General features: G+C 49.7%; 3 protein-coding genes across 10 annotated transcripts; 2 read left to right on the forward strand and 1 right to left on the reverse strand.

Annotated features, from left to right (window-relative positions):
• Window positions 1–1,059: 1,059 nt before the first annotated feature.
• Window positions 1,060–78,055, forward strand: SSH2 (slingshot protein phosphatase 2). 4 transcript variants are annotated; one of them, XM_033172014.1, is made up of 15 exons: window positions 10,989–11,212; window positions 41,513–41,616; window positions 43,283–43,347; window positions 51,622–51,743; window positions 54,211–54,279; window positions 54,710–54,775; window positions 57,442–57,636; window positions 59,979–60,072; window positions 61,018–61,146; window positions 63,366–63,412; window positions 64,067–64,213; window positions 65,837–66,037; window positions 71,008–71,866; window positions 72,380–73,421; window positions 73,464–78,055. In XM_033172014.1, the coding sequence occupies exons 1-15, from the start codon at window positions 10,992–10,994 to the stop codon at window positions 74,360–74,362; spliced, it is 4,260 nt and encodes a 1,419-aa protein (XP_033027905.1). In that variant the 5' UTR covers window positions 10,989–10,991; the 3' UTR covers window positions 74,363–78,055. The 4 variants fall into 4 exon arrangements, with proteins under 4 accessions (XP_033027907.1, XP_033027905.1, XP_033027904.1 ...); XM_033172016.1 differs by lacking the exon at window positions 10,989–11,212 and adding an exon at window positions 1,060–1,097 and having other exon boundaries at window positions 72,380–74,952; XM_033172013.1 differs by having other exon boundaries at window positions 72,380–78,055.
• A 4,560-nt stretch (window positions 78,056–82,615) lies between these two features.
• CORO6 (coronin 6) lies at window positions 82,616–104,550 on the forward strand. Of its 5 annotated transcripts, none has more exons than XM_033172039.1 (12): window positions 82,616–82,828; window positions 83,139–83,400; window positions 87,873–88,088; window positions 93,800–93,922; window positions 95,570–95,699; window positions 96,220–96,401; window positions 97,837–97,956; window positions 101,162–101,266; window positions 102,038–102,183; window positions 103,060–103,117; window positions 103,771–104,001; window positions 104,413–104,550. In XM_033172039.1, the coding sequence occupies exons 3-12, from the start codon at window positions 87,891–87,893 to the stop codon at window positions 104,533–104,535; spliced, it is 1,416 nt and encodes a 471-aa protein (XP_033027930.1). In that variant the 5' UTR covers window positions 82,616–82,828; window positions 83,139–83,400; window positions 87,873–87,890; the 3' UTR covers window positions 104,536–104,550. The 5 variants fall into 5 exon arrangements, with proteins under 5 accessions (XP_033027930.1, XP_033027927.1, XP_033027931.1 ...); XM_033172036.1 differs by lacking the exon at window positions 97,837–97,956 and adding an exon at window positions 99,120–99,239 and having other exon boundaries at window positions 82,618–82,828; XM_033172040.1 differs by lacking the exon at window positions 97,837–97,956 and having other exon boundaries at window positions 82,618–82,828.
• A 5,690-nt stretch (window positions 104,551–110,240) lies between these two features.
• ANKRD13B (ankyrin repeat domain 13B) lies at window positions 110,241–138,776 on the reverse strand. The gene is made up of 15 exons (XM_033172220.1): window positions 138,565–138,776; window positions 126,536–126,671; window positions 122,489–122,613; window positions 121,867–121,912; window positions 121,203–121,346; window positions 120,237–120,426; window positions 118,631–118,697; window positions 118,345–118,426; window positions 117,822–117,886; window positions 115,407–115,537; window positions 115,112–115,269; window positions 114,329–114,487; window positions 112,900–113,063; window positions 112,061–112,137; window positions 110,241–110,662 (listed from the first exon to the last, which is right to left on the reverse strand). The coding sequence occupies exons 1-15, from the start codon at window positions 138,721–138,723 to the stop codon at window positions 110,440–110,442; spliced, it is 1,926 nt and encodes a 641-aa protein (XP_033028111.1). The 5' UTR covers window positions 138,724–138,776; the 3' UTR covers window positions 110,241–110,439.
• Between the last annotated feature and the right edge of the window lie 2,321 nt (window positions 138,777–141,097).

A 141,097-nucleotide genomic window follows, 5' to 3' on the forward strand; every position in this document is an offset into this window, starting at 1 on the left:
GGGTCCATGTAAGCCCCATGATTTGTATGATGGTACAAAGCTGGGGAACGTTTTCGTCCTTGACCCTGCCCACCTCTAGCATGCGGCCCTTGGAAAGACAACTCGTGCTGGAATATGGCCCTCAAGCTGAAAAGAAACTGGATGCAATTTCTTTTCCCTACAGAACTAAGTTTGTGCTTCACTCTGCTTGGGGAGTCCAGGCAGGATTCCACCTTCCATCCCTTGCTAACTTCAGCGTGTCAGGGTTTTTGTGTTTTATTTGTGTGTTTCCTGAACTTCCTGGGTTTGTTCTGACACGTTTTTATTTCTTCCTCATGAAAGGTTGCTGCGCCTCCTGTGTGCTCTCCTTGGATGGCGGGGGTGGGAGGGATATTCCCTTCCAATTACAGTGTTCCCCATACTCTTCCAGCAGTGGCCAGGAGGGGGCATTAAAACATTTTCTTGTTATTATTTATCATTTTATTTATTAAAAAAACATTTGCATACCACTGTGTCATTAAAAAACATCAAAGTGGTTTACAGCAGTAAAAACATACAATAAAAACCATTAAAAAGTTGAGCGCACAACCACTAAACATTGTGGGAGGATGTATTCTTAATTGCCCGCATAGGCATGGCAGTATAGAAAGGGTTTCAGCAAGTGTTTAAAAACTGGCGCGGAAGGTGCCTACTAAATCTCTTTTGGCAGAGAGTTCCACCGGGCTGGGCCGGCGACACTGAAGGCTCAATTTCTCATTGTTTTCAAATGAGAGCTCGGAAAATGGCCTGAGATGCTCCAGCAGGTGAGCTCAGTGATTGAGCTGAGTTCAGGTGGTCCCTGGACCTAAGTTGTTCAGAGCTTTGTAAACTGACATAAGAACCCAACCCAATCCTCTCAACAACCCCGCAAGGTATAGATTAAGCTGAGAGAGCTTGGTTGGCTCAAGTGAGAACTTTGTGAGTGAGTGAGGATCCGGTCAGGTCCTAGCCCAACTCTCTTAACCACAGCAACACACTATCTCTTAATCTTAATAAGCACCTTAATCTCCCATTCTCTCCTCTCTTCTGTATGCAGGAGGCGGACAGCGGGAAGATGACTGCCGGTTCCAGCCCAGAAGGTACGTCTTGCACCTGTATACATTTCCTTGTACAGTTTTGGCTGCCCTTGGTTGCCGCAGCCCCACAAATAGAAAGCACAGACACCCGGAGATGCCAGCGGGGATTGAACCTGGGACCTTCTGCATGCAAAGCAGCTGTTCTTCCACTGAGCTATGGCCCTTTCCCTAAATATAAAGATTCCTAGAATCGTAGGGTTGGAAGGGACCCCAAGGGTCATCCAGTCCAGCCCCCTGCAATGCAGGAATCCCAACCAAAGCATCCCTGACAGGTGGCCATCCAACCTCTGCTTAAAAAACCTCCAGTGAAGGAGAGGCCACCACCTCTTGATTTTAAATAGCAACACCTGCAGTGAGACCATTGGCCCAGCCAGCCCAGTATCCCCCATGCTGGCTGGCAGCAGCTCTCCAGGGTTTCATGCCAGAGTTTCCCCCAGATGCACTTGAGGGGTCTTGCAGCAGAGCTCCTGCTTTGCAGGCAAAAGGTCTTCAGCTCAGTCCTGAGTTTGCAGGGTTTGGCTTTTGATTCTGCTGTTTAAGTTTTTGTTGTGCAGGAATGGGGAACCTGGTGCCCTCCAGGTGCTGTTGGACCCCAGCTCCCATCATCCCTGGCAGCCGGGCGGGGGGCAGGGGTGCTAGGAGTTGCATCTGGAGGCCACAGGTTCTCCCCCGCCCCCCGGTTGATCTCATACGTTATTGTATGTATTATTTCATACTCTGCACTGGTGACCTAGCCTAGCTGTGTGTTTGTGTGCATGCAAGAGATATTGAGGGGGAAATTCAATTAAGTTTGCATTTAAAGGCAAACCCACCTAATCTGCACTTTGCAACACAGTATGCGAACCTAAAGGCAGGCAGGCCCACTTCGAAATTCTCACTTCTGTGAATTTTGCAATGCAGCAAAGTAACGCATAGAAAAATGCACATCCTAGGATTAGGGTATCGATCAACTATGCATATATCTAGTGAAAATACAGCATGTCGGAGGAAATGGCTCCACAAAAATGTGTGTAGTAAGCAAAAACCGCATTCCAAATGTGTGGGAGAAGTTCACACCAGAATGCTGATGGGTTTTCATGCGGACTCCCCCGCCCCCCCCCAACATGTGGAAATGTGGGGAACTGCATTTAAAAATGAAAAACCGAGAGAAGTTGAAACTGACCTATTGGCCCATCCCTCAAGTTATGTAGCAGGGGAGACCTCAATCCTGTTTCTCCTTGTTCCTCTGTAAAAAAACAACTGGATGGCTAGCAAATCTTGTTGCCACCATGCAAGATTGGGCGAGAGAGGAAACGTGTGTGTGTGGTTTAATTTTCCATTTCAGTGGAAGGCTATTGTGCACTGGGCTGAATCTTGACTTGTGTGTGTGTGTGTGTGTGTGTGTGTGTGAGGGAGAGAGATAACGATTCTGGCATATTTGAAATGCTTTCTTGCCATGGGAAACGACTGGCTGCTGTTGATGCGCCGACCTCTGTCCTGGGACTTCCTCTTGCAGTGGCAGCAGGGAGCGGAAATGGGGTGGGGGACTGGGAAGATAAAGCCAAGCAGAGAACAGCTGAGATTTTTCTTTTGTTGCAGAGTCGTGTTTCCCCCCCCCCCCCCCGCGCACGCCCCGTATATCTGAATGAAATCTTCCCCACCACCATTCATTGCACACAGTCCACTTGCGCCAAGGCAGATTACTGTTAGTATTAATATGAGGCTTCTCTCCCTCCTCATTTAATCCCCGCAACAACCCTGCGAGGTAGGTTAGGCTGAGAGGCATTGTGACTGGCCCAGGTTCACACCTCAGCGAGCTTCATGGCCGAGTGGGGATTTGAACCCTGGTCTGCCAAGTTCAGCACTCTAAGCCAGGGGTCAGCAACTTTTTCAGCAGGGGCCGGTACACTGTCCCTCAGACCTTGTGAGGGGCCGGACTATATTTTGGAGGAAAAAAATATGAATGAATTCCTTTGCCCCACAAATAACCCAGAGATGCATTTTAAATAAAAGGACACATTCTACTCATGTAAAAACATGCTGATTCCTGGACCGTCCGTGGGGCCGGACTTAGAAGGCAATTGGGCCACATCCAGCCCCTGGGCCTTAGTTTGGGGACCCCTGCTCTAAGCACTACACACACACGGACTCCTTTTCCCTTGGGAAGTCTGGCTTGCACAGTGATTTTATAACTTGCATTTCAGTCTTTCTTGGTGCCAGGAGCCTACTTAGGCGCACAGGAAGCTGGCAAATGCAGGCCCTTGCTCCATCCAGTTCTGTATTGCCCACACTGTCTGGCAGTGGCTCTCCGTGGTTTCAGGTAGGGGTGGGGGGAGTCTTTACCCAGCCCTGGAAATTCCAGGGATTGGACCATGGAGACCCCAGCTTTCACGGTTCTGAATTAAAGCAGGTGCTCCACCCCTGAACTAGCTTCCTTCCCATTAACATAAACCAAGATCCTAGTCCTCATGGTTTTAAGATTCGAGTTAAACAGGAACATAATCAAGCTGCTTAAGATGGCCATCTAGCTCTCCAGGATTTCATGCAAGGGCCACTCCCCAGCCCTGCCTGCAGATGGTGCCAGGGACATTTTGCATGCCAGTCAGGCTCTCTGCCACTGAGTTGTGGGTCCTCTTTAAGAAGGGGCCAGCTCAAGGCTACCACTGTGAGTCTGTGGGAGCAGAATCTGGGGCCAGCTCACTCTCTGAACCGCTGTGTCCAGTTTCATGCTTCTGCAAGGCAGATGGAGGAGGAATTTGCAGTGGGCCATTGCCTCCATGCCTCTCTTGTCAGGGGTGGCTAGAATCTAAGATGGTTTGGTTTTGAGTGGTTTCCTTCCCTCCTGCCCACCTGCCATTACAGTATATACATTATAGAGAATGTACCTTGGAGTGGATACCTTCCCGTCTCTCCAAGCAGAGTCAGAAGGCTGCCCAGGCCACTTATCTCTCCTCATTTGCATTCCCTGCTTGCCTCTTATCAGACCAAGACATCTGCTCGATTTCTGATCCACTCCAAACCCTGCTCCTGTCCAGGAAATTACAGGGGGTGGGTGGGCTCCAGGAGTCATGAGTCAGGAAACAACACTTGCTTCAAGCAGAAAATGGGACACACACACCACACACACACACACCACACACACACACACCAAAAATATTTGAGATCTTTCCACAAGAAACTCCTACTTCCCAGCACTGTGTTGCATCCTATCAATTCTGGAAACTGCCTTCTCAAGTGACTGGTGCCAATTTTTTTATTTTTTTTTAGGCCTAAAGAAAACATGCAACACTTTACACATGCCATTGGCATTCCAGCTAGAGAAACAGCAGGTTGGAGCATTAGGAGCTGTCTGGTTTATTTCTGCAGTCTACTTAAACCGCTTCACGGACAAAGCTTTTAAAAAAAAGGCTATGGGAAACTCAAGCAATAAAACAATTTTTTGCAATTGGGGTCTAAAACTGCCCAACCTACAACAGCTGCTGTCTAACCCAAGATCCTGGACAGAGAGCAGGCAGAGAGTGGCTCATCTAGCCCAACACTCCTGTTCCTACTATGGCCACCAGATCCCCCCACCCCCCAGAAAGTCCAAAACAGGATCTGAGCACAAGAGCCCTTTCCCCTCCTGTGGTTTCCAGCAACTGGGATTCAGAAGCATCACTGCCTAGAGGCAGAGCAGAACCTCTGACAGAGAATATACTATTTAATGTGTGTGTGTGTGTGTGCCAGTGGCTGGACTCCCCCCCCCCTTGCACCCAGCTCCAGTGAGTGCCTTGCACAACGATGCATTCTTACGTGCTGGGTTATTGCCTCCTCATAGTAGTCTCCTTGTGCAAACGCTGGTGGAAGAGATAATGCACCTTTCCCCACCGTGATAAATTGAGCGCAGCGTCTTTCAGGGCTGTACGCAAAGCATAGGCTGGCATGTTCTTTAGCAGGAGGGGGAAGTGTGTGCTGCTCCAGTTCTGATATAATATTATGGGGAAATGCGTGCAGTTATGTAGCGGCTGCAGTTTCCGTCTGTGTTTCTCTCTTTCTCTTTTTTAAAAAAAGAACCCAGCAGAGAACGATGTTTAACCCAGAGTGCATTCTGCCCTCATTGCAGGAAGCACAGTTAAACATTTTAGTAGTTGCACGGCTAGAAATTCACCCAGGCAAACTGGCTTTCTTTTAAAAATGGCAGTACAGTGGGGCTGAGTTCAGCGTGTGCCTTAAAGCGGGGGGGGGGGCTGTGGGCTGGCCCTCCAGAGGTTGCTGGAATTCCAATGTGTCAAGAGGATTGGACAAATTCATGGAGGAAAGGGCTATTGGTGGCTACTAGCCAGGGTGGCTATGTTCTGCCTCTGCAGCAGTGCTTCTGAATAAAAACTGCTGGAAACCGCAGGAGGGGAGAGGGCTCTTGGGCTCGGGTCCAGCTTGCTGGTTTCCCATGGGGGCACCTGGGTGGCACTGTGAGAACAGGATGCTGGGCCACTTGATGGGCCACTGGCCTCATCCTGCAGACTCTTCTTATGTTCTCATGTTCTTATCTAGCATCATCCTGACCTCCGGCTATACTGGCTGGTGGGAGAGTTGGGAGTCCGCAGACATCTGGAGAACCACATGTGGGCCACATGTTCCCCCCGTTTTAAAGGAAAAGTGGCCCAGATTTCCCCCAGACTTGACAGTCCTTAGAAAACATCATTTCAGGTTCCAGTCTTGCCCCACAAAGATTCACATTTGCAGTACTTGTCAAAAATAATTCAAGTTTACAGCACGAAAGTATTAAAGTTTAAAAACATCTGTTGGCTTGTTTTTTTTTAGCTGCCTCACGGCAGGAGGTTTCCCCAGGAAAAATCTGATTGATTAGGAAGCAGCTGGTAGCCTTATGTGGCTAGTGGGTGTGCTCTGCCTGTCCTTTCTAAATGGCAGGTTGCCAGGCAATTTCCAAGACACCCTATGATGGGATGTAGGCAGGCAAACTGCTGTATCAGTATTTGCACCTGGTAGCAAATCTGATATCTGGATCCCACCCCCACCCCCTGAGAAATGAGAGGGGTGGGTTTATGTGGCCGTTTCCAAAATTGTGTGGATTTTGAACAAATAAACAGGAGATCTTTCTCAAATTCCAGATGAAGATGAATAGCTACATTGAAAAACACACAAACTTATGCTGGGAAGGGGGAAACTGAGGAGCTGAACTTTTTCTTTCTTTAGGGAGAGGTTAGTACATCTGATTAAAGCAGTGGTTCCCAGGGTGTTTCCTGACCACCGTCCCCTTGGTTCCATAAACGCATCCCCAGTGCCCCCTACCTTATAAAAGGCATTATTTCAGAACAGCGGTTCGCACGACCCACTAAGGAAGATAAGAGAACAATAAAATTCAAACAGTAAAGATTGATTGCACACAGTTACTCAAAATCCAATTAAAACTATTTAGTTTAGTTAATTCAGCAGAACTCCTGAACTTGATCCAGCGGTGCCAGATGTTGCATGAAAAACATTTTTACGCATTCTACGAACGGAACATAAGGGTGAAGGAAGTTATAGCACAAACCCTTGCCGAGCACGCACAAACCTTCACCTACCACAGCCGTAAGATAACTAAGTTATAACGAAATAGATCGCTATTGCCAATCGTTGGCTATCTTGTGACTTGTGACAACTCAGAATGGTAAATGCAAGCAAACATTACCAAAGGAAGTAGCTTTGAAAGCGATAGAGCAGTAGACTTGGGAACCTCTGGATAAAGTGGAATGGGTGTGTGTTTGTGTTTTGTTCCTTTTAAAATTCACTAAGAGCAACTCATAGCTTGGGGTGATTTTTGCCTCGTTCCCGTCAAAAAAGATTTGCATAGCTGCAAGTTATTGCTAAAGCAAGAATTTGCCTGTGGGTCACCCTCCCCATCCTGTTTCTGGTGACCTTTTGCCATCCTCTTGCACAGAGAGAAAGAAAGAGGGGAGGGGCTAGTCAGCTGCCCACCATATGCTTGCTCTCTCTTTTAAGACTGGGGGGGGGGCAGGTACCAAAGAGTGACCTTTCATGCTGGAAAATCCAACATTTGGACTTCCTAGAAAGCGAAAAGTGCTGGGCTGCCTCTCCTGCGCCCCAGTCTGAGTGGCAAGGGAAGGACGCTGGCTTTGCACAGAGGCACTCTGAGCCCCTACGAAGGAGAATAAATTTTGGGGCTTGGCTAGAAGGCTGATAGCTGGGTAACTGGGAAATGTAACTCCGTCGTAAATTGCTGGGCAGATCTCTGGAGATGCCATTGGTCAGGACTGTTCACTGGGTGGAATACACAGGAAGGAATCCTAGTTGAGCAGAGTTTGGTTTGAAGCTGCAGTGGAGGGCCATTCAGGTTCCCCACCCTGCTCTGCAGAACTGCGAAGCATTTAATACGAACTGAAGCATGATGGTCTCTAAGGTGCTACTAGAAAGAATTTTCGATTTTGTTTTGACTATGGCAGACCAACACGGCTACCCACCTGTAACTGAAGCATGATGGAGCGCAAAAGACAATGAAAGGAAACTTTTTGAGTTTCTGGTCCTATGGTCTCTCCTGCCTTTGGAGGTGCTGATGCATCTCCTTGTCAAGGGTGCCAAGGGAGCCTAGGGTCGCCTCTGCCTTCCAGATGTTGGTAGCCTCTACCTCCTCCCATCCCTGATCACTGGCCTGGCTGGCTGCTGGGGGTCCTGCAAGAGCTTCCCCATACCTGAAATAAAGCTAGGAAGCACCATCCGCTCATTTCACCATTACTGCAGCCCCTACCAGGCAGGCAAAAGTCTCTCTGGCCTGGTTTGCACCATACATTAAAGCAGTGTTTTCAACCTTTTTTGGGCAAGGGCACACTTGTTTTATGAAAAAAATCACGAGGCACACCACCATTAGAAAATGTTAAAAAATTTAACTCTGTGCCTATATTGACTATATATAAAGTAATTCTCTTGAATAGGAATCAAATAAACACAATTTTTTCCCACGGCACACAGGCAACATCTCGCGGCACACTAGTGTGCCACGGAACAGTGGTTGAAAAACACTGCATTAAAGCACTCTGATGCCACTTCAAACAGTCATGGCTTCCCCTAAAGAATCCTGGAGCTGTGGTCTATTCAGAGTGCTGAGAGTTGGCAGGAGAAACTCTATTTCCCCTCAAAAAGCTACAATTCCTAGAGCTCCCTGTGGAAAGGGATTGATTGTTAAACCACTCTGTGAACTGTAGCTCTCTGTGGGGAAATAGGGGGTCTCCTAGCAACGCTCAGCACCCTTCACAGACTACACTTCCCAGGATTCTTTGGGGAAGCTATGACTGTTTAAAGTGGCATCATCGTGCTTTAAAGATATGGTGTAAGTGTAGTCTCTCTCTCTCTCTCTCACTCTCACTCTCACTTCTTTGCAATCCCCTTCCTGGTTTTTGTGTCACGAGCTTTCCTCCGCACGAGCCCATCATGCACAAGCCGCTAATGGCTTCTGAATGCTTTGACAGGGGCTTTAGTGCAGCATCTGTGAGCTCCTCCGCACAGCCCTTCCTTTTTGCCGTGGGTCATAAAAAACCTGTTTTTTAAAATAAATAATAAATTACAGACAAAAGGCCTCTTTACTTTCCCCAGCTGTGTGACACACAGAACTGCCCTCTGAGTTCAGTGTTTGAAACAGGGGTGGGGAGGGCAGCTGCTTTTTATAGGCACACCTGAAGGCAGGGTTGGGGAACCTGGAGGGCTGCCCAGGTGTGGTCGGGCACCAACTCCCATGTTATAAGAAAAAACTGCTCCTTTTCCCTTATGGGGTACCAAAGAGCCCATATACAGTTCTTTGTAGGTTCTCTATCAGTAGGAGAAAATAACAGGGGCCAACCAGAGAATATTGAGAAGCAAAACATCCCAGGAGCCAGTATGGCCCAATGGGTCAAGGATGCTGATGGGGAGGGGGGGGACCATGCCGAGGTCCCCCCTCCCCATCCCTGCTCTAAGAGACATTATTCCCCCCTCTCTAAAGAGGGGACGCCTCTTCTTAAGCAGAGACACCTCTCCATCTCTCACAGGAACCACAAAATGCCATTTCTTAGACCAGGGCATGGAGCTCAGATGTTGCTTGACATCTGTCTGGGGCCCAACTTGGAGCTGAAGTGCAACAACGAGCATGAGACTCATAATCTCAGGGTCATGGGTTCAAGCCCCACGTTGGGCAAAAGATTCCTGCATTGCAGGGGGTTGGACTAGATCAGTGTTTCCCAACCTTTGGTCTCCAGCTGGTTTCAGGCTACAATTCCCATCATCCCTGACCACTGGTCTTGCCAGCTAGGGAAGATGGGAGTTATAGTCCAAAAGCAGCTGGAGACCCAAGGTTGGGAAACACTGGACTAGATGATCCTCGTGGTGCCTTCCAACTCTACAATTCTATTTTTTGTGTTCTCTCCATGACATCTTTCCTGCTTTTCTCCTAAAAGGAGAGGGCAACTAGCCATGATGGCGCTGCTCGGCCTTCATGGTGGGAGGTGGCAATGCTTTGGAATGCCAGTTGATGGAAACCACAGGAGGGGAGAGTGGCTCTTGCACCCAGGTCTTGCTTGAGTGTTTCCCATGGTCATTGGTTGGCTGCTGTGAGAACAAGGGGCTGGAGGGCCTGAAGGCAAGAACTACAATCAGAAGGTAGGCAGTGGGAGATTCAGGACAGACAGCATAAGGAAGCTGCCATATTGAGTTAGACCGTTCGTCTGTCTAGCCCAGCATTGTCTACACTGACTGGCAGCAGTGGCAGCTCTCCAAGGTGTCATGCAGGGGGGTCTCTCCCAGCTGCACCAGGAGATGCTGCCAGGGATTGAAACCTCAGACTTTCTGCATGCAAAGCGGGTGTTCTGTCACGGAGCTAAAGCCTTTTGTTACGAGAAGGTGCCTAGGCACACAGTACATGGCCGTCTGGAATTCGCTGCCTGCAACCTTCTTTGGCGAAGGACCCAGCTCCATGGCAGAGCATCCACCTTGCATATAGAAAGTCACAACTCAAGCATCCCATCCAACCTTTGCTTAAAAATCTCAAGGAAGGAGAGTCCACCACTTCTCAAGGGAGACCGTTCCACTTTGAACAGCCCTTACTGTCAGAAAGTTTTTCCTGACATTTAGTTGGCTTCTCCTTTCCTATAACTTGGAAGCCATGGGTTTGAGTCCTACAGAAATCACGCTTGTTCACTCTTCTTCCATATGACAGCCCTTGAGATATCTGAAGGTGGCCATCCTATCTGCTCTCAGGCTCCTCTTTTCCAAGCTAAACATACCCAGCAACTTCAGCCGTTCCTCATCAGGCTTGGTTTCCAGACGTCAACGTATATTGGCCTCCTCTATATGGGGGCGGGCGGAGTGCGCACCTTGGGATGCTTTTAAAAGTGGCTGGAGGGAGAGAGACACAAACGCATGGAGGTGAAGGCTATCATTGGCTCCAAGGCACGGCGCCTCTGCACGCTAGCCATGCTGCGAACTTCCCAGAGGAAGGCGGTTGCCAAGTGCGGGGAAGAGCGCGACGAAGCCGGGCTGCCCCTCTCTGCTCTCCGTCTGACGGGAAGGGGAGGCGACCGGACGCCCCCACGACAGGCATCGTCCCCAAGGCCGCGTGGCTGATCTGCTGCTGCTGTCGCCTTGGGGAGCCGCGGAGAGGCAAGGCGCGCCCGGGCCGGCCTTTGGTGCTAGTGCAGCGCCTGCCTCTCCTCGTGGCCGGCGAAGGGACGCCCGCGGGCCCCGCCCCTGGGCCGGCCCAGAGGCGAAGTTGGGCCGGTTCGCCCTTGCGCATTGCGCGACGTGCCGGCTTGGGGAGGCCAGGAGGGCGGGCGCTCTTCGCACACACCAGAAGCCGCTGCCGGCGCCGGAGCGCAAGCAGCTCGCTCGCCGCCCGCCTCCTGCCTGCGCTGCCGGCCAGCCGCGTTCTCTCTTCCCTGGTGGCGCGCGCCTCGCATGCTCCGCGCTCTCCGGCGGGGACCCCGCAGCCCCCATGACCCTGCGCGGGCTCCGGCGGAGACAGCAAGGCGGCGGGGGCCGAGGAGGAGCAGGAGGCAGCGGCCGACCCCCTTCCGCCTCCCCGGCCTGCCCCCTCTGCCGCCGCCGCCGCCGGCCCCCAAGATGATCCCCTATTTCTCCGACGACGCCGTCATCTCCCAGAACGCCATCAACCAGCTGTGAGTACCGCGCCGCTTCTCCCCCCCCATTTAATAGGGAGAAGTTACCAGGATGGTTGGGTACCCCTCCCCAAACGTATTGGATCATTTCCTCCTTTTTCCAGACACGGATTGAGACTCTTACATTCCTCTCTCTCTTTCTCCTTCCCCTCTCTCGCCCCCCCCCACCCTGCAATACACTTTTCTCGTCCCCTTGCCAGCGCCAGCGGTAGCTCCGCGTACTGCAACGCAGAAACCGTTTATTTCTCTGGGTCCCGGTCCCCCACCCCCCGCCCGCCCGCCAATCGCTCTTTTCCTCCCTTCTTCCTCCTTTCTCTGCTGCCAATTTTTTTAGGAAGTCATCTCGGGTAAAGCAAAGAGTCAAAGGAGGAGACTGTGGGCGGGCGAGTCGAATCTCTTTGCTTATTTCGGATATATTATCCCATTCTGTTGGGGGTGCGGAGCAGAGAAGATAGAGGAAACGGGGGTCTCTAATCCGTGGCTACGCCACTCCTGCCCTAAAGAACATCCGTGCGCGCCGAGGGTGGGTAGGTGGGTGTGCGAGCGAGCGCGTGCGCAGAAAAGGAGAGGAAATGGGGTTTAGGAAGTTAATTTAGGGAGGTCAGCAAGCTGTGTTTGCCCGGACCTGCCCTCCAGATGTTTCAGACTACACTCTCCGCTAGCAGACCGGAGTTGAGGCCGGAACATCTGGGGGGCTCCCAGGTTAGCAAATTTTGGAGCAATTGTACTGTGAGAGAGGGAAGACGTGCAAGGGGCAGCTTCGAGCGAACCTTGGATCCAAGCTTTGTGGTGGTTTGAGTTGCTGGTCTGAGCGCTTTTGCTTCAGAGTAAATCTCAAGTACAGTATAGGAATAGGCTTCAGCCACCCAACGAACGGTGCGGGCTGCATCCTGTGTGGCTACACAGGTCTGTGCTGGGAGCCCCTTCTGATACTTGTCCTTACTGGGGGATTATTGCCACGGAAGTGTGCAAGGGAGAGTAGCCTTAGTGAGAGATGGGTGGCCTCCACCCCAGCCCCATCACTTTGAAAAGTTGCCTGGGGGTTGTTGTTTTCCTCCCCAAACAGAGCAGTTAAGAACATAAAAAGAGCCTACTGGATCAGGCCAAAGGGGGCCCATCCAGTCCAGTATCTTGTTCTCACAGTGGCCAATCAGTTGCCCGTAGGAAACCTGCAAGCGGGACCCGAGCACAATAGCGTTCTCCCCTCCTGGTATTCAGAAGCATTACTGCCTCCAGCAGCCGTTATGGCAAGTAGAGTTGCTATTGTGAAAATGGGTACGGGGAGCCTTGTATGCTGTTCTTAGCCCCTTGGAAAATGCCTAGTATAAAAACATCCACTGTATAAAAGAATATAATAATTGGAATCATAGAATTGTAGAGTTGGAGGGGAGCCAAAGGGTCATCTAGTCCAACCCCCTGCAATCTTGCAAATTTACACTCTTGTTTTCAAATGATTTGCCCAGTCCCCCAGGTGAGTTCACAGTGCTCTGCTGTCTGTTCTTGAACCCAATTCCAAACCAGAATTGGAGAGAACCTGAGTTTGGCTCGGTCTACTGTCTTGTTTTGCTCCCTGCTCTTTACTCTTGCGCTGGGGGGGGGTCGTAAACCAGGGGTCAGCAACCTTTTCCAGCCGTGGGTCGGTCCACCATCCCTCAGACCTTGTGGGGGGCCGGACTATATTTTTTGGGGGAAATGAAGAAATTCCTTTGCCGCACAAATAACCCAGAGATTCATTTAAATAAAAGGACACATTCCTCATGTAAAAACACACTGATTCCTGGACCGTCCGTGGGCCGGGTTGAGGGAGCGATGGGCTTGGCTTAGTTTGCGTACCCCTGGCATAAACCATCTTTTTCTCCTCCCCCCCTTTACCCCCTTTTCCTTTCTCCCTCCCTTTCTCCTCCCCCCCCACATTTTACGCTTGGCTTGATAAAAGGCTTCGTGGTTTTCCTGTTCTGCGGCAAGGCATACGCCCTTCCCCAGAACCTCAAGCTGGTCCTGCCGCTCTTGGCCTCTAGCTCTCTACTTTCAGGGCTTCCTCTTCTCAGCACCTTCTCAGACTCTTCGGCCCTCTCAGCTTGGGAAGGGGGCGGGGGGGGGGGCTTCTGCTATCAGAGACGGCTGTCCAGGAATAGCCGCACAAGAAGTCTGTGTCAGCAAATGGAGCTTTTACAGTTACAGAGGCCTTGCATCTCCTACCAACAACTGGCAGTTGCCAGCCTTGGTGGGGGACAGTTTTTAATGCCTTTCCCTCTTCTCTACCCCCACTCCACTGTCACTGCTCCCTGGTGCAAAAACCCCTCTGGTTCACTGGCTTCCTGTCCAAACAAAGCCTTGGTTCTAGGAGCACCAGTTTTTGGAAAGGAAGCAGGGCATGGGAGTCTGCTTTTGGATGCCACTTGCTAGAAGTTGCAGGTGGAGAGAGTCTTGCTAGAGGGGGTTCCTCGTTGGGGCATCAGCTTGGCCACTGTAAAAACAGAAAGCTGAACTTCATAGACCCCATGGCCTGATCCAGCAGGGCCATTCTGATGCTCCTGTGTGTGGCATTGCTGCTTCAGACGCTGCTGAGTGCTGGGAACATAGGAAGCGGTCTCATTCTGAGTCAGATTGCACAGAGTTTGGGGAAGGGCCATAACAAATCAGTGGCAGAGCATCTGCTTTGTGTGCTGAAGGCCCGGTTCAATCCCCAATGGCATCTCCAGGTAAAGCTGGGAGAGAAGCCTGCCTGGAACACTTAAGAGATGCTGCCAGTCAGTGAAGGCAAAACTGAGCTAGATGGACCTGTGGTCTGGACTCTGTATATGGCAGCTCCCTGTGCTCCTGTGCTCCTGGACATATTGCTCTATCTCCAGTTTCAGATTGGAGAATCTCTGCCTCAGTTAGAAACTCAAATATATAAGCCAGGTGCTAAATAGCTCCTTAAACCAGGGATACAGTCGGGAAAACAAAACAGCCAGGTGCTATTTTGGAGCCAACACACTCGAATGTTTACTTTTCATTAGGACTTTGGGGTTCCTGAACGTCATTCGATTGTGCAGATAAAATAGAATGGATAGAATCCCACAGGATGTGTGCTAGTGTGTGAAAACAGTCGAGATCCAAGGATCCCCAGGCATGCACCTCCAGATGGTGATGTCAGATGCCATCCTGGCGCCCAAACACCTTCACTTGCTTGCAAGTGGCCAATAAAGGTAAAGGGACCCCTGACCATTAAGTCCAGTTGTGTCTGACTCTGGGGTGCGGCGCTCATCTCGCTCTATAGGCCAGGGAGCCGGCGTTTGTCCCCAGACAACTTCCTGTCATGTGGCCAGCATGACAAAGCCGCTTCTGGCGAACCACAGCAGCACACGGAAACGCCGTTTACCTTCCCGCCAGAGCAGTCCCTATTTATCTACTTGCACTTTTGACGTGCTTTCGAACTGCTAGGTGGGCAGGAGCAAAATGCACCTGCAAATTTCAAACACTTCTCTACCCTACCTGGAGATTCTGGGGCTTGAACCTGGGAAGTTCTGCATGCAAGGCAGGGCTCTGCACTGAGCTGTGGCCGTTCCCCATATTATCAAGTGTGGGAGGCCAGGGAGCCCCCTCCTGCAGACAGGGGCCTCTTGAGGGTGCCTGGGGTGCGAAGGAAGGCCAAGAGATATGTTACCTTCAAATGCAGGTCAGAGAATGTGTGTTGTGGGCTGTGTTTCTATGAGAGCTTCGGGGATCTGCAGATTCTTATTTGTGGGGTTCTTCATGACAAGATCAGTGTTGTTGTTGTTTTAATTTCTAGAGTGCCCTTAAGCATGCCTGGGGCTTCACAGAGTGCAAGAGGACAGGTGGCCCCCTGCCCCAAAGAGGTTACAGTCGAAAAGTCTGACACAACGGAGCGGCAGAGGGAGCGGGAGGAAGCAGAAGCTGGGATGTGAAACTGAGAAGCAACTGGCCCATGCTGGGTTCACAGCTGGGCACAGGAATTAAGGGGAAAGCTTTTCTGGAAGCAACTTGGCCACCTATTACAGCCACAGAGCATTGGTGGGGCCAGGGCAGCACCCGCATCCCATGTGAATGGGCCCCCAAAGGCAGAAATTTCAAAAGCCGCTGAGTTTGTCTTAGGGTCCTATCCTTCAAAATCCTGGCAATGTTGTTGATCCCACTGAGAGAGGGGGTGGGTTTCTTATCTGCTCGACATAGAATTGTAGAGGTGGAAGGGACCTTGAGGGTCATCTAGCCCACCCCCCCATCCCTGGCAGTGCAAGAATCACAGCTAAAGAATCTCTGACAGATGGCCACCCGGCGACCTCTGCTTAAAAACCTCCAGCAAATAAAATCCCCTACCATCACCAGATAGAGTGTAAAAATGCACCCAGCAAGCTTCTGCCCTCATGGGACTTGACTTTCCAGGCTTCTTGCAGGCGAGGGATGCGTCTGGTGTGACACAGAAGCTTGCATGCTGCATTTGGGCACTAGGTGTTTCAGAGACGGCATCTTTTCACCTGTTCAGGATCCTCATTAGCTTGTGGACCATACCGAAAGAATGAGCTTCTGGGCAGTAATGAGTTGCTCAGGAACACAAGTTTTCCCCCTTTATCGTTGAAGAATGCGACTTATTAAAAGTCGCTGTTTGGGGTAAATCCAGTGTTAGAAACTGAGATGTGAAAGTTAGGAGCCAAATGACACCTTAAGCCGAGGTAATGGGCACAACGGAATGTCTAGGTGCACTTTTACAAAGCTGGAAATGAATGAACTGCAGCTAAAATATTTTGTTCTAGTCCTTCCCCTGCCCACGCCCCTAATATTCTTAAGAGGGTCTCACCCGTCTTCAGAGAGTAACTGGAAGCGGGGAGGCAGAAAATGTCCTCCTTTCCTTCCACTCTGCAGCTTTAATCTGAAATCTTAGGTGCAGTGCTGCGCCCAGAGCTCAGAAACTGCTTGCTCTAATTCCCTGTCGCAAAATGCTCCTAGAACACTGGGAGTTTCGAACACTGGATAATCAAGATTTTATTGCGTGCCAGCACTCTTCCCCCCACCCTTACACGCTGCCTTCTGCAGAACAGCAGGCTCCGGTCTCTGAATTTGCTACTTCCCCTTTGTTTTTGGGGTGAAGGGCAGGGAGCAGGATACAGGCATGCAAATTTGCCAGTAACTAGCAGTGGTATCTATCCGGGGAGATTGCCATGTGTGTGTTTGTTCTGAGCCCTTTCCTAGAACGCCTGAAGCTTTGTTGCTTAAACTGAGCACCTCCATGGTAGCTGCTGGAACACAGGGAGCTGCCTTCTACTGAGTCAGGCCATTGGGTTCATCTAGCTTAGTACTGCCTGCACTGACTGGCAGCGGCTCTCCAGGATTTTAGACCGGGTTCTCTCCCACCTGGGACCTTCTGCATGCAAAGCTGGGGCTCTGGTGCTACAGCTCATCCAGTCTTGGAAAAGCTTGCCTCCTGAGATAATTGTCTAGGAGAAGCAAGTAAAATGCTGCTGGGCTCCAAAACCTTAACGGCTTTGATGTTTTTTGTTGTTTAACTATCAAGCAGGATATACATTTTACAAAAGGAAAGGAAAGGAAAGGCAATGTTTGGACATGCATGCTCTTAACAGCCACTGCATTTCTAGCTCTTTCTCCCCCCCTTTTTTTTCTTATATTTCCCTTTTTATACTGCTTTATTGATTTGAAAAACAAAGCAAGTCAACCAAACAATCCAAAATTGGTACATATTACCAAAAAAGATTTAGATTCATACATAACTATTTCCAACATGACTTCCAATCACCCCATTGTGGTTCCTAAATTACATTTTCGACTACGCACTTTCCTTTATCTCTCCTAAGTTGTTTCAGTTCTATTGGTTTTGTAAAATTCTCTTATTTCATGCAGAAGTCAGAATTCAGATTTTACAGTGCTCTCTGTTAAATATTTGATCTGTATCATCTTGGAATCTTGCTGTCATTCTTGCTAACTCTGCATATTCTAACATTTTTGTCTGCCAATCCCAATTTGGATTTCCAGCTTTTTCACTTCCATCTCTTCCTCTGTGGTGCCTTCAACCTGTGTGTGCAGGCAGCAGTTCAACAGATGCAGCGTTCAGCATCACTCCATGCTGGGGGAAAGCTACACGTGTTGAATGCCTCCCTGCCCTGTAGCAGTTGAAGAGTTCCCAGTCGCTGTGGAGGAGGAGAAATAAAGCACACCTGGCAACTCTAGGGCCTCACCCTGAGAACATAGCAACATAGGAAGCCGTTGTCTACCAATTCAGACAATGCTTAAGTTCAGTATTGTCAACACTGTCTCCTAAAAAAAGAATGTAAGATTCCAGTCCAGTTAAGAACGCGGCAAACCCGGAAGTGTTTACTTCTGGGTTTGCTGCGCATGCGTAGAAGCACTCTATTGGCGCTTTGCGCATGCGCAAAAGCGCCACTCTTTTAAAATATATATATATTTATTAAATTTTATAAAAACAACAATAAACAAAACAAATACAAAACAATACAACCATACAAAGAACAAACCTACAATAAAACAAAAAACCTTATTACTGTCACTAACTTCTATCCTTTACATTGTATATTGACTTCCTCTCATCTCCCCTTCCTGCGTTCCTTGTCAATCATCTTTAGTAATTTCTATACATCTTGCAAAATCTTATTTTTCTATAAAAATACCTAATCATTAATCTTATTTAATATCTTAACTCATTCTCTCACAATTCCTAAACACTTAACCAAACTCTAAATCTACAGTTAAACTTTTCTTCCAAGTTATATCTAATAATTTTCAGTCATACAAGGATTTTTAAAATACGATTTAAATTTCTTCCACTCTTCTTCCACCGCGTCGTCCCTCGTCACGAAGTTTCCTGGTCATCTCAGCGAGCTCCATATAGTCCATCATTTTCATCTGCCATTCTTACATCGTTGGTATTTCTTCTGTCTTCCAGTTCTTAGCTATTAAAATTCTTGCTGCTGTTGTGGCAACTCTGGTTGCGGACTTTTCGGGGTGCAAACGGAACCCCGGAATGGATCGTGTCCGCAACCAGAGGTACCACTGTATAGGAAGCTGCTTTCTACAGTGCCAGACCAAAACTATCTATCTCAGTATTTTTGCACTGAGCTGCACACAGAAGGCAATACTTGGAGATACCATTGGCGATTGAACCTGCTTTTGCACACAAGGCAGGTGCTCAGCTCCTGAGGTGCAGCCCCAACATGGCTTCTGGAGCAGTGTAGCATTGAGCCCCCCAGAAAACAGCCCAGTATCAGGTGTGTCTTCAGCCAACACTCCCCTTTTTAATCCTGCTGGAGAAACCCAGTACCAGATGAGTTGCAATTACCATATTTCTCCATGTATAAGACTAGGTTTTTTTCTTTTAAAAATATGTTTAAAATCTGGGTATACACAGATACAATCTCCCCCCCTTTTCTTAATTTGGAGTCCCCAAAAATAGGGGACATCTTATACACAGGGGTGTGTTATGCACGGAAAAATACGGTAGTTGCTGTGTTTCCGGGCTCCAAAGTTGCCACTTGCCTTCCTTCTTGTGATGGCTTGCCTGACTCAATAACTCAAGGCCAGCCCTTTGCTCCCCTGCCTCCCAGGAGCGGCCGGTTGCGGGTTTCTGGCATCTCACGGACAAGAGCATCTAACAGCCTATTTGAGACCGGGTGGTGGTGCCATGGTTAGAGTGTCGGACTAGGTCCTGCGAGACCAGGGTTCGAATCCTCACTTGGCCATGAAGCTCACTGGGTAACCTCGGCCCAACCATTGCCCCTCAGCCTAACCTACCTCACAGGGTGGTTGTGGGGATTAAAGGGGGGGAGAACCATGCAAACCACCTTGATTCCTTCATCACACAGTGCATAGTTAAACTGCGGAACTCCCTCCCACTGTGTTGGACAACTTCATGGAGGAGACGGCTGTCAGTGGCTGCTATCCTCGGTGGCTATGCTCTTCCTCCATGTTTGGAGGCAGCAATTGCTTCTGAATACCAGTTGCTGGAAACCGCAGGAGGAAAGAGTTGCTCTTGTGCTCAGATCCTGCTTGTGGGTTGCTCACAGACATCTGGTTGTGAGAACGGGATTAGATGGGACATTGGCCTAATCCAGTTGCTCTTCTTACATTCTAATGTTTGTATGTACTAGCGGGGTGCCATGGAGCTGAAAAGCAGTCTATAAGCAAACTGAATAATTACAGTGGTACCTTGGTTCTCAAACTTAATTCCGTTCCAAAACCAAAGCGTTCCAAAACCAAGGTGCATTTTCCCATAGAAAGTTAATGCAAAACAAATTAATCTGTTCCAGACTTTTAAAAATAACCTCTAAAACAGCAATTTAACATGAATTTTACTATCTAACAAGACCATTGATTTATAAAATGAAAGCAATAATCAATGTACTGTACTATAAAATAAACAAGACAGTATTGTAGATGGATTAAAAATTAAAATTATTATTTTTTCCTTACCTGCATTGATGATAGTCATTGTTTGGATGGGGGGGCCTTTATCCATTTCCACAGTCCACACAATCAATTATCAGTAGCTGAACTGGGTTCCACACAGTTACAAAAACAAATTAACCGAAAAGCCTCAAAAACAAAAACGCAAAATAAATAGCAAAACCAAAAGCGCCGAACTTAATCTGTTCCAGAAGTCCATTTGACTTCCGAAATCTTCAAAAACCAAGGCACAGCTTCTGATTGGTGCAGGTGCCCCAGAAACAATAGCCGACAGCTGCATCAGATGTTCGGCTTCCGAAAAACGTTTAAAATCCGGAACACACACTTCTGGGTTTTCAGAGTTTGAGAACCAAGGCGTTGGAGAACCAAGATACCACTGTATTTCTTTATAAACAGTAGCTGTGTACCCCAGTTTACAACATATATATATATATATGCATGCATGCAAGAAAACTGCATAATCTTTTTTAAAATAAAGCAGATCACCATTCGGAGAGCGTTCTGCAGGGCTGGGCCGGTGACATAAAGGCTCGGTTTTGTACTGTGTTGATGCCAAATGAGCCTCACCAATAATAGCAACCATTCCTTGATAAACTCCTCTGCACAACTTCAGGGGTGGCAGGCTGAACTGCGGACCAGGGTATATTGCCTAGATCAGGCTTCCTCAACCTCGGCTCTCCAGATGTTTTGAGACTACAATACCCCTGATCCCTGACCACTGGTCCTGCCAGCTAGGGATCATGGGAGTTGTAGGCCAAAAACACCTGGAGGGCCGAGGTTGAGGAAGCCCGGCCTAGATGGTGTGGGTGTCTCCAAGTTTCAGTCCACAGTATCAGGATGCAGGGGGATTCTGCTTTTTTGCTGGACAGTTTCCTCGCCTGCAGGATTGCAGAGAGGGGATCTTGCTGTTGCGGGTGGAGGAATGGAACAGGATCTGAATCAAGGAGACATTGCGATAGTAACAGAGTTCTGCCTTCCATGCTTTGTTGAGAATGCCTGGCTTCAGAAGCTGAATGGTGTGAAGTTTGGGGCAGACGAAAGGAAGAACTTCTCTGCACAGCCCATGCTAATTTCTGGAATTGCTCCCGCAGGATGTTGCTGTGGCCACCAAGTTGGAATGGCTTCCGAAAGGGGATTGGGCAAATTAAGGGGGCTGCAAGGCTAACCATGGCTAGCAGCCACAATGTTCTCCCTCCGCCTTCCTGGGAATTGCAAATGGGCAGAGTCTGATATGTTCCAAACATAGTGTATTCAGGGTTTTAGGAGATATTAAACCTAGACTTAACATATGTCGTCTCATCTTCTTTTTAAAAAATGAGGTACCGTATATACCCGAGTATAAGCCGACCTGATATAAACCGAGGCACCTAATTTTTCCTACAAAAACCTGGGAAAGCTTATTGACTCGAGTATAAGCCGGTTCACCTTTGCCGCTGTGGAGGAGGAGGAGGAACGAGCAGGCCGAAAGCAGCCCTTTGGGCTGCTCCTTCCTCTTCCTCCTTTGCCAAGTTTGCATTTATGCGAGCAGTTCAGGAATGGAACAAGCTGCTGGGGAGAGTAAAGAACCGCTGTTTTTGTACGCTTCTTAAGGAATGGTTGACTGGGGAGAGTGGGTGGCGGCACAAGCGGAGAGAAAGGGCTTCTTTCTCACCGCCCCCACCGCCCGCCTCACTCGAGTATAAGCCGAGGGCAGCTTTTTCAGCACAAAAAAATGTGCTGAAAAGCTAGGCTTATACTCAAGTATATACGGTAGGTTTTACAGGTACTTTGTAGGCCAGGTTGGCTTCGATTGGAGGCAGAAGCATTGGAGGGCAGAGGGAGGGAGCTCCACAGTGTCTCTTCTCTAGCCACTTGGTGAGGTCCTGATAGCAAAGGAACAGGGAGTGCAAATCCCTTGCTTACAGGCACCCAGCAGTGGGGGGGACACACACCCTTTCCTTCCCTGGAACAGAGAGATTAAAGCTCCTGCGGTTATCAGAACAGGTTTTTGCCGCATCCCCTTCGGAGATTATCAGCTGTGGCCAAGCAGGGCCCTTTTTGCTGGTTTTCATAGGGATTTAAGTCTTGGCTGTGACTGAGCAAACGTGAGGCAAGGGAGTTTTCTGGTTTTTATCTTTAAAACTACTTGCCATTTTGCTTTTCTCTTGCGCAGAGAGAGAGTGAGAGTGAGAGAAGTGTGTGTGTGTTTCTATTGAGACAGATGCATGCCTGCTTACATTTCTAGGCAGCATTTCAGCCAAACTAACCTTCAGGGTTCCTTTTCTAGAATTATAGAGTTGAAAGGGACCTAAAGGGTCATCTTGCCAAACCTCCCCCCCCCCACTTTTCCAATATTGGTCATCCTCAGGGTAAACCCACTGAAATTAATGAACATGATTAACTTAGATCCCGCCATTTCAATGAGTCTTCTCTGAGTAAAATTAGTTGTATACAAACCATTCTGCGTTTACACCATGCATTTAAAACACTATTATACCATATTAATACCGCTACTACTGCAAATAATTATACTTCTGTCACCCTAAGGTCTAAATGTGGGCCTTTACAACATTAAAACACAATATTAAAATCAGTTCAAAACAACTTACAAAAATGAAATGGGTCCTAATATACACCTGAAGTGCCAAAAACAGTCATGGCTCCACCCAAGGAATTCTGGGAGTTGTAGTTTGTTAAGGGAAATAGGGGTCGCCTGACAACTCTCAGTGCCCTTAACAAAGTACAGCTCCTACACGATTCCTTGGGGGAAGCCATGATTATTCAAATTGGTATCACAGTGCTTTATAAACTCATGTTGTAGATGTGGCCCCAGTGTGTGCGGGTAAATCCTTCCTCCCCCCCCCCCCCCCGGTCCCTTTCCAGGAGTGGTTGGGTATGGGCTAAAAACACCTCTTCCTACCGAATTTACTTTGATTTGTTCGTGTAAATTTTAGTGAGCGTGTTGAAAGCATTCCTCCAAAGATTGATGCAAATGTTGGTGTGCGGATCATTTTCTTGGAAAACGTTAAAATCTCGAGGTTCCGTGTTCACGGTTATTATCAGGCAAACTGCTGTAACTGTTAGGGTGACTTGCTTTCTGAAATGTGTGGCATTTGTGGTCACTTTGATTTGGACAGAGATCCTGAGTTTTGCCTCCACCTCACGTCATCTGGGGGAGACGCAGAAAGAGAGACAGACAGACAGAGAGTGCTTCTGTTGCTTTGCTCCCAGCTGATGTTAAAATTTTACAACCATCATAAAAAGATTAATGTTTAATGAGCTTTGCCTGGTCAGAAACCGGTAGTTATCTCCAAATAAGTCCAGGTTCCCTTTGGCCTGCTTGTCTGGGTATGGGGCATGTGTGTGTACATACATACCCTGTTTCTCCTAAAATAAGCCATAGCCATAAAATAAGCCATAGCAGGATTTCTATGCATTTGCGAAATATAAGCCGTTCCCCAAAAATAAGCCATACCCCGAAAATAAGCCATAGTGATGTGGTACCTCCCATTAAAACAGCCTGGGGAGGCGTGGCTATGCAGCGTACCGATGCGACATGGTTAAAATAAGACATCCCCTGAAAATAAGCCATACTGTGCTTTTTTGAGCAAAAAAAATATAAGACGGTGTCTTATTTTAGGAGAAAAACGGTAGGTGGTTGGGGTCACCTCTGAAATATATCTGTGTCAGCCTTTTTAATGGAACAAAATTATGGGTCCGCCCAAAGAGAGGCTTTTTAGGAGTTGAGATGCACCAGTTCACAGCATAATAAAGGATATGTATTCATTTATTTAGGAAATATCTGAGGGCAGGGTCCAATATCATGAAAAACACAACTTATTTTTGCAAACCACAATTTTAAAACAGTGCTTGAAATTCCACAGGCACCAGATGTGTTTGCAACTGGTGTGGGTCCAGTTGTGAGCAAGTGAAGATGCCTTGTCGTGCGGTTTGGCGAGTGACATCTGCGCCAGCCAGCCGGCCAATCTGTGGAAATGTCTTGTCCGTTTTATTCTGGATTTGATGAGACAGTCCGTTGCTGCACCTGTAACCCGGGTTTAATTGCCATTTGGCGATTAGCTTATATATCTGAGTTTCTAAAACTGTTTAAAAAATAGGCTCCTGTGCAATACACACACACACACACACACACACACACACACAAATATATTAAAAATTCAGCAAGCCTGCCTAGCCATATAGTTGGCAAAAACTTTTAAATGACTGCAGGTTTAGGCTAATAGTTAATCTGTTTTTAATAGCAAGCTATTTTATGTAGTTTTATAGTTTTGTGGGTTTTAGCTGTGTGGTGTGTTATCGATAATTTTACTATGCATACCACTTAGAGAGCCAATTAAGTGGTTTATAAACTTTTCTAAAGAAAATACAGATAACTAACATGGACCTAGTAAAGCCAACATGATTAGAACCCAAATCCATAATAGGCAATCGTTAAAAAGAAAGAAAGAAATGTGGTTCTATCCTGCCATGTTGGGGCCTACTGAAATGAATAGACCCAGTCGTGTTAATTGATTTCAGTGAGTCTGCTTTTGAGTAGAACTAACATTCGACACAAGCCACAGGGTGGGCTGCAACTTCCAGGCAACTTGTTGCACGGATGGATCCTTCATGTTCCATGGCATCTCAGTATATTAGATGATTCTGGGGGTGGTCCGTCCCATTGGTACCCTGCTTGTGCAGCTGATGGAAGTTGTGGTCCAAAACCTCTGGAGGACACCAGGTTGGCAAAGACTGCTCTTATTAGTACCCACACACACACACACACTTTTGTCATGCAAAATCAGCTGTTGGGGTGAATTCTGGAGAATGCCAGTCATTTGGTGTATATTTGCTCCCTAGGGTGTGTGTGTGTGTGTGTGACAGAGAGAAAGAGAGAGAGAATTTGCCTTGACTTAATTTACTACCTTGAGTGGTTAAAACGAAAAAATACAACCCCAAACCTGCACCCTCCCTCTTAACAGAGCTTGCTCCTTACTAAAATTTCAGGTACACGGTGTGCATGCTTTGATTTACTTAATACTGGTGAGGTTAATCCTCTCCCGTTGCAAGATGCTAAGATCTCAAGGGTGTGTTTGAAGATAAAAAGTTGTTTTTTACTTGGGAAGGAAGTTTTTGCAGACAAAGGGTGCCAGTTCTGCTCCTTAACAGTGGGGGCTGCTGGGGAGAGAATCCTGGAGAGTTGCGCTGTGAGTGAGTTTGTGTGCCAACGCAAAGACGGTGAAATTCATCAGGAATCTGACGAGCTCTATCGGCCTGATCCTGCAAGGCCTTCCTATGTTCTTATGGGGTGAAGCAAGGGGAAAGACAGGAAGGGAGACTCGGGTCCCTTTGAGCAGCGGAGTGCAACACTGGCATGACTTTCTGGCCACAATTTTTGTGTTTCCGTGGGTTGAAGCAAACAGTAGCCTCTTGTTCTCTCTGGCAGCTGGATGGATGCAAGACTGGGGCAGAGAGTGCACAGCCCACGGGTCACATGCAGGACAAGAATTTGGCCTGGGGTAGGTTCTAGTGCTCATGAAGGATGCAGAAGGTGTACTTTCAAAGCAGCTTGTTCCTTTGCATTTCTTTGTGAAGGCTCCCATCTTGCCAGACTTTGGGGTGGGAATTCTCATCCCTGAGAAGGGTGGCTGGGAAGAGGCCAGGCCAGAGAGCAATGACTCTTGCAGAGAGGCAACTTGCCTGTGTACCTTGGGAAAGGCCCATCTCTGCCTTCGCCAACTTGGTGCCCCCCAGATTCTTTATACTACAACTCCCATCTGGCTGGCACTGATGAGAGTTGTAGTCCCAAGCAGCTGGAGGGCGCCAGACTGGCAAAGACTTATTTTGAAAGCCCTTGGCAATACTTGTTGCATCCTCAAAAAACCTGGCAGTGTTAATACAATAGTAATTCTCAAAATTGTAGAGCCGTGTGAAGTAGGCTGTAACTAACCCCCACCCTGGGTGTGCCCACCTCGCAGGAGAGGTTGCTCGCTGCATCTGCACAGTTCCCCGCTCCCTCTCCCTCAGCCAGGCTCCGTCCTCAGGGCTGGCAGTTCTGCCTTGACTCCAATGGGAGCTCCGTATGGAATCTGCAAAGCTACCTTTCGCAACTCTGAGTGAGTTGTCGTGTGTAACTGTTCTGTTCCCAAGGGGGAGGCACCAGTAGTAGTAGTAGTAGTAGTAGTAGTAGTAATTATTCATACCCTGCCCATCTGGCTGGGTTTCCCCAGCCACTCTGGGCGGCTTCCAACAAATTAATAAAAAGAATAAAAAATCAGACATTAAAAACTTCCCTGAACAAGGCTGCCTTCAGATGTCTTCTAAAAGTCTGATAGTTGCGGGCGCCACAACTGAGAAGGAGATGACTGGCACTGAGGGCTGTGGCAAGGGGCCATTGGTCACACTCTGGTGCTTTTTAGGGTCTGCCTCCTGGAGATCGATGCAGGGGGTGTTGAGCAATCGTTTCTCTGTTAATATTAAATCTCGTGAGTTTCCCCCCACTCCTTAATTTCCCTTTCCCCATTCCCTTCTTCCCTACCCCCTGCCGCAGTTGACAAATTACCTGCTTGCTATCCTGCAAAGATGCTTCTTAAAATTGCGCAGAAATGTTCCCCTCTCAGAAGAGAGCAAGAACTGTACTCTACACACACGCACACCATCAAACTGTGAACGAAGCAATTTCTAAACCTCTTCACCCTGTCCTTTGACGGATTACAAAACCATAAGGAGAGCCTGCTGGATCAGGCCAGTGCCCCATTGAGTCCAGCATCCTGTTCTCACAGTGGCCAACTAGATGCCTGTTGGAAACCTGCAAGCAGGATCCCAGCACAAGAGCCCTCCCTCCCTTCCTACAGCTTCCAGCAACTGGTATTCAGAAGCATTGCTGCCTCTATCAGAGGCAGAGCTAATAGCCATCAGTAGCCCTCCTCCATGAATTTGTCTTAATCGTTTCTTAAAGCCATCTAGGTCAAAAGCCATCACCTAGACGGGATCCTGTGGGAGTGAGTTCCTCAGGGCAGGGTGTTTTTTTTGGTTTCGTGTTGTTGTTGTTGTTGTTGTTGTTCAGTCGTTCAGTCGTGTCCGACTCTTCGTGACCCCATGGACCAGAGCACGCCAGGCACGCCTATCCTTCACTGCCTCTCGCAGTTTGGCCAAACTCATGTTAGTTGGTTTCGTGTTGCCCACCCCTTTTGCCGAATGTTTACTTTCAAGTGGACTAGAAACTTGACCGTGTGTGTTAAGGAAGGAAACCCGACGATTGTTTCCGAGGAAGCGCAACTCTGCTTATGCCGGCTCAGGTGTGTGTTGTGGGGGAGCGATTGGCTGTGGCTTTGCATGCCGGATCTCAGCCCCCTGGTCCTCGCTCCGTTCTGGCCGCTGCCTCCGTCTGGAGGACTTCAGAACCGTTAGCCCTCCCCCCTTGCAGGACAGTGCCCCTGGCTGCTGTAACCACACACCCCGGCTTAAATCTGGTCTTCCTTCCCCCTCTTATGTAAAGGCGGGCCATTCTATTCTCGGCCTCCACCTGTGGGTCCGAGCTGGCGGGCCGGCCTTGGCTCCGCACTCGCCTGCCCTTGCCTTGTTGCCTTCCCGCCCGTTGCCACAACACGGCCTGTCTCCTGTTTGCTCGGCCCTGCATTTTTGCATGGGCTGCAGCTTTGCCTGAACAATTTGGAGCGGGCTTGGGCGGCTGCCAGGGTGGTGGTGGTCTGGAGCTGCATAGAAGCAACGGGAATCTCTGTGTGGGGTGTCAGAAAGTGGGTGGTTGTGTGGCCCACACTGCGTTTATTTATACATTTCTCACATTTTACATACCACCTTTTCTTTTCCTGCAAGGAGCTGAAGGCTCCCTCCTCTCCTTTTTATCCTCACTGCAACCCTGTGGTGTAGGCTAGCCTGAGAGAGGCAGTGAAGGGCCCAAGTCCAGCCAGTGAGTTTCCTGCCTCTGTGTGGGATTTGAACCCTGGACTCCCAGGCCCTACTTAGTCTGATACTCTAACCCAGTGGTTCCCAACTGTTCTTGATCCACCCCCCTTGGTTTCTTAAATGCCTCCCCAGTGCCCCCTTCCCTATAAAAAGCATTATTGAGAACAGCGGTTTACACAACCCACCAAGGAAGAGAATAACACAATAAAATTCAAAACAGTAGCGATTTTGATTGCACATTAATTCAAAACCCAGTTAAAACTATTTAGTTTAATTAATTCAGCAGAACTGCTGGACTTGGTCCAGTGGTGCTCCAGATGTTGCATGGAAAACATTTTTCCGCATTCTGACTAATGAAAACAAAAGGGTAAAGGAAATTTATACCATAAAAAACAACCCTGCAAGGTAGCTTAGGCCAAGAAAGGCAGTGACTGGGCCAAGGTTACCCAGTGAGCTTCACAGCCTGGTTGGGATTGTCCCCCATGTCCCAGTCCAACACTCTAACCACTACACCCTGCCCCACTTTGCAGGCTAGAGCCAATTCCCGTTGCCTAATCCCTTTTCAGTGGCCATTGCCCTGCCTGCGTTCCTCTTCCCTGTTTTCTCCTTCATGGTTCCCAGGGTGTCTTGGTCGAGCGCCAGGGCAGCCCCGGCCATTGTGAAACTCTGCAGGGCAGGCTGCGCCCCGACAATGATGCCTCCTCAGAGACACTTCCGCTGGTGGTTCTGCTCTGAATTGTAGCTGTTTTGCAAAAATCCCACTTATTTGCTTGGCACCTAAGTGACATTTTAGATAAGGAGAAAAACACTTCTTTTCCCCCCTTTTTGGACAGAATGTTTGTAGTTCAGCATTTAAACAGCAAAACAAAAATGCTGAGTCAAGACAAAGCCTGTGATCTTGAGAGGAGAACATGCTATAGAGAAGGGTACAGGGGGTGGGGAGATGAGGATTGCAGCCAAACTTTCAGGCTTTATTTCTCTTCTAGCGCAGAGGACAGGGGAATCCTTTGACCCTTCAGATGTGGCTGGACTCCCAGCTGCAATCACCTCTGAGCCTTGGCCAGTCTGGGAGTCCCAACAACATTTAGAGGCTCATGCCTCTCTCAGCCTCACATGCCTTGCAGGGTTGTTGTGCAGATAAAAATGGAAGGAGGCAGAGACAGACTATGCACACTGCCTCAAGCTCCTTCAAAGAAATAATAAGGAAAAAACAAAGATCATAGGGACCAGTCAAGTTTCTAGTCCACGTCAAACTGAACTGCCTTCTTCTTAAGGGTGAGCCAAACAGCTGGAATTTATAAAGTGCAAGCAGAAATAGGGCATCGGAAGAAAGGAGGTCACCTCTGCTGTAGCCCAGAAAGGGCAGAGAGGCCACTCTAGGCTAACCCACTTCCCATGGGAACAAATTTCCGGCCTGGTTTCCACCTCTCTGGTGTCCATTGAGCCCTGCATAAGAACATAAGAAGAACCTGCAGGATCAGGCCAATGACCCACCTAGTCCAGCACTCTGTTCTCACAGTGGCCAACCAGATGCCTCTTTTGGGCAACCCAAAGCAGGAGTCTAGCACATGAGCAACTTTCCCCTCCCGTGGTTTCTAGCAGCTGGTATTCAGAAAGCGTTGCTGCTGCCTCCAATGCTAGTAGCCATTGATAGTCCTCTCCATGAAGTGGTCTAATCCTCTTTTAAAGGCATCTCCATTGGTGGCCATCGCTACATCCTGTGGGAGAGAGTTCCATAGGTTAACTCTGTGCTGCGTGAAGAAGGACTTCCTTTTATCAGCCCTGGATGTCCCAAGCGGCACCTGAGCGCCACAGCAGCAAGTCTTCCCCACCAGCGATTCCCCAGCAACTGGCATTTACTGCCTCCGACAGAGGAGGGAGAACAGAGCCATTGTGGCTTCTGGCCATGGGTAGCCTTCCCCTCCACGAAAAGGGAGAAGCATGGCTCAACCCAGCATGCGGAGGGTCAGCTCCTGTCTCACCTCATTAGGCAGAACATGAAAAGGGAGGCAGGAGGCGGGAGAGGGAGAGAGCGCTGTTGCAATTGCAGACTCGCTTGCTGCTGGAATTTTCTGCCTGCTTCCGTCCAGCAACCGGCTGCCCCCGCCCTTTGCTTGCAAAAGCAAACAGGTGGGTTTCTTTCCTTTCCTTTCCTTTTGAAGCCACAATCACACACTCCTCAATCAGCTTAAGGGAGTTTGGTTTCTCTTTTCAATAAACCCTCTGGGCCAGGCCACTCCTGCAAAACAGGCTGACTTTGTACAGGTCCTGAAGAAGTGTATCTGAAGAAGTGTGCATGCACACTATGAAAGCTCATACCAATAACAAACTTAGTTGGTCTCTAAGGTGCTACTGAAAGGAATTTTTATTTTATTTTATTTTGACTATGGCAGACCAACACTGCTACCTACCTGTAATTTGTACAGGTCCGTTCCTCTGAATTGCTCCTTTTGTTGAATGGCCGTTGGGCAGGGAGGAAATCTTTCCTCTGAAGCTGCCTTGTCCTGAGTCCATCTATCTCAGTGTTGCCAACACTGGCTGGCAGCAACCCTCCAAGGTTTCAGGCAGGGAGTCTCTCTCTCCCAGCCCTCCCTGGAGACGTTGAGGGTTCAACCTGGGACCTTCTGCCAGCAAAGCAGGGGCTCTTTCCACAGCCGTCCCACCGAAGCTGATATTGGACAGCTTTCCCTGTTCCCGGAGCCAGGAAATATCCAAGTAGCTAAGCGAAGTGTTGAGAGTGGTCAAATGCTACTCTGGGGGCCCAGCTCCTGCCCTTTGCCTTAGAGAGGTAGTTCCCAAAGTGGGCAATAGCTCCCCCTTGCAGTGGGATTAACTAGGGGGGGGGGGCTAAGAGGCAAGGTGGCTGCAGGGAGGTGCAAATGACTCTCAGACTTTGAAAAGCTGGTTTCCCTGGATCAAGTTCAATTTTGCTGATTTGATTAGACTAAACAGTTTTAAATGGATCATGAATAATTGTGCAGTTAACCATTACTGCTTTGAATTTTATTGTTCTCTTATCTTCCTCCATGGGTTGTGCAAACCACTGTTATGATTTGACGCTTAGGGTAGGGTAGGGTAGGGTAAGGGCCTCAGGGGGTGAATTTATGGCCTCAGATGGTTTGCGATGAACGCGGTTTGTAACCAAACTCCCTGCTGCACCTCACAGAGCTCTTCTGCTCGCCAGGTCTGATGCGGAGGAGCGCCTGCCCTCATTTTAACGAGATTTGAAACGCAGCGGTGACAGCTCTGCCCGCCTGGCCGTTTGTCTTGCTTTTGTCGAAAACTGCCTGTGCTGAATGATTGATGGAAATTTATTCCAGGAATAGAGAGCTCCTGGTAAACCGATCTCCATCCGGGGAGCCGATGGTGGGGAAACGGCATTTCCAATTTAAGAGGCCATTCTATTGAATCTTTGCGTCAGATGTTCCTTTATGGGACAGGGATTTTTGGGGGGTGGATGGGGTGAATTGGAAGATGCTTTTCAACTGGTAGAGCCCTGCTGGGTTATATAGTTGGCCCTTCTTTTACCTGGAACAGGTGCTCTAGCACTGAGCCATGGTTGTTGCCCTAAAAATAAGCATAATAATAGAATTGTAGTATTGGAAGGGGCTTTCCAAGAGTCATCTAGTCCAACCCCCTACAATGCAGGAATCTCACCTAAAGCATCCCTGACTGGTGGCCATCCAACCTCCTAGGAAGGGCCAAAAGACCCTCTAGTCTGGAATTCTGCCCTGATGCAAATCAAAGACTAAATAAGATTCCAGTCCTCATGGGTCTTAATAAAGGACTGATTTAAATAGGAACAGAACAAGTAGCCTTGTACTGAATCAGAGCATTGGTCCGTCTAGCTTAGTGATTCATTGATTGCGTTTACCTGTATATCCCTTTTCCTCCAAGGAGCTGAAGATTGTGCACATGGGTCACTCCCCCCCCCTCATTTATTCCCAACAACCCTGTGAGGTAGTTTAGGCTGAGAGGCAGTGACTGGCCCCAAAGGCCACCCAAAGAGCTTCATGGTCGAGTGAGGATTTGAACCCTGGTCTCCCGGGACCTATTCTGCCAAGCTAACCTCTGTACCACACTGTATCTCACTGTTGACTACTCTGGCTGGCAGCGGCTTCTCAGGGCAGCAGGCGAATTATTCCTCAGCCCTCCCTGGAGATGTGAGCAGGGATTGAACCCAGGACCTTCTGTGTGCAAAGCAGATGCTCCGAACCACTGAGCAAAGGACCATCCCCAGATAAACGAATGTGGCTCATCTTGCGTTAGACAAGCTTCCCTGGTTGGCGTGACCTTGCTGAAGTCCTCCTATTGCTACTGTTTGTGGCTTTTTGATTTATTTCCCCCCCTCTTTGGAGAAAATAAAGGAAGAGCAACATTTGTGTCTAAAATGCATTTCCCCCTTTTGTGGGGAGTCAGCGACTGCTGCTGGCATTCTGCATTCTTTGTCCGGCTGACGTGCCCTCCATGGCAACTCCGAGGGGCGACCGATCTGGTAGCCTGGATACGGCGGTCATCGCCTTCGCGCTCAATAGGCCTTGAGGCCCTCCCGTGGAAATGTCTTCGGGGGGGGGGAGAGATTGAGATGGGCATGCGTCCTTCGAGCCTGCCTTTTTCAACAACGCTCTTTGGTGTGACGCAGGGCAGAAATTGCCCTTTCAAGTGGGCTATTGTGCTCTCCTGCTCTCCGTATGCCTTCAGCCTGCTATTAAGGCATCTTCTCAACCGTAACCCCCCCCCCATCACAAGTAATATCCAAACTTGTCTGCCCACATATCCCCATGCTCATCATTTGGAAGCATGCACTTGGAAGGAAAGAACCCGATATCTTAACTTTCCAAAAGTGTCCCTCCTTGGTTGCTAGTAGGCAGTCTTTACTCACCATAGGCGACCAGATTAGTGGCTGTTGGTAAACCTGCTTTTACACCATTGGTGGTATAACCCAGCAGGCTGGATGGGCACACATGGCAGTATTCTGTGACTCATTCATCGGAATCTCAGGTTTGTTTGTTTGAAAAGCAAGTTTCTAGCCATCAAGTTTCCAAAAGCTGTGGGTTAGAATTTCTAAAGCTCCGTGTTTGCTGAGCAGTATTTCAATGGCTCCAGTGCCCAGGTCAAATCTCTGTTGAGGATGAGAAGTGGAAGGATAAACTTGATTTATTTAGCATTTCTGGCACTAGATGAGTCAGCCTGCTCCAGTCCTAAGGGCTTGGGGAGGGTAACAGATGTTAATTATCCCCAGCTACACAAAAAACCCCAAACCAAACTATGTGAGAAACACTTTTGTAAGGTCTTCATCAGGTGTTGTATAGATCTGCAGGTGCATGGTGCTCACCTTTAAAATCAACACTGCTTGTGGAATCCAAGTCAGAGAACATGGGAAGCTGGCGGAAGCTCTCTGGGGTTTCAGAAAAGGCTTCTCTCCCAGCTCTGTTTGGAGAGGTTTGGGATTGATCTGGCGACCTTCCTTCTACATGCAGAGCAGATGCTCTGCCTCTGAACCTAGTCCTCAAAGCACAAATCTTTTTCTGCCTCGCTCTCCCAACCTACGGCTTGTCCGAGGGGGTTCTGATGTCAAGGGAGGGTTGACAAATTGCCGGGGTGCTGCTGAAACGAAGGCGTCTCTTGATCTACCGCCCCAGGAGTTCTGCATGCCTTGCTGAACCCGCCTCTCCCTGGGTCACCCCCTCCTCCTTGTTCCTTTGCCTGGAATCATGAATCGACAGGCTGATTTCTCTTTTCAGAAGTGAGTGCTGACTTCAGATTTCCCCCTCACCTTGAGTCTAATTAGAGAAAGGGCCTGAGTTCCTTGCATGGCTTCGCCTAAATATAGATGAGTCTGGGCTCCCTGACTAATATGGAGCTCCTTGACTCGGCCTTGCAGTCCTATTCAGAGTGACTGTAGTGTCCTAGACTCACTTAGCAATGCATGGCCAAAGGCATTTTTTGCAAGTGACCCCTCCCCCTCCTTTTAGCCTCTCTCTGAGTTCTTCTGTGACTTGAGCGTCTAGCTTTTTAATTTGCCTGAAGGGGCTGAACTGGCAGGTGGGATCATAGTTGCCCCTCTCACATTTTGTAATGCAACCTTGCATATCCTGTCCACGTTTAGGTTAGTTTTGCATTGGTAGGGTTTTGAGATGGGGGCTTTCCTGGTCGCCTTTGGAGAGCAAAAATGGTCTCCAGCCAACCATGCAGAGAATGAAAAGGGGGGGGGGAGAGAAACTTGTAATTTAGGTTTGTTCACTGCCCTGCACACCAAAAAAAATCAAGTTGCAGGAAAGGAGATTTCAACTAAAAGTTAGGAAGAGCTTCCTGACAGTAGCATCTGTTGGGTAGTGGGGCAGCCTCCTTTGGTAAGGGGTAGATTCTTCTTCCTTGGAGGTTTTTAAGCAGAGGTTGGATGTGCACCTGTCAGGGATTCCTGGATTGTGCAGGGGGTTGGAATAAATGACCCTTGGAGGTCCCTTCCAACTCCACAATTCTATGATTCTATGCTAATCTCTTTGTTGTGTGCTAAATGTCTAATGTAGCAGGGAGGATAGACTGGTACAAATGTTGGGATTTTGTGACTTTTGCCAGGAGGAGCATCATACCAGGTCAACCCGCTTGCCAATCCGCCCTGCTGTTGCCCATTGCAGCCTCCACCAGCCTGGCTCCCTGCCGACGTTTTGGACTACAACTCACCACCAGGCTCAGTTAGCAGAGGCTGGGGCTGGTGGCAGTTGTAGTCCAAAACATCTGGAGGGCACCAAGTGTGGTGATGCCTGTGTGTTCTGGCTGACAGGGGCTCTAATTCGTCCTGGGCAGAGAAGGGTTTTTCCAGAAGTAAGGAGGCTGCCTGCTGCAACTCTGCACGAGTCATTGCTCTCTGGCCTTGCCTCTTGCTACTCTCCCTCCTCTGTGTTGGGGAACTTTACCATGTTTGGTGTGATGGCAGCATTCAGAGTGGCCTGTCCTCAAAGCTTCCTGTTGCATGAGTCGCTCCCATGAGCACCCAGATCTGTGATTCACAAAGAAATGCAGAGACAGGGTTTTTCTCCACACATGCAGTTCTTCCTTGACTCCCACGTTGTTGGGTTTCAGGTGCCAGTTGAAAACACTTTGACTTTCCTATGCCAGGGAAGTTTCATAAATAAGAAGTGCATATTCTTTCTGTTTTAATGGGTTTGTTGCAATTTTTTAAAGTGTATGCACATATTTTTAGCACTGTCTTATTGAATTCTGTTGGTATGTTTCATGTACCGGGTACCTATTCCTGGGCACTTTTGAGGAAGACCAATAAATAAAGAATAGCTTCTGCTGAAGATGTATTTTGTTTAAGGAGACTTTGCCTGAGGTGTGATTCAGTCATTTGCAAAGGCTCACAGAGAACAATTGAACCTTTTTAAACTTGGCTGACGAAGGTTAAAGACACCGAAACAGGGCCCTGTCCAGGCTTTGGATTATTGTGGTCCCCACCTTGCTTTAAAAGACTTTTATATCAAACGCCGCATTGACACTTTGCATCAAAAGACTCTCTAATGGAACTGGAACCTGAACTATTTGATTTAATATTATTGAACTGAGACAATACACCGGAAAATCTTCAGTTTGTGAAAACTATTCAAAGATAAAGTTTGTCCTCCTGATGGGACATACAGTGGTACCTGTGGTTACGTACTTAATTCGTTCTGGAGGTCCGTTCTTAACCTGAAACTGTTCTTAACCTGAAGCACCACTTTAGCTAATGGGGCCTCCCGCTGCCGCTGCACCACCAGAGCACAATTTCTGTTCTTATCCTGGAGCAAAGTTCTTAACCTGAAGCGTTATTTCTGGGTTAGCGGAGTCTGTAACCTGAAGCGTATGTAACCTGAAGTGTATGTAACCCGAGGTACCACTGTACACACTTGAAAATTGCATCATTATATAAATTGTATGGTTGTACGTTTCTTGTTTCCTAAGGTTACTGTTGAGTTGTGAATAGGAATTATTCTCATTATTGAATGGTAATTGTTGGCCTGAGTTCTTTGTTTGCTTTCTGTTTGCGAAATCGTAGCTGTACAACTGTAGGAGAGACTTTATTTTTATTTTAGAGTTTGTAGAAAGAGCTTTCATTGTTTTTAGATTTTAAAAAATGATTTTATCTCATATGCCACTTTGCTAAAGGTAGCATGGATCTTGTACCTATACATAACTGCATGTCTTCTGGTAGCAGCTTGATTGTCTGTCTCTTTCATTGTACAAAGTCAGTTGTGTTTTAATACCCCCATTTATAATTTTATCCATTTCATTAGCACATGATTTTATATTTTAGCTTTATAATCAATATATCTTTGTGTCAAACTTACTTGGTTGTTGTTTTTCTCTTTCTGTGTAGTTGTTCAGTGTTTTTTTTTTTTTTAAACTGATTCATACATTCGAAAACAACCCATTTCCTGGTGTATGGGTGAAACCTACCCCCCCTCCCAGTTTGTGAAAAATCCACGTGTTTCTGGGTGCTTGCTCAGTGTCACCGTTGTTTATGTGTATGCTGCCTTTCCGTAGTTAAACCCATGCGCAAGGAAAAGATTCACATAGTTACAAAAACAGGACAAAAGTAGCCATAAGCAAATAAATAAAAGCATGTCAAAACAGACACAACACAATTAAACAGTACCCACATAAGTCATAATAAGATCTAAAAATAGAGATACAAAGAATTAATAATGATAGCAGCAAAACGTACATTTCAAAAATTTAATCTTGACTGCAAGAAAAATTCCTCAGCAATATTTGTGTGTCTTGGTTGCAGAAATAACATCCCCTGGAGCTTTTCCACCTGGAGTCGGCAAGCAGGCTTTGGTTCAGGCCAGTGGCAGACATTTGTTACGTAACCAGACCGTATCTGTGTGGGGTTGTTTTTTCTTTTGGTATGTTGATAAGATTTATTATTGCTCTCCTGCCTGCCAGTGCCTGGGTGTGTCCAGGGTGCCAGTCAAAATAACCTTCTCAACTCTGGCCAGCTATATGAACTCAGGGTCTGCCTCGCTACACGGCACCTTTGGCGGGGCATGTGTGTCTTGTGCTGGATCAATCTGTCTTGATGCAAAATGGTGAGCTCGTGTGTGACAATGTGCCTTTTTATCAACTTTACAACACTTTATTATTCTCTCTGTGCAACATCCAGTCCCTATATAACAGCTTTCCCCTTCCTGATGCACTTGTGCGGGTGTCTTTTGGCTGGAGCTGATGGGAGTAGTAGCCCACAGCAGCTGGAGTGCGGCAGGTTGGCAGAGCAGGGTGTGTAGTACCCAGCCCTGGGGCTTCAAAGAAAGCCTCTTCTCTCTGCATGTGCTGCAACACCTTGTTCGTTGGCAAGTCAGCACAGCGCCACCCCACCCCCGGCTCAGCTGCCCCTGCAACCCACCCCATTGCCTTGTGGGTTTTCGAGGCACCTGCGGTCGTGCAGATGTTTGCATCAAGCAGCTGTGAGCCGGCGTGACTTTCCCACGCTTGGCGGGGCTGGACTTCCTTTCTCAGAAGGCTCCACTTCCCTGTTCTTTCTCTCCCCAGCTCCGTAATGACGCGTTCGGCGTCTTTCTCTTCCCTTTCTCTCCCCCACCCCTTGCCCCATCATCTCCTAGGCTGCTGGTTCTCATTCTCTCTCTCTCTTACTGTGTGCTCAGAGCTGTGTTTACCCTGCAAAGGTAGCTGAAATTCTATGCCCAGAAGACGAAAGAAAAAAACACATAGATCATGGAAAAATGAAGCAAGTTCCTCTCCTTTCTCTGCACCAATAACCTACTTATGTACACAGGCGCATAGGAAGCTGCCTTATGCTGAGTCAGACCTCCCCGACCAGCAAGCTCAGGATTGCCTGCACTGCTTAGCTAGCAAATCTCCAGGGTTTCAGGCGGGCAGTCTTTCCCCTGGTCCCACCTGGAGATGCCATTGGGGAATGAATCTTCTGCATGCAAATCAGATGCTGTACTCCACGTGGTTCTGATTAAAGGGCTGATTTAAACAGGAATGTAGGAAGCTGGCTTATGTGGAGACAGACCAAGAATCTAGTCCTCATGTTTCTTAAAAGAAAGAAAGAAATGGAACCTCCTTATACTAAGACCACTGCTCCATCTAGCTCAGTATTGTCAACACTGACTAGCAGAAGCTCTCCAGGGTTTCGGGCAGCTGTCTCTCTCAGCCCTACCTGGAAATGCCAGTGGGGATTGAATCTGAGACCTGCATATATACCGGTATATGCAGGCACCCCTCTCGCCTTTTTGGATTTCACCAGGCTTTATATTTTATTTATTCATTCAACTTCTTAGCTGCCTTTTCACCATCAGATCCCAGGACGGGTTCCAGAAACAGTTCTAAAACCACCACAAAACAAGAAAAGCATGCAAACTCCCCCCCCCAATTTCATATTTAAAAACAATTCCATCTATATGAAATCAGCACAAACGTTTAGAAACAAATGTTTAGAAACGTGTGCGAAGCAGTTAAAAGTAGTTCCTATGAAAGATGCAGGCTGCAATAAAGATTCTTACTTAAAAGGCTTCTTGAAAGAGGAAGGTCTTTGAACTGTGCTGAAAACAAGACAGGGACAGCTTACAAGCTTTCTAAGCACATCACGAGGGCTAGAAACTTGGTGAAAGTGCAAAAAAAGAGAGCTTGTGATGTGAAGGGCGGGACGAGTCCTCCAACCAGTGCAACATCCTGTTTTTGTGGATTTGCAGCCGTTCATATACATGCCTCCTGTGCAAACTTTCCTTTTGAGCAATAAGCAATCTGTGCCAGTGTTCACCTGGGGCTTATCTCTGAAGCTGATACGTGGCGTGCTCAGATTTGCATAGGCGAAGCAAAGGTGTGCATTCCGCTTGACCTGTCTCCAGGCGAGCAACTAGGCTTGGTTGTATTTTTGCAACTCTGCCCCATAATAATCTGCTTTGGGCCTTCTTCCTTGTCCCCCCCCCCCCCCGTTTTGGGTTCCTGTTTTTGTATCGAAGACAATTGCTGCTTTTCTGTTCATTCTGTTTGTCTTCATTTGACCTTCTCGGGTCTTCTCACCTCCCGCCTCTGGTTATGCACGAATAATCTGTTTTTCCACATTCTTAAGAGCAAAACCTCACTTAGCCTCTCCAATAGGGCCTGTTTTGGAGACTGGTTAGCCTTTTGAACATTTTCTGATAGGAAACCACCCGGTTCTGAAGTTGGCAAGGAGATCTGGAAGGGATCAATTGTGTGTGTGTGTGTGTGTGTTGCATTGTGGAGATGAGACGCTGAGCTTTGCAGAAGATGCAGATTTTGAAGAAGAGAAGCATCGAGTTAGGGTAGGGAGCCAACAGGTAGAACCAGCTGCTGTGCATGTCACCTAGGAGCAGAGTCCAAAAACCTCTGATCTGGGGGTCCACCTCTTACCAGCATTGCAAAATGGTTACCTGTTTAAACCAGCCTTCTGGCTGGGGGAGCAGTAGTCCCAAACATCCAGAATGGGGCAGATTGAGAAAGGCCAGTTTAGAAGCCCATGTGGATGTGGATCAACCCTGAAAGAAATCCCACTTGGTTTGGCTCTCTCTTCTCTGTCTCTCTATAAGTCACGCTAAGTGAGGTTCCTCACTGGAAGTCTAGAGCTCCTCACCTGGAGATGGGGCTCAGGTGCACCGGATTGCGGGCTTTGTGCCCAGAGCTTTTGAGAAGCCGAGGCTCGATAACATCCGGGGTGGGGGTGGGGCAGTGTTTATTCCGTGACGTGGGAAGCAGAATGGTTAGATAAGGTCATAAATGTTGATGATTCAGCCACAATGATAAAAGGTGATTCATGGCCTGCGGCACCGTTGTTAGCTGGCCTCTGCTTTTGACTTGTTACTGGTCCTGTGTTTTTCTTGCAAGTTGCTTAAAGGGTGCATAAGAAGATCAGAAGTGAGCCTGGCTGCTGGATCAGGCCGGGGGGGGGGACATCGAGTCCAGCTTCCTGTTCTCCCTGTGACTGACCAGATGCCAGATTTGGCCACCCCCACCCCGATTAGAGAGATGCAAAGAGTCATTAACCTGTGGGACTCACTTCCACAAGATGTGGTGGTGATCATTAGCTTTGAAAGGTGATTAAGGAAAGGGTGTATCAGTGGCTACTAAGTGGCCACTTAATGGAACTGTCATGCTGTTGCTAGTAACACATTTCTGTCTCTCAGTCCTAATAATTCCTATTAATAAAAAAAAATTCACCTCACGTACTTTTGAAGCTAAGTGTTTCCTGTTCCTGAACTTCCCGAGGGTCCTAAATGTATTTTTCCTGGAGCTGCTCCGCTGCACTTTTCCATCAGATGGTTTTCTGGGCAGCTCACAACAGATTGCGGTAATGCAAAAACAAAACAAAGAGCTTTTCCTTCCAGGCATTTGTCCAGGAAGCGTTTGCAAAGTTGGCCTGCTCTTTATCTAATTCCCCTCCTCTCAAAATAAAAATAAATAAATTTTATAGGTTTCTTTTTGCAGCAGGCTGGGTGCTTTAATTAAACTTCCCTCTCTTTAAATAAACCCCACTGAAGATGCCAAATAGACTTGCCCGGTTCATTAAACATGAGAAGGAAAAGGGGGGGGAGGCAGGAGGAGAGGTTCCTGGTCTCTCTTGGGAGCATTTAAATGTTGGCGGAGTTGAGTTCTCTTTTTTTTAAGCATGGGACAGAGGGAGTCCTTTTGGCAGCGCCGGGGTGAGTCTGGATCGCTTAGCACCGTGGTTTCTGATTGACCCCCTTTTTAAATAAAAAAAAAACACACAAAGCAAAACAGGAACAACTTTGTGTGTGCGAGAGAGAGCGTGGGCCCCGGCTTCTGCGGAAGAGATCGGGAGTGAGACTTCTAACCACAGACAGGGCAGCTGTGATGGATTTCGCAACAGATTGCAGATGTCTTTTCAAATAAAAATAGGGCATTTGAGAAGCCAGCCACCTTAAATGTCTGGGTGGTTTTTGTTTTGCTAGTGTGTGTGTGTGTGTGTGTGTGTGTGTGTGTGTGTGTGTGTGTGTGTTTTAAAGAACCATTTCCGAAAGGCAGGCTGCTGCTGCTGCTGCTGCTTCAGAACATTTGCAGAGCTGCCTGGGCATCAAAATCCCCGTCAGACTGGCACGTGGCCTCTGAATGCCAGTTACTGAGGACCCTCGGTGGCAAGAGTTCCCATTTGCTGCTGGCCTGCTTCCCATTTGGGCACTGCAAGAGCAGGATTCCCCTTTTGCCTGATCCAGCAGGACTCCTCTGATGTTTAGCTGTGATTTGTGCCTGTCAGGGGGTTGGGCTAGATGCCCCCTGGGGGTCCCTTCCAACTCTACAATTCTGTGTGCCCATGTACCCTGCTAGCAAGCAGTCCATGGAGGCAGTCTCATTGTGGTCCTTCCTCTCCACTCTGAGCCAACCCTGTGTCCCCTTCATGCACTCAGACCCCATCATGGTCTGACCCCGCATACGGTGAGGCCACATTTCAGCATTCTGTTGTGGGGGCCTCTCATAAATAGCAGGAATATTTGCAACCCCACGTTTCCTCCCCAGGTGCTCAAGGCTGCATATGTGCCCGTCCCTCTGCCTTTTAACAAAACCTCCCAACGACCCTGCGAGGCAGGGGAAGCCCAAAGAGAGCGACTGGTCCAAGGTCCACCCAGGGTGGGTTTGGACCCAGGTCTCTGTGGACCTGCTACTCTGAGCACTGCACAACACTGCCTCTTCAGGGTGATTGCAGCACTGTGATGACTGTGTGTGTGTAGGGAGTGAATTGGTGATGGAGATGGGGGGTTGCATGTGAGCCCCACAGCCACTCTGCCCCAAGCCCCCCAGTATGGCTCGCCCAGTGCCATAAAAAGGGGGGGAGAGGCTGATTTCATGCCCCGTTCTTCCCCCACTTTGATGACAACAGTGCTGTTGTTCTGGGTCCAGGACCTTTCATGCTTTCCCCCAACGGACAATATATATGAGGTTTTGTTCCCCTTTTAGCTAATTCTCTGTTTTTCTCTCTTGCAGCATCAGTGAAAGTTTTCTCACGGTAAAAGGTGCCGCCCTCTTCCTCCCGCGTGGAAATGGATCCTCGACCCCCAGGATCAGCCACCGGCGCAACAAGCATGCAGGTAACGCCCCCCCCTCCCTGTACTTTCCCCCACACCCCGAAATCAAAAAGACCCAGGTCTCTCCCTGTGTTTTTTGCCTATTTTGGGCTGCCCAAGAAAATGGCCTCAGGCCGGCCTCCCCCAGCCTGATGCGCTCCAGCTGTTTGGGGTTAGGGTTCCCATCAGCCGCGGCCAGCCAAGTGGCTGATGGGAGTTGTAGTCCAAAAGAGCTGGAGGGTGCCAGGTTAGGGAAAGGCTGTCTCAAAGCACTATAAAATTTTATATACATCCCGCAGCATACAAAGGAATAATTCAGTACTACTCCTTCAGTAATAAGCGGTGTTGTTTTTCCCTCCGCATTGGCAAAAAGTAAGAACCTGCAATATAGTTATCTGTTGTAAAGTCTAACCTTCTACTATAATTAACACGCTGAAATTATGCTTAATCCACAAACAAACCATACGCAAGTAATCCTGAAATGAAATTAAAACTCATTATTTTACTTTCTGTAATTATACAGTATAATCATTGCGGACGTTCTGCGTACAGCTCAAGTAAACAGGCTTTTACAGATGATAGCCCGTTTTGGAACTGTTTACTAAATCGGCAGCCTTTCTTCCTTAAAGACGTTTTCCCCAAACCAGAAAATGTCATATGTTAACATTTTGTTTTATTGTTCCAAAACGTTATGAACCTACAATACCTTTCTACAATGGGAGGCGGGGGGAGCCTTAGAGCCAGTGGGGCAGGTTTGTCTGTAAAATTGCTCAGTCATTAGAGCATGAGACTCTTAAACTCAGGGTCGTGTTGTTTGAGACCCGCGTTGAGCAAGAAGATTCGTGCATTGCAGGGGGTTGGACTAGATGACCCTCGTGGTCCCTTCCAACTCTGTGATTCCATGATTCTTTGAACTATGTCCCCCGGTGCTTCCCCCAGGAATCTCCCCTAATCATACCCTGCTCTGCACCTTCCTCAGATGCTTTTCCCTGGCTGGAATGTCTTCCTGAACTGTGGTGGTGCCTCTGTGGGCATTTGCGGCAGCCGCCACCTGAGGCAATTATATCTGTTTGCCCAATGGATGGGCCGGCCCCAGTTAACTGTCCATGATCCAGAATTCCACTCACCCAGGGATGTGGCCGCAGTGGCAGGGTTGTGTGGGGCTGGCTTCGTGGTGAGGAGGAATCCCGGCAACCTCCAGAAAAAATGTCTCTCTCTTTCCTTTGCGGTTTGAAGACGGGGAGGCGGAAGAATCTCTTGCTGCCTCCTGCCTTTGCCATCCTGCAGCTCTCTGCATTGTCATCTGCATGTGCCAGAGGACCAGGGATCATGAGGAGGTGGTAGCAAGGCCTTGTAAGCAAAGCTGATATTTGCTGCACCCCTTCTCCATGGGCCTTGAAGCCTGAACACGGAAATGTTTGGGATTTGGAGGAGAGAACCTGTGTTTTGTTCATTTGATTTAATGCTCTCGTATCCCACCTTTTTATCCACTGAGCTCAAGGCGGTGTATACATAGTTTTTCCCCCACTCCTCATTTAACCCGCACAACAACCCTGTGAGGTAGGTTAACCCCTGAAAGTTTCATGGCCAAGTGGGGATTTGAGCCTGGTCTCCCAGGTCTTAGACTGACACTCTTCTAAGCACTGTACCAAACAGGCTCTGTACCTTGATTCTTCCTTCTCCACCCCAGGTGACCTCCAGCAACACCTCCAAGCAATGTTCATGCTGCTCCGTCCAGAGGACAACATCAGGCTGGTAAGTCTCGCACACATGTCCTTTCCTTGCTCTGTGGCTGACGCCTTAGGGTGCCTGTGACGGTGCTTCTCCCCCTTGCTGTAGTAAAGTGCCCTTGGCGTCTCGTTCCCCCTCTCTTGGGAACTTGATACGCAATGCTGGTGCCCACCTCCTTTGAGAGAGGTGTGGAGCTCAGAGTTCAGAACCTTGGGAATCCCTGTTTTTAAAGCTTCCAGTCCTCATGGTTGACCCAGCAAACAGGCAGACATCTTCTCTTGAAACTCTGGGAGTGATGAATGAACAAAAAAGCCCTGGCATTCAAAGCAGGGGAGGGCAGTCAGTGCCCTTCCTGGCCCTTTAGCGTGAACAAAATCAGAATGAACTAATGCAAATAAATACATAAATAACCACTGAGAGTTGGGAACAGCCAACCCACATCTTCCTGGCAGAGTAAGCATTTGCTTACAGAAGACCCTAGGTTGGATTCCTGGCATCTGTGGTTGAAAGGATCTCTGAATCAGGGGGTGGGGCAGACCCCTCCCTGGCCTGAGAGGCTGTGGAGGGCTGCTGTCAGTCAGAGGAGATGCTGCTTGGGCTAGATGAACCTGTGTTGTTCACACACAGCTTCCTGGGCACTTTAAAGAGGAGTAGACAAATTCAGGGCAGATGCAGGCACCAGTGGCTATATTCTCCCTACAGTGTTTGGGGCCTCTGAGAACCAGTTGAGGGGGATCTCAAGAGGGGAGAGAGCTGCTCCTGTAAGGCTCAAGTCCTGCTTGCGGGCTTCCCTTTGGGGCATCTAAGTCACCCCTGTAGAGACAGGAGGCTGGACAAGACGGGCCGCCCTGTGGCCTGATCCAGATGCAGGGCTCTTCTTCCGATGTTCTTCTGATGGTTTGCCAAATCCTAGAACCAGTTCATATTCCCACGAGCAGCACAGAGTTGAACTATGGAACCTGTTCCCACAGGAGGCAGCGATGGCCGCCAGCCTAGATGTCTTTAAAAGAGAAGTAGAGAAATTCATGGAAGAGGAGAGGGCTACTGATGGCTCCTAGCCAGGCTGGCTCTGCTCTGCCTTCACGGTTGGAGGCAGCAATGTTTCTGAATCCCAGTTTCTGGAAACCCCAGGAGAGGAGAGTTGCTCTAGTGTCCGGATCCTGCTTGCTGTTTTCCCATTGGGGCAGCTGGCTGGCCGCTGTGAGAACAGGATGCTGGTCTAGGTGGGCCATGGGCCTGATCCAGCAGGCTCTTCTTGAGGAGCAAGTCATGAGCCCATCTTCCCCCATCCCACCCAGTCTCTTGGCAAACCTCTACTGGTAGTTAGTGTTCATCTGGTGGGTGGGGTGTGCTCAGCACTGCCGCCGGCTCCCAACCGATCAGCAAATCATTGTTCTGTGCGATCACTGGCGGCTTTGTACGTTTTCCGTGGGTAGCTTTCTTGGGTTATTTTTGATAAATTGGGCTTTCAAGCAAGGAGGACGAGGGGTCGCAGACGGGGACAATGGGGCCACTTTGTGCAGTACCAAATTGGGAGAGCCAAAGTCATGCCGGGGTCACTCTTTGATCATCCGCTCCTGTTTGTGCTGGGCCGGTTTCAGTCAATACTCGGAGTTGTAGGGGTAGCAGGGAACTTTTGAGTGGCCAATCCCTGGGCAAAGGAAGGTCTTCCTTCCTTGGATGCCCAAAGAACTGACTTGATTAACAATTTTTATTTTATTTTAGAGTGTTAAGGACTGCCTTTGAGAAGACGGTGTTGCCTCCTGGTCAGATTTAATTACCTCCATGTATAAAAGTGATAGAAGAAAATGGGTAGAGAAAAGCTTTTCCTCCTTTTCTTGTAACGCTAGAATTCATGGACATTGAGTGAAGCTGAGTGCTTGAAGATTCAGGATAGATAGAATAAAGTACTTCATGCAGTTTCTGGGAGGTAGGACTTCTTCGCCTGCCACCTGCAACAACCAGAGGCAGAATTCATCTCTTGTTTCTGCGGTGAGAGAGCATCCCTTCCTGGGCTGCCATGCTCAAGGCCATTAGCAACCCAGGACCAGGTTGCCTGAAAAGACCCCCCTGTCTGCCCCCTGTAGACTTGTGAGATCGCTTAGGTCATTGGAGAGAAATTTTACTCGTGGCACCATCACAGACATCACAGGGCAGTGACCCCAAAATGGTCGTATGTGATGCCTTACCTACCAGCTGCTTCAAACGTCATTTAAAGAGGTTTTCTTTTTTGCACAGCCTGTAAGAATTGACCTTGTTGTTCCTGGATTCCTGTTTATGTAACACTGCTTTTTAACATGTTGTTTTTGTATGCCACTAAAGATTGATTTTTTTTTAAATCCTAAGCAGTTTAGAAGTGCTTTTGTATAGATAATAAATATACAGCGCAGGCACGTTTAGATGTGCTTCGGAACTCAGCTTTCCTTGTCAGAGGAGTTGGGATTTATTGATTTCCCCCTAAGCACACCCTTTGATCCGTGCAGCCCTTCCGAAATCCAGGGATGAGACCCTTTCGGAGGAAACGTTTGTCCTTTCCTGGATTATGGAAAAAGTGCTGACGTTGGTCAGAGCCTAGAAATGACGCCTAGCTCTGTGGTCCAAGCCAGCTTTCCAGTTTAGAAATAGCCCCGGTTAATGGGCAGATAGCAGCAGGAAGTTGCTATATTTACACTTGGTTCCCAAACTTGAGTGGGGTTGGGGAGGGAAGAGGATTGAGAGAGTGGCTTGCTTTTCCTGAAGAGTAGTTTTTGGTGGCCTTTCAGGGCACAGCAGCGGAGATCTGGGTCTCTAAAAACCTGTATTGTTGTTTTGAGTTGTCGGGAGGCATATGCCTGTAGAAAGACTGCTTGCTGGGCAGGAATCATTACAGCAAAGTGTGGCTAACATCTCTGAGAGATCAGAGCACCTACTTCCCATGCAAGAGGTTCTAGGTTCAAATTTCATTTAAAGGCACCCTGGGTATCAGAAACGGAAAAGGCCTTTCCCCAGGTCTTGGAATTCTCGGCCAGAATATGCAGAACGGACTTTGTATCATAGAAACAGAGAGTTGGAACGGACACCCCCCTCCCAGGGTCATCTAGTCCAATCCCCTGCAATGCAGGAATCCCGGCCAAAGAATCCCTGACAAATGGCCATCTTCGCAAGGGGTGGGAGATACTATTTCATAGCAAGGGGTAAAAATGCCCCCAAACCATTGGAGCATTCCCCACTTGAGTTTAAAGGCGGTTCTTAGGTTGGCAGGGGGGCAGAATCTGCTCTTCTGCTATTTGTGTGAGACTTGCACATGGCAGCCCAGATCAGGGGTGGGGAATCTGAGGGCCGCAACCTCCAAGGGGCCGCACACCAGCAGTAGGTAGGGCCAGGCACAAAGGTGGGTGGGGACAAGAAATGTAGATTTTGCTTCTGTACACTTAGCTAGTTTCTGCACATGCTCAGACACCCCCTCCATCCTCCATCCAGGCAACCAAGAGGCATTGTCAGGCTTCCAGGACACTTTCCAGCCAAGCAAAAGTACTCAAGGAGGGTGTGAAGTCCTTGGGGGGGACATTTGGTCCCCATACCTGATCTTAGAAGTTACTGGAAGTTACTAAAAAAAAAAAAAGCCAATGCAATTCTGGGCTGCATCAACAGGAGTATAGTATCTAGATCAAGGGAAGTAATAGTACCACTGTATTCCGCTCTGGTCAGACCTCACCTGGAATACTTTGTCCAGTTCTGGGCACCACAGTTCAAGAAGGATACTGACAAGCTGGAACGTGTCCAGAGGAGGGCAACCAAAATGGTCAAAGGCCTGGAAACGATGCCTTATGAGGAACGGCTTAGGGAGCTGGGTATGTTTAGCCTAGAGAAGAGAAGGTTAAGGGGTGATATGATAGCCATGTTCAAATATATCAAAGGATGTCATATAGAGGAGGGAGAAAGGTTGTTTTCTGCTGCTCCAGAGAAGCGGACACGGGGCAATGGATTCAAACTACAAGAAAGAAGATTCCACCTAAACATTAGGAAGAACTTCCTGACAGTAAGAGCTGTTCGACAGTGGAATTTGCTGCCAAGGAGTGTGGTGGAGTCTCCTTCTTTGGAGGTCTTTAAGCGGAGGCTTGACAGCCATCTGTCAGGAATGGTTTGATGGTGTTTCCTGCTTGGCAGGGGGTTGGACTGGATGGCCCTTGCAGTCTCTTTCAACTCTATGATCTAAAATAGATAAAACAGAGCATAAGCTTTTCACCCAACCAATCTATACCTGTAGCTTTGACCAGGACAGATAAATAGTTCATTTGTTTTTTAAACCATGGGAGGGGGCGGGTATGCTGTGTCTTAAGCCTCATGGGGATATGCATACCTAAGCAGCAGAACCTGGTGGGCCAGTCTTGTGATTGGTGCAAGCAGCATTTGTAAACCTCCTGGACTGGAGGCCCCAGGGTCCAAAGCTGCCTCTTTGGACTGTGTGTCCCCCCCCCCTTGGAAGGACACCCGACAGTGAGCAGGGAGGGGAATGACTCCTCCTCCTGCTTGTCCTAGAAATTTGCTCCCCTCCACCCTTGGCGCTCAGCAAATCCTGTTTCGGCAGCTTGAGGGCAGGCCGTCCCCTTTGGCCTCTCTGGGCTCTGTTTAGCGGTGATCTTATGTCAAAACCACCCTGCTAATTATTGCTGCCCAGATTGGTTTAGCAAAGCAAATTAGATTACGCTAATCCACTTGATGCCAGACAGGCCACTGGAGAGCTAGCAGGAAGCTGGAGTCCATATAGAGAGTTAAGGGGAAAGAAGCTGCATTTCCCCTTTTAGCGTCTGCTGGCTTCATAGCAGGACATGCCTTGCACTGTATAAAGCCCTGCCGGGTCACATTAAACCAGGGGGTTGCCAGTGTGGTGCCCTTGGGTAACCAGGGGGTTGCCAACGTGGTGCCCTTGGGTGACTGCGTGGCCATCCATACTGTCTAACATACCAGCAAAAGGTCTCAGTAACTATCCCCTTATTTTGTTTTTAAAAAACAAAAAACCCAATGCACAAGAGGGGCTTTTTGCTCTTACTGCTCAGTTCCTGTCTGCACGAGTGGCTCAGCTTCTCCCGCATTGAACATACGCCCTACCCCTACGACATGCCCATATTTCATTGGGAGCCAGGATTGGATGCTTGCTCTCCCTTCCCTTCTGAGCAAAGCTGCAAATGTGTGAGTGCCTCCCCGCTGCTGCCATCAAGGAGGGGAGGGCAGGCCCACTCCAATTTGTGTTCCTTTCCCCCTTTTTTTGCTCTTTTACGGGTGGCAGCTATTACGCCATGGGGACACGGGTGGCCTCTGGTCTAAACCACTGAGCCTCTTGGGCTTGCCGATCAGAAGGTCAGCGGTTCGAATCCCTGCGACGGGGTGAGCTCCCGTTGCTCGGTCCCAGCTCCTGCCAACCTAGCAGTTCGAAAGCATGCCAAAGTGCAAGTAGATAAATAGGTACTGCTGTGACGGGAAGGTAAATGGCATTTCCATGCGCTCTGGTTTCCGTCACTGTGTCCCTTTGCACCAGAAGCAGTTTAGTCCTGCTGGCCACATGACCCGGAAAGCTGTCTGTGGACAAATGCTGGCTCCCTCGGCCTGAAAGCGAGATGAGCGCTGCAACCCCATAGTTGCCTTTGACTGGACTTAACTGTCCAGGGGTCCTTTACTGTTGTTGTTGTTGTTGTTGTTGTTGTTAATTATAGGAGAGGGCTATCAGTGTCTACTAGTCAGGGTGGCTGTGCTCTTCCTGCCTGGTTGGCGGCAGCAATGCTTCTGAATAAAAATTGCTGGAAACCGCAGGAGGGGAGAGTTGCTCTTGTGCTCAGGTCTGGCTTGCAGCTTTCCCACTGGGTCATCGGGTTGGCCACTGTGAGAACAGGATACTGGGATAGATGGGCCATTGGCCTCACCCTGCAGATGCTTCTTATGTTCGTAAGGCTGACACCTGCTACTTAACTAAAATATCTCTGTCCATGCTGGTTTTCTGTGCCACCAGGGACCAGATGGGTTCCTTTGAAAAAGCCCCAGCGAGCAGGATTTGCAGGGTCAGCCCTTCCCCTATTTGACACCCAGTTCCCCAAGTTACACTGCTATTGGACATGCACGCTCCGTTTTGACCCTCATGGGACAGTTGTACCCACTGGCAAGTCAAAGGAAGTACGAGTGTTGTACCATAAAACCACGTACTCATTCGTAACTGAAGAAGAAGAGTTTGGATTTGATATCCCGCTTTATCACTACCCGAAGGAGTCTCAAAGCGGCTAACATTCTCCCTTCCCTTCCTCCCCCACAACAAACACTCTGTGAGGTGAGTGGGGCTGAGAGACTTCAAAGAAGTGTGACTAGCCCAAGGTCACCCAGCAGCTGCATGTGGAGGAGCGGAGACACGAACCCGGTTCTCCAGATTATGAGTCTGCCGCTCTTAACCACTACACCACACTGGCTCTCTGAAGCTGGTGCTCTGTTTTGTCCCACAGATCTGTAGGGAAAAGCCACCGGGCATTGGGGACAGATTTCCCATGCCTTCCTGGGGAAAACCACGGTTTCTAGCTCTCTGCAGTTGGAAGCTAAGCCACACAAGACTCCCAAGGGGTCTCTGGGGCAGGATTTGTTCAGGGAGGGTGTTTTACTTGCACGGTTTACGCCGGTGCCGGAATGCCACTTCCTGTAGCCCCGAGCCTGCCTTGGAGGAGCTCATCTGAGGTTTCAGGCCCCCCACCAGGGCCCTCCCATTCAGGAAGTTCTTAGAAAAGAACCACGACTGTTTAGCAGAAGCGGTTCTTTCTGTGGTTGGGCTGCTCTGGGCAAAATAAAATAAAATCCACACACCCTAGATTGGCCAGTTAGCATACTCAAGACGTTCCTTCTGCAGTAAGTGCCATGGGTTCATCTTGCAGTCTGCGAGGTCAGAAAACATCAAGCAGAAAGCAAATGTCCTGGGAGTGGAGCTAGGAGGCTGTAAAAAGAAAAAGGATGCGCCGAATGCCAGGGGTCCGCCCCACCCCTGCCCAGGGGGCATCTTCAGGCCACACAAGGCAAGTTCCTCTTGGCTTCTTGTAAGCGGCTTGCGCTGCGTGACGCTGGCTTCCTGGCGTGCCGCGTCAGCGCCCCTACGTATCTTGCCGACTTGGCATCAGGATGGGGAACCAGACCGGGGCCGGCGGGGGGAGGACCTGGCATATATAGTCTTCCTTGTGCTGACTCAGCTCCTCCACAGTCTGGAGCTGAACCTCGCCGGCTGTTCTTGGTCCGTACAGCCAAGCGCCCGTCGCCGGTTGTTCGTAGGCGGGCTTATTTCCTATCGTAGAATTGTAGAGGTCGAAGGGGGAACTCAAAGGGGTCCTCCAGCCCAGCCCCCTGCAATGAAGTCAAAGTTTTCCTCTCTGATCATGGGGGAAGTTCTAGTTTTCTTGAAGGATGGAGGGATTCTCCAGAGCACTTCCGGAGGTTCGGAGCAGGTACACACTCTCTCTCTCACACACACACACACACACATGCCGGTTGAAGCTATTCCCCTTATCCAGCAGCTCAAAAAGAGTTCTTGTAACTGCAGCAGTCTGGGGTTTTCAGCATCCCTCCTGCGTTGCAGAGCAGTAGGGAGACAAGTTTGGGATGCCCCGTTGAATATCCCAAGATAATCTCAGGTTTCGGGTTTGTTTTCATCGTTTCTTTTTAAGAAGATTAAGCAAACCTCCTGGCTGCAGAGTGAGGTTTGAAAGGCCAGTGATTTGATGCAGTCTTAATCGTATCTCAAGGAGTTTTCTGCGCTGGCACAGACCTTGGTTCCTCCACAGGCACCAGCAGTCGAAGATGCCTTGTTTTTCAGGTGGCAACTGTTTTGCAGACATGCACGGTTTAGGGGATTTGCTGGGTTCTGCATACTCTTGGCGCCCTGGGCTTGAGTTAATGTTGATGCAGAATTGCTGCCCATTGAGTCACTGTTTTCTTTTAAGGTGGCACCCTTTTCCTGCCAAACACTTCTTGCTGACCTTCCAAGCCCTTTTTCCGTGGGCTTTGGCTCATACTGGGAAACCAGTGGCAGATGCGTCTCCCCTCTCTCAGCCTGGCAGAGGTGCAGGGAGCGCCATTGCTCTGTGGTAGAGCCACCTGCTTTGCAGGCAGAAGGTCCTGGGTCCAATCCCCTATGACATCTCCAGGTAGGACTGGGAGAAAACTCCCTGCCTGGAACCCTGGAGAGCTGCTGCCAGCCAGTGTAGACAGCAGTGAGCTCAATTGACACTGCACCCTGGTGTAGACTATGGAGAGTGGGCTCTACAAACAGCTGAAAAGCTTCTCACCTTCTTTTCCCAGGCCGTGAGACTGGAAAGCACGTACCAGAACCGGACTCGATACATGGTGGTGGTCTCAACTAATGGTCGGCAGGACACCGAGGAAAGCATTGTCCTGGGAATGGACTTCTCTTGCAACGACAGGTAAGTGGCGAATCGGATTGAGAGAGCTGACCAGGATGTGCAATTGTTATCTTATTTATTTTTTTGCAAGTTCTCCAAGAGGGCTGTCGATCATTGAGGGGTTTGGAGCTGTTTTCCTCTGAAGGATGGGTTGAAACATTTATAGGATCACAGGATTGTAGGCTTGGAAGGGAGTCCAAGGGTCATCTTGTCTAACCCCTGCAACACAGGAGTCACTGCCAAAGAATCCCTGTTGTCTAGATTGCTTAAGAGGGAGCATCACCAATCAGGTCCTCACTGTGAGTGCAGGAGGCTTCCCACAACAACAACAAAAGTGGTGTTGCCACAGAGCACAAATTTCTAGTCCTCAAGGCTGTGAAGCACATTGGTGCAGCACAAATCTCAAAGCAGGTGAGATTTTGAATGAGCTCGAGTGAAAATTACTTACCTGTAATTCTGATTGTATTTTTTCCAGAAGTATCATTGAAGGGTAACATTTATTACATATGCAACCCTGTTTTCTTTGTTGTAAGCCACTCTGAGCTCGATTTTGTGTGCCTGTGTGGAAAAGCAGCATACAAATAAAAGGATGAATGAACGAGTAGCCCATCTTTCCTTCAAGGAGCTCAATAATGGTGTACCTGGTTTTATCCCACATCAACCCTGTGGGGTAGTTAGGCTGAGAGGGAAAGAGTGGCCTAAGGTCACCCCACTGAGCTTTCTGATTGAGCAGGGATTTGAACCCTGGTCTCCTAGGTCCTGGTGTGGCACCCCTGCAAAGCCCTGTCCCTGCTCCCTGTTCTGGGCATAAAGTGGGACACTCAGCCTGATGTCCATTTCTGTTTGGTCTTGGTGGTGGTGGGTGGAAGAAGTTTTCCCATCCCTTCCAGCCCTGCTTACGTATCTCACACTGAATATCCCTCCCCTCTGACCCACTGAGTATTTACAAACCCAATTTAGCCTTGTTGCTGGGGGCTTTGGTGGAAGTGGTAGGTGGAAGAGATCCCTAAAAATATCTCCAGTCTCTTTGGAAAGCTGTTCAGAGGTGCCCTTTTTTGCCTCACCCCCCTCCTTTCTTTCCATGAGTTAATCTCATTTCCTGCACACACACACCTCTACCTTTAAGAAAACCTCCCCTGATGGCTGGGGGTTCTTTTTGTGGAGGGGGTGGGGTTGTCAGCAGACCCTGCCTTTGTGCGATACCCTCTCTGTTGGTTAACCATTTTAAAAATTGCATGGCTCCTTTCCAACAAACTGCCCAAGGTGTCCTGCATACAAACTGACAGTCAAAACAATACCGATAATGTAAAGAATAAGAAAAATGTCTGCATTTATCTCACTCAATCACTCACTCACTCACTCACTCACTCACTCACTGGGCCCTACTATTTCCTCCAGGTTAGAGAAATGTTCTGCGTGGTATTAATCGTTATTTTGCTGTGAACTCATAAAAAGTGGGGAGGGGAGAAAGGACCAGTAATTAAATCTTCCTTCCATCCCTTCATTCTTTTTGTGGGAACAGAAACTGACAGCAAGGAATTGAGAGGAGCTACTCAAGGGGCAATTGATAGGCTGTCCATCATTCATTCTCTACCTTACACACAAAGAGAGCGCTTATCACAAAGCAATAAAACAGTCTGAGCCTACCAGGATGAAAGCAGGGAGTCCTTTGTCAATGTGTCTTGAATGGGCAAAACAAAATAAAAAATTCTTTCCAGTAGCACCTTAGAGACCAACTGAGTTTGTTCTTGGTATGAGCTTTCGTGTGCATGGGCAAGACATTGCAGGAGGTTCCTGGCTGTGGGGAAAGGCACCGATGAATAATGTTGTGATCCTCCAGGGGGTCCTTGTTGTATCCAATGCTAGTCCCATTCGGAGTAGACCCATTTAAAGTACTGGCCAAGACTAACATGGGCCCTTTCATCGAAGCTTAGAATTGTAGAGTTGGAAGGAACCCCAAGGGTCCTCTAGTCCAACCTCATGCAAAGATCATACATGACAGGGGGCCATTCAACCTCTGCTTTAAAACCTCCAAGGAAAGAGAGTCCACCACCTCTTGTGGGAGTCCGTTCCACTGTGGGACAGCTCTTGCAGTCAGAAAGTTCTTCCTGATGTTTAGTACGAATCTCCTTTCCTGTAACTTGAGTCCATTGGTTTGAGTCCTACCCTCAAGTAGGAGAAAACAAGCTTGCTCCATCCTCCTTGTGACAGCCCTTGAGATATTGGAAGACAGCTATCATATCTCTCCTCTCAGACTCCTATTATCCAGGCTAAATGTCCCCGACTCCCTCAACCGTTCCTCATCAGGCTTGGTTTCCAGACCCTTCATCATCTTGGTCTCCCTCCTCTGCCCACCTCCCAGCTTGTCAACGTATGCTGAAGTCTGTTCCAGTGCTTTAAAACATCCATCCCCCATGGGCCTTCTTTCCCTTTTTGTAAAGGATTATTTTGCCGAGTTTAAATCGCCGTCCCCTTTTGTTTCCCACAGCAGTGTTTGTACGATGGGGCTGGTCCTGCCACTCTGGAGCGATGCCTTGATTCATCTGGATGGCGATGGGTAAGAGCCTGTGATTGTCTGGTTTTTGTGTTGCTATGAACGTGCAAGAAGCCCTCCTCTTCTCTCTCTCCCTGCCCCGCTCTGCAATGCAGGAAGCATTATTGAGTGTTACCTACATGCAAGTAAAAGTTAGGGAAGGCTCTTGGTCAAGCGTTGAACCATCAGGCAACTTCCAATAAATCCTGACCCGCTTGTTGTCCTTTTGAGGCAGGAGGGCAGCCTGAACCAACATCTGGCCCCCTCCAAGCAACTCCCCATCAGCCTCAGCCAACATCTGGAGGTCACCAGGGTGTCTGGGGGCTGCCCTCTTTCATAGCCTCCCAGGAAGGAAGAGCACTCAGCCCTTTTTGATTAGCACTGAGTGTCCAAACCACCATCTTTGCTGAAGGGTTGTTTGACTGGGTGTTGTCTCCATTTCCCTCCTTTCCAGGGGCTTCAGCGTCTCGACAGATAACCGGGTGCACATCTTTAAGCCTGTGTCTGTGCAAGCCATGTGGTGAGAGATTTTGTGTTCCTTTACTTTTTTACACACAGTTTATAGAGAAGGTTTGTGGAGTAGGAAGGAAGAAGTATTCTCAGAAATGTAGGCTCGCGAGAAGCCCTTGGAGCCTGGAACGATCCTTGGACCTCTCTTGGGTGTGCATCTTTCAGCTGCATTATGTAGAAGCTTGGCTACTCCGTGGGTAGGCAACCTAAGGCCCGGGGGCCAGATGCGGCCCAATCGCCTTCTAAATCCGGCCCGCAGACAGTCTGGGATTCAGCGTGTTTTTACATGAGTGGAATGTGTGCTTTCATTTAAAATGCATCTCTGGGTTATTTATGGGGCATAAGGATTTGTTCATCCCCCCCCCAAAAAAATATATATATATATATATAATTCGGTCCCCCACAAGGTCTGAGGGACAGTGGACTGGCACCCTACTGAAAAAGTTCGCTGACCCCTATGTCTCTGCTTTTCATTTGCGCTGAGGTCAGAACTGGTGCTCTCCATAATGATGGAATGCAATCACCATGGGCTGTCTTCAATATACCACCAATGTTGTGTTGTGTAGCTCAGCTGGTTAGAGCATGGTGCTGATAATGCCAAGGTTGCAAGTTTGATCCCCGTATGGGACAGCTGCAGGAATGGGAATAGATGATCCACAGGGTTCCTTCCAACTCTAAAATTCTATGGTTCTATGGTTACCACGGAGCCCTCTGTTACCTCTGCATTGGTTGGTTGGTTGGTTGGTTGGTTGGTTGGTTTTAGAGCCCTTATATTTGTTTTACAGCTCTAAAGTCCAAAAGGGCTCCCAGAGTAGCTTTCATACAAGCATTTATAACCAGAGTCCCCGTTCTGCAGGGTTACAATCTATTTTTAAAAAGACACAACAAACAAGGAAAAAGGGAGGAGACAGAAGAGAGGAGGACGCAAACACGGGTGCCCGTTCCTAAAAGTGAAGCATTGGATATTGCAGTGACTAGCTGGAATGGGGGGACAGTTCAAGGTCAGGAAGTTGCCAGCGAAACTGGCTGGGTGATGTTTATAAGGGATTCTCTTTGGCATCCAAAGAGCCAGGCAAAGCTTTATATGTCCAGGTTGTGCCTGCTAAGCCTGCCGGATAATCCTTCTCCTTTATAGGACAGTTCTCAGTAGGGTTCTTCTAAGTTTGCGGATTCACTGACTCAGGATCGCTTTCGCTCTTTCGAAATGTGTCACCCATTGAGCTTGCAATGTATTTGTGGGAGAGCCCCATGTCGTGGCTTTTAACCTAGATCTTTCATTTCACGGGCAGAGTCAGGACACCAGCTCAAAACAGGTGGAGCGGCTCCTTCTTAGAAAGCATCTCGGGACATTTTTAAATGACAGCACACCCCGTGATGGGCTTCAACCCATTGTGGCTCCCTTCCGAGCTCAACAGCTCTCAGGAAGGGATGTAAACATGGGGACATCATGGGGACATCACGAGAGCCAAAGGGGCCCATCTGGCCCAGCCTCCTGTTCTCTCAGCGGCCAACCAGGTGTCTCTTCTGGGAAACCCACAAGCAGGACATGAGCACAAGAGCAATTCTCCTCGCTTGCCATTCCCAACATTTGCTGCCTCGGACCCTCGAGGAGGAACACAGCCACTGAGAGCCTTCCCTTCCATGCCGAGATAAGAATTTGGCACCATGTGAGACTGGACATTGCCTGTTTGTGTGCAGCGTGTGTTCTGGGCTGGCTGTCAGACTGGGCTTTGGAAAACTTTGGGGAGGAGAAGAAAGGTTCCCCCCCACCACCAGAAGCTTACTAGGAGATTCATAGAACCATAGAATTTCAGAGTTGGAAGCGGCCCCTAAGGGGTCATCATGTCCAACCCCCTTCAATGCACGAATCACAGCTAAATGCAGGACGAAGCAGCATTTGCTACATTTGTTTTTATTTATATATAATAAAGTGATTGCATTCTGTGAAATAGGAGGGAAGTGGTGGGTGTGGTGTGGGTTGTATGTGTAACTGGAGAATCCTGTTATTGAGCGTGGGGCTCCCTTCTTGCTCAGCTCCCCTATAGGTCTCCTTTAGAGGTGCTCTTACCTCAAAAGGTGAAAAAAATAGCCAATACTAACCGCCACGTGTTGTTGTTGTTTACTTTTTATTTCTAATTTTCAAAAGTTTACAAGTTGGTACATACTAATAGCCAAGTGTGATTATTTAGTGGAAAGCAAAAGACAAGTTTTGCAGCATATGGTCTGACTTCGTTGATTATATAGCACAATCAGAAGAACCTCTCAGCAGAGTAGCAGCTACAGTACACATTTATGCCAATAACCAATAACCTATCCTGGCTGCTTCTCTTCGGAGTCCAGGTTCCTTTGATGGGCTATACGATTGACCAGACATTTCTGTGAAGCAACAGAGAGAAATTAATCTCCCATTTTATTTTATTTATTTAATATTTGTAGTTATGTTGAATGTATTAGGAAAAGCAGTTCCACATTATTATTATTCCCACTTTGTAATCATGTGTATTTTCTTTGGGTTGATAAAGTTTCTTTTTAATAATAATAATAATAATAATAGCAGTTAAGAGTGTCATTTCTCCCTGGCTCAGCTGTGGGCCCTCTCCGTCCTCTGGCTGTTTCAGATTCCCTGACTTCTTCTCTCTGCTTTCACTCTCTCCCTCCTCCACCTGCTCCATCCAGGTCTGCCCTGCAGAGTCTCCACAAGGCCTGCGAAGTAGCTCGCCTCAACAACTACTACCCGGGGAGCCTTTTCCTCACGTGGGTCAGCTACTATGAGAGCCACATCAACTCGGACCAGTCCTCCGTCAACGAATGGAACGCCATGCAAGATGTCCAGTCCCACCGACCCGATTCTCCTGCCCTCTTCACAGACGTGTGAGTAGGGCTGGGGACGGTTTTGATTCCTTACCTGCCTTCCACCCTAACGTCCCGGGGCAGGTTGCAGCCATTCCAAGACGCAACATTTAAAACAAATAACAGTCACGAAAGTAAGAACAGACCTGCTGGATCAGGCCAGTGGTCAGTCTAGTAGTCCAGTATCCCGCTCTCACAGTGGCCAGCCAGGTGCCCTTGGGAAACCCACAAACAGGTTTCGAACACAAGAGCAATGCTCTCCCTTCCTGCTGTTTCCAGCAAATGGCATTCAGAAGCATTGCTGCCTCTTGACTGCAGAGGCAGAGCAGAGCTATCACAGAATTGTAGGCTTGGAAGGGACCCTGAGCGTCATCTAGTCCCAACTTCCTGCAATGCAATCGATAGGGTGGGTCTTGGAAAATATACATCTCGGATGTCAGAGGCCGGTGGGTTTGAGAACATGCTGGTTTCTCTGCCAGCCTGTCTCGCCTGTCAGCTGGGCTTGTTTCGCAAGGCCTATCCCTCATCATCATGATTTCATTCATCACTTTTACATCATTGGAAACAGTTTCAAAACACAAAAACAGCAAACACGTTTGAAACAAGATTAAAATCCTTGACGAAGTGGACATCTGTGGCAAAGACCCAGTTATCCGTTGGGGGAACATAAAATGTATTCCCTTTCTTCTGAAAAGTACATGTGCTCCAGTCGTATCTCGACAGGGACGCTGTTCCACAGGACAGGGGCTGCCACACTAAAAGCCCTTCTCCGTGTTACTGTGGAGCTGTGCACTTAGGACAACTTTCGATTACTGTTGGATTCATTCATTTGTTGGCTCTGACACTCAGCTGTGGCCACATTGCTTCGTATCTCTGCTGGTGGTCTCAGAGACATCCATCTAGCCGGGATGAGTATGTATGTGTGTGTGCGTGTGTGTGCGCTTTGGCCTGATCCAGCCAGAGGCTGTGTTCACATACAGGATGATGGCATATAAACGTGGATGAGAGGTGTTTTTTCATGGGCTTCCCAGCCCCAGATTGCTACGGCCCTTGCTGATAAGCCCTGGCTATTTTTACCCACCAGCGATAAGGCCAGAGAGGCTGCTGGAATGCACCCGCGGGTGCTGCTGGCTGTGTGGCGTGTTCCATATAAGGAAACGTGGAGCCTGTTACCTTTCCAAGGAAGTGGGGGGGGGGGCAGAATTACTGGCCAGGCTACAGTAGCATATGCTGGCAAAATTCTGCTGGGCTAGGACCTCTGCAGGCTGCAGGATGACTTCTGATGGAGAGGCCCAGTGTGCTGTGGTGGTTGGTACATCTCACTGGGGTTCCCTGTCAGTCCTTGGCCCAGAGATTCAGTGGTGTAGTGGTCAAAGTGTTGGGCTCCAGCCTGGGAGAGACCAGGGTTCGAACCTCCACTCAGCTATGAATCTCACTGGGACCAGTCTCTCACAGTATTGTGCTGAGGCTGTATTGCAGGAGTTGGTGGGGTGGAAGCTGCGGCCCCCAGCTTGCATTGGCCCCAGCCAGCATGCCAAAGGTCAGGGGTGCTTGATAAGAGTTGGCGTCTGCAGGGCCACACATCCTGCCCCGAACCCCTGCTGTAAAGAGCTGTGGGCATTGATCTCGCCCATTAAATCCTCATAAACGTGGACGGATGAAGGTCAAAACACCTGCCTGGTGTGGTTTGCTGTGGAGGTTTTTCAGAAGGGGCTGGGAGCCTCAGGTCCAGAGGCCCTCGAGGTCTCAATCTCTGGCCCTCAGGACTCTCCACACCACACCCTTCACTGCCGCTGTCTGTCGTTTGTCCGGATGGCAGGTAGAGAAGGGCCTGTAGACATTTGCATGAATTGCTCCGGCCACTTTTGTCGCCTCTGGCTCCACCCACCACTGGCAGCGTGGCCCTCGGGAGGCCACCCAGAACAGAGTGCGGCCCTCGGGATGAAAAAGGTTCCCCACTCAACTTGAGAATTACACTTGTTTGTTTTTATTACCCTGCTCTTTGGCCAAAATGGCTCTCGGGGCGACTTACATACAGTCAAAACAAGACGGTCCCGACCTGCAGGCTCACAATTAAAAAAAGACATGGCACACAAGGGGAAAGGACAGGGAGGGAAGAGGAAAATCAAAACTCAGACCCCTATTTCTGAACAGTTGTTCCTCGATTCACCAGCTGGCACAGTCCAGGGGAAGGAAGATCTTTCAGCAGAGCCGATGGTGTGAGCTTGGCTTCGCAGCTCTCCCACAGAGGCAGTCGGAGGGAATGGCGCTTTCTGTCTTGAAGCCAATGTGTATGGCACCCCCGCCTGCCCCTGAGACTTCTGAAACTATTTTTTCTTCCATTTCTGCCCATGCCCCTGCAGCCCGACGGAACGGGAACGCACAGAACGTCTCATAAAGACCAAGCTGAGGGAAATCATGATGCAGAAAGATTTGGAGAACATCACGTCCAAGGAGGTGAGGAAAAGGAGGCTGGTGGGCTGGCCCCCCAGATTGCTAAAGAGGGCAGGGAAGGCTGAGTGGGGGGGTTTGGGGGGGGGCGGGGAGAGACACCTGGTTGCTGCAACCACATCCTTCAGTCCTATTCCCCATCCAGAGCTGCCAGCTGGAGTAGGGCAATGCATGTTGAATCTTTCAACTTTGAAATCCCAAAAATGAGGGGTGCCAAAAGCTTTCAACATGACTTGGGAATTCAAACGTTAGTTAGGTTAAAATAACATAATTTAGTTTTGCTTGGTAGGTGGAATATGTGCAAAATTGCATAGAAATCATTAAAAATGATTGCCAGGTACTTACAGTTATATTTTATGTTAATTATACTTTAGCATTACCTGACAATTTCAGAAGACAAAATTAAAATTACTTGGTTTTCCAAAAGTAGTTTGTGTGCTTCTTCATCAAACATAGACTTACCAAGCTAAATGTCCAGGCACAAAAAAACCCCAGAAGATTTGAATTCATCACACCCAAAAACGCATTTTAAGTGAAGAATTTTGCAAAAAAATAGGTTTCACTCTCTAAAATGACAAGCCCTACTGCTGGAGAGAATGAATCCAAAGGACAGTGGCTGCCTTTTTACAGCTTTTGGGGGCCGGGGGGGTCTGACCTTCTTGCTGTTGGAACCCTTGACTCTTGCAACTTTTGTCTTCTGAGGGTCTGGCTGCTCCTTAAATGTTTTGTTTGATTGCAGGCAAATTTCATAGAATTTTACAATTGAAAAGGTACCCCAAGGGTCACTGAGAAATCACAGCTAAAGAACCCCTGGCCGTTTCTCCTGGGGCCATAAGAGAAGGGAGGTGGGGGTCAGCTGAAGGGTACTGCTACCCCCCGGGGTGGGTGTTTGAGCGATGTAATAATGCACCGTCTCAAAGGCAGCCTCTTCCTCCTCCTCTCCTCCCCAAGATCCGCACGGAGCTGGAGATGCAGATGGCCTGCAACTTGCGGGAGTTCAAGGAGTTCATTGATAACGAGATGATCGTCATCCTCGGCCAGATGGACAGCCCCACGCAGATCTTTGACCACGTCTTCCTGGTAAGTGTTTTGGCACACGGCCGCTAGGCATGCTCACAAGCTGCTCAACTTTACCTGCTGTCCCCCCTTCTTAGAACCCCCCCCCCATCTGCTCTGCCATACAGACCACCATCTCCCTCTTCTGCCTTCCTTCTCACTGCTCCGTCACAATTAAGCTTAGCCGGAGTTGCAGAAACCGGCTCTTATTTATAGAGGCTGAGATGTCACGTAAGAACATCAGGCCAATGGCCCATCTAGTCTTGCACCCTCCTCTCGCAGGGACCAACCCAGATGCTTGTAGGAAGGCAGCAAGCAGGATCTGAGCACAAGAACAACGCTCCTCTCCTGTGGCTTCCAAGCGGCCGCAATGTTTTACTTGTTAGCGGACCAGAACATCCAGACAACAGAGAAGGTCACCAGATTCATTGAGAGGGCAATGAGACTAAGGGCCACAATTTGAAAGACAACTCGACATATATGACTAGCCCATGCACCTGAGGTCTATATTTGTCTTGATCGGCTTATCTATATAGCTCTGAGGAACGAGAGTATCGTACCATCTTTACTGACTATTTCAGGCCGCCAAATTAGGGCCTCATTGTCTACCTTATTTCTAGCAGGAACAGAAACGATAACAGAGAAAATCGTTTGACTCTCTGAGAACGAGGCCACCATTTGAACGGCCTTTTAGCCTGGGGGTTTCATATGATTTATCATTATATATTTGTGTACTTGACTGGTCTTTCTCCAGTATTTTTATCTGTTTTATCTGTATTTTTAGTCGCAATGGCCTGTTGGCTACGTGAATAAAGTTTGATTTGATCACCCTGTGGCTTCCAGAAGCTGGTATTCCGAAGCATGGCCACCTCCAACAGTGGAGGCAGAGCATGGCCGTTGTGGCTGGTAGCCATTGATAGCCCTCGCTCCCTAATCCTCTTTTAAAGCCATCTAGGTTGGCGGGCGTCACTGCCTCCTGTGGCAGGGAGTTCCACAGTTGAACTGTGCTCTGCACGAAGGAAGTCCTTTCTTTTATCCGTCCCGAATCTTCCAACATTCAGCTTCATTGGATGTCTACGAGTTCTAATGCAATGAGATTGGGAGGGAACTGCCTACTGTGGGATTGAGTACATGCATTTAGGTTTGGTACATTTATTGCATAAGCAAACCGAAAAGACCCAAGGGAGAGCAGAGAGCGCAGGCGAACCATCTCCCGCAAGGCAGGTGTTCGGTATATCCCTGAATGCCTCTCGCCATCCCGGGGCCTGGAATTTCTGAGGTTTCCTGAGCATCCTGCCCACACCCCTATCCTGGGAGAAAACAACAGGAACAAAGGTGCTCCGGGAAAGCTTGAGAACATACACAGGAAAGGCTTATTCAAGTCTGGCAGGTGGGATTCTGCTTCCAGTAAAGCCTGGGATGGTGATGCTCTGGCTGGAAGCATGCAATATCCCCAACCAAAGGGTCCTCCTCCTCTTTTCGAGCTGTGTAAACACCGGGCTACTGAAATGTTTGAGCACGCCTGGTGCCAAGGCACGTCCCGCGAGGCTGCGCCGGCTGATGAGTCAGCAGCTCTGGGGCTTTTCCCATCCCCACCCCCCTCCGGCCCTGGATGCACAGGCCAGGCATCAGTCAGCAGTTTTACGTAAGAAGACGACTCACCTTTTCAGCCCTGACTGTCTCGGCGGAATCAAAAGTGGATAGAGAAATGTTTTCCTCCTTCTCGTGTAACGCTAGAGCCCCTGGAGATCCAACAAAGCTGAATGTTGGAAGAAAAGAAAGTCCTTTTTTCACGCAGCACCTAGCTGAACTGTGGGACTCCCTGCTGCAGGAGGCAGCGACGGCCACCAACTTTGAAAGAGGATTGGTCCAATTCATGGAGGAGAGGAGAATGGCTCTGCTCTGCCCTCCACAGTCAGGGGCAGCAATGCTTCTGAATCCCAGTTTCTGGAAACCACAGGAGGCGAGAGGACTCAGGTCCTGCTTGGCATTTTCCCATTGGGGCATCTGGTTGGCCACTTTGAGAACAGGATGCAGACTAGTTGGGCCATTGGCCTGATCCATCAGGTCTCTTTTGGGGTTCCCTTTCCCCTTTTCTGACACTACCATTTCCCAGCCAGGAGCCCTGGGTTCTTTGCCCAATACTGTGCACTCCATCCCCCACCCCCTGCTGCGTTTGTACACCCTGCCCTGTTCTTGACGTGATTTGATTTCCCCCACCCATGTCTTCTCCCTTTGTGCAGGGTTCAGAGTGGAATGCCTCCAATCTGGAAGATCTGCAGAATAGAGGGTAAGTCCCAGAACGTAGCCTTGGTGAAATGTCCTTCATCCCACCCAGCAGAGAGCAAAAAAACAGTGACGGCCCCCCAGTTCCACTTTGTTGCTTTGGGGGGGGGGGTGTCTTCAGACCAAGGCAGTGATAGCCAGGGTGGTGCCCTACAGCATCCATTGTCCCTGACTATTGGGAGTCCAACGATATCTGGGAGGACTCAGTTTGGGAGCCATTTCCTTCTCTGTGGCCTGTCTCGCCACTCCAGGAATCAGCTCTATCACTTTAACCCTTCAGCAGCGGACCCACAACCCTCCATGTGCTGGTGAAATCAGAATCCCATCATCTATGGCATTTGACCATGCTGCCTGTAGGGGCTGCTAGGAGTTGGAAGTCCATTAGCATCCGTAGGGTCCCATGTTGACTGCTGTGGACCAGAACAACAGTCAGGGATCCAATGGCCATGTATTGGGGATTTGTGACTCCTGCATTACGGAGGGTGGGGATTAGATTCCCCTTGGGACTCTCTTCCACTCTACCATTCTATGATTCTTAGACATTTCTTAGGGCTGGGAAGGAATCGCCTCACCCCTGTGTGTGTGTGTGTGTGTGTGTGTGTGTGTGTGTGTGTCTAACACCCCCCCTAAACCAGCCTTATTGCCCTTTTGGCTTCAGGGTGCGGTACATTCTGAACGTCACCCGAGAAATCGACAACTTCTTCCCTGGCGTCTTTGAGTACCACAACATCCGTGTTTATGACGAGGAAGCAACAGATCTCCTGGCTTACTGGAACGACACCTACAAATTCATCTCCAAAGCAAAGCAAGTTCCCTTTTTATCTTAATATTAAAAGCGTTTCCACATCCATATAGCATGTGGGCCTATAACTAAAGATATCAGGTTGCATCCACCACTAGACTTACAGTCTTCTTCTTTAGCAATCACTCGTAGCCAAGTAAAATTGTCTTCCATAATCAGGCTTTTAACAATGAGTCCGTAAGTGACTGTGGAGGCCAATTGTGGATCCATACGTCCTTCCACAGTGGGGATATAGGTTTCTGGACAGGAGTTGATCATGGTGTGGATTTGCCAAGCATGCCTTCCTCTTAGTTCGTTTCTCCCTTTCGTCTTGAGTTGGAGGGTCTTCAAAGCACCATGACACCTTTGGTCAAGGCTGTTCTCCAACTGGAGCACTCGCAGGCCAGCGTTTCCCAATTGTTGGTATTTATACTACATTTTTTTAGATTTACCTTGAGAGAGTCTTTGAACCTCTTTCGTTGACCACCAGCATTGCGCTTACTATTTTAAAAAAAAATAAAAAAATTCCTTCCAGTAGCACCTTAGAGACCAACTAAGTTTGTTCTTGGTATGAGCTTTCGTGTGCATGCACACTTCTTCAGATACACTGAAACAGAAGTCACCAGACCCTTATATATAGTGAGAGGGTGGGGAGGGGTAATACTCAGAAGGGTGGTGGGAATGGGGGATTGGCTGATAGGTGTGGGAAACCTGTTGACAACTGTTAACGACTGCCATTTTTAAGTTTGGAATAGAGTAGTTGCTTTGGAAGATGATAATCAGGCATCCGCACAACTTTGCAGTTAAAGCACTTTGATGCCCCGTTAAACCTTCGTGGCTTCCCCCAAAGAATCCTGGGAGCTGTAGTTTGTTGAGGGCGCTGACGGTTGTTAGGAGGCCCCCGATTTCCCCGCACAGAGCTGCAATTTCCAGAGCAGTTTGACAATCAGTCCCTCTTCATAGGGAAGAGTGGGAATTGTAGCTCCGGGAGGAGAATTGGGATTGGGGGGGGGTGTTTCCTCCTAACAGCTCTCAGAACCCTTAAATAAGAATGAGATGAGCTTGCTGGATCAGGCGAAAGGGGGCCCATTGAATCCAGCCTCCTGTTCTCACTGGGGCCGGCCAGATGCCCATAGTGGGAAGCCAGCAAGCAGGACCTGAGCACAGGATCAGCCCTCTCCCCTCCTGGGGTTTCCAGCAACTGGGATTCAGAAGCATCACCGCCTCTCTGACTGTGGAGCTAATAGCCACCCATAGCCCTTGTCTCCATGAACTTGTCTAAATGTGTGAGTGTGAATGAGGCCTGCCAGTTTCAGAGGATCTACTCTGATGACCCATGGAGAGCGAGAGAGAGATACAGATACATATTTTGTGTGTGTGTGTGTGTGTGTGTGTGTGCGCACACACACACACACACAAAAACCCACGTATTGCCAAACTGGTGCTGAAGTGAGCTTTGGTCCAGAACATCAGGAAGGCACCAGCTTTGCAAGGTCTTGATATATATGGCATTTATTGATTCTACCTGTGAAACGCTCTCTCCCCAACAAAGCCCAAGTGTGCCATTTGGGTGATGACTCGGTTGAAGGAACTTGGGTAACCCTCCTCTCTACCTCTCCCCCTCCCTTTCCCTTTATCGTCTTGCAGGAAGAACGGATCCAAGTGCCTGGTTCACTGCAAGATGGGGGTCAGCCGGTCGGCCTCCACGGTGATTGCCTACGCCATGAAGGAGTACGGCTGGAACCTCGACCGGGCCTACGACTACGTGAAGGAGCGCCGGACCGTCACCAAGCCCAACCCCAGCTTCATGCGGCAGCTAGAGGAGTATCAGGGCATCCTCCTGGCCAGGTGAGTCTGAAACAGCCAAGGCAGCACCCCAGCGTCCCTGACAATGGGCAGCTGGGGGCCAGAGGGTGTTTCATGGAATGCCAGCACCTGACTTCTTCTGAATTTCAGCTTTCACACACAGAAATAATAGAAATCCTTGCTCTCTTTGATGCAAAGTTTAGGAAACTTTTGGAGCTGCATTGACTGCGTGTGTGTGTGTAAAAAGTGGCATTTTGGGAGAGCACAAATGCATAGTTTTTAGCTTAGTTGAATATCTTTTTACCCCCCTTTTCTGCAAAAAAAAAGTGGAGGAGCAATCAAAGCATTTTTTAAAAAATCAGATAAATTGCCAAAATATCCGTTGGGATGCAGTGAAATCAATTGTGATGAAAACAAAGTCAGTAAGAACCGTTGGTCATTGAAACCAATGGGGGAAATTGGGGGGGGGGGACCCAGCAGGAATAAATTAAAACTTAGGTCATCTTTTTAAAAAGCTTTTTAGCTGTGCGCACTGTGTGTGTGTGTGTTTCCCCCACAACCTGCTTCCCCCAAACACCAAAACAACTTTGCTTTCTGGCTGGCTTTTGAGGGGCCTGTGTGTTTGTGTGTTGCAGATTCCCCAGGCTTCCCCTTCCCCACCTTCTCAAGTTCCTTTTCTTATGCAAAACCGAAGGGGTTGTTTTTGTAATGAGAGACCCCCATCATCTGATTGGGAAAAGATGTCTCAATATGTCATGTGTCTGTCTGTGTTTTCCTTCTCTCCCCCCCCCCTTCCAACTGTACACATGTGTGTCCTCGGGTGACCTCCAGAGAGCGGAAAGAGAGAGAGACGGCATGTCCTGCCAGAGGGATCCCAGCTCACTGCCACGTGGTTCCCAGGTGGCTTTGCTGTGGATGTCAGGCCTTTTGAAAAGTGTGTGTGTGTGTGTGTGTGTTGGGGTGGCACATGGCAAATGGGGGGGGCAGGCTAGCAGCAGGTTATCTGCACTGGCCCAAACTTTTTAACTTTTGGGAGGCACAGACTCTACAGGGCCCATCGCAGAATCCCATCCAAAACAAACAAGCAAAACTTGGCAGTTGCTATAAACCACATTTCAAACATTCAGAGCCCTTTGCGCAGTTATCTCGGCCATGATCCTTGCGACAAGCCTGCGAAACAGGCCTGGGATCCTTGAGTTGCATCCAACTACGCTCTACTCAAGAGTAGACCTGTTGGAGTTGATGGACCACAATCAGTTGTACCTGTTCTGTTCAGTGGGTCTACTCTTAGTAGGACTAAACATTCAAATAAAAGCTTATCTCCCTATTGCACACTGCGGTTGAGGCATAGAAAATGAGTGGTTCCGAGGCTCACCAGAGTTTTCCTGAGCAATTTTATGACGGGATCCTGATGTGGACAAAGGGGTTTATTAACTTGTGCTTTTGAAATCAGTATTAGGCAATGTCAAATTTGACCCAAGAGGCACAGGGGAGGGCTGTCGAGGGCTCAATTCTGCCTCTACAGGCAGCAATGCTTCTGAATACCAGCTGCTGGAATCCACAGGAGGGGAGAGTGTTGCTCTTGTGCTTGAATTCTGCTTGGCGGTTTCTCACGGGCACCTGGTCGGCCTGTGAGAACAGGATGCTGGACTAGATGGGCCATGGGCCTGATCCAGCAGGCTGTTCTTAATGCCCTTCCGCCCCCCCATCCCACACCAGAATGCAAAAGCAACAGGTGGATGTTTCCAAATCATTGAGGTCAAGGAGGTGCTGGCATGGCATAATGGTTAGGTGTGGCATTATTTGGGCAAACCCCTTCCCAGGGATGTTTCCCTGTAATCCAAATAGTGAACAGGGGATACTGCCTTCAAACCACAAAGGTAAATAGCGTAGAGCAGGGGTCAGCAAACTTTTTCAGAAGGGGGCCGGTCCACTATCCCTCAGACCTTGTGGGGGGCTGGACCATATGGTCCAGCCCCCCACAAGGTCTGAGGGATGGCATATATATATATGGTCCAGCCCCATATATATATTGGGGGGGGGGAGAACAAATTCCTATGCCCCATAAATAACCCAGAGATGCATTTAAAATAAAATGACACATTCTACTCATGTAAAAACACACTGATACCCAGACCGTCCATGGGCCAGATTTAGAAGGCAGTTGGGCCGGATCCGACCCAAGGCATAGAGGAACCTGACTTCTGGATATTTACCAAAGACCCACCAAGTCCGACATCCTGTTCTCGCAGTGGCCAGCCAGGTGCCCCAGTGCAAAGCCCCCCAAAGCAGTCTCCCCCCCCCAACTCATGTTCTCCAGCAAGTGATAATCAAAGTTTATTTGTTTATTTCACAAAATGTGTGATTGTATTTAAAAAAAACAAACCCTCAAAAGTGGTTTACAGAAAAGATAAAAGAACAAAATCAATTATAAAGATTAGCAGCCATAATTTAAGGCCAGTACATGCAGAAAGTCATCTGCTGCCTCCACAGTAATTCAGTCACAAATCTGCAAGAGTGGAATGTCATGTTTTGAGGTTCTTTTGGGACTTAATATGTCACCTGTCAGTATTCATGACCCGTGTGGGGTGTGCATGCAGGCTTTGTTCTCAAGAAGCGCAGATCAGGTTGTTGCAGATTGTAGAGGCTGCTTTGAGCACACAAATGGTAATTATGGTAAATATAATTGTGATCTTACGGGAGGCAATACGTAGCCATTACAATGAGCAGCTGTTGACCAGCAGCTAAAAGTGCTGTAGTCCGGAGAAACCTTTTTGACCCCTGCCTTGCGGCCTTGTTTACCATCGCTGCCCACCCTGGGACAGATCCTTTGCTGATTCACGTTCATATGATTGGCTCTTGGGTTTCAGAGCCTGACGGTGCAGGGAAGGTTGTGGTTCTTGGGTTACACCTTTGCCAGGGTGTGAGAGCGGCCTGTGGGGCCAGGGGGGTTTTCCAGCAGCAGCAACTGCTTTTTGATGCACTGTCAAGCCACATTCCCCTCCCACCAGCAAGATCCTGCTCCTATGCTCTTGGACCTCCTTCCTCCCAAAACTCCCAGTCTCTTTTTTATCTTCCTGTGCAAGTTGTGGGTTTTTCCTTAGAAACCTAACAAGAACTTCACAATAGACTGGCTGCTGGATCAGACCAGTGACTCATGCAGCCAAGCATCCTGTTCTCGCAGTGACCAGCAAGGTGCCCCGACGGGAAGCCCAAAGCAGGAGCTGAGCGAAACGGCAACAGTCATCCCGTTTGTGATTCCCAGAAGCTGATATTCAGAGGCATAGTGCCTCCCATAGTAGAAGCAGGTTATAGCCACCCTGGCTAGTAATATTTGGTAGCCTTACCATCCCAAGAATTTGTCTAAGCCCCTTTAAAAGCCATCCATGTTGGTGGTGTTATTATTTATTTATTTATTTATTTATTAAATTTGTGTACCTGCGGCTCTCAGGGTGGTCACAAAATAAAATCACAAAATGCATAATAAAAACAAAAACAACCCAATAACCCCCCCCAAAAAACCACATTTTAAAAGGGCATGGGATGTCAAATCAGCCCAAGGCCTGGTTGAAGAGGAACGCTTTTGCCCAGCACCTAAAGGTACATAATGAAGGCGCCAGGCAAAGCTCCCTGGGAAGAGCATTCCACAAATGGGTAGCCACTGCAGAAAAGGCCCCATTCTCGTGTTGCTGCTCTCTCGGGTGCACTGTGTGAATAGTTCCACCCTTTTCTCTGTCCTGAATCCTTTTGTCTGATGTTCCCAAGTTCTGGTATTATGGGACAGGGAGAAAATATTGCATGTACTTCTATCAACTCCACTTACTTGCCTTTACTTTTAATTCTAATGCCCCAGATATTTATGACTTCGGTGTTTCTCAACAACCCTGCCAGTTAAAAGCTGAATCACATGGGAGTGATCCCAATCCTCAGAACATGCCATTTACTGGTGGTGGCCCTTGGAGGAGTGTGGCCTGCTTGAGGCGCCTCCCCTTGGTCACCTCTCGCATGGCTGCGTCAGGAGGGCTGCTACCCTCTCTGGAGCGCTGCGATCTCCACACATGAGAAGGGGAAGACAGAAGTGGCGTCCCTGGCTCTCTGGCTTTGGATGGAGTCCGTGCTCCCTCTAGGGGCCAGAGCTTGTAAGTTGTGGAGCAAACGGCACAAAACACCGACAGCAGCCAGGCTGCTGCCCTTCTTCTCATCATCAGCTGCAACAACATGTTTTTGTTCCCTGGAAGAGAGCTGCCCTCCGTGTCCCCGGTGGCAGCGGCATGATTCTGGGAACAGGTGGCCGAGCAGGAACAAAACCAGCATCTGACCAGAGACGGCAAGCGCCTGACTTGAGCATTGTAGTTGCAGAGCCCCTTTGCAGGGCAAAAAACAACCTCCCTCTTCCTGCATCCCAACCCAATGGGCTATATTAGAGCTTGAGAGCTGTTCCAACAGAATTCTGCAACTCTGGTCCTCTGTCCGTCATCAGAGCTCAAGGGCACTTTTCCAGTCAGGCAGAAACACTCAAGGAGGGGAGTGCCAAGCAGGACAGTAAGGGGAGGTGGCCTGGGGAGAGTCCTAAGGGTCAGATGGAGAGGGCTGCAGGGCCGCATTCGGCCCCCAGGCCTGAGGCTACCCCCCCCTTTACTAGGCACTGTTGATTTGTATGATACAGTGGAATCGCATGAGTCCTGGCTCTGCTTCCAGGAAGGGTGCTGTCAGTGGCAGGGGACCAGCTGTTCTCCAGAGTCTTCTTCCCAGCTCAACAGGTGTCCCTGATTTTGCACAGAGTGAGTCAGTTGACAATTTGTATAATTCACAGAGGCCCCTTCATTCTTTGGGACAGAACTCTGGTTGTTTTTGGAACAAGGAGAGCCAATCATGGGCTAACCCCGTCTCAAATGCAGCGCTTCCGTCCCCTCTTGCGAACTCTCCCCATGCCACCTTTCCCCCTTTGTGCGTTTTGTCTGAGTGGCTTTCGAACCCAATGCTGATATCTCCCCCTATCTCCTTCCCCGCAGTAAGCAGCGGCACAACAAGCTGTGGCGCTCACACTCCGACAGCGACCTCTCCGACCACCACGAGCCCATGGGCAAGTCCGGGATGGAGGTGAGCAAGAAGGAGATCACTACGTCGGCGGACCAGATCTCGGAGAGCAAGACCTCCTGCGGCCACCACCACGTGCCCATGTCTCCAGGGCCCATGACCGCCAGTCCGCACACAGAACCCTTGTGCCATCTGGGCGCTGATGCTGCCGGGAACTTGTGCAACATCGAGCGGGTGGTGCAGCTAGAGATCACCACGAGAGACTTCAACACCGAGCAGATGGAGGACAAGCTGAACTTGAACAACATCAACGGGTGCTCCTCCGGTTGCTGCTTGGACGACTCAAAGTTCCCCCTGGATAATTGTAACGCCTCGGATGCCTTGCTGCAGCAGCGAGAGGCCTTGGGGGCAGCGGCAGAGTTCCCGGACTTGGCAGTGGACGACTTGGAGAAGGATGCCCTCAAGCAAGGAGACGGGAACATCCACCTGGTGCCCATGGAAGAGCTGGAGTCTTGCTTGCAGGACGTCTCCAACCATAACTCGCCAAGCCCCCCTCCTGTGACGTCCTTGCCGGAGGAGGCGGACTTTGGCGCCGACCGGATCGACTTCTTCAGCGCCTTGGAGAAGTTTGTGGAGCTCTCTCAGGACAGCCGGCCACGGACTTGTTCCCACTCCAGGACGGAGGATCAGGGGGGCGGGAGGAACGGTCTCTCCAAAGTGTCGGGGCTGGAGCTGTCGCCCTCCAACCCTACAGAAGATGCCCAAGGAAGCAACTCCTCGGACAACTCGCCGCAGCCGTCCGAGGGGTCCTCTGTGGAGGAGGAGCAGCTGAAGGTACGCAAGGTGGACGGTGCTTTTCTGCCGAGTGTTTTGAAAACAGGAGCCCCTGCCAGAAGTGTCAGATATTGGGAGTGCAAGAGGGGGATGGGAAGATCGGAACAGTGGCAGGAAAGGTCAGAATATTGATGGGGCTGGAACTAAGGTGAAGTGACCCACTCAGAGGCCATCAAAGTAGGGGGATCTCAGAGGGGGGCAGGTCACAGAACTCAGCAATGCTCTCCCCAATTCATCATGCTACTGCCTGCCAAGTTTTAAGATGTCCAGAATGACTTTGATGGGGCATTGTGAGGCTTCTAAATGTGGCAGCCAGCAGGGTGAGGAGCCCTTGGGGATGCAGCGATGGAAGTTGGGCCCTATCCTTAGAATCCACTGCCACACCATTTGTTTCCCCCTCCAAGTTAGAAAGGTGGTTAACTACAGAATATTCTGTCAAAACGCTTGCTGAACGTTGGGAGCATTTTATTTGTAAAATTCTAACCCATTCTTTTCTCTCTCTTAAATTTAAAGCTCTCTGAACCGAGCCGTTCAGGCGGCCTGACTCGTTCTCACTCTGAAAACGCCATCTCTGTGAAAGACATCATCACCGAGATCGAATCGATCCGCCAGGGGGCAGGGCAGGGACAGGCGAAGACGGACGCTTTGAACAATCCGGTCCTGGTGTCGAAGAGAAACACAGTCCATGAGCTTCCTCCCGAGTCAGCCTGGGAAAGCAAGCCTCGAAAAGCCGATCCAGGCGAAGGCGGTGGCTCGGTCCCGAAGGAGGCGGCTAGCGAGCTTTTGAAACCGGACCGAGAAGCCGCTTCAGCCCAGCCGGTGCCGCCTTGTAAGCTGGACGCAGAAGACAGCGGCAACTCGGGAGAAGACTCGGCGGAGGGCCATCCGAACCCCGGACCCAAATGGTGTCCTGGATCGGTACGGCGTGCCACCCTGGAGTTTGAGGAGCGCCTGCGGCAAGAGCAGGAGCTGCAGCACTCTAACCCCATTGTCCTGCTACCCGTCCGGAAGAACTCCAGGATCGAATCCTCAGCAGTGGCCGACCCCACAGCGAAGGGGAAGCAGGAAGAGCCATCTCACGAGCCGGCCCAGTTCTCTGGGGAGAAGGTAGCCTCAAGAGCTGGGGGCGCAGAGACTGGGGCTGGCTCGGAACAGCCCCCCGGAATGCTGCCGGCGTCTTCTCCCCCACGAGATGGCCTGTTGGCAGAGCTGGAGGGGTTGGCCAGAGAGCACCGCTTGGTGGTTTCTCTGGAAAGCCCCGACAGCCTCCCTGCCCCTGGCCTTCTGCTTCCAAAAAGGATTGAAATCATAGAGTACACCCACGCGGTCACGTTGCCCAACCCCACTGGGCTGGAAAGGGGCCACACGCAAGATGACTCGGAGGAAAGCAAGATAGCCACCACCTCGTTGGCGGTTGACGAAAACTGCAACGCTGCTTTGTGTTCCCAGAATCCCCCGGGAGCCTTGCCCATGCCGGGGCCTTCCGAGCCAGAGAGCAAAGACTTTAAGAAGGCCATTTTTACCTTGGGTAGCCCTGGGGAAGATGCTGTCAGAGGGCCGGCCGACATGCGCACCTCTCCTTCTGCGAGTCAGGCAGGGTGCCCCCCTCCGCCGCCCTCCAATCGCCAGCCCTTTGTTTGCTTGCAGGGGGTCACTCAGGACAGCACAAGCACTGACCCTGAGCCAGCCCCTCTGGGAGGATACGCTGGTAATGGACAGTTTGCCTTTGAGGAGAGGGGAGGTGCTCTGCGCCGGAGGAGCGAGGGCGCTTTGACACACTGGACCCCAGAGGACTATGACCTACTACGCACTCAAAAGGTGGGCACGGGTGCCAACACTGTGGGGGCTGCCGCCACACCTCTCCTTCGCCGTGGCCTTCCTCACAGCTCCAGCAGTGACAGCATCAGAGACCTGAGGGGGGACACAGTGAGGCAGCGGGCAAAGGACCTTGAGGCCCATGTCCGGCAAGCAGGCCTCACGTTCCCTTCTCAGATGAAGCGCTCTGCGTCACTGGCGAAGCTGGGCGGCCTGAACTTGTCAAAAGACGATTTGCTCTCGGGGAACCCCTTCCCTTCCAGCGCCAGGCCAGCCACTCTGGAATCACTCCAGGCCCCCTCCGGCCGCGGGGAAGCACTCTCGCAGGGCGGCCTAGCTTTGCCAACGCCAGAACCTGCCCCGTTGTTGCCCGCCCCCCAGCCCACGGCGCATTTTGTCGAGCAGCTCAAGATGGCGGCCGAGTCCATCGCCCTGAGCAGCCCCGTGGAGAGGCCTCTGGCGCAGTATGCCAAAGAGTTCAGCCTGGCCCGGCAGCTTCCGGGTGCGAAATTGACTAGCCCCCCAGAGGCCCCGCTGCCAGGGTTGGCGACGACTCCCCACCCGCCCCACTGGTTGGCTGTGCTCCCCCGGCCCCAGCATGGTAGAACTCGACCGCCCAGAAGGCTGAGAAAGGCAAATGACAGGAAACGAACAACCAACCCATTGTACAACACCATGTGAACTTCAGCCCTCTCTCCCCCCCGCCTCTCCTCCCCCCACAACAACTTGACTTATTTTGCAACACCCTCGTCGTGTTTTCTCCAAATGGGGCAGATGTAATATATATTGAAACATGCACTTTATTGGTTTAATTTTTATATGTTCGTTATTTTTACTGTTTCTGTTGCATGTGGGTTTTGAGGTGGCTGGTTTTCATGGTTCTCCCCATCCCACCCCCTGTGCAAATGACTGCAAGATCACATTTTTTTCCCTTAACTTTAAAAAAAGAAGTTTTAAACCCTTAACAAACCTCAACATTTTTTTTTATTTTTGGTCTTAAAAGAACACCCCTCCTTTAAAACAAAAGAGAGAAGGGAAGAAAAATATCTGAAATGCTCTCTTTCATTGGGCCAAAAGAAAGATGTGCTTTTATTGTTTTAAAAAAATTGGGATTTTGTGGGAGATGGGGATGCAGAAGGAAGAAAGGGAGACCGTTAGGAGGGAAAGGAAGACCATTGGGAGTGAGGGGTGTTCTCTTAAAACAAACTTCATTCTTTTTTAGGGGTTTAACCCTTTCATTACTTGAATAAAGCTGTGGGCCTTTTCAAGAATATGGCCATATCATCTGTTTCCTTTCCCCTCTTCCACCCCAAACCCCCATTCTTGGTTCCCCTTCCTCCTCCTCCCCCAGTCCTGAAATTGCCTGGCCTTCTCTCCCTGCTCTTGTCTGATACAATCCAAAAGCTGACTAGTTTATACAAATATATACCCCCACCCTTTGTGTTCTTCTCCATCATTCCCTGACGCTTCTCGCGGAAAGGTTTGTGTCTCTTACATTGTACATAACAGTGCTCATGTAGATAACTCATTTGGGGGGGGAGGTTCCACTTAACATCATTTTCTCTGCGGTTAACCAGTGGCAAATCTGCAAACACTTTTCTGGAATGGGCTTAGCTCCTTTTCCCTTTTCTCTGACACTTGCTTCTCTTCCGTTATTTCTTTCTTTAAAAGGTGATTCTTTCTGTCAGCTTGTGCCAAATGTATGCATGTTTCTCTCTCTGAAAAGCTAAGAAAACCTTCAGCTTGCATGATCCTCTTGTTCCCAATGCATTGTCTACAGGGCACAACTGTCCGGTGTTTTAGCAAGGACATCTGTTGGCACTGTGTGCGCCAATGCACTCCCCGTCTTGCGCACACATATGTGTGCGCCGTTACATTTTATTTTTTTCTGGAGATCAGGGTTTCGGGTTTTTTTTAATGTCCTCAATAACACGCCCCAGTTGTGCTGAGTTCTGTGGTGCGCCAAGACCTCGTGTGTCAAACGGTGGTCCCAAACTAACGTCTCTAAATTTCCATGTTTTTATGGAGAAGTCTTTTTACACCTCCCATCTTCTGAAGCACCCAGGGATCTTTGCAGGAATAAAATAATAACCCTGCTTCCTAATGAGAAAGAAGTAGGCCGTTTTAACCCCTTCTCTCAGGAGAACAGCTGCCGGGCAGGCAGGCGAATGCTGCAATATAGGAGAATATCATGAAAAGATACATTTTTGGGGGGGTGCTTTCCCACAAGCCTCCTGCAGGTAAGAGAGAAAGGAGACCCCTAAAACTAGCCCAGAAAGTGGCTGCTGTCATTACTGCATGTTGACACTTGGCTTGATTCTTTTTTTAAGCCTCAGCAAAGATGGATGCTTCTCAAATGTGAGTGAATGGTCTGTGACTAAATTCCAGGCGGATTTACTTTATTTTTTCCAGACCTCACTGCAGGGGTGTTGAGGAGTGTGTGCCTGCCCCCCTCTTAGACTTCCTCCTCCTCGGCCCCTTCCCCCACTGCAGGCTCAGGCCTCTTGTGAACTTTGCAAAACGGAGGGTGCTGTAAGCGTCAGATGTTTTGCCCTGATCTTTTGCTGAGCGATTCTCCCGGAAATCGGGCTCTGTATGTTGGTTTTTGCAAAGTGTCTTTCTGATGACTTCTCTGCCAGGGCCCCAAGTCGAACTAGGAGCTATTAACTAACGCCTTTTACTTTCCATTGCTTTCAGAATCCAGGGTTGGCATTGAGGCCTCTTCCGGAAGCCAAATCTGTGCCTTCTGTCTCATCTCTGCCAGGGGTTTTGTTGTTGTTGGGGGGGGGGTATCCCCCCTTCTCTGCCCCCCTCTTAATATTAAACCCCTGCTCTTCAACTTTGCACTCCGTGACCGATCCCAAACTGCCACATTTATCAAAACTGGATTGCTCAAATGCATCGTAGCTGTTGGCAAGTTTTGTTCTTCTGTATGCAGATCTGCTTGTGGGAAGAAGAAAAAACTATACCGCTGGTTCAAAGCATGACTGTTTGTTTGTTCCTTTGTTTTAGAAAAAAGGGCATTTTCATTCTTAACTCCAGTGTATAAAGTTGATGTTTTCTTTCAGGGCGTCTTCCCCTCTCTCTCCCCCACCCCCAATTTTTTTTGGGGGGGGGTTGCCCTGCAAATGTCAAAAATGTTCAGCATCATCTCAGCAGCAACTCGCCCCCCTCCCAGTTTCCAGCTCTTTGACCTAGCTGTATACTGTGAGCTTTTGTTGAGCTTTGCACAAAGAGAGGGGTGTCGGGGTCTGGGTGGGTGTTTCTGTGAATGTGTGTGTGTGTGTGTGTTTTGGGTCCTCGCTGATTCTGTATGTGGACAAAACAGATCTATATAAATATATATAATATTTTCTGTACCATGCATTCAGCTGAGTCTTTATCCCCCTCCCCGTATCTCCCAGTGTCAGCTGCCCCCCCTCTGTGTGTGTGTGTCAAACCCACCTGGCTTGTAAGAGAATGATTTCACCCTAAACCGCGAAATTGGCAAACCACCACTCCTTTTGTTTATTTTTTAAATTGGGAGGGTGGGAGTTCTGTCTTCCTTCGATGCCTCTCCCCTTTCTGGGGGCTTTGCTTTTTCCTCCCCCTCCCCCCCCAACCAAACAACTCAGCCATGGATGGCTCTCTCTTCCACCCACAAAAAGTTGCCATCTCGACACGCTTGTCCAGAGCCAAAGGGCTAAAGGTGTGTGTGGGGGGGGAATCACTCTGCTTAACTCTCCAAGTCGCCATTAGATGCCCCCTTTGGAGCGATGCTAACCCCCACCCATGGCTTATGTTGGGGAATATCCCATCAAACCTCAAAGGAGGCCACCAAGCAGGGGAGAACCCCCCCCCCCACCTGCCACTTTCTTGATTTCCCAGCCCAGGTTAAACTGGCTGTTGAAGTGGGCTGTGCCTACTGGAATAGCAAGCCCTGTTGTGGAATCCAAATATCCATGTTTCGCACTGATAGCAGGCGTTGGTGCCTTTTTTGGGGTGGGGGAGCTGTCTTCAGGGCTGTCTCAGCCACTTCCGGTCGAGAATTTGGCAAGAGCATTGTGGCCTCTCGTCTTGATCCATCTCTCTCTCTGTCTCTGTCTCTCAACGCAGCCCTGTCCTACGGCGATTGTGGCTGTGGGTGTATTTCGCAAATTTGGAGCCCTCCTGCAACGGCTTGGGGAGAAACACCTCCTTTTACTGCTGGTCTTCTTTCTTTTATACATATCCTCCCCCTGCCCTTTGACCTTTGCTCTCCACCCACCCAAGAGTGGCTTGTACCATAAGACTTTTGCCCAACAAAGGTGTTCGGCTGTTTTTAAATGTGAACTACTGCGTTTTCAGGGTGCGGATTCAACGTTCTTGTTACTGAATAAATTTTTATTTTGAGAACCGAGAGTGTCTTGTCTGAATCAGGTTGCGGGGGGGGGGGGTTCATCAGTGGGCCACAAAGGAAAGTCAGGAGCCTGGGTGGTTGAGGGAGCAGCAGCAGGGGCAGGCCCCTGAAAATTGCAAGTACACGAACATTTGCAAGAACTCGGTCTTTTAGTGTGGCAGCCCTTACACTTTGGAACTCCCTGCCCATTGAGGTCAGGCAGGAGCCTTCACTGTTCTATAACACCAAGGAACTGGTAGTGGACTACAGGGGGGAAAGGCGGACATTCAGCCCTTGTATATTGGTGGGAACCGGGTGGAGAGGGTGGCTATATTCAAGTTTCTGGGTGTTACTATCGAGCAGGGTATGACCTGGAGCGCTAATACCATTGCTCTGGTAAAGAAGGCCCAGCAGAGACTTTATTTCCTCAGACTTTTAAAAAAAGAACAATCTGAGTGAGAGACTGCTGGTGTCCTTCTATCGAGGAAGCATAGAGAGCATTCTTACATACTGTATCTGTGCTTGGTTTGCCAACTGCACAGTCACCCACAGGAAAGTGCTCCAGAAGGTCATAACCACAGCCTGAAAGATTATCGGTCATCCTCTCCCATCTTTGGGCGAATTATATAGCTTCCGTTGTCTTAAAAAAGCAAACAACATTTTGCAGGATTCATCTCGTCCTGGATATAGTCTGTTTGCACGGTTGCCTTCAGGCAAGAGATATAGAACAATTAAATCAAGAACGAATAACTAAAAAAAACAGTTTTTATCCAAGAACTATAACTTTTAAATGCTGTAACCAAATGATATGATCTTGGGGAGTCGTGATGTGTGGCTGTGAATGTATAAATGCGTATATGTGGCTGTGAATGTGGGGTGGCATTCAATTTCGTTGTACTACGTACAGTGACAATAAAGTAGCTATGTCTTCTCAGCACCTGCTAATAACATTCTTCTTTACACAAGCCTACTTAGGTGTTTAGGAAGTTGAAGCAAGTTTTAATCCGGTTTTAGTCTATTATTTTTTATCTTACTTTTTTCATTATTCTTTTTAATTTTTCTTATTTTGTTTTTTCTGTAAACCACTTTGCCGTTTTAACCCCCCCCCCCCCGGTACGCTCCATTGTTTCTTGAGACAGATGGATGCCAATCATAGCTATACGGAGAGATCAGTTGGGTTAGCCTTGAAATACTTTCGTTCATAGAATCGGAGTGGCTAAGAAGTGTAACAAATGGAGGTTTTTTGCTACTTTTTTACTTGCACTTACTCTTGTGCAAGAGGACGCGGGTGGCGCTGTGGGTTAAACCACAGAGCCTAGGGCTTGCTGATCAGAAGGTCGGTGGTTCGAATCCCCGTGACGGGGTGAGCTACCATTGCTCGGTCCCAGCTCCTGCCAACCTAGCAGTTTGAAAGCACGTCAAAGTGGAAGTAGATAAATAGGTACCACTCGGGCAGGAAGGTAAACGGCGTTTCCGTGCGCTGCTCTGGTTCTCCAGAAGCGGCTTAGTCATGCTGGCCACATGACCCGGAAGCTGTACGCTGGCTCCCTCCACCAGTAAAGTTGAGATGAGCGTCGCAACCCCAGAGTCATTTGCGACTTGACCTAATGGTCAGGGGTCCCTTTACCTTTTTACTCTTGTGCAAGAAGTGTTTTATACAGCAGCCATCTTCCTGTCAATGTATTCGAGGCAGTTGGCATCATTTTACAAACGATCCCAGTGTACAGCTATCCGTGGTGGGGGAGGGGGGTGGATTCCATGCTAGGGAGCGTAAAATCATAGAATTTTAGAGTTGGAAGGGATCCCTGAGGATTATCTAGTCCAGTGGTGGCCAAACTTGGACCTCCAGCTGTTTTGGGACTACAATTCCCATCATCCCTGACCACTGGTCCTGTTAGCTAGGGGTGATGGGAGTTGTAGTCCCAAAACAGCTGGAGGAACCAAGTTTGGCCAGTCCCCTGTGGTGCAGGAATTGCAGCTGAGGAATCCCAGGCAGGTGGCTATACAATCTCTGTTTAACACCTCCAATGGAGGAGAGTCCACTGATTAGGAAAGGGACCGAATTTTTTAAAAAGGGAATAAATGACTGTTTGCCACATCTCAAAAAAAGGATTCTGCAGAGCTGGGAAATGTGTAGCCCAAAATGATAGCAACCGCCCCTTGCAAAGACAGGTTGGTTTGCTTATTATTCCGTTCCCCATTTTTTTACACATACCTGAGATATCACCTTGCCGACAAATGTCCGTATAGTTAAAGCTATGGTTTTCCCAGTAGTAATGTACGGAAGTGAGAGCTGGACCATAAAGAAGACTGATCGCCAAAGAATTGATGCTTTTGAATTATGGTGCTGGGGGAGACTCTTGAGAGTCCCATGGACTGCAAAAATATCAAACTTATCCATTCTTAAAGAAATCAGCCCTGAGTGCTCACTGAAAGGACAGATCCTGAAGCTGAGGCTCCAGTACTTTGGCCACCTCATGAGAAGAGAAGACTCCCTAGAAAAGACCCTGATGTTGGGAAAGATGGAGGGCACAAGGAGAAGGGGACGACAGAGGATGAGATGGTTGGACAGTGTTCTCGAAGCTACTAACATGAATCTGACCAAACTGCAGGAGGCATTGAAAGATAGGGGTACCTGGCGTGCTCTGGTCCATGGGGTCACGAAGAGTCGGACACGACTGAACAACAACAAATATATTAGAATGAATGTCTTTAGCACCCAATCTGTATCTGGGAAATGCCTTTATGCAAAGGGTGTCCAGCAGAGGGCCTGCAGTCTAGAACTACGCTTCATGACATAGCACAGGGGGTCCTAAACCTTTTCGGGGGGCCGCACCCTTGGTTCCATAAGCTCACTCCCAGTGCTCCTTACCCTACCCTTTAAAAACCATTATATGGAACAGCGCCTTCCCCGACCCACTAAGGCAGATAATAACACAAATAAAATTCAAAACAGACACAACCAATTGCATTGTTTGCACATTTATTCAAAATCCAGTTAAAACGATTTAGTTTAACGGTTATTGGTGCCGACCCGCCTCGGGAAGCAATGGAGGAGTTTGCCTTTGTGGGTGAAGTCAAACTGTTGGCGGGTTGCAGGGCCTGCTGTGGCTGTAGAGACCGATCCGGGAGAGACATGTTTCATGGCCACTTCCCACAAAGAAAGTGGGGGGAATCCGTTAGGCAAAACTTGTCTGGAGGCTTTTCTTGGGAACAAAGAAGTGGAACCTGCAATACCACCCTTATCAGAACACAATAGTTGGGTGCTGGCTGCTCTTAGATAGAGAGGAAATGTATTCCCTTTGTAGCAAACAGTATGTACATACAGTAATTGTGTTACTCCATGGGCAGGGTACAAATAATAATAATAATTATTATTATTATTATTATTATTATTATTAAAAAACACCAGCTGATGGAAAAGAGTACTACTCCCAAGCAGAGCCCCTGCAGAGCTGCTGCCAGTCAGAGTAAGTAATATGGAGCTAGGTGGCCCACAAGGGACAAGTTGCTTGTGTGCTGCCTAGCTCCATATTACCAATGGAGTGTCAGGGTTCTGATCCCTGCCCGCCCATGAAGCTCACGGGGCAGCACCTACCTTACAGGGTTGTTGTGAGGGCAAAATGGGCTGGAGAACTATGCACACCACCTTGAGCAATTCTGAGGAAGGTGGAGTATAAATGTGATAAATACGCAGCTTTAAATGTGTCGTCTGGGTTCACACGGGGGCAACACCGGCTAATGGTTACAGTGAGGCTGAAGGTGAGCATATCAAGCATTTAAAATGTTTCCAGCCTATCTCTGTACAGAGTGCTTACCCACCACCTGCCCCCCTTTCTCTCCCAATAAATTAAACCTCAGCGCTACCAGATGGGACCTATTTGACATGCACATACATTTAAAACATTTAAAAAAAAAAAAAAGCATTATATATCTTCATGGATGTACCAAACCCTGGAGTGTCTGGAGGACAGGCTAAAAAAGAGTAAGTGTTAAACAAACAAAAAACAGATGTAGCGGAAGAATTTTGTTTTTTAAATCACAACACAAGGGGAAAGCAACAGGGTGGGAAGAGGGAAAACCCAAACTGGTGTCAATTCTGAAACAGTTCTTACAATAACTAGTCGGCACAATTCCATTATGTCTGTGAGGTTTAGTCCAAGCAATCCTGCTTGCCCACTGCGCCTGTGCCTTCAAATCCTTGGTGAGCGCCTAGTGGAACCTCCTCATCCAGCCGCAGTCTATCCTCCAGGGCAAAGAAGGCAGGAGAGAGAGAGAGCCCGCTCTGCCTTCATGCCCTTTTGCAAACAGGAGGGGCTGCGATATACAGGGGGCCTTCTGCTTGCTCGCTCAACAGGGCTTGCTTTTAAAAAGAGAAATTATAACACACACACACACCCGGGAGCTGTATTAAAAGGGGGAGGGGGTCTTTCTTTTGCCAGATGCCCTTTCCAGGGCTTGGCTGGGCCTCTGGAGGCGGCCGCCCATTCCCCAAGGAGGGGGGCTCGCAGCTGTCGCCCCCTCCCTCGCTGAGGCTGGGGGGGGGGGAGCGAGCGCTGGAGACCTGAGATGGTGGCGGCAGCGGCGGCGGCCGCAGCAGCAGCAGCTGCTCTTCCAGCCGCATTGAGGCCCCTGCGCCAGGCGCTGCGTGCCAGCCCGCCCGCCCCGGAGGACGCCACCCAGCTTGGCAGCGCCCGGACGAAGCGAGCAGAGAGTCCCCAGGCCCCGGGACGGCGCCCCGCTTCCTCCTCCTCCTCCTCCTCCCGCGCCCCTGATCCCTGGAAATCTAGGTAAGGCGCAGGACGCCCCCCTCCCAACCTCCCCAAACGTCGTGCGCCCTTGGAGAGACCTGGGCGCAGGTGCGTAAAATGGAGAGGGAAGGGGGGCCCTTTCTTTCCTCCCCCCCCAAAAAACCTGAAGGCTGCTTAGCCGATGGACCATCCGTGCACACGGGAAGGAAGCTTTTTTGGCTCGCTCCCCCCCCCTCCTGCCAGCCCCCCCCCCCCCCGATTTCCCCTCTCCCCCCCCCCGCTCCAAACCCAGAGCCGCTGCAGAAGCCAGGCTATATTAGGAAAGTGACCTCTGGGGTTTGCCTTGCAGAGCGCCTCGCCTTCTATAGCCGCCGCAGCGCCGGGGAGGAGTTCCGGCTTCGACCCTTTTTGCCGCCTTCTCCGAGGGCCCATTGAAAAAAAAAACCTGGTTGGCTTCCGTGGAAAGGGACGCTTCCTCTTCGCCCCCACCCCTCCCGCAGGGCAGAATCCCGGAGCCCCAGAGGGGGTTTCGTCTTCGCGCAAAGAGGTCCTTGGGGGGGCTTTCTTCTTCCACCTTTCTGCCTGCACCTCCTGCGCGTTCACACGATCAGGTGAATGCGTGTACGCGTTTCCCCTGCATGATGCCAGGACTGTGGAGTTCGATGCCCGTGCCTGTGGCTTGCATGACCCACCGCGTGTGTGTGAGTTAATTTAGGCTTGTACCCAACTAAATGGACCCATTCAAATTGATGGATTTCTCTCTGTGTGTATTCCACCCCACCCCCTTCGCCCCATTGATTTTATTCACTGTCTCTCTGCCTGCCTTGTAATCTTTTTCAATGCCACCTATAAACTTTAGAGATTTCGTGGTATGTAAATAGCCAAAGGAAATAAATACAAGAAATTAAGTTAGGTACTCCCGTTTGCTTTTTGTGGGTCTTAGTGTGGCTTAACGTGCCCTAATTCAGGGCTGGAGATCATCTGCAGATGTTTGGTGTGTGGTAGTGAGATGGGTGCTTGCCACAACTGGGGGAACAGGCATTCCCCAGCCCTGCCCCAGTGAGACTTACAACATGGTGTATGTTGCTTCTGTTTTAACACACACACACACACACACACACACACACACCACTGCTCCCCTTTTCTCTTCCTCTTCTCTCCCTCCTTGGAATGTTCAATTTCAGATTGTAACACCCATCAGGGACAGGACCCCTGTCCTCTTGTAGCCTTTAGCATCATGCATGATGATGGTGCTGCCTAAGAAATGGTGTGTGTGTGTGTGTGTGTGTGTGTAAACATAGGAACAGCGAGTGGATACCTAGGAACTGACATAGAATTGTAGAGTTGGAAGGGGTCCTGGGAGTCATCTAGTCCACCCCCTGCAATGCAGGAATCTCTGCTAAAGCATCCATGATAGACAGCCATCCAACTTCTGCTTAAAGAAGTTTTTAATATGGTTTTATATACACAGGAAGCCACCCAGAGTGGCTGGGGAAAGCCAGGCAGATGGGCAGGGCGATAATAATAATAATAATAATAACAACAACAACAACAACAACAACAACAACAACCTCAATAACAACGACAGCAACAACCTCCAAGAAATGAGAGTCCACCACCTTCCAAGGGAGTCCGTTCCACAGCCAAACAGCTCCTACCCCCAGAGAGTTCTTCCTAATGTCGGAATCTCCTTCCTTGCAACTTGAATCCATTGGCTCGTGTCTGTGCAAGATTGCGTGTGTCTTTGCAACCAGGACTTTGGGTTGTGTGTACGTCTGAGTGTGCACCCTTCAGGGAGCCGACTTTAGGGGGGGCTCTTTCGGGGCGGGGGGCTTTTTGGGTCGGCAAAAATGATCTCAAGACCCATTAGAGTGAGATCTTTCTCCCTCTTTCCCCATGCTGGTGGAACGTGGGGGTCGTGCAGTGAAACCTGGCCAGAAACTCAGAACAGAGGGAGGAGAGCCCCTTTGCACGATCAACAAATGAGAGAGACAGTGTGGTGCAGTGGTTGGGGCCTGGGTGACCAGGGATCAATCCCCGCTCAGCTGTGAAAACTCATGGGGTGTAACCTTGGGCCAGTCACTGTTTCTCTCAGCCTAGCCTACCTCACAGGGTTGTTGCAAGGATACGATGGGGAGGACAGGACTATGTGCACCCCCTTGTGAGCTCCTTGAAGGAAAGGTGAGATATGACTATAACAATAATAATTGCATTGATAAAAATTAATTACAATTAACTAGGAGGGTTACAGCTAGAAGACTGTAGTGCTGGCCACTAGCACTAGATGGCTTTTTTTTCAGAAGAGCTGGACAAAGGAGGAGGAGGAGGGTTACTGTTAGCAATGCCGGATTCACAAAACCTCCATGTGCAGGTGTGGCCTACCTGTGAATACCAGGCGTTGAGGATATATAGAGGGGCCAGCCAATCCCCTCTGTGCTCTGCACATCAGCTTCCACGATGCATCTGACCAACTGCTGCAGACATACAGTGCTTACCTAGATGGGGCTTTGCTCTGGCCCAGCAAAGCAATGTTCTTCTGGAATCAGTGGAACTCCTGGCTGCAGGATAAAATGTGCATGCCAGGGGACAGTTTTAGGCCATTGAAAGCTCAGAGTTCTGGGGTGAGAAGTCTCAACTAGCTGTAGGCTTTACTAGGTCAGAGCTGGAAAACTGCAGCATTTCTCTTGCTCTCTGCCTCATTTCTCCCATCTGCAATATGGGTCTAATAAGTCTGGTCTACCTCCTAGTGCTGTGGCAGAGAGGAGGTCCATGAACTGCCTCAAAACACCCCAGAGGCACCTCTGAGGACAGCTGTGATTTAAGGAGGGAGCTAGTGGCCAGCTCATCTGAGGGAATAAAAAATTGAAAAGTTAGTTCCTGGCCCTAGTTCCTGAAGTTTGAGAGGAGGGAAAGAATGGAATAACTTTACTACTTCTTCATGTATAACTGACAAAAACAAAAATATGCTGGTTGTATTCAACTGTGTCCTACTCAGAGTAGGCCCGTTGAAATGAACATGCCTAAGTTAGCCATGCCCATTACTTTAAATGGGTCTACTCTGAGCCACACTAGCATTGGATGCAAACAACATCTCTCTCTCTCTCTCTCTCTCTCTCTCTCTCTCTCTGTGTGTGTGTGTGTGTGTGTATGTTGCATGATAGACAAACACACACACACACATATATTTTCTTGATTTGCATAACTAGTTCATGGCACCAGTTTTGACTTTTATCAATGCTGAGATTGAATTAACAGTGCAAGAGCAATATGGGGTTGTTGCTGTTTTTGTTTTGTTTTTTAAATACTAACTCCCTGATGGGATTGGAGTGAAAATGGAATTGCTATTGGGGGGGTGGGGGGAAGGTGTGAGAAGATGATGGAGTTTACAGAAGCAGAAAAAATATTGAGGGGAAATACCTCAGCTTTCTCCCCCACCCTCTCTGTCCCACCAACCCCCCCCCCCAAAAAAAAAAAAAAATAGCCAAGGAGAGGAAAAGGGGAGGGAATGAAAAATGAAAATGGGATGTATGGGATAGAGTATCCTGGATTAAATAATGGGTGGGTCCCTGAACAGGGGCAGTTTTGTGGGGAAAGGAGGATGCTCTGCAACACTTTGTTGCAGCTCCCTCTTATTTACAATAAAAAATTGAGGGGGTTTTAATATAAAAAAACTGGGGGGGGTATATTATGTGGGCTACATGTTCAGGTAGGTCTTAAGGGTTTATTTGTTTTCTAAAATATTTGTGCACTGCTTGATTGTAAAAAAAAACATGGCAACACAAAACAGACTCAGAGCATTATACAGAAAAGATCAAACCATAAAAATATCACTGAGGTAAGCTAACGTCAAGGGACGCGGGTGGCGCTGTGGGTTAAACCACAGAGCCTAGGGCTTGCTGATCAGAAGGTCGGCGGTTCGAATCCCCGCAACAGGGTGAGCTCCCGTTGCTCGGTCCCTGCTCCTGCCCACCTAGCAGTTCGAAAGCATGTCAAAAGTGCAAGTAGATACAATAGGTACCGCTCCGGCGGGAAGGTAAACGGCGTTTCCGTGCGCTGCTCTGGTTCGCCAGAAGCGGCTTAGTCATGCTGGCCACATGACCCAGAAGCTGAACGCCGGCTCCCTCGGCCAGTAATGTGAGGTGAGCGCCGCAACCCCAGAGTCGGACACGACTGGACCTAACGGTCAGGGATCCCTTTATCTTTACCTAAGCTAATGACAGTAATGTAAGACTTTCAAAAAGTTAAAATAACAATAGACTAAAAACAGGTGAAAACTCACATCGGCTTTCTACAGGGGCATCATTGAAACTGTTCTCTGTAATTCTATAACAGCTTGGTACGGTACAGCCTCCAAGAGAGACAAGAAAAGGCTCCAACGAGCTGTAAGAATTGCAGAAAGGGTAATTGGTGTTAGCTTGCCTTCAATAGAGACAATTTATGCTATCCGAGTTAGGAAGAGAGCAGAGAGAATTGTAGCAGATCCTTTACATCCCGGTCATCATCTGCTTGATTTGCTTCCATCTGGACGTCGCTACAGGAGTTCATATACAAAATCGGCCAGGCACAAGAATAGTTTTTTCCCTTGTGCCATTAAATTGTTAAATTCATAGTTGTATAGCTGAAGGGGGGGTAAATTATGGGTGGCGTTTCCTTGCTTCTTTGTATTGTGAGAGGAACAGTGTCTGTATGTTTACATTGCAATGTAGCTGAAACAAATTCCAAGTATGTTGGAAAATGTACTTGGCCGATAATAAATTATTCCTATTCCTATTATTCCTATTATAAACATCTGGGTAGACTTATCTAAACAGGAATGTTTGCAGAGGAGTAGGAAAGAGTTAAGGAAAGGCACCTGCCAGCCATCAAGAGGCAGGGAGTTCCAGAGGTGCTGGCGCAGCCACACTACAGAGTGGTTGTGGCAGGGCCAGTTCCTCAGATCAGAGCAGTCTATGGGGCAAGGCGATCTCTTTGGTCAACGGGCTTGGCTTGGGGTTGGGTCTGCTTCTTCTGTGTGCCCCCTGCTGACCCCCACTCTCTCCTTCTGTGTCTGCCCTTCCGCTCTGCCACCCCCCCCCCACAAAAGAAGCAGGATCCCTCCGCCATGAGTCGCCGGGTGGTGCGCCAGAGCAAGTTCCGGCATGTCTTTGGGCAGCCGGTCAAGGCTGACCAGATGTACGAGGACATCCGGGTCTCCAAGGTGACGTGGGACAGCTCCTTCTGCGCCGTCAACCCCAAGTTCGTGGCCATCATTGTGGAGTCGGGCGGCGGGGGGGCCTTCATGGTTTTACCCCTGGCCAAGGTACGTTTCCCACTTACCGCTGGTGGGAGGGAGCATGTTTGGAGGAGGGGGGAGGCAGGTGATTGCGAATGGTTGCTCGGCTAATAATTATGACTTGCATAGCATTCAATATCTATATATTCAAAGCTCTTTGCATGCATCATCTCTTTGCAACAACCCTGCAAGGTGGGCCAGTTGTCTTCTGCCCTGGAGTGTGGATGGAGTTTTGTGGCTTGGTTCAGCAGGAGGAGGGCACCTAGCAGCAGCCCCCCCCCCACAGCGTTGCTGGGCTCCAACTCCCATCATCCCCAGCCACGCTTGGGCTGCTGGGAGTTGTAGTCCAGAGGTGGTTGACTACAACTCCCAGCCGAACATTAGACCAGGGGTGGCCAACTCCCAAGAGACTGCGATCTACTCACAGAGTTAAAAACTGGCAGTGATCTACCCCCAATTTTGAGGTTCAGGTCAAAGTTGTTGAGCTTTATTAGGAAGGAGGAGGACCCATTGGGGGGGGGGGGTTTCGGGTCAAAGTGGTTGAGTTTTTTCAGGGAGTAGGTAAAATGTTGAGTTCTTTGGGGGGGGAGCCACAGATGTTCAGCTACTTTGGGGGGAACCAATGATCTACCAGTGATCTACTGCAGATGTCCAGTGATCTACCAGTAGATCATGATCTACCTGTTGGATATGCCTGCATTAGACGATTCGGGACAGGGAAAAGAAAGTCCGTATTCACTCAGGGTATAGTTAAACCATGGAACTCGCTGCGGCAGGAGGCAGTGACAGCTGCCAACTTGGATGTGTGACGTTAAAATTGCCCCATGCCTCTTGCCCTCAGTTCTACGCCGCTGGCACCCAATGCAACCAAACTGGTCATGCTATCCTAAAATCGCTTCTGCTAGATGGGCCACTGGCCTGATCCACCAAACTCTCTTTATGTTCTTATGGAGGGCAGCCCCCTCATCCCTGCCGGACAAGGTAATATTTTGGCTGAGGGTTCAAGAGCTTCACATTGGTAGCCACTTCAGCAGAGGTGGGAAGTCTGATGCCCTTCAGACAGTTCACAGGGTCATAGAATTGCAGCAGAGTCGGGAGGAACCCCTGAGGGTCATCCAGACCAACCCCCTGCAATGCAGGAATCTCAGCTATACCATCCGTGACAGATGGCCGTCCAACCTCCATTGAAGATTCTGTTGTTGAACAGCTCTTGCCCTCAGAAAGATCTCACTGATATTTAGTTGGACGCCCTTCCTTGTAGCCATTGGTTTGGGTCCTCCCCTAGGGAGCAGGAGAAAACAAGATTGCTCCGTCTTCCATGGGACAGCCCTGGAAGTGGTACAGCCCTGACTCACCTTTGCCGCGTCCGTCTATCACCTGTACTTTGGTCCAGCATCACCTTAAAATCTGGGCACCCTTGCTTCTCACCTCCCGGTGTTTGGGAGAAGCAGAATTGATCAAAATTCTCCCTTTTGGCATGACTGTGAAAAACTGCCAGAGGTCTCTGTGCATTAGCTCAATCCTAGCCTTTTTGGTGGGGGAAGAAGTTGCTTGGAGCTCCCCCCCCTTCTGTTCCTGCATCCATTCTTGGGGAGAATTATTACCCCTTATTGTTATGCAACCTTGTATTTGAATTCTCAAGAGCTGTTTTTTTTAAATCTCTCCACCACACATGCCCCAATATTCTGGGTATAGCCTCAGGCTCAGCAGGGTTTCGGGGGCGGGGGGGGGGGGTCCCAGCTGCCTCGGCAGGGGGCGCGCGTGCGGTTGTAGGAGAAAAGGAGACCACCTGCCGTTCCCCTTTCTGAGGGGGCCGTTTTTGTGTTACCATGAGAATGGAAAGGCCCCTTGCTTAGAAGGGCGTCCAAAGAAGTGTTTCGCTTTGTGGGGATCTGAATATATCAAGGCCTTTGAGTCCCCACAAGGTTGCAGGTGTGGTGGGTGGGGAGAAGTGAGTTGGGGAAAGGTGCCCTTCCTCAATAAATTAGGTTTCTGTATTATACCAGCAACATAATTTCCCTGTCTTCTAAAATCTGGAGGCTGCTACCCAATTTAAATGGATTCGCCAGCTGATTAATTGATGTAACCGCAGCTGATTAATCCGTTTGCCAGTGAACTGACTGAAGATAATTGAGTCTTCCCTTAACAGGGGCCTTATTTTTTGGGGGGGGGGGAGAGATTTATGTCTCTGCGATAGGGTTTTGATTTTTCAATGAATACTTACTGTTAAACAGAACTGCTAATGTTAGTATGTCCCTTTCCTAATTACAGTAACACACCAGGATGAAAGTAGGTTTTTATTTTGTTTTATAAAAGATATCAAATGTGGCCTTAGCTGTTACTAATAGCTTGATCCTTTTAAGTGAATCAGCTGGTGCTTCCATTCATAAACCTGCTGCTTAAACTTTTTGCAACCTCACAGAGTTCTTTCGCATAACTCCAGCAGACCCATTGACACAAATGCACAGAGGCGTCTGAGCATAATAAGCCTTTTTGACACACCGCCTTCTTGGTTACAACTTGAACTGCAGAATTGTGGTCCAGTGTGATGTTGTGGTTGGACTAGGACTCTGGGTGTGAGACCAGAGTTCGAATACCTGCTCTTCCATGGAGCTCATTGGATGACCTCAGGCCAGCCACTCACTCTCAGACTGACCTACCTCACAGGGTTGTTCTGAGGATATAGTGGGGGGGGGGAAAAGAGAGCTATGTACGTCACCCTGAACTCTTGGAGGCGAGGTGGGGTATTCATAAAGAAACCGCTTGACCAATGGTGGTGCTGATTATTGCTAGGTTGTATTCAACTTATGTTTTGCTCAGCGTAGACCTATTGAAATTAATGGACCTAATTTAGTTTGCAATCCTGTACAGTTCTACTCAGAGGTCAGCCCCATAGATCTCAGTGGGTACATGAGTATAGGGATGCAGCTTGAGTCACGCTTGTTAATTTCAGTAGGGCTAAAGGATTAAAACAACAACAACAACAACAAAACAACAATTTATTTATACCCCACCCATCTGGCTGGGTTTCCTCAGCCACTCTGGGTGGCTCCCAACCGAACATTAAAAACACAATACAGCATTAAACATTAAAAACTTCCCTAAACAAGGCTGCCTTCAGATGTCTTTTAAAAGTAAGATAGTTGCTTATTGCCTTGACATCTGATGGGAGGGCGTTCTACAGGGCGGGCGCCACCACCGAGAAGGCCCTCTGCCTGGTTCCCTGTATCCTCACTTCTCGCAGTGAGGGAACCAGAAGAAGAAGAAGAAGAAGAAGAAGAAGAAGAAGAAGAAGAAGAAGAAGAAGAAGAAGAAGAAGAAGAAGAAGAGTTTGGATTTGATATCCCACTTTATCACTACCTGAAGGATTCTCAAAGCGGCTCACATTCTCCTTTCCCTTCTTCCTCCCCCACAACAAGCACTCTGTGAGGTGAGTGGGGCTGAGAGACTTCAGAGAAGTGTGACTAGCCCAAGGTCACCTAGCAGCTGCATGTGGAGGAGCGGAGACCCGAACCCGGTTCACCAGATTACAAGACTACCGGTCTTAACCACTACATCACACTGGCTCTCGGTGCTGGACCTCTTGGTTGAATACCACTGATCATTACTGATTAAATGTCTATTCTGTTCTTATGTCCAAAGGAGCCCAGGGTGGCAAACTCCCTGAGTGTGTTAAAACAGTGCAATTAAAAATAGAATTTAAACTTTATTTTAAAACCTTAAAAATATTGCAAAACTTTTTTTTTAAGTAAACATTGTAAAACTTAAAGGAAAAAAAGCATCTCTCCAGTGGTTTAATGGAAACGTTAAAATATGGAGAGGAGTAAGATGGAAACCTCCACGTAAATCAATGCCCAAGATGCTGAAGGGGTAACCCCCCCCCCAACTTCTCCTTCCCTGGTCTTTCGGGACTGGAGCCTCAAATAAAATGGTGTCCCCTCCCCTGGTTTTTCATCCTGGACTGGCAATCTGGAAGGCTGGAACAGTTGAGGGTCTTGTGGTAGTTGTTATAAGGATTTACTTACAGAATCAGCCTTGCTGGCATTTTGCAACAGGACAGGTCTCTTTCCCTGAGGAGGCTAGTGATGGTATCTGTTAGGACACTGAACAGGAGGCTGGACTAGATGGGCCACTGGCCTGATCCAGCAGGGCCCTTCCGGTATTCTTACATTAGCACAGGGGACTCTTCCACCTTTAATTGTGCAGGAAAATCATTCTGTGCATATATATTAAAGATGCAGTAGCCCCCTGGTCTGCTTTGCACCCAGCCATCCTACATAATTGAGGGGAGGGAGATTTGACACCCTGATTCAGAATCCTATTTGGTTTTTAATAATAATAATAATAATAATAATAATAATAATAATAATAATAATTCAAATTTATCCTCTATGAACCAGATTTCTTTTATTGCCGCGGCTCTTTGGCTAAAGCGAAGCTCCTTTTCAGTTTTTTGACTTCATCCTCCAATGTGTTTGCAGTTCCTCCTGCTTTTGTGTCGCCTGCAGGCAGGGCTCCTTTTGTATGTGAGGGTAACTGGCCGTTTTATGTCTTACGCCCCTGTGTCCAATTAAAAGGACGTCATAAAACCCCCAAGGGGCTGTACGAAATGCTCGTTTTACCCCGAGCAGATCCGTTGAAAACAAAGGGAGTGACTCTTCTTGGGTCCGTGAATTTCGGCCGATCAGCTCTGAGTAAGACGTGGTTGAAATGTTGATTGGAAACTCCTCCGATATGTTCATTTTCCAGCTTGGTCTTTGCAGGACCCCCCATCCCTCCCTTTCCTTTCTCTCTGTTATTTTCCTTCCTGATGCCCGCTGGTGCCCTCCCGGTCTCTGAAGGGCCTCGCCCGGGTCCAAAACTTCCCCTCCCCTCCCCAGGCGGTGGTTGAGAGACGGACGAGAGCAGTTGGCCTTTCTGGGGACAGCGCTGTGCTCACAATAATGAATGACTCACTTCGGGAACAATTGAAATGATGGCAGGAAGTTGGGTGGGGGGGATCACTTTTTCCACGGGTCAGGTTTCCAGCTGGGCTGTTTACTGCGTGACGCAGGGGGATCGGCCCGCCTGACAAGGCTGGCTCTCTTCAAGGTCGTGTGGCTAAGGCAGGGAGTGGGATATCTTGGTTGGTAGAGGAAGAGACTCTTCGTCTCAGGGTCATGGGTTCGAGACCCACGTTGGGCAAAAGATTCCTGCGCTGCAGAGGGTTGGACTGGATGACCCTCGTGGTCCCTTCCAACTTTATGATTCTGTGGTAAGAACAGTTCAGTGATGGAACCATTTGCCTAGACCACTGTTTCCCAAACTTGGGTCTCCAGCTGTTTTTGAACTACAGTTCCCATCATATCTGACCACTGGTCCTACCAGCTAGGGATGATGGGAGTTGTAGTCCAAAAACAGCTGGAGACCCAAGTTTGGGAAACCCTGGGCCCTGCAGCATTCCCTCAAGCAGAGTTTGGACAGGCATCTCACGGAGATGCTCTAGCTCTAGAGTCTTCTAGCTCTGGGCTGGACTAGATGACCCACGAGTCCCCCTGACGACTCTTAGTATTCTATGAATCGATAATATACCGTACTTTACTGTTGGCTGAAAAAAGTTCTGCGACCTAGCATGCCCTATTTAGCAGGGCAGGAAACCTTCAGTAGGTTGGCCTTCTTTTTGTGGGTCGGGGGCCAAGTGTGTGGGGAGAGGAGGGCTGCCTTTCCCAGAAATTCCCAAGATCTCTGTGTGCTTACAGACCGGCCGTGTGGACAAGAACATCCCCTTGGTGACGGGGCATACGGCCCCCGTGCTGGACATTGACTGGTGTCCCCACAACGACAACGTCATTGCCAGTGCCTCCGAGGACACGACAGTCATGGTAAGCGATGGCACCTTTGGGGAGTCGAGGGGGGCACCAATATCCTGAATTTTGGCAATTTCCTCCTCTTTTTAGAAGGAAGGGTGTTTCTAATCAGCAACGGGGGCATGTACTGGACGTGGCTGGGTACCTGTAGACACCTCATCGATTTGGGTGCCCGGATGTAGTGGTGTTGTTGTTCAGTCGTTCAATCGTGTCCGACTCTTCGTGACCCCATGGACCAGAACACGCCAGGCACCCCTATCCTCCACTGCCTCCCACAGTTTGGCCAAACATGCCAGTCACTTCGAGAACACTGTCCCACCATCTCATCCTCTGTCGTCCCCTTCTCCTTGTGCCCTCCATCTTTCCCAACATCAGGGTCTTTTCCAGGGAGTCTTCTCTTCTCATGAGGTGGCCAAAGTACTGGAGCCTCAACTTCAGGATCTGCCCTTCCAGTGAGCACTCAGGGCTGATTTCTTTGAGAATGGATAGGTTTGATCTTCTTGCAGTCCATGGGACTCTCAAAAGTCTCCTCCAGCACCAGAATTCAAAAGCATCAATTCTTCGGCGATCAGCCTTCTTTATGGTCCAGCTCTCACTTCCATACATTACTACTGGGTAAACCATAGATTTAACTATACGGACCTTTGTCGGCAAGGTGATGTCTCTGCTTTTTAACATGCTGTCTTAAAGATGCTGTACTTACCCGGATGTAGTACAACAGCATTTTTTGGGAGGTGGCATGGGGGGGAGATGGTTCAATCGCATCAGGTCGGGGTTTTTAGGGCTCCTTCACCTTCTGCTGCGGCTTGTTCCACGCGGCTCGAAGCACGCAGAACCAGCCTCCTCTTCCAAGCCAGGGAGTATGGCCGTTCGCCTTTAAATCAATGGAAAAGGTGTCAGGGGCTGTTTATAGCTGGCCGGCCGGGTCCTCAGCCTGGCGTCTGACTTGCTAGGTATGATGCAGCGTTTTGGGCTAAGAATAGCTCTGCGCACGACAACTCAGCAACTAAGAATAGTTGGCTCTGTGGCCTTGGCCAGAGTGGGGGTGAGAATGAAAAAGGCAGCAGCTTCTTCTGATTCCCCCCACCCCCCAAAATTTTTCCCTCTTCCTCCCCTTTTTCTTCTCCTTTCGCAAACGACACCAAAGTGTTCTCCGTGGAAAACTATTTTTTAAAGATGTATGTGTTTATCTTTATTTATGAGCTCAGGGAACATAGGAAGCTGCCTTATCCGGAGTCAAGTCCATTGAGTTCACTCTTGTCCACACTGACTGGCAGCTGCTCTCCAGGGTTTGAATCAGGGGACGATCCCGTCCCTACCTGAAGCTGCCAGGGATTGAAGTTGGGACCTTCTGCATGCAAAGCAGGTGACCTGTCACAGAGCTGCAGTGGCCCCCTCCCCTAAAATTGGATTAAGTCCCTAGTCCTCATGGTTCTTCATTTAAGGGCTGGTTTAAATAGGAACAAACCATTGGCCCATTTAGCTCAGTATGGTCTGTACTGGCGAGCAGCATTTCCCTGGGGTTTCAGGCAGGGAGAGCCTTATCCCAGCCCTAACTGGAGGTGCCATAGGGGCTAGAACCTGGGACCTTCTGCTTGCAGAGCGGGTGCTGAATGCCTCTCAGCTGCCGCCGTCTCCATCGCCGCCTCTTTGTCCCACCAGGTCTGGCAGATCCCCGACTACATCCCCATGCGCAACCTGACGGAGCCGATCGTCACCCTCGAAGGGCATTCCAAGCGTGTGGGGATCCTGACTTGGCACCCCACAGCACGCAACATCCTACTGAGCGCAGGTGAGACCCTCTCCCCAGATTCAGGGCCCTCGCTGCGCCTGGTATGGTTATTTCAAGCCTCCTGCAACTCCCAGCATCCCAGGCCATTGGCTGCGCTGGCTAGGACTGATGGGAATTGTGGCCCGAAATGTTTGGAGGACGCCAGGTTGGCAGAGGCTTCTGCTTTGAGCTCCTTGGAGGAAAGGTAGGATTCAAATAAAACATCAAGTAGCAGATGTCATATTAGGGGCTGCCTTCCTGGCACATCCTCTGCTAAAACAGCTCACCTGGACCTCCTGCCCCCCTTTCGCCCTGCTGGAGTAGGCATGGCCACCTACTGGCAGCCACAATTACTGCAGCGTGACGACAGCCTTACATGTATATGTATATAGTAAGATATTTGTCTAGATCAGCCTTTCCGCAATGTGATGCCCTCCAAATGTTTCAGGATTGCAGCTCTCATCGCAGCTGACTGTTCTGTCACGCCAGGCTGACTGGTGCCTCATTTTGGCCCTTTCCCAATTCCCCTTCCTTCCTGCAGGGGGTGACAACGTCATCATCCTCTGGAACGTGGGCACTGGGGAGGCACTCCTGACCCTGGACGACCTACACACCGACCTCATCTACAATGTCTGCTGGAACCACAACGGGAGCCTCTTTGTCACCACCTGCAAGGACAAGCACCTGCGGATCATTGATCCCCGGCAACACCTGGTTGTGGCAGTGAGTAGCCGCTGCTTGCCCCAGCCTGCCACTGAGCATGTGTGGACAGCCTTTCCTGCTCCCTGGCTTGTCTCTCCTTCCCTCTCTCCCTTCCCTTCCCTGGGACAGACATCTAAGGGTAAGCGTCGTGGCTCAGATTCCCTTGGATCTGGGACAGGGGACCTGTGGGCCTGCAGGTCTGTTGCTAGACTCCAACTCCCATGAGCCAGCATGCTCAGTGGTTGGGGACAATGGGAGCCAGAGCTCCCTAGATGCTTGACAGCTCGTAGCGGAAGCAGTGGGCGGACTTTGCACATGCTCAAAGACCCATTCTTCAGGGGGTACTTTTCTCCCCACACTGTCCCCAAGCTTAACAGTGAGGTGTTGCCGTTCCAGTGCCTAGTCAATTTGAGATGCTTTTAAATATATGTATTTATTTATTTCATGAAAGTTATATACAAAAAGGATAGAACAAGAAAGTTATCGCCAAGAAAAAAATTGCTGCTGCCAGCCAGTGTAGACAATACTGGGCCAGATGGACCAAGAGTCTGACTCAGCCTAAGGCAGCTTCCTCTCCAAACCAGGTATTTCTTTTGAACCATGAGGACTACAATCTTACTTCTCCTGCCACCGTATCTTCATCACGATGTGAGCTGGAGCACTCGGCGCCCCTGGCTCATTTGGGACGTCAGAGAGGCTCATCCATGAAAAAAGCAGATTAAAGTAAAATACCTTGGAACTTCCTGCCTATTGATATCAGACAGGTGCCATCACTGTCCCTTTTTTGGGCACCTGCTAAAACCATTTGTGTTTAGACAAGTCTAAACAAGCGGCAAGAGTTTTAATCCTCTTTTAATTTATTGTTATTTTAACATTTTGAGAGCTTTAAAGGATTGCTGCAATTTCCCAGCCCTGCCTGGAGATACCATTAAGATCCTGGGACGTTCTGCATTCAAGGCAGATGCACTCCCAGTAAACTCTGACTCTTTCCATCTGGGAAGGGGCAAAACAGCACCAATCTGTGTGTTTAGGGCAGTTAACTGGGCTTTCTCCGCGATCTGTTTGCAAAGCCAGATCTGGTTCCATCTCAGATCCAAAGCACCCTCCTTTAGGATCGCTTGCGCTCAGAATTCGCCCCCCAGTTTTGCACTCACACAAACGTAAAAGCGAGCCTCTCCGTTAAAGGAATGTGAGTGCTCCGTGTCAGGGACACAGGAACAGAGAAGGGCCTGCTGGATCAGACTCATGGCCCATCCAGGCCAGCCTCTTCTCACAGAGCAGGATTCGAACACAGGAGCAGCTCTCCCTTCCTGTGACTATCTCTACAAAGAGCTGTGTCCTTTCTTCCTCCCCTCTCCGGATTATGCTCTTACTTGGACCTGTACTAACCTTCGCCTTGTGTGTGTGTGTCTGTCTCTCTGTTTGGTCCTAACCTGCTTAACCCTGCTGCCGCCAGGAGAAAGTCAAGCCCCACGAAGGCGCCCGTCCTGTCCGAGCCATCTTCATGTCCGATGGCAAAGTCTTCACCACCGGGTTTAGCAAGATGAGCGAGCGGCAGCTAGCGCTGTGGGACTTGGTACGGCTTGGGGAGGGGGGGGGGACACCTCTGGGGCTGCATGACGGACGGTGGGGAGGGGTGTGTGTGTGTGTGTGTTTCTCTGTTGGGGGATGGCTAGCCTGGCCTTTCTACCTGCAGGAGGAGAGGAGAGGGAAGGAGAGCATATTGGAACCCTAAATCCTGGTACTGAATGAAATATACCAACCAGGGAATCACCTCTGATATTTCTGTCTAAACCACAACAAAGGTCTCCTGGGAATGTGTACTGACCACAGTTTCCCCTTTCATTATCAATGGGGGGGGCAGGTGGGGAAAGCAAGGCAGCTCACTCTCTCCCCACCCCCTACCCATTTAGAAAACTTTTTGAACTGGTTGCCTGGAGGCGGTTTTAACTCACCCTAGGCGACCAGGCACATCTGCCAGGGCCACCCATTGCCTTGTTCAGAGAAGCATATTTCCTCTGTGACTTCTTGGTCCTGTTAGGAGACACTGACTCTGGACACACACCCTACATTAAAAGCCCATTCACTTTCCCCGAAGAATCTTGGGAAGTGTAGTTTGTTAAGGGCGCTGGGAATTGTAGCACTTTCTTGGGGTTAAACTACAGTTCCCAAGATTCTTGGGGGGGAATAATATGCTCTAAATGTATTATTATTATTATTATTATTATTATTATTATTATTATTATTATTATTATTATTATTATATTCCGCCTTTCCTCTAAAGAGCACAAGGTGGTGTACATAATTCTCCCCTTCCATTATATCCTCACAACAACCCTGTGATGTAGGTTAATCTGAAAGAATGACTGGCCAAAGGTGAGCTTCATGGTCATGTGGGGACTCGAACCCTGGTCTCCCAGGTCTTAGCCTAGCACTCTAACCACTACACCACACTACAAGAATGTGTCCCATGGATTGGGAAATGAGCAGTGCTGCCCTCTGTGGCTTTTTCTCAGTTTTGCCACTAGAGGAAAAGAACCACCTGAGAATTACAGGGATCTCCCACCAGACAGCGAGTTTTTAAGGTGAGGTATGTGAATAATGACCTTCCTTGAGAAATCTGGAGGGGCAGCAGCTCCCAGCTGGAAATCTCTCTCTCCATCCTTCTCACCTCCTCCGGCTCCTCGCTTTTCCTTTCGACACACCCTTTTAACCCTTTCTCTCCCCTGCTCGCCCCAGGAAAGGTTTGCCCCCCACGAAGGGATGCGGCCGATGAGGGCCGTCTTCACCCGCGACGGACTCGTCTTCACCACAGGGTTCACTCGCATGAGCCAGCGAGAGTTGGGACTCTGGGATCCGGTAGCTCGGCCACGCATGGTGTGGAGTGTTTTCCCAACCCCCCACCCCACCCCGGGAACCTGGGCGCGCTTTCTGCGACATTGCCACCTCTCCCGGCACGCCGAGTGTTGGGAGGCAGGCCAGAGCAGGGCAGCTGCAAAGTTCAGGCGAGGGGACATGCGGCCAAAGGCATTAATGCGCAGAGGAACATCATGATTTCTAGCAGGGCAGCTTTTAAAAACATCAGATGCCGCTGGATCCAGAGGGGCCGGTCTAGTCCAGCATCCTGTTCTCAACGTGGGCCATCCTCTAATTCAGTGGTTCCCAAATGTTTTGGACTACAACTCCCATTATCCCTGGCTAGCAAGACTAGTAGCCAGGGATGATGGGGATTGTAGTCTAAAAACAGCCGGAGACCCAAGTTTGGGAAACACGCCTCTAATTCACACGCATACAAAGAATCGGGCGCCGTAGCTGCTTCTTGCTCACTGACAAGGCAGGTGAGCAATTGAACTAATTTGCATTGCTCAGTCGGTAGAGCACGAGACTCTTCATCTCAGGGTTGTGGGTTCGAGTCCCACGTTGGGCAAAATATTTCTGCATTACAGGGGTTTAAATTAGACGGCCCTCGTGGTCCCTTCCAACTCTCCAGTTCTAAGATTCTAAGACAGGTGTGCACCGCTGTGGGCTATAGCTAACATTAGTCCTACTCAGAGTAGACCCACTGAAATTAATGGAGGTGACTCTCAGAGGTTCATCCTTTTCACCTGTCGTCGTTTCCCTGTTTTGCCACTGGAGGGCGCATCTCTTAAGTTGCTTCCTGGGAGATGTAGTCTTTCAATGCCTTGTCAGTGATGGATTAGGTGACATTGAGGACTTCATCCCCCATCATGCATTGTGCAGGAGGCCAACTTTACCACATTCCCCTGAGTATAAGGATCCTTGGATTCTAATCGAGCCCCTATTAGAGGCAAATGGCATGTTCCTGGAACCTTGCAGTGGTGTGGATTTGCAGGTGTGTGTGCTTGTGGGGAGGGAGGGGGGGCATGAAAATCGCAGTGCATGCTGGGAATGCTGTGCTCCTAAGTGTGCAAAACATAGGAACTGGGACTTCTGAAAGAAGAGATGGGGTTTCTAGTTGGGGACCCACCCAACCTGGGGGCAGGGGAGGGGTATTCCCACCACCACCACCCACCTTATGAAATTATGCAGAGATAAGTGTTAATCTCAGAGCTGCCACAGGGTGGGCAGTGGTGCCAGGCCTTTATACAGCTGGCATTTGGCATAGCCTGCCTAGACTTCCCGCTCCAAGGCCAGCTGTGTGCTTGAAGAATGACCTGGCCCACAGCACATGCTCAGAGGCACGCGGTCTCCTTGTTTTGCTCCTCCTGGTTCTGAGCCTTGGGCTCCCTCCCGGGATAGGAACCCAAAAGTCAAGCTGGTGGAAGGAAGGTGATTCAAACGCCTGACAAAAGGAAGCAGGGTGTGTCCCTAGCTTAAGGGGGGTCAGACTAGATGTCCTTTGAGATGCCTTTCAGGGGAGCTCAGTGGCAGAGACCCTGCTTTTGGAAACACTGCACACTGCCTTTGTATACCATGCCGGGCTCTTTCTCCATATTTCCCAGTGTTGTCTGCACTGACTGGTAGCTCTTCTCTGAGTCTTTGACAGGGGAAGCTCTTTTCCCATCACACGCTACCAGTTTCTGGAGAGGGCAGATTTCGAACCTGGGACCACCTGCGTGCAAAGTGGGGGGGCTCTGCTACTGAGCTCCAGGCTCCCTCTCCACTTGGGTCCTGTGGCAGAGGAGGGAGATTAAGTAGTGCTGGGCTATTGGCTGAGAGAAGCCGTCCGAATTTGTGTGTGTGTGTGTGTGATTGCTGTGCCAAGATTGTGTCTGGCCTGGTTTTGCCCCCTGTGCCCTGACACCCCCTTCTTCCTGCAGAAGAACTTCGAGGAGCCCATAGCCCTCCAGGAGATGGACACAAGCAACGGGGTTCTCCTTCCCTTCTATGACCCTGATTCCAGCATAGTCTACCTGTGTGGCAAGGTAGGAGGCTGTAGCATTCCTGTCTGGCCACAGAAGAGATGGGGTACCAGAGCCCCTGAGACCAACTGCCCCCAATCCCCACACTGTTTCCATTTTGGGCATTTTTAGAATTGGTACCTGAGCTCACTTGCTTTCCTCTCCCCTCCTCCTCCCTTTTCCTTTTGCAACAACACTTCTGCGGCATAGTGGCCTCTAAGAGTGTCTTGGCTCCTGGGGTTCAGCCGCACACTCTCTCAGCCTGACTACCTTGCAGGGTTGCGAGGATAAAACAATGAAGTGTGGGGGGGAGAGTGAACCGGGTACATTGCAGGGAGATGGTCTCCAGGACTGATATCCAAGGAAACAATTTGCCTTTTAGGAAAGTGGAAAGGTGCTCAGAGATGGATTTAGCTTTTTGGATTTTGGATTTAGATTTTGAGGGTTTTAAAAAATAAAAATAAAAAAATTTAAAGATATTTTTATTTTGATGTTTTGAGATATTTTGGCTTTTTAGATTTTATATACCGGTATATATATTGTTTAGATTTGTAGAAAGAGAGCTCTCCCATAAGGCAACCCTGCTTTTCAAATGTGTGTGTTCATTTTTTCCCTATTTATATTAATCTCTCCACTCAGGGCATCCCCTACCCCTGCTTTGCAAACTTCTGTGCTGATAAAAACGCAGCGAGCTTTTCCTTGCGCCCTGAAATGTCTGAGATTCACGCCAACTAATTAAAAAACAAAACTAAAAGCCAAGTTACTTCCCAGCCTAAATCTCCTGCTTCCGTGCAGGGGGACAGCAGCATCCGGTACTTTGAGATTACGGACGAAGCCCCCTACGTCCATTACCTGAGCACCTACAGCAGCAAAGAACCCCAGCGAGGGATGGGCTTCATGCCCAAGAGAGGCCTGGATGTCAGCAAATGCGAGATTGCCAGGTATGGCTCGAGGTCCAAGAGGTGGAGGATGGCCTGAGAGGTGCGCAGGGTGGGGGGCACCTTCCTAAGGCAGGTTTGTGGCTTCGGAAAGGAGAAAATCTCGGGTATTACTCCCTCCATTGGCAAGCTCAGCTGGTGCGTGCCAATCTGACGCGAATTGAACCACAAAACTGTAGCGTTGAAGGGGTACCCCAAAGGTCATCTGGCCCAACCCCCTGCAATGCAGGATTCACAGCTAAAGAGTCCCTGACAGATGGCCGTCCAACCTCTTCTTAAAAAGGAGAGTCCATCACCTCCCAAGGGAGTCCCTTTTGCTGTCAGTGGCTCTTAATCAGTGAATCACCCAATGGGCCTCCCTGCAGAGCGTGTTTCACTGATGAAGGGGCCACCACCGAGAAGGCTATTTCCCCAGTGGCTGCTAGCTCCATCTAGGTCAGTGCGAACTGAATAAAAGACCCCAACAACTACGACCTCAGTGGATGGGGCAGCCTAGTGTCAGGGGGAGGTGTTGGTGGCGCATGAATCTAGCACAGGTGATAGGGTTGTGCCTGCCCTATAACCCACAGCCCAGGTGCCAATCTTCCTGGCCCTCGAAACTTTCCCCTGGCCGCAGCCCTTTTCCCTCACCGGCCCCACACCTGGTGGGTTTTTGCCTGGCTGGAAATGCCTCCTGAAACTCTGACCATGGCTCTTTGGTTGCTAGGATGGAGGATGCAGAGGTGGGTGGGTGGGTGTGTCTGTGTGCAAAATTTGTTGCTCCGCACACTTTTGGCTCTGGCCACGCCCCAGCCCTGGCATGCGGCCCCCAGACTGAAAAATGGGTTCCCTGCCCTCACCTGACCTTGTGTCCCCCTTTGCCTCTCCCCCATGAAACAGGTTTTTCAAGCTGCACGAACGCAAATGCGAGCCCATTGTTATGACCGTTCCACGAAAGGTGAGCAAATAAGAAGATTCGGGGACCGTGGGCATGTAAATTTGAACTGGAGGAGGGGAGGGAAGAACCATTATTGGAGACACCCCCCCCCCACCCCCACCCCCGGCTGCATCAATTTCACAATATACAAGTCAGACCCAGAAGTCAGGCTTGATGGGAGTTGTAGTTTAGCAGCACCTGGAGGGCTAGAGGCTCCCCCGCCATGACTGCTCTAGAACCTTGGTTCCCAAAATGGGCAATTTGGGGGGGCGGTGGGATCACCTAGGGGGGCACTAAGAGGCAAGGGGGTGGGCGGTGGGGTATGTGTGTGTGCTGGAGGGGTAAATGACTATCACACTTTGAAAAGCTGGGGAAAGTTCACTAGTTCTATTTAATTAATCAAACCAAATAGTTAAAATTTTGCTTTGAACAAATGTGCAATTAATAGTTGCTGCTTTGAATTGTTGTCTTCCATAGTGGCTATTCTAAATAATGCTGTTTGTAGGGTAGGATAGGGCACACGGGGGTGAATTTATGGAGCCGAGGGCCCCCCCTAAAAGTTTGGGAGCCATTGTTCTAAATGGACCGGATCTTAGTCCAGAGGGCATTATAGATAGCAAAGACAATGCAGTCTGGAATCTCTCCTGCTCCCTTCTTCTTCCTGTCCTGGGCAGTCCGACCTCTTCCAAGACGATTTGTATCCTGACACTCCGGGTCCTGAACCCGCACTGGAGGCAGACGAGTGGCTGTCGGGAAAGGACGCGGAGCCCATCCTGGTTTCGTTGCGGGACGGCTATGTCCCTGTCAAGAACCGGGAGCTCAAGGTCACCAAAAAGAACATCCTGGACAGCAGGCCCCCCACAGGGCCACGGCGAAGCCAGTCCACTTGCGACACAAATTTTTCGGTGAGTTTTTCTCATCCGCTCAGGGGCGGGAGAGGGATAAACTTTACGGCTATGAAAGGCGAAATGCTCTCTGCAGCAAGGGTTAAATCAAGTTGCGGCACCACCTGGTGGCGGTTGGAGAAACAACCACGAAATGCCCTTCAAGGCACTTTGACGCTGTTCAGTTTCCTCCAAAGCATTTCAGTGGAAGTTTCAAGGGGGCTGCAGAGTGGACCCGAATGGCTATGACATTGGTGGAGGCTCACAAATGCTGTGGACTAGAAGCTTGCTTTTCCCCATCCGAAGGAATGAAGGGTTGAGACCATTTCCTGGGAGCGTGGTGGCGTTCCCTAGGTCTTGTCACTCCTCTAACTCTTGCTTTTCTCTCTCTTTCTTTCTCCATGCCTTCTCCCCACCTGCCCCCCCCCAAAGCGCTCCGCCTTGGAGGAGCTACTTGAAGAGCTCCGGTCCTTGCGGCAAACTGTCCAAGCTCACGAGAAGCGCATCTCTGACCTGGAAAACAAACTCTGCCAGTTCACCAATGGGACGGACTAGCAACTCCCCCCCACCCCCCCAAAAACCCCACCCACCCACCAGCCTTGACCATGCCTGGGGACACCTTCCGCCGGAGACACAGATTCTGCATCTTTCCCCCTTCCTGGAGACTCTGCTGCTTATTCTCCCATGGCTCAGCGGACGTTTGCGGTGGGGAGCAGGGACATTCTCCCCCCCCCCGCCGCCGCTTACTGGAAATGGCCCACCACCCAGACCTCCACCCCTAGCTTGGTCTTTGATCTCAGCTGCTTTGGAACGACAGGCAAGACCTTTTCGGGGAGAGAGGAGAGAGGGATCAGAGTTCATATCTTGGCCCCCCACCCTGCCCCAAAACTGGCCCCAACACCCACCCTCTACCTCATCCTGCCTTCTCCTTGCCACGGAACGGGACAACTGTGTTATTTTTATTTTTGGGGGGGGGTGTTCCATGTGTGTTTTGGGATGCAGTGACCAGGGTGGGGAGTCGAGATTTGAGGTTGAATGGAGACTGTGGGTGAAGGGGGATGAGGGAAGTGGGGGGGCAGGCATTGCTTGCTGGGGGGGGGGAGAGAGACCCTGCAGGCGGGGGCAGACGTTGGCCAGAGGAGAGCGGATCGGGTGGCTGCTGTGTTGAGCGAACGGGTGGGGTATTATGGGATGGTTCGGAACAATTACCCGGAGCCCTGATGAGTTCCCTTAGTTCTTTGTTTTTGGGGGGCATGGGGGTGGGGGGGTTCTCTGCAATAGGTAGTTGGGTGGAGTGCCAGCTGCTTGAAAGGGGGAGGAGAGATCTGTAGGCCAACCCTGAATTGTGCCCAGGCTTGTAAGGATGTGCCAATGAATTTTGGGGATCCCTGGAATGGAGCGGGAGGGGGGGCTGTCCCCTTCCCCCCATGCTTGTATTGCAAAGCTGGAACCTCGGGGGGGGGGGACATGGCAGGAGGGCCATTGCTCATGCGCAAACGCTGATTAAAATATACGTGCAGTTAAAAGGTGCTCATCAGACTATCCTCTTTTTTTCTGTCTGTAAAAGGACAAAACTGTGTCCATCAACCCCACTGGATCCCTTCCAATTCTATAGCCTCCAGGGCTGTGTTGTCATTGGACAGGGTCGGACCCAGGAGGGACTGGGTTCGAATTAACGCTCGGCCACAGAGCTCGGCCTTAGGTGGGTTGCATTCTGCCTAACCTACCTCGCAGGGTGGTTGTGAAGATAAAACAGGGCAGCAAACCGTGAGGGAGCTCTGCGACAGGATTTCAACAAGGTAGTAAATAAAATGAAATTTTGAGCTTCTTCTTAAACCGTAGCTCCATGGTATATCCCAGATTCAGAGTTACGGAGCCTCTCTCAACGGCACCTGGAGAAGTTCGGCCTGCAAGCTGGGCGCTCTGCCACTGAGCTATGACCCTTTCCCAACAGACGCCAAAAGGACGGGAGGCAGGAGACAGCGAAGGTTCACGAGGTTTTATTTTGTGTCTCTGTGTAGGTAACACACCTGAGCGGGCTGGTTGTTGCGGTCCCTCCCCTCCGAGAGTGGCTCCCCTCCCCCCCCCAGCGTATGGGGGTTAAGGACCCACGTCCTTTCCGAAGAGCCACATGCATACACCCCGATCCCGGTCCACCCCCAAACTGTGCACGACACATTTGTCTTGTCTCGGTGGGGGCATGTCTCTGAGAACTGGACCTAGAGGCAAAAGTTTAGGACAAGGAAGAGGCATGTGTGTGTGTGTGTGTGTGTGTGTGTGTGTGTATTTGTGTGTTAGGTTAGCACCATTAAACAACGGAGGGTTGTCATGACCTCAGAGAGTCCCAGACGCTCTAGCGGGGCTACACCAGGGGAGGTGTGTTTTTCAGGGAAAAGGGGGGAGGAATAAGAACTGGAGCAAACCCTTAGCTGCAGCATACAAACCCCTCCCTTGAAGCCAGTGGTCATGGCTGAAACCTTCCACTTCAAAGCCACTGGCCTGGTTCAGTAAACCATGGTTTACTGTGACGTCCGCCAACTTCCGAGCTCTGTCTCAAAGAGGAAAAGAAGCGAAGAGTTTGGGGCAGGGATCTGTGGGAGAGCGGAGGACAGCGAGGCAGGTTCAGGGCCGTCACATGGAGGATGGAGCAAGCTTGTTTTCTGCCGCTCCGGAAGGGAGGACCCGAACCCATGGCTTCAAGTTACAAGATAAGGAGATTCTGGCTCAACATCAGGAAGAACTTTCTGGCGGCTTGAGCTGCTTGGCGGTAGAACAGACTCCCGGCAGGTTTGTAAGCGGAGCTTGGGTGGCCACCTGGCGTGCATGATCACGTTGAGATTCCTGCACCGCAGGGGGTTGGGCTAGATGACCCTCGGGGGTCCCTTCCAACTCTTACCGTTCTACGCTGCTAGGGTGCACCGAGCTGCACACGTCTCCACCTTCAAAACCAGCCTGCCCATTTACACTGACTCAGTTGCAGGCAACAACCGGAGCTCTTGAGAGGTCAAGGAAAGCTTTCCCCACTTCCCGGGCTTAGGGGGCACTGCTTCCTCCCACCCCCCCACCCACCCCATGCCTGGCACTTAGGCAGAGCTAGCAAAGGGTTCCCCTTGCCCTCCCTTTGGAGTTTGGAAGTCATGTCTGGGGGGGAAAACAGCATTACAGTGTTGATACCCAACAGGGAGGGTCCGGAATCAGGCAGTGGAGACCTGGGTTTTTGAAAAGCGGGGTTCGTAAGTGCACTTGGTACGGGCGGCAGAGGAAGGCAGAGGCTACTAGCTGAATTGCAGTCTTCAAATTAAAATAACCTAGAATTTATCTCCAGGGATCCACCTCCAGGTTAAATTATCCCAGCAGGGGCTGAAAGTGGGGTCCCCTCCCCACCCCACCTCTCTATTGGGCCCTTGGAATCCCCAGGCCCCACCTCCTCCTTAGCCCCACCCCTGCCTAGAGGCCCCACCTCCTCCCTGGCCACACCCTCTCCCTACAGACCACACCCCTCACTGCCCCTGCTTGAAGATTTCTGCCTGGAAATGCTTCCTGGAGCTCCGATCCTGCCTCTTGGATGGAGGATAGAGCAGAGTGAACACAGGTGAAATTTGCCTCCTTTGCTCCGCCCACTTTCCCCTAGCCCCACCCACCACTGTCCTTCCTTGCCGATCATCTCCTGCTTCTCTCCATAGCTGTGCACTGATTTTGCTGCTCTGATTCAAGCTCAAGAAAGAAGCTTGTGAAGGGATGTGAAGGGAAGACCCACTGCAGGGAGGGGGGGGGAGGCTGTGTGCTATCAAGGTGTGCAACATTTGAAACATAAACCAACACCTTGCTGCATATTCCGGAATTGCAAGAGGTTGGAGCAGATGATCCACAGATCCCTTCCAACTATGCAATGCTAAAGTCCCATTATAATACCTATCCATTCCGCCATTTTATTCTCTCTCCCCCCGCCCCCCCTGCACTTGTGACATTGATGGTTTCTCCCAGGCAAGGGGAAGAAATTAATACATTTTGGATGGAGCTGGAACCATGGAGTTGTACTGGAAGCTGATTCTCCTCATTGGAGCGTATAGATAGGACTGACTTGGGTCTGTTAATTTCAATGGTGTCTACTCTGTGGGCAGCCCCACGACTCCACCTTGTCTCCCACCCCCGGCCCAAACACACACAGAGGTCACGCTGCTTTCCAGCCCATCATCCACATGTATCTCTGGTGCCAATGAGGGCTAGAACCTTGCTGCTTTTAAATGAAAGCTGTTAGCCTGAACTAAATGTGACATTAAATTCTCTCCTGGTTCGCTAGTTAGTTAGTAAATAATGAGCAGCCCCAAAGGCTGCTTTGAAGACTGGGGCTGGAGAGATTAAGCGGCACTTGAGCAGAATGTGTTTAAACCTGTCTAATGCTAATTTTCCATAATATGGATTCTTAAACTGTGACTCCTGCATCACGGGGGGGTTGGACTAAATGACCCTTTGGGATCCCTTCCAACTCTACAATTCTATGGCTACAATTAATTTTAATTTTCTATTTTTAAATTTCTCCCTCCAGAGCTAACAACTTCTGTCTTCCTCCCTCCCAGATGTAATAGCAGTTGTTGAGGGTTTTTTTTGGGGGGGGGAATATTATTGTTATTGCTTTCTATCAATTAATTGGTTTATTTATAGTCTGTATAAGATACTCTGCTTTTTAATGTTTGATGTTTTCTTGTGTTTTTATATAGGTTGTAAGCCGCCCAGAGTGGCTGGGGAAACCCAGCCAGATGGGCGGAATATAAATTTTTAAAAAACATTATTTCAAATTATTATTACAGTCGTACCTTGGTGTTTTTTTCCAAACAGCTTAGTTCTCAAACGTTTTGGCTCCCAAACGCCGCAAACCTGGAAGTGAGTGTTCCGGTTTGCGAACGTTCTTTGGAACCCGGACGTCCGACGTGGCTTCCGATTGGGTGCAGGAAGCTCCTGTAGCCAATCAGAAGCCACATCCTGGTTTTCGGAAGTTGAACGGACTCCCGGAACGGATTCCATTCGAGAACAGAGGTACGACTGTACAGTGGTGCCCCGCTAGACGAAAAACTCGCTAGACGAACGGCATTCGTCTAGCGCAGGCATGTCCAACAGGTAGATCGTGATCTACTGGTAGATCACTGGATGTCTGCGGTAGATCACTGGTAGATCATTGGCTCCCCCCAAAGAAGCTGAACAACTGTGGCTCCCCTAAAAAAAGCTCAACATTTTGCCTCCTCCCTGAAAAAACTCAACAACTTTAACCCAACCCCCCCCCCCAAATGGGCCTTCTTCCTTCCTATAAAAAGCTCACCAACTTTGACCTGAACCCCCCAAAATGGGGTAGATCACTGCCAGTTTTAAACTCTGTGAGTAGATCGCAGTCTCTTGGAAGTTGGCCACCCCTGGTCTAGCGGAAGCTGCCCCGCAAGACGAAAAAGTCAATGGGGCTGCCTCGCAAGACGAAAAAAAAAAAATTTTTAAGCGCGAAAACCTCCGCGCTGCATTGCCGCTTCGCTAGACGAAAAATTCGCTCTACGAAGACACTCGTAGAACGAATTATTTTCGTCTAGCGGGGCACCACTGTATTAAAAACATGAGAAGAGTCAGCTCCATTAATTGGTCCAGTTCTCTTTCAAAGCCATCTCAGTTGGAGAGTTAAGTTAGATCAGGGAACGCAGAATGTTAAACACCCACAAATTTCCCCCAACTTCCAAGGCAAGCGGCTGCTGCATAGTACCCCCCCCCCACAACCCCCCAAAATATCCACTCTGGCCCAATATTGATTCCCGCTCCCTTCGCTATATTCTGCTGGTGGCCAGAATTGCAGAAAAACACACAGCCCCCCCCCCCTGCCGCCCCTGGCCAAAGCCCCATTGGGAGGGTGGGGTATGTTTTTCATGGGCAATGCATAACCATGAGGACGGATCCTGCCCACCACAGGATGGGGAAGACACCCAGCGAAGTCTGGTAGGCTCCACAGAGACAGGGATGAAGTGTTTTGAGTGTGTGTGTGTTGGGGGGGGAGGGAGGATGCATTTCTGCTTCTCTTCTCCCCCCCCCCACCTTTGCTCCCCTAAGTGCCTCCATTGTGCAAAAATCTCCAGTTCATTGAGACTTACCTGCTGCGCCCCCCCCCTCCCGAGGAGTGGGGGGGGGCTGTTAAATGGCTCAGTGTTGGGGAGGTGGGGATCATTTGGCGCCTCCCCAGTCGGGTCAGTATTTCTGTACCCCCCCCGTCCCCCAAATTCTTCCATTCCTGGCCCCCCACCCCCACCCCAAATCCTTGCTGATAAGTCACTTGGCATGGCTAAGAATAGAAAGGGGGGGTCCTCAGAGTCTGCAGAGCTCTGGCGCCACCTGGAGGCAGGCCAGGGGATTGTGCATGGGTGCTGCTGGCTCCCCACCACGCAGCCCCCACCTTCCCGGATCACTGGGTGTGTGTGGGGGGGTGCTCTGCTACTGTTCGGTGAGTGAGAGGCGCAGGATCCGCTCGAACTCCTCCTCTTCCTGCCGCGAGCGACGCTCGGCTTCCTCTTGCTCCTTTGCGGACAGCTCCATGGCTAGGCGGAGTTGCTCTGCGTAACTGGGCAGCGGGTGGCTGGGCCCCCTGCCCGCCGTGGGTGCCTTGGGGGGCTGCTGTGGGGTTGTGGGGCGGGGCGGGGGCGTGTGCTGGGGCGTCCTGGAGGAGCAAAGGAAAGAGAGGTAACGTGGCTGCTTAAGTCTGCATTCAGTTGAATGATACCGGCCAAGGGAAGACTTATTCTGCTGCCGGAATGGAATTTCAGTGGTACTTTGGTTCCCGAACTCCATCCATTCTGGAAGTCCGTTTGACTTCCAAAACGTTCTCAAACCAAGGTGCGGCTTCTGATTGGCTGGTTGGCCCCAGAAACAATGCCGATAGCCAAAACGGATGTTCGGCTTCCAAAAAATGTCCACAAACCAGAACACTTACTTGCAGGTTTGCGATGTTCAGAAGCCGATTTGTTCAGGAGCCAAGCCATTCGGGAACCAAGGTACCACTGTATAACATACATATATTTTTATTTATTTCACTTTGTGAGGATGCGGGAAGAGTCCTGTTGGAACAGGCCAAAGAGGGCCCATTGAGCCCAGCATCCTGTTCTCACAGAACAATGAGGGCTAGGAACTTGTCTCTTAAAAACAAAAATGAGCTTCTCCAAAAGCTGAATTCTGTAGCTAGCATTAAAGAGCAGGGCATGTTGGATCAGGACAAGCCAAAATATTCCCGCATTGCAAAGACTAGATGACCCTTGTGGTCCCAATTCTACAGATTCTATGATTTTGTGGTTCTGAAAAGTCCCCTCATGTCCAGCATCCTGTTCTCACAGTGGCCAACCAGATGTCCCAACAGGCTCTTCTGATGTGAGAATGGACAGTTTTACTGCGTTTACTACACTGAATGCTGGATCCCACCCACCAACCAGCCGTGGACAAGAACATCTACCACCAAGAGAACGCTAAAAAATACAACCCTTCACATTGTTCCCTCTTTCAACATATCACAATACAAAACCAGGAACCACTTAAAAAGGTTAATGCTTCTCCTATTTTGCCAGTTCCATCTTCTGATGTTCTTAATGCTTATATCATAATAAAATATGTTCTTCTTTTACAAATGAAGTGGACTCTGGTCCACAAAAGCTTGGGAACGTAATAAAATGTGTCAAGCCTTTAAGGTAAAACAAGGCTTTTTGTGGATGTTGACAAACAGCTGGGAGTCAACAACCGGAAGACAAACAACAGTGGGAACACCCAAAAGGTGCCTCGCCCCACCTGCCATGGTCCAATTAGGTCTCTGAATCAAAAACAAATCTTTTGCTAACTAGGAATGGACTTTTGCATGAGCTCAGTGTTGAAAATAAATCCCTGGGCTCGGAGGCACTCTGTTCTTAAAAGTTTTCCCCAATGTATCTTTTGCGATTGGTTCTGGCTGGAGGGACTGGGGGTTCTGTTAAAGAAACCCAAAGCAGATCTGACCAGGGTGAAGTTTGCCCGTCCCTGGTGCGGAGACCCCAGAAATGGAGAAGGGCTTTTGCCAGAAGCGTCCTGCGCTCACCTGTCAACTTTGCGCCCATCTTGGGACATGGGGTGGGTGCCTGGCTTGCTGTTCGTCAAGGCCTCCCAAATGGTAACCTGCAGGGGACAAGAGGGGACGAGGTTGCAGAGGCAGAAGACATTTGCTCCTCGATGCACCTGAGAGGTTGGACCCTCACTTTTCTGCCTGCTTTTGTGCTGTAGTTTAGCGTTCTGCATACGAGCGGAAGAAACAGGAAGGTTCTGCTTCCCTTTTCAGCTGACCACAGTTTAGTGTTACGTCCCAATCCAAATAAGGCATGGTTAGTCTTAAGCGTACTTTGTTCAACTGTGGTTTGCCGAAACCACAGTTTCTGAAGCTGGCTCGTTTCTTTTAAACTGTAAGATCAACCACAGTTTAGGGTTCAGGCATGAAAGGACGTTGCAGACTCAAACAGATGCACAGGAAGAAAAAAGGGAAGAGAGTGAGAGCCCAGAACCACTGTATGTCACAGCAAACCATAGTTCATTGTTGCAACCAAACCAGCCCTTGGGGCTGTCTGCAGACCATACTCCTCCCTGGCCTGTGTAATGGTGTCTCTTGCTTGCCTGGAAGGAACAATGCCCATACGGATGAGAGACATGTCTGGTGTGCAGCCACTGAAAGGTTCTCACTAGGTTCCCCAGCCTTGATTTAGCAGATTACAGGTACTCTCGCTCTCCCCTGAATGGCAACACCTCCCCTGCGCAAAGCTCTCCCCACCAGCCAGGCTCCTGGAGGTCCTGTGAGACGCCGGGGGTGTGTATCGGCCAGTGACTCTTCTACATGCAGAATAACAGATCCCCCAAGCCCTACAGCTGGGGAGGGATGGAGAGGCCCACCTGGTCATACTCGCTCCCAGCTTCTAGCAAGCTCTGCTGGATGGCGAATTGGAGGAGGTCGTCGTCGTCTTCTCCCCGCAGGGGCTCCGGATGGGTCCCAATGACGCTGTAGCCTCGCGGGGCCTCGAACAGAGACGGATCCATCTCATAGCACCGGCAGGAGCCTAGAAGGGGGGGGGGGAGAGGATCAAAGCTACAGCACAGCACCCCTGCCAAAGAGGTCTCGCTTCATCACACCTTGTTCTGCTTCCTCCGCACCCCTGGAAAATGTACCTGCGCCCTCCCCCTTGCTCTGCCGAATGGGGCCTCGGACCTCTGCCTTGAGGTTTCCCCTGGTTTCCCCCACTATGAATCTGCTAGGTATTTTGGAAGGTGGCGTTTCTGTTTTCTGGAATCAGGTTTTGCAGGACAGCTCCCGAGACCAAGGAGCAGATTCTGGCCTGTATTTGGAGATGGTCAGACGCCATCTTGAATCAAGATGGCGGGCTGCATCTTTCGAGAATGCAGTCGAGAACAGCCTTGACCAAAGGTGTTGTGGGCTTTGAAGACACTCAAACTCTGGACGCAAGGGAGAAACGTGCACACTTGGCAAATCCACACCGTGATCAACGCCCGCCCGGAAACCTATGTCCCCACTGTGGAAGGACGTGTGGATCCAGAATTGGCCTCCACAGTCACTTAGGGACTCATTGTTAAAACCGTGTTTATGGAAGACAATCTTACTCGGCTACGAGTGATCGAAGAAGAAGAAGAAGAAGAAGAAGAAGAAGAAGAAGAAGAAGAAGAAGAAGAAGAAGAAGAAGAAGAAGAAGAAGAAGAAGAAAAGGTGGTTTTAACCACTTGTTTCCAAACTGCACTGATTATTATAATTTTTGTTATGTTTCTGAAACTTCCGAAGCAATGTTGGGCACATGGCCCCTAAGTGGTGTTATGATTCCTTCTGGGTGCATTGAGGATTTTGTATCTTGCTTCATGCCCACTCCGTTCCCTTTAAAAGCCCCCCTCCCCATTCACCTCTATTTTCCTCATGCCTCATACAGCTGAGGGAACCCCCCCCCTCAAAGGCTCCCAGCTGTTTCTTCAAACAGCACATCGTTAATCTGTGGAACTCACTGCCACAGGAGGCAGTGACAGCCACCAACCAAGATGGGTTTATACGAGGATTGGACAAATCTGTGGAGTAAGGAAGGGCAATCGATGGCCGCCAGCCACAATAGCTCTGCTCTGCCTACACAGACAGAGTGATGCATCTAAATCCCAGTTGCTGGAAACCGCAGGAGGGGATAGGGGTCTTGTGTTCAAGTCCTGCTTGTGCGTTTTGCTTTGGGGCATCTGGTTGGCGACTGTGAGAAGAGGAGGCTGAACCAGATGGGACATGGGCCTGATCCAGCAGGTTCCCCTTATGTCCTTCCTCTGCCCCCCAACATACCAAGAGAGCTGGAGCTGCTTATGCTGGAGCGGTCACTGCCTGGCGACGGGGCGTCACTGCCGGGGCTGCCGGCCCCTCGGATCGAGACCACGGCTTCATCGCAGCCGTTGAGGTTCCCAAAGGTGATGCGGGCATTGAGGATGTGGAAAATGGGGATTTCTAGCCGGGTGGGGGAGAGAACGAGAGAGATTAGGGGTTTTATGGAACGTTAGTCCTACTCAGAGTAGAGCCACCGAAATGAATAGACATGACTATCTGGGTTGGCATCCATCTGTCTCTGAAGACCATAGAGTGTGCCTCCAGTGGGGCAGATGACAGGTTTGTGAATAGGATTTTTGGGGGGGATGGGGGCGTGGAAATGAATAAGAAAAGCCCTGCATGTTGGGTGTGACATCTCCAATCCCGATGTTGATGAGAAAACCTCTGTAAATGCAGCTCAAAACGCAGCCGGAGACAGAAGGGGTGACCTCTCTGCATTTCAGGCCACGAATGTGGACACATCCAGTGTTGTTTACAGCCCTACCTGCCCAGAATTAGCCGTGATTCCTGCACTGCAGGGGGTTGGGCTAGATGACCCTTGGGCCCCTTCCAACTCCATGATTTCTGGGAAGTGGAAAGGTCTGCAGATCACCCAGCTGGGTCTCTTGCCTGGAGTGAAAGGAGCATTTCGTAAAGTCGTGGAGTTGCAAGGGACCTCGGGGGTCAAGTAGACCAATGCACAGGTGTTAAGGACAAGGACCAACCAGCCCAGCTCTGCCCAGGTGGGGGGGGGGGTCTCCTCACCAATTTTCACAGGGAAGCCCGGGGGCAGGCGCAGAGTGATGAAGTCCCGCAGTTTGGCAAAGAGGGCGTTGCTGACGGCCATCAGGTCAATGATGGGGGCCACCTGCTCAGCCAGCGAGAGAGGGTGGTCTTCACAGAGCCACAACTTCGCCTTGAACCTGATGGAGGGAGACAGAGAAGCCCAGGCAAGGGGGTGTGGGGCGAGACAGTGAGCCCTGGGCTGTCCTTCACCCCAACCCCACCCAAAAGAGGACCCCCCTCCCTGCCTGCCACCCACCCACCCACCCAGCCTCACTTCTGCGTCTTGGTGGTGAGTTCAATGGGGCGCCCCATATCCCGGCTCCCCAGCTCAAAAGTGGGGTTGAAGTATTCCTCCGGCGTGATGGCGGTGGGGTTGGCGTGGCTCAGCGTTTGCGTGATGAGAGCCTGCGGGGAGAGAGAAGGGAATCACAGAATCGGAGGGTTGGAAAGGGACCCCGGGGGTCATCGAGTCCAAGCTCCTCCAATGCAGGAAGTGCAAGGCGGATGGACAGCCAAGCTCTGCTCAAAACACCTGATGGAGGAGAGTCCGCCACCCTCAGGGGACGTCCGTTCTGCTGCTGAACGGCTTCTACCACCAGAAAGTTCTCCCTAATGTCGGAAAACAAGCTTGCTCCATCTTCTAAGTGACAACCCTTTAGATATTGGAAGATGGCTCTCCTATCTGGTACGCAGGCTGAGACCCTACCTGCCCACAGACTGTCTCAGCAGAGTGGTACATGCTCTGGTTATCTCCCGCTTGGACTACTGCAATGCGCTCTACGTGGGGCTGCCTTTGAAGGTGACCAGGAAAATGCAATTAATCCAGAACGCGGCAGCTAGACTGGGGACTGGGAGTGGCCGCCGGGACCCCATAACACCGGTCTTGAAAGACCTACATTGGCTCCCAGTACATTTCTGAGCACAATTCAAAGTGTTGGTGTTGACCTTTAAAGCCCTAAATGGTCTCGGTCCAGTATACCTGAAGGAGCGTCTCCACCCCCATCATTCAGCCCAGACACTGAGATCCAGCACCGAGGGCCTTCTGGCGGTTCCCTCACTGCGAGAAGCAAAACTACAGGGAACCAGGCAGAGGGCCTTCTCGGTAGTGGCACCCACCCTGTGGAACGCCCTCCTATCAGAAGCCAAGGGAACAGACAACTGACATGTAGTAAATACCTGAAGGCAGCCCTGTTTAGGGAAGTTTTTAAACTGTGATATTTTAAATGTATTTTAATGTTTGGTGGAAGCCGCCCAGAGTGGCTGGGGAGACCCAGCCAGATGGGCGGGGTACAAATAAATTATTATTATTATTATTATTATTATTATTATTATTATTATTATTATTATTATTATTATTATTATTATTATTATTATCTCTTCTCAGTCTCCTCTTTTCCAGGCTAAACATACCCAGCTCCTTCAACCATTCCTCATCAGGCTTGGTTTCCAGACCCTTCATCATCTAGGTCGCCCTCCTCTGTGCGTGTTCCACCTTATCAATATCCTCCTTAAACTCTAGTGGGGGACTCTGGGTGGGTGTTGGCACCCCAGGCACTTTAGGGGGTGGGGCGGGGACGGTGTTTGGGAAACCAAGGCAAAGTTGGAGAGAGGGTATCCTAAGAAGGGGGCCTTTGTTGCTTCGCCAAGCCTTGGTTTATGTTTGAGATCCTTTTTATCCCAGGGGGGACAGTGAGCCAGTGAAGGCCCTGTGGTTAGAGTGTGGGACTGGGATCCCGGGGAGACCAGGGTTCGAATCTTCCCACCTGGCCATGAAGCTCTCACTGGGTGACCTCAGGCCAGTCAATCCTTCTCAGCCTAACCTACCTCGCAGGGCTGTTATGGGGATTAAATGAGGAGATGTGGAGAACCATGCACATCTCCTTGCACCCCTTGGAGAAAAAACGGGGGGGGGGGGGATATCAATTCAATGAATGAATGAATGAATGAATGGAACCAGCAGCAGCAATAAAATCTGGAAAAACGGCCAGGGGCCTTTCTCAGCCTTAGGGCCACCCTGCCTTTCAGACAAGCTTCTGGGGGCCACATGCCAGAGGTTAGTGGAACTAGAGGCAAAAGTGGGTGGGACGATAAATGCAAATTTTACCTTCATGCACTAGGCTGGTTTCTACACAAACACACACCCTCTCTGTCCTCTATCCCAGAGAAGAAGAAGAAGAGGAGGAGGAGGAGGAGGAGGAGGAGGAAGAGTTTGGATTTGCTATCCCGCTTTATCACTACCCGAAGGAGTCTCCAAACGGCTAACATTCTCCTTTCCCTTCTTCCTCCCCCACAACAAACACTCTGTGAGGTGAGTGGGGCTGAGAGACTTCAGAGAAGTGTGACTAGCCCAAGGTCACCCAGCAGCTGCATGTGGAGGAGCGGAGACGCGAACCCGGTTCACCAGATTACGAGTCTACCGCTCTTAACCACTACACCACACACCTTTCCAAGATGGGGCAAAGCAAGGGGCAGTGAGGGGCGTGGCAGGGGGCGTGGCCTGGGTAGGGGCGTGGCCTGGGGAGAGTCCCGTGGGCCAAGCAAAGAAGCCTGGAGATCCATATCTGGAGATCCACATCTCGGTCTGAAGATCTCCAGCTGTGCCGCAAAACAATATTGCAACAAAAGGAGCCTTCAAATGGCTTCTGGGGTGCGGTGTCCTCCACACCTGCTGCCCCCACTTATTACTCACCCCATTGTTGGGACCCACGTGTTGTTCGGCAATGCCCAGGAAGGACTGGAGAGGGGTTTTCCCGCCTGTAAAAGACAGACACACCAGAAGAGCTTTCTCCCGGACTGGGAACCTGTGGCTTTCTCAATGCTCTCGGTTGTCAGCCCTCATGCCAGCTCTGAGACTTTGGGAACGGGCCGCAGCTCAGCGGTAGAGCATCTACACATAGGAGGCTGCCTTGGGCTGAGTTGGTCTCGTCAAGCCCAGTGTTGCCTGCACTGACTGGCAGCAGCGGCTCGCCAGGTTTCCCAGCGAGGGGAATTGTCCTACCTGAAGATGCCTTTGGAGACTGAACCTGGGACTTGCCAATGACTTTTAACTGGACTGGCAATGGGTTAAAACACGGGTGGTTGGTCCACCGCAAATCCACTGGATCACCCTCAGTTTAGGCTCTAGACAGAGGCAGTGTGGCTCCTGGGTATCAGGATTCTGCCCGCCTTGTACACCCTGGAAGACCCCCGCAAGGAGAGGTCAAAAGGTTTACCTTTGGTTCTTCCTTTGTGCTGCTCCGAGAGATGCTCGGTCCTCGTCCTAGTGATGAGCTCTACGTTGGAAGCCCCGTAAACCTGAAGAGGGAGGCAGGGAAATGCCAAAGGTTGCTTCCGGTGGCTCTGGGAAAGCGCAACTTCCCCTGGCTCCCCAACATCCCCTGCAGCAGCTTCAAGCTCCTCGTCTTCTGCTACCATCGCCCCGACTGCATGGTCCTTTGCTTACTCTCTCTACCCAAAGACCCTTCTCCTGCAAAGATCCTCGCCCCGGCCGGTCCTCACCTTGGCCTCGTACCCGTTCACCACCTCGGTCTTCTCGCTCCTCCAGCCCAAAATACCCGTCTTGTTCCTGGAAGGGAGAAGGGAAGCTCAGCTCTCTCACCCGGCCACGGAATAAATCACCACTCAACTCCATGGGTCCAGTTCAAAGAGGAAGATGGGGAGAGGCCAGGTGAAGCCCAGTCTTGGGTGCGATTTGGGTGCCAAGAGCAGCCTCTCCTCTTCCAGGGGCAGAAGAACAGGCATCTACCCTGGAAGCAATCAGCTGGAGGAGACGTTGGTTGGAGATGCCTACAAGGAGGGCTCTCACAACTCAACCCAACCCAGCATTTTCAAAACGAGGGCCGCATGTTCTCCTGGGCAGCCTCTCAGGGGCCAGATCCCAGTGGTGGGCGGGGCCAGAGGCAAAATTCTACTCTTTCCGACATGGACTGGTTGAATGCAGAGGAGTGGGGGGAGGCAGAAGTTGGGGAACCCCCAAGGGGAGAAGGCTCAGGGCCAGGGGAGGGGTGGTGGGACGACAATGAGTGGTCAGAGGGAGAAGACTGGGAGGAGGAGGTGTCGGAAGCTAAAGAGATAAGGACTTCGTGAGCAGGAAGAGGCTGGGGCCAAGAGAATCGGAGGCATAAGCGGAGGCTGGAGAGGATGGGGGGGGGGTCAAGAGGCACAGATGAGGCAGGCTGCTGAAGAAGCCAGGGACCAGCTCGTCTCCCCCTGGTCGCCCAGAACCAGTAATAATAATAATAATAATAATAATAATAATAATAATAATAATAATAATTCATTAAAATACAAATTAATAAAAACAATTCATTAAAATACAAATTAAAATACAATTTAAAATTTAATTTATAGTGCAGCCTCATTTTTAAGTAGCCCACCAATCACACCAAAAGAATGAAACATCAGGGTTAAACTGAAACCAACCTAAAGGCCAGGTGGAACAGCTCCGTCTTGCAGGCCCTGCGGAAAGATGCCAAATCCTGCAGGGCCCTGGTCTCTTATGATAGACTGTTCCACCAAGTTGGGGCCAGTACTGAGAAGGCCCTGGCCCTAGTTGAAGCCAACCTAGCATAGTTATTCTTTGAGGACCTTAAGGTCCTACCCGGGACATACCAGGAGAGACAGTCCCTTAGGTATGAAGAGGGCGAAGCAAAGACAGGCAAGATGAAGGAGCCTCAGACTGCTTGGGAAAGACCTGGGGGAAGAGGAGATTTAGGGAGCTGTGGGAAGGCAGGGCCTCGCAACTGCCCCCTTGGGGCAAGTTCTGCTGGGAATAGTTGCTGTGGCCACTAGTCCTGCGCTGTTTTGTTTCTTTGACTAAAGAGTCAAACTTCACCGACACCTTGTGAGTTGTGGCTAACCTGCTCCCGGCACCCACCCTGACACTGACACACACCTCTCTGCTCCTTCCAACCCAGCAAAGAGGGATGATTAGGCGAAAACACTCAAGGAGAGGGTGAAGGAGGGGTGACAAGGGGCGTGGCCAGGGAAGGGGTGTGGCTCAGGAGAGGGCGTGGCCTGAGGAAGAGTCCTGGAGGGCCACATTTGGCCCGCAGGGCAGAGGTTTCCCTCCCACCCTGCTCCGGAGGATGCGATCCTGGTTCACCTCTCAAAGGCAATGTTGCGCGTGTCCAACTGGGTGGCGACCACGGGGGCCAGGAGGCGGCCCATCACCTGCTCCTCCGTGGGCTGCACCATGGCCAGGAGTCCCTCCCGGTCGTGGGTGGCCAGCGCCAGCGTTTCGGTGTAGACCACTTGCCGGTCGTGGTCAATCTCCATCACGACGGCGCTGCTGTCTGCGGGGCAGAGGAAGAGAGAGAAATGACCGGTGCTCTCCTGAGAGGGGTGTATCCTGACAATCTGGCTTGGCCAAAGGGGAAACCAGTGGAGTGTGCGGTCTCTTAGGGGAAACAAGGCACTGCCTCACCATCCTTAGTCTGATCTCAGCCAGCCCCCACCCAGCTGCCTTCTTGCTGCCTGCCGGTCTCTGGGGCTGCCAGCTTCCTCCTCCTCTGTCTCAGTGAGAACTCAGCAGGGAGGAGGAAGACGGGGACAAAACAGAAGTTGGCTCTGGCGCCACCTGCTGTCGGGCTCCCTGCCTTCTGCCCCATCTGTCCCCAACCCCACAAATTATTTCCTGCTTTGATAATGTGTATACCCCTCAGTATCAAACAAAAAAAAACCCCACACAAGTTGTAGCAATTCCAGCAGCAAAGCTGCAAAATGCAGCAAAACAACTGGTGCAGCATGCAGGTCAGGAACAAGCTTTTCTTCACCCTTCAGCCTAGCCTACCTTGCAGGGTTGTTGTGGAGGCCACAGGCAGGTGTCTGCTGCCTCCAGGCCCTTACAGCAGGTCATAAATACAGAGCAACTATACAATCAATACATACTTTATATAACTCGTCACGATATAATTGTGCCCCGTTTCACAACCATGCATTCCCGTAGTCCCCCCAATGCATTGGCTTTCTGCAACGGGAAAGCGTGGCCCCTGAATCTCTCTCCTTCCTCAAGTTCCCTTCCCTACGGGGTCCCCGGGACGCGAAGCGGCTCAGCCGAGCTCCCAACAACCTTGTCCTCGGAAGATGAAACTGCGGCTGCCGCGCTGCCACGTCATGTGGTCGAAGCCCAGGAGCGTCGTGTCCACCCGGAGGTTCTGCCCACACTTCCAGACCTTGTACGTGTCGCTGGGGCAGATTTTGGAGACCAGGGGGACTGCCGAGGGGAGGGGGAGAGAGGCAGCATTAGGGCTCGGGGCTTCTGCGTCCTCCCCTAATTTACCCTGCCTGGTTTTGACTTTTCCATTTGGTTTTGGCTGAATGGCTTTATCCACTTTTGCCGGTTTTTAATGAAACAGTGGTCTATATACAGTAAATAAAGATCTCGCCCACTGTGGCAAAGCAGGTTCCCATCCATGGCTCAGAGCCTGGCTTGGAAACCCCAAAGTGGGAGGAAAGGACTCTGTGCGTGTTCAGAGGTACTCTTGAATTATCTCAAGGATGCACAGAAGGCACTGCGGGTGGAAGATAAACCCCGGCTTACGTTGAAGTCCTGATATCACTTTTAATGGGAACAAAGGCAGGCTGGGGGTGGGGGCACGTTGCTTTCAATGATGGGAGGGGCAGCCCACAACCCCCCCAAAAAATGAACCCAAAGTAGTTATTATTAATGTTGTTACATTTATTATTATTAATCCTACTGTTACTTGTTATTATTATTCTGCATGCAAACATACCCCAGCTCGTAAATTCCCATTTCATCTCCACGTAGAAATCTTGAGCCTGGTGGAAGGAGAGAAGAGGTCAAAGGTCAAGGGCTACAGAGGTCAAAGGGACACCGGACGCCTGGGTTCACTCCTGGCCCAGCCCTAGCCCAACCTTCTAGGTATGAGGCTTGAAAAACTGGCCTCTAGCCCAACTCTCTCTCTCTGTGTGTGCGATTCATTCATTTAAATGTACAACTAGAGTTGCCAACTTTTAAATGTACAACTAGAGTTGCCAACTTTTTTTTACCACCCAGACTCCTTTGCCTTTAACAACAGCTCAAATCCCCAGGAATTAACAGATGGGAACATTTACACCCGTGTTGGACTCCAGCTCCCATCGCAACCCTGTTTTGGACCACTCTGGCTGGCACTGCTGGGAGTTGTAGTCCAATAGAGGAAGATAGAAGAAACAGAGGCAGGGGGTAAACCGGGGTGGATGGGATGCATTTATTTCTGACAAAAGGTCCCTGCCCTGAGTGGGTTACAATCTAGAAAACCACAGGCAGCAGAGACAACCAGGAGAGTCTTTTTCTTCTCCCTTAGGGATGACGATGGCAACGAGTTCAAGGAAGTCCCCCCCCCCCCTGCGTACCTTGCGCAGCCTCTCAAGCAGGAGGGGGATGCCGGCCAGGCGCTTGATGGCCCGCTGGTAGTCGCGGTACCGCAGCACCAGTTGGACGAGCTCCAGATCCCGGGTGCTCACCGCCTCCTGCAACACTGTGGAGGGAAGAGCAAAGGAGAATCTGGGGCTGGGGGCATCTGGCATAAAGTTCTTCCCATGGTTTAGTTGGAATCTCATTTCTTGTAACTTGAAACCATGGGTTCGAGTCCTACCCTCCAGAGCAGGAGAAAGCAAGCTTTTCCCCTCTTCTATGTGACAGCCCTTGAGATATTTGAAGATGGCCATCCTTTCTCCTTTCAGTTTCTTCTTTTCCAAGCTAAAAAGACCCAGCTCCTTCAACCGTTCTTCATAAGGCTTACTTTCTAGACCCTTCAAAACAAAATAAAAAATAAAATAAAAAATTCCTTCCAGTAGCACCTTAGAGACCAACTAAGTTTGTTCTTGGTATGAGCTTTCGTGTGGGAAATGCCGTTTACCTTCCTGCCAGAGTGGTACCTATTTATCTACTTGCACTTTGTGCTTTTGAACTGCTAGGTTGGCAGGAGCAGGGACCGAGCAACGGGAGCTCACCCCATCACGGGGATTCGAACTGCTGACCTTCTGATCGGCAAGCCCTAGGCTCTGTGGCTTAACCCACAGCACCACCCGCAGGAGACCAATTCCTTTGGCAATATATCTACACTTGGCACCATCAGAAACATTAATTTTGGACAACAAACCATGGTTTCTTTACAGTAGCACCTTAGAGACCAACTGAGTTTGTTCTTGGTATGAGCTTTCGTGTGCATGCACACTTCTTCAGATACACTGAAACAGAAGTCACCAATGGTTTCTTTAGTAACCTGTATCGTTTCCGTCAAAATTAAGTTATAGGAATCTTGCCTTGACTTACATTCCCATCCTAAATGTAGCAAGTTCGCTGCAGCAACAATTTCCAACACTTAGGTGATATGGAAGGAATCTCATGCCAAGAACAAACTTAGTTGGTCTCTAAGGTGCTACTGGAAGGATTTTTTTTTATTTTTCATTTTTGACTATGGCAGACCAACACGGCTACCTACCTGTTTCTAGACCCTTGATCACCTGGTTTGCCCTCCTTTGCCCACCTTCCACCTTGTCGATATCCTTCTTAAACTGAGGTGCCCAGAACTGGACACAGATGGGGGTCTGACCAATGTATATAAAGAATTTATCTCTGCAAACTTCACACATCTGATGAAGCGCCTGACAGCTGACATCGTAATAAATCAGTTCGCAGGGTGGGCTGGGGGAGCCTCCGGTCCAGGATGCAATGTGGCCCTCCACCTCTGTCTGTCTGGCCCTTGCAAACTTTCTCTCGGCCACTCCACCCCTCCTTGATTGCTTTCTGGCTGCCTGGAACGGGTCCTTGAATGACGGACCATTCCTCCATTCCCTTCCCAGATGAAGAGGGGAGGGGAGGTCTATGTGGGAAAACTCCAACTTTCCCTGTACAAAGGTAGCATTTACCTTTGTTGCCCCGCCCACTTTTGCCCCCAGGCCCCGCCCACTGATGTGGGAATGTGGGCCCCACACCCCTGGTGAAAGGAATTTCCTTGCTGTCCTTAAATTTATTCACCTCCCCCCCCCCCCGGCAGGGAAAGAGCCACCCTGGCATCAGAGTGTCAGACTCAGACCTGGGAGTGACCCGGGTTCAAATCTCCCCACTCAGCCATGAAACTCACTGCCTGTGACCTTGGGGACTTTACATTGCTCCTCAGCCTAGCCTACCTCACAGGGTTCTTGTGAGGATTAAATGAGGAGGGGAAACCTAGTGCGCCCGACCTTGAATTCCTTGGAGAGTATTGTATTGTGATGATTATGATACTGTATTAAAAAGATGTTTAAAAGAGTTAAGATAAGGTGCAGCAAAGGAGAGATAAGTAAAACACCACGAAAAATGGGCTGGGAAATCAAAAAAATGAAAAGAAATATCTTTTTAAAATGCATTGGAATTTTATGTGTCATTTTTTTGGAAATTTCATAAAAATATTATTTTATTTAAAAAAGAATTCCTTGGAGGAAACGGAAAATAAAGCAAAAAACAGCAAAGTGAAACTGGTCAGAAGTGAAGCCAACAAACCCATTGTTTAAAACAGAGAAACCAAGCAGTGCTATCATAATGATTAAGGCCTTAAATGATAATTTCAGGTTATATTTTAGTGACTAAGTTTTAATTAATATATATATTTTAATTGTTTCTATATCTGTATTGTCCCTGTTATACCTAATTGCAAATTCAAATGTATCCCTATCGTGTTTCCTTGATTTCCTTGATATTGTATGTGGGCTGGGACTGGTCTGTGACCGTGATAATAAATTTCAAAATAGAGAAACTGAGAATTAAAAACAGGTCACACATCAGCTGTGGTTGAACCGGACCGTCCAACAAGAGCAAAAGCCGGTTTGAAGAAATCTGGATCGGTCTGTTTGTTCCAAGGCTTGTCGTTTAGCAGAGGAGTGCCACTCCATCCAAGTGTGTTAATTTCATAATTGGCTGGGCATCCTGGAAGCTGAGCTGGAAGTGATTATAGGAAGCAAAATCTCTTGAAGCACACGCACCAGTTACGCAGAGGACACCTCGGCGGTTTTGATGTTTCATATGGCAAATCCCCTAAATAATTTTTCAGAGCAGTTAAGGAACACTCCCGCCCACATCAAGAAAACCGCAGAATCGCGAGAGGTTGAAAGAAAAAAAAAAAGCCACGTAATAAATTTGTAAAAGCGACAAATCAAATATTTATTGCCGTAGGGCGGCAAAGAGATCAAAGCTTCCACCCGTCTAAAAGGCAAAGGCATTTTAATTAGGGCAGTAAATGGGCCCTGGTAGAGGAAGGCAGTGGCGCCGTCCCAGGCAAATTTACTCAGAAGTAAGCCCTGCTGCGTTCCATGGGAATTACTCCCAGCTAACTGCCTACGTCAGGGGTAGGGGAAACTATTTTCTGCTCAAGGGCCGCATTTGCTTCTGGGCAGCTTCTTGGGGGCCACACGACCACAGTGGGCGTGGCCAGAGGCTCCAAGAGTGGGTGGGGCAACACATGCAAATTTTACCTGTATATAAGAGCCTGGCTTCTACACCTGCACACTCCTCTCTGTCCTCCATCCAGGCAAGGCAAGAGGCATGGACAAAGTTCAGGGATCCATTTCCAGGTGGGCAAAAACGCTCACGGAAGGTGTAAAGGAGAGCCAGTGAGAGGCGTGGTCTGGGGAGAGCCCCAAGGGCCAGACAGAAGGTCCGTGAGGGCCACATTGACACATACACACACACACACAAGCCCTCTGGTGCGTGGGATTTCAGTCTAAGTCTCTAGTCCAAAGCACACTTACCATGGAGCCAGCGTGGCCTAGTGGTTCGAATGTCGGGCTAGGACCTGGGAGAGACCAGGGTTCAAATCCTGCACTCAGCCATGAAGCTCACTGCCTCTCAGCCTCTACCTCACAGGGATGTTGTGGGGATTAAATGAGGAAGCTTTGCATGTCATGAGTCTATCTCATACATTAGTTTCACCTTTTAAGTTGAATTACTGAAAGAAATGAACCTTTCCACGATATTCTAATTTTTCGAGTTTCACCTGTATGATTATTTTATTATTATGCTCTGTGTTATGTTTTTATTATTGTTTTCATTATTGTGCTGTGTAAATTATGTTCTTAACGTTGTACATTGCCCTGGGATAATTAGATGATGATGCAATAAACAGATAAATAACAAGATATCGAGGAGGCTCACTTCTCTGAGTAAGCATCTGCACAACTGTGGCTTGTGCACTGATCCAGCCAAACTAGAGCATTATATCAATGGGAAAGACTGAAGCACGAGCATTGCATTCAAGGGGGTGGTACTTCATTTTGGCTGGATCAGGCCCACCCCTTTCCTGGCCCCTCCCCTGGCCTGCTGCTGCCGGCCAGTGTAGATCAGGCTGGCCCAAACAAACTGGCAGCCTGCCCCTGCCCCCACAACGCTGATTTCAACTCCCAGGTGGAAGAGGGGAGACTCACCTGTCCAGCCACTGCGGTTCTCCTTGCCCACGTCCGCCCCATGGCGCAAGAGGACTCGGGCGCACTCTAGGTGCCCCAGGGTGGTGGCTAGGTGCAAGGGGGTGCGCCCTCGGGGGTCCAGCTGTTCAATATCCACCTGCCAGGAGAAAGAAAGGGTGAGATCAGCATCCTTGGAACAGGGAGAACCCTTGGCTTTTCCCCGGTTCTTCTCTGCCTCGGTGCCCCGTGGAATCATTCACCTTTCTGGACAGAAGCCCTGAATATCACACAAGCACAATTTGGAGGAACTAGACAAGAATGTCCACTTTCAAACTTGCTTTTCCATATTTGCATGGAAACCTTGGTTTGCGCTATGAGACAACAGAGGGAGATCTACAGAGTAGTACATAATCCAGTTGGATATAAACTGTTTTTATTTACAGATGATATTCTTCTGTTTATTAATCATATTACTATTCCCATGTTGATGCAAATGATAGGTGCCTTTACTAAAATAATCAGGATATTCTATTAACTGGTCCAGGGTGGAAGGAGAGCTAATTGATGCCAATCTAGTGAAAATTTGGTCACCCATCCATTTAAGGAGCATCAGTTCTGCATTCGTTCCAAATCCATTTAGGTATGTCTATATCAAAAGATATAACTCTGTTAGTAAAATGCAATATCAATAAAATATATAGCAAGATTTCTTCAGATATTGATAGATGGGAGTCATTAAACCATACCCTTTGGCAATTTTATTTGTTTAGAAAATTTCTATGGGGTTCCTCAACTCCGATAATATATTTACAGAAAATGCAATTACAATTTAACGAAGGAAGGTTTGGCATTCCGAATATGGAGCCCTATCATCATGCTTCCTTATTGCCAAATATTAAATACTGGAAGCCAACAACTGGCGTCAATTTTCTGATCTGGGCTATTATACTGTATATAATAACACCTTTAGTTGGATGGGCGGTATTAGGATCAAAATACGTTAGAACTCATGAATCTCTGAAAACAATTGTGCCAGTTAGAAAGTTGTGGAATGCAATGTCTAGTGAAAATAGATTGGACACCTTTTCCCATGCTAAAATTGACTTTGTGGGGGAACCCAACTTTAAAAATTAGAGGAAAGATGGTGATATGGAAAAATCGTATAGAAGGCCTATTGACTTTGGACCAAGTGATAGATGATGACATTTTAGCCTACACTGTCTTAAGAGATAAATCATCTATTGGATGTAACCCAACAGCTTACCTACATTTGCCAACAACCTTGTTTGGACCAGCAGAATTTACAATGTCTGAGACACCAGAGATAATGGAAATATGTCTTCTTAAATGCCTGCATAAGCCTAGCGAAATACAAGCTTTCAGAATCTCTAGTGGCAGAGGGTTCCACAGGACTAGGCCAATGACACTAAAGGCTCGGTTTCTTGATGCTGTCAAAAGAACTTGCCAACTTGGGGAATGACTTGCAATGCTCCAGCGCGTGATCTCAGTGATATCGCTGAGGTTCACAAGCTACCTTGAACCTAAATCGCTCAGGGATTTGTAAATTAATACAAAGAGCTTCAGCCTGGCTTGGTAGTAGATGGACAACAGCCAATGGTGCCAAGCTCCTGAGAGCTAAGCTGCCTCTCTCAGGGTTCGAATCCTGCCAGGGCAGGTGTCGGATACGGTTCCCTCGAGGGGGGATCTGCAAAGAGACGGCGACAATCTCTCCTCCGAGACTTGTGCGTGTTAATTGCAAATAATGGAAGCTTGCTAGCATTCCAGGCTGCAGCATAAAGGAAAACAGTTTGCCAAGTTTTGGGGGGGCGGGCTTTCCGAGAGACAGTTGCCAAGGGGCAGACCCCTGCCATCCATCCCAGCCTGTTCGTTCTGTGTCGTGACACAGCTTTGACGGCTGCCTTCTTGCCTGCATCGGATCGGCGTTCTTTTGAGAGCTGCCCCCGGGAAGGATGTTTGGTGATGAAAGGCAGAGGATAAATTTTGCAGAAAACGAAATGATTCTTTTCTCCACCTCCCCGCCCCCTGCCGTGCCACAGAGAGGGGCCGGATGGGAGAGCTGTGCTTTATTTGCATTTTGCCAGGTACCACGAGGCAACTATACAAATCTGCAGACTGAGGATTGCGTGATGTTTGCATCAGATGAGTCACTCGGCCACCGTGTACCTGTTTACTCATAAGTCAGCCTCACTCTGCTCAAAGGGGCTGACTCCCCAACAATATTATTATTATTATTATTATTATTATTATTATTATTAAAATAAATATGTATACCGCCCTTCATACAAAGATCACAGGGCGGTTCGCCACATAGAAATACAAAATGAGAACACAAAATGCACAGCAAAAACAAGTGATCAGTTGGTTAGAGCAGGGTGCTGATAACGCCAAGGTTGCAGGTTCGATCCCCGTATGGGGCAGAAGCATATTCCTGCATTGCAGGGGGTTGGACTAGATGATCCTTCGGGTCCCTCCCAACTCTACAATTCTCTAAGTACAAAGAACAAGCCAATAAGCCCTCTCCACATCCGAGCTTCTGTCTACGATTGCAGCCTTACAGCCATTTCACACATTAAGTGCGCCACGCCATTCTAGCTCCTTTGAGAACACACCTGCGTGATATAAGTGTCCGCACATTCGACGCAAATACATTATAGATTTTTAGGTACACGTCTAAAAAGGTACGTGCCTAAGAATCTAATGTGTGGAAAGTCCTTCATTTCTTCAAAATGGAATTGTTTGATTATGGCGCAACCGTAGAACTGACTTGTGCTCATTCAAGGTCCTGAGTAAATTAAAAACAAAAAGCCTCCTGGATCAGGCCAATGGCCCGTCTAGTCCAGCATCCTGTTCTCACAGGGGCCAACCAGATGCCTGTGGGGGGGGGGGACGACCTGCAAGTAGGACCAGAGCACAAGAGCAACTCTCCTCTCCTGGGGCGTCCATCCACTGGTGCCCAGAAGCCCTGCAGAGCACAGACAATATTCATTGAGGAATAACTTCTCTCTCTCTCTCTCTCTCTCTCTCTCTCTCTCTCTCTCTCTCTCTCCACTTTCCAATATTCATACATGGGGGATCTGCTCCATCCCCTTGTTAATTTGCGTTGCCCTTTTCTCAATCTTTCCAGTATCCTTCGGGAAGCGAGGCGACCAGAATACGGACCCCTAGGGTTGCCATATTTCAAACAGCGAAAATCCGGACAGAAAACTTGTTGAGCTATTCATTTATTTATTTTGCCAAATAAATCTGTTTTGGAGCTATTTTTAGGGGGAAGAGGCAAAAAAGGCACCGCTGGCACGGGATGCCATACGTCCAGATTTTCCTGGACATTTCCCCAATTTTCGCCCGGACACTGCTGCAGGCTGCAGTACAGCGGTACCTCGACTTACAAATTTAATCCGTTCCGAATGCACATTCGTAGGTCGAAAAATTCGTAAGTCGAAAAAAGCGATTTCCCCATAGGAATGCATTGGAAATGAAAAATTCGTAAGTCGAGTAAACCGCATCTAAAATTTGTAAGTCGAGTAAGCCCCATCTAAAACTGCCATAGGATGTCCATTCGTAAGTCGAAAAATTCGTATGTTGAGTAATTCGTAAGTCAAGGTACTACTGTACAGTATTCCGAAAATGTCCAGGAACATCTGGACGTATGACAGCCCTACTTGTACACAAAAGCCCGATACAGCAGGGAGGGGGGGTGTCTTTCCTGGCCCGAAAGCAGCGCTCAGCCCTGACTCCCCCCCCCCATATCCACCCCCCAGGGTGTGACTTCACAAGTCCTCGGCTTCCTTTCCATCACCTGCAACACACCTCTTCCCTCCTTTCTGCCCCAGAAGCTGAAATAATCCCCGGTGCCATCTTCCAACCCCCACCAGCCACTGCTGGAAGATCTGTTGTTTCCCTTTAATTACAAACCTTTTTCATTAAAGTAATTAAAAGAGCGTGGCACTGAGAGAGAGAGAGAATCTCCCTCTCGAGTTTCAATTAACTCTCCACGCTCCTTAGACAAAATGAAATTGTGCGCCTTGATTGATTTGTCCTCGCGGAAAGAGTGTAGCGAGGGGTGGGCACTCTGTACATGCTCAGAAGCTTTCGCCTTCTGGCAGGGCTGCTTCCCAAAGTCCAGTGTTGGGTCCCACCAATGGGAAGAGACAGCCTTCTTCGACCCTGAACATCACTTGGTCTCAAGTCAAACCGCAGCTCCTTAATATTCCTCCCAAGTTACTAGCCACTTTGATCTGGAAAAGACTTTTCCCCCTCCCACCCTAAGATATGTGGGATCTTAGATGGCTAACTATCACCTCCTGGCAAATAGAAGGGGAAGAAATGGAGGCAGTGAGAGTTTTCACTTTCTTGGGTTCCATGATCACTGCAGATGGTGACAGCAGTCACGAAATTAGAAGACGCCTGCTTCTTGGGAGAAAAGCAATGAAAAACCTAGACAGCATCTTAAAAAGCAAAGACATCACCTTTCCGACAAAGGTCCGTATAGTTAAAGCTATGGTTTTCCCAGTAGTAATGTACGGAAGTGAGAGTTGGACCATCAAGAAGGCTGATCGCCGAAGAATTGATGCTTTTGAATTATGGTGCTGGAGGAGACTCTTGAGAGTCCCATGGACTGCAAGATCAAACCTATCCATTCTTAAAGAAATCAGCCCTGAGTGCTCACTAGAAGGACAGATCCTGAAGTTGAGGCTCCAGTACTTTGGCCACCTTATGAGAAGAGAAGACTCCCTAGAAAAGACCCTGATGTTGGGAAGGATGGAGGGCACAAGGAGAAGGGGGCGACAGAGGATGAGATGGTTGGACAGTGTTCTCGAAGCGACTGGCATGAGTTTGGCCAAACTGAGGGAGACAGTGAAGGATAGGCGTGCCTGGCGTGCTCTGGTCCTTGGTCACGAAGAGTCGGATACGACTGAACGACTGAACAACAAGATGGCTAACTTTAATGGGGGACATCATAGGGTGGGGTCAGTTTTTTTGGGCATAATACATTTCTTGTTCCCCCAGGCAGCTCTTTAGTGAATCCATTTTTAAGATAAGGAAATTTATCAACCTGATCTCAGCTCTATTTGCATTTATGCAAATTTGGAATCATCTACTACAGATATCAGACAGCGGCCTTAAAATAACGAAGAGCAAAAGGGGGAGGGGGGAGCATTAATCAATAAGTGTTCTGAGAACTGAACCTGGGGCCTAGGAACCATTTGCCAGGCAAATCAGAAATAATTCTGGAATGAAAAGTAATCAGGGAAAAGAGGAAGAGGAAGAAGTTCAGCAAACAGAGCACAGTCTCCACTAAGTCTCTGAGTCTGTGCAGAGTGCATTCCCCCCCCAAGGCAATAACTAATGTCAGTCCACTTCCATGTATCTCACAAATCATGGGGGGGGGGAACCCAGTAAAATTGGCAATTAGTCAACAGCAGAAGGGGGGGGTAATTTACTCAGGAAAGCACGCTTAAAAAGACTTTACAAGAAGTTGTGTCAACTGCTAGATTAGATGGGGGGGGAAGGGTGACATAAATTTATGGAGGAGCAGATCACTATCCTGGGCTACAACGGCTAAGTAGAGCCCCCATACCCGGAGCAAGTCTACCTGAGTACCAGATACAGAAGAACAAACAACAGGGGAATGCATTTCTCCTGGGCATGCTAGTGAGTTTTCCAGAAGGTCCTCAGCTGGTCTCTGATGTAAGGAGACTGGGTGAATGAACCACACTTATAGAAAGGGGGAAACACAACCATTGTACCGGTAAATAGCAGCTTCAAGGTGCATTTCAGATTCTTGCCGGCCAGCACTGAATATTCATGTGCCCATCCTGGCCACCAAAGGGACAGCTTTCTTAGCAACTCGCGCCGACCCAAACTACAACTCACACCAGCCTCAGTGCGCCCTGTGTTACTTTGTAAGGCACAATGGGAGGGAGGTGGGGGGAGAGAGAAGCCAAATCAAGACTATTGACTGCCCCCCCCGCCAGCACAAACAAGACACCTGACGCCTCTCGGAAGCCAAACAGGAACCCAAATGCCCCTGTACAGCCCCACCCATCCTCTCCTGCCCTAGATAGTCAATACCATAAACCCCAAAGCTCAGAGCATGAACTTGTTTGTTTGCCGCGCCTCACCGCTGCTCATTGTTAAGAAAAAGGGGGAAATCCGGGTGTGGCAAGGAAGGTTCCTGCAAACACATCTCACCCGGAATTGAGAAGGTCTGGCAAACAACTCCTGAGCTGTGCCCTTAGGTGTCTGAGATTCATGCACCAGGACCTAGATTTCAGCAGTGATGGCTCATCCATCTGTCACAAATGGGGCAGTGCCCCACCAGACCTTAGCAGGGTGATCAAGTCAGGAGTATCCCGGACCCTGAGATTTCGGGGCCCTCACCTGAGACCTAGGGACTGCCTCCGTCACAGAGCTTCAGTATGCTGATGACAACGTAGTGTGCGCACACTCAGAGGATGACCTCCAAACCATCCTAAATATCTTCACAGCTTATGGAAAGCTTGGCCTATCACTCAACATCCGAAAAACCAAAGTGCTGCACCAACCCTCTGCAATGTCACAAATCCAACTCAATGGTATAACGCTGGAAAGTGTTGATCACGTCTCCTACCTGAGCAGTTCTCTTTCCACAAGGGCCTACATTGATGCTGAAATCCAGCATTGCCTGAGCTCTGCGAATGCGGCTTTCTCCCGATTAAAGGGCAGAGTGTTTGAGGACTGGGACATTCGCAGAGAAACCAAAATGCTTGTTTACAAAGCTATTTTACTATCAACCTTACTGTATGCTTGTGAAACATAAAGGTAAAGGTAAAGGGGACCCCTGACCATTAGGTCCAGTCGTGTCCGACTCTGGGGTTGCGGCGCTCATCTCGCGTTACTGGCCAAGGGAGCCGGCGTACAGCTTCTGGGTCATGTGGCCAGCATGACAAAGCCGCTTCTGGAGAACCAGAGCAGCGCATGGAAATGCCATTTACCTTCCCGCTGGAGCGGTACCTATTTATCTACTTGCACTTTTGAAGTGCTTTCGAACTGCTAGGTGGGCAGGAGCTGGGGCCGAGCAATGGGAGCTCACCCCATCGCAGGGATTCGAACTGCCGACCTTCTGATCAGCAAACCTTAGGTTGTGTGGTTTAACCCACAGCGCCACTCGCGTCCCCATTTGTTGTGAAACATGGACCACTTATAAACACCATCCTCAACTGCTCAAAAGATTCCATCAACCGTGTCTCTGAAAATTTGTTGGGAAGACAGGTGAACTAATGTTAGAGTACTGGATGAAGCAAAGATCACCAGTGTTGAAGCAATGATTCTTCAACATCAGCTTCATTGGACTGGTTATGTTGTGCGGATGCCTGATGATCATCTTCCAAAGCAAATACTCTATTCCCAACTTTAAAACGGAAAGCGCAATGCTGGTGGTCAACAAAAGAGGTTTAAAGACTCTCTCAAGGCAAATCTTTAAAAATGTAGTATAAACACCAACAATCGGGAAACGCTGGCCTGCGAGCGCTCCAGTTGGAGAAAAGCCTTTACCAAAGGTGTCATGGGCTTTGAAAACACTCGAACTCAGGACAAAAGGGAGAAATGTGCTAAGAGGAAGGCACGCTTAGCAAACCCTCACCATGATCAACTCCCTCCCGGAAATCTAACATCCCCACTGTGGAAGGACGTGTGGATCCATATTGGTCTCCATAGTCACCTAGGGACTCACTGTTAAGACTCACTGTTCATGGAAGACAATCTTACTCGACAACGAGGGATCACCAAAGAAGGCGGCGGCCCTGGAAATGGAGGTTAAGTGGGAGAGGGGTTGGGCAGACCCCTCAAAATGTCTATGTTAGAATTTGCAGGCTGCTGGCAAAGATGCATGGACAGTCTTCTTAATAAATTGTTGTTCTCATATGCACTCCTGTCCACTTGGAGATTCAAGCCCACCACCACCAGAAGGGATGATCAAGCAAACCTGAAGGTCTGCCAACACTACCCACCAACCTTAGTTTGTCCTCAGCCACCTCCCACACAAAACAGCCTTTTTGCTGCCTGCCAGTCACCAGGGCAGTCAGCTTCTTCCTCAATTTCAGTATTGCGCCTTGTAGAACTCAGCAGGGAGGAGGATAGGGCCTGCATGGACAGCTTCCTGCCAGGTGGTGCGCCCAATGGAGGCTGGTTGTCTAGGGTGAATGGGGCACTGCCATCCCAGTCTCACTCCTCCCTCGGCCAGCCCCACACCTAACTGCATTCTTGCTGCCTGCCAGCTTCCTCCTCAACCTCAGTGTTGTCCCTTGTAGAATTTAGCAGGGATGAAGAAGATGGGGTCAAAACTAGAATGTGTTGCCACCGCCTATCGTTAGCTCCACCTCTGCCTACTGTTCAGATCCCCTGTCTTCTGCCCTACCAGTCCCAATGGGTGCCAGCCACTTCTGGATGGGGCCTGTTCCTTTAAGGAGCAAGCAACACCCCTGGAAGCAGGGTCAAATGCCCCTCTTTCAATTCCATTCCTCCACTTCCATGCTATTCCACTTGGCCAGCATTGCTGGATCCAGGAGCAAGAATGTGAAACTTCCAGAATTATAGTTGGAAGGGACCCCCAAGAGTCATCTAGTCAAACGAAGAATCCCTGACAGCTGGCCATCCAATTTCCTGGACCCCGCCCCACAATGTCCCATAAGACTACAATCCTATATAAGTTAACGGGGGAGGGGGGATTCCCATTATTTACAGGTAATTTTCTCCTGCAGCACTTGGGTGCATCATTGATGTTATCTGGTTAACTGGAGATGAACGCAGCACATACATCCCTTAATACAGAGTCCAGCAGCCAGTCATTGCAACTTTCCCCGGCCTGGTGCCCTCCAGATCTTTCAGACTACAACTCCCATCTGCCTTAGCGTCTCTCGGCTGTGCTGGCTGGGGCTGATGGGAGTTGTAGTACGAAACACCTTGAGAGCACCAGGCTGGGAAAAGCTGAGCTGTTTCCTGTCGCCAGCTAAGCAGATGCCTTTGCTGTCCTTCATTGTGGGCTTCCGGAAGCCCAGAGCACTTCCCCGGTTCACTGCTTCCAAGCTTTTCTGCAGCTGAGTATGCTTGCGAGAGGGAGGGGGGGAACCACGACAGGGGCCTTCAAAGGCCTGAAGGACTGTCAGACACAAGATGGAACAGAACACCTCAGGAGGCAGAGGTCTCTCCCCTTCCCCTTGAAACTGAGACCACCCTTCTGTTATGCTCCCCTTCCAACCTGGGTCTCAGACCCTGCACTGAGCAAAGCACTGGACCTCCAGGAAGCCTTGTCTCCGGTTCTCACAGGTATACTTCCTCTGATTGTGGAGGTTCCACCTTTGGATATTACAGGTACCAGCAGATGGAAAGCTTCGTTTGCTTGGAACTTGATTGCTTTCTAATGGATAGTCATACCTTGGTTGTCGAATGGAATCCGTTCCGGAAGTCCGTTCGGCTTTTGGAAATGTTCAGCAATCAAGGCGCGGCTTCCAATTGGCTGCAGGAGCTTCCTGAACGCAATCGGAAGCTGCGGAAGACGTTCGGCTTCCAAAGAACGTTCGCAAACCGGAACACTCACTTCCAGGTTTGGGCTTTTGGGAGGCAAAATGTTTGACTCCCAAGGCGTTCAGGATCCAAGGTACGACTGTACTTACTCATCACCAAAACGATCACCCAGCCTCCCTACCAAAAGCTTGAAGCAGGCTAAATTTTATAAAATATTGTCCAAGAATGCAAAAGCAGGCCTGGAGGGTCAGTTCTGCATCTTGTTTTCAGCATCATTTGGAAGCCAAGAGAGTCTTATAAGCCTAGGGAAAGGGTAGGCTACCTAAGGCCCGTGGGCTGGATGCAGACCAATCGCCTTCTCAATCCGGCCCACGGACGGTCCGGGAATCAGCGTGTTTTTAGAGGAGTAAAATGTGTGCTTTTATTTAAAATGCATCTCTGGGTTATTTGTGGGGCATAGGAATTTGTTCATCCCCCCCCCCCAAAAAATAGTCCAGCCCACCACATGGTCTGAGGGACAGTGGTGAAAAAGGTTGCTGACCCCTGGGCTAGGGTGAAGGCTGTTGTTCTCCAGCGCCTGGCATTGAGGACACAGCCTTAAACACAGCTGTTCAATTTGGAGCCAAGAGGTGCTAATAGGCTTACCCATCACAAGCTAGGATCCCTGTTTGGCTAACCCAGCAGAGCTGTTCATCTTCAGAGCACAGGGGAAGCAAAGCCGATGTGGATGTGGTCTGTACCTGGGCTGGCAGGTGTGTTGCAGGAAAGATGAGGGATAACGGTAAGAAATTGGAAAGATTTTGTGAGTTTCAACATCATCGCGGACCACTGACCAGACTCACTGGGGCTGGTGAGAAGCTGCCTTGTCGTGACTCAGACCAACAGTCTGTCTAGTTTGGTATCACCTACGCTGACCGGCAGCAGCTCTCCAGGGTCTCAGGTGGTCTCTCCCAGCCCCACCTGGAGATGCTGCCCAGGGCATCTCTGCATGCCAGGCAGGTGTTCCACAGCTTTTCCCTTTTGGAGGGCACTAGTTTGGGGAACAGTCAGGAGTGGCTAACCTGTTAAGACTCTGGCTCCCATCAGCCCCATCCAGAACAACCATCCAGTCCAAGATACACCTGGAGGGCCACAGGTTAGCCTAGGATGGAGGTGTTTGTGAGAACGAGACAAATGACGACCTCCGTGACAGCAAATCAGAGGCAACCACAGCAGAATTGGGGTTCGTCGGGACATGATTAATTTCTGAAGTGGGACCCCAGTAATGTAGAGCAAAAGAATAAATTGGGGAGCGCATAAAGTAACTATGTGAACCCCAAACAAGAGTGGCTGGGGGAACCCAGCCAGATGGGAGGGGAATAAATAGCAAGATTATTATTATCATCATTATCGAATAAACATCATAAGCGGGGAGGTTGTTTCTTCCATGCACACCCAGCTTTTGCTGTGCTAGAGGAAGGAATGAGTAGCAGGTGTGGTGGAAATTAGCATGGGATTCAGCTAAGCCCCAGCATGGTGCTAGATCTCAAGTTCTTGCTCATTTTGGGAGGGGGGCAGGAAGGAAAGCCAGGGCTCTCCACTCCTTTGGGCACCTTGAGGCCACATAGCCTCCAAACAAAGGCTTCTCTGCACGTGCTCAGGTGCCCTCTTTTACTGTGCGTCATGCCCCCGTCTCTCTCTCTCTCTCTCTCTCTCTCTCTCTCTCTCTCTCTTTTAGGCATGCCAAAGAGCCCCATGGCTTTCCTCACCTTAGGGAGGATCCTGAAGGCCATTTGCGGATAGAGAGTTTCAGGGTGGCGGAGGGATCTGCATGTGCCAAGCCACAGTCTCCAATGCCAAACCCTGGAAAGAGCTCCTGGTGCCAAGACTGGGGGGGGGAGGCGGGGGGGGGAGAGAAGGGCCCTCCGCTCCTTAGAAACCCCACAACACTCAAGTCCCCCTATCCCCTTGCCTTTTTACGCCCAAACCCCCAATATCTCAACAGTGCTGTAGGAACTGCAATATTTGTGTGTTTGGAGGAGGAGGAGGAGGAGGAGGAGCCCTCCTCCCAAACATGGGTGGCAACAGAGGGTGGGCGAGGAGCCCCCCTGCCTGCCAGACAATGAACTTGTCCCCAACTCCCCCCTCCCAATTACTGGACTCTGTCATTAACATACACTGTTATGTTTATTTTGGAGATAAAACTCCCGCACCTACAAATATACTTTGCACATTCTGTGCCCCACCAGATTTTTCCCCCAGGGGCTACCACAGCTCCCCAATCCTCTCCTCCCTCCCACCCCCAAATCATGGCCCCATCCATCCACCCCCCCCCCCTCTTGAGGGCGCCTGGTGGTTGCAGAAATCGGGGGAAGTCCCTTCACCGGGAAGGATGCATGCCGAGAGCGCTTCTTCTGAGCCGCGCCGGGCGCCTCCTATTACATCAGCCCCTCTCTCCATTGTTAGGGTGGGACCCCAGGCAGCCTCCCCTCCCCTCGCCCGCCCGCCCCCCACCAAGCCCAGCCCCGCCAGCTCCCAGGGACACCCACCTGCTTGGAGCTGAGCTCGGCCTCGAGCTCGCGGGGCTGGTTGTGCCACACCAGGGAGTGGAGCGGGTACCCGGCCTCGGCGCCCTTCCTGGCACCGGGAGAGGCGGCCAGCATCCTTTTGGCACCGGGGCGAGGCCGTCGGGGGGGCTGCAGCCGCATGTGCGCCGCCGGGCCGGGCCAGGCAGGAAGGAGGGAGGGAGGGAGGGAGGGCGGGGGATCGACGCTGCGGGCCGAGCCGCGGCAGCAGCAGCAGCAGCAGCAGAGGGGAGGGCGAGGGGGAGGGAGGAGGAAATGCAGGAGGAGGAGGCGCAAGGGTAGCGCGCGGCGGGATGGAGAGGATGGGGATACCCCCCCCTAAACCGCCGCTGCCCCCGCAGCTGCAAAGGAGAGGGGAAGCTCCTGCCTCGCCCCAGCTTGGGGGGGGGGAGGCAGACGCGGCAGCAGGGCACGATGGGACTTGTAGTCTTCGGAGGGGGCTGGCAGTGTGAGCGATGGAGGGGGGCGCATGAGTGGCGGAGCATCTGCTTTGCAAGGTCGCGGTGGCATCCCCGACACGTCCAGGAAGGGTGGGGAAAGGCTGCTAGCCCAACCCTAGAGAGCCGTTGCTGCCGGTCAGTGTAGACAGCACTGAAGAAGGTGGGCCATTGATCTGACTCAATATAATAAGGCAGCTTTGCTCCAGGGGTGCCAACGTGAATAAAATATTGGTGAGCCAAGGAAAACCCCACCCTGCATAATCAATCACAAGACATGGTGCACACACACCGTTTGAATGGCAATGCCCACCCACTTCTTTTGGGGGTGAAGACCCCTCGGCCCCCTAGGAGTTGGTGCCTGTGCTTCGTGTGATGCCGTTTCAAACCTTGTTCAGAAGCTTGAGTGGGATCTGGGTTTATTCATAAAGGAAGGGCCGCGTGGCTCAGTGGCAGAAGACCTGACCTTGTCCGAAGTTCAGTCCCCCAAACTCTGTCAGTGTAGACAGTACTGAGACAGGTAGACCAACGACCTGTTCTGATGTAGGCCAGCTTCCTTAGCATCACATATCTTCCTTTGTGCGGCTCTAGGGCAGGGGTCAGCAAACTTTTTTTAGCAGGGGGCTGCTCAACTGTCCCTCAGACCTTGTGGGGGGCCGGACTGTATTTTTTTGGGGGGGGAATGAACGAATTCCTATGCCCCACAAATAACCCAGAGATGTATTTTAAATAAAAGGGCACATTCTACTCATGTAAAAACATGCTGATTCCCAGACCGTCCATGGGCCGGATTTAGAAGGCGATTGGGCCAGATCCGGCCCCTAGTTTGCCTACCCCTGCTCTGGGGTGATGGCTGCACCCTGGCTCGGACCAAGCTTGGATGTTGCTCCATTTTCCCCAGCACCGACCATTTTCACCCACAACGGCTTCTGGGGGTCTCTAGAGCGGGGGGGGGGGGGGTCCATCCCTCTGAAAATAAGCAGGACCCTGTAGCTGGATCAAAATCTAAAGTCCTTTCTGTGTTGGTCATTCTTGGCTTCATCAGGATGCTTAAACCAAGGTGAGGCTGAGGCCTCTGTGGCCCTCCAGATGTTGTTGACCACTGACCATGCTGTCTGAGGCTGGTGGTAGCTTTGGAGCCCAACATAATAACAAATAATAAATTTTTATTTCTACCCTGCTCTCCCCGGCCAGGGCCGGGCTCAGGACGGCTAACACCAAATATAAATCACAATAAAACGTACTGTATTAGAAAACAACAACAAACAAACAGTTAATTAAAATACAGCTTAAAATGCAGGCTCATTTTAGTAGTAGCCCATAAATCAAGACCATAAAGGGAGGAAACATTGGATATTCACCCGAGCCAGCTATCCATGCTGGTCCTACATGGGCCAGCAAAAAAGCCAAGGGAAAATTTATATACCAAATCCCGTATAAGGGGTCAGAGTGAGTCTAAGCTGAAGGCCAGGTGGAACAGCTCCGTCTTGCAGGCCCTGCAGAAAGATGTCAAATCCCGCAGGGCCCTGGTCCCCTGTGACAGAGTGTTCCACCAAGTTGGGGCCAGTGCTGAAAAGGCCCTGGCCCTAGTTGAAACCAATCTAACCTCCTTGAGGCTCAAGACCTCCAAAGTGTTGTTATTTATGGACCTTAAGGTTCTCCTGAGAGCCAGTGTGGTGTAGTGGTTAAGAGCGGCAGACTCGTAATCTGGTGAACCGGGTTCGCGTCTCCGCTCCTCCACATGCAGCTGCTGGGTGACCTTGGGCTTGTCACACTTCTCTGAAGTCTCTCAGCCCCACTCACCTCACAGAGTGTTTGTTGTGGGGGAGGAAGGGAAAGGAGAATGTGAGCCGCTTTGAGACTCCATCGGGTAGTGAAAAGCGGGATATCAAATCCAAACTCTTCTTCTTCTCCGCGGGGCATACCAGGAGAGGCGGTCCCGTAGGTACGAGGGTCCTAGGCAGGCTGCAGGTTCTCCACCCTGATACAAATCCATAGCTTCTCCCACCATTTGATTTCCAGACAGACATTACAGAGGAGGAGACCATCTTATATTGTGT

The sequence above is a fragment of the Lacerta agilis genome, chromosome 15 (genome assembly GCF_009819535.1).
Source record: "Lacerta agilis isolate rLacAgi1 chromosome 15, rLacAgi1.pri, whole genome shotgun sequence".
NCBI lineage: Eukaryota > Metazoa > Chordata > Lepidosauria > Squamata > Lacertidae > Lacerta > Lacerta agilis.

Coding starts and splice junctions, on each gene's coding strand:
- SSH2 (XM_033172013.1), top strand. CDS start 10,992: ATGCTCCGCGCTCTCCGGCGGGGACCCCGCAGCCCCCATGACCCTGCG. Junction 41,617..43,282: donor CCGGCGCAACAAGCATGCAG/GTAACGCCCCCC, acceptor TCTCCACCCCAG/GTGACCTCCAGCAACACCTC. Junction 66,038..71,007: donor CAGGGCATCCTCCTGGCCAG/GTGAGTCTGAAA, acceptor CCTTCCCCGCAG/TAAGCAGCGGCACAACAAGC.
- CORO6 (XM_033172039.1), top strand. CDS start 87,891: ATGAGTCGCCGGGTGGTGCGCCAGAGCAAGTTCCGGCATGTCTTTGGG. Junction 88,089..93,799: donor TGGTTTTACCCCTGGCCAAG/GTACGTTTCCCA, acceptor GTGTGCTTACAG/ACCGGCCGTGTGGACAAGAA. Junction 93,923..95,569: donor CCGAGGACACGACAGTCATG/GTAAGCGATGGC, acceptor TTGTCCCACCAG/GTCTGGCAGATCCCCGACTA.
- ANKRD13B (XM_033172220.1), bottom strand. CDS start 138,723: ATGCGGCTGCAGCCCCCCCGACGGCCTCGCCCCGGTGCCAAAAGGATG. Junction 114,488..115,111: donor GGGCTTCCCTGTGAAAATTG/GTGAGGAGACCC, acceptor CCACCCGGCTAG/AAATCCCCATTTTCCACATC. Junction 112,138..112,899: donor CTGGGAGCGAGTATGACCAG/GTGGGCCTCTCC, acceptor TGTCCCCTGCAG/GTTACCATTTGGGAGGCCTT.